The sequence below is a fragment of the Zootoca vivipara genome, chromosome Z1 (assembly GCF_965207765.1).
Source record: "Zootoca vivipara chromosome Z1, rZooViv2.hap1.1, whole genome shotgun sequence".
Classification (NCBI taxonomy): Eukaryota; Metazoa; Chordata; class Lepidosauria; order Squamata; family Lacertidae; genus Zootoca; species Zootoca vivipara.
This window is the reverse complement of record NC_142583.1, coordinates 69,587,787-69,730,208: the sequence shown is the minus strand read 5'-3', so window position 1 is coordinate 69,730,208 and position 142,422 is coordinate 69,587,787. Positions and strand designations below refer to the sequence as shown.

General features: G+C 45.9%; 6 protein-coding genes and 1 long non-coding RNA gene across 8 annotated transcripts; 3 read left to right on the top strand and 4 right to left on the bottom strand.

The window, feature by feature from the left end:
• Window positions 1-13,759: 13,759 nt before the first annotated feature.
• On the bottom strand, window positions 13,760-16,335 carry LOC148687412 (oxytocin-neurophysin 1 proprotein-like). Its single transcript, XM_088661171.1, has 3 exons — window positions 16,140-16,335; window positions 15,309-15,510; window positions 13,760-13,986 (listed from the first exon to the last, which is right to left on the bottom strand). Exons 1-3 carry the CDS (start codon window positions 16,254-16,256, stop codon window positions 13,892-13,894), a joined length of 414 nt encoding a protein of 137 aa, XP_088517297.1. The 5' UTR covers window positions 16,257-16,335; the 3' UTR covers window positions 13,760-13,891.
• Window positions 16,336-18,310: 1,975 nt separating this feature from the next.
• LOC148687411 (neurophysin 1-like) lies at window positions 18,311-20,888 on the bottom strand. Its single transcript, XM_088661170.1, has 3 exons — window positions 20,692-20,888; window positions 19,861-20,062; window positions 18,311-18,538 (listed from the first exon to the last, which is right to left on the bottom strand). The coding sequence occupies exons 1-3, from the start codon at window positions 20,806-20,808 to the stop codon at window positions 18,444-18,446; spliced, it is 414 nt and encodes a 137-aa protein (XP_088517296.1). The 5' UTR covers window positions 20,809-20,888; the 3' UTR covers window positions 18,311-18,443.
• A 17,868-nt stretch (window positions 20,889-38,756) lies between these two features.
• Window positions 38,757-39,492, top strand: LOC148687410 (uncharacterized). The gene is made up of 2 exons (XR_015947896.1): window positions 38,757-39,049; window positions 39,224-39,492. It is a non-coding gene; the product is annotated as an uncharacterized LOC148687410 (long non-coding RNA).
• A 9,105-nt stretch (window positions 39,493-48,597) lies between these two features.
• On the bottom strand, window positions 48,598-121,183 carry LOC118079056 (neurophysin 2-like). 2 transcript variants are annotated; one of them, XM_060279128.2, is made up of 4 exons: window positions 120,714-121,183; window positions 116,081-118,597; window positions 109,157-109,358; window positions 107,982-108,310 (listed from the first exon to the last, which is right to left on the bottom strand). In XM_060279128.2, exons 2-4 carry the CDS (start codon window positions 116,135-116,137, stop codon window positions 108,273-108,275), a joined length of 297 nt encoding a protein of 98 aa, XP_060135111.1. In that variant the 5' UTR covers window positions 116,138-118,597; window positions 120,714-121,183; the 3' UTR covers window positions 107,982-108,272. The 2 variants fall into 2 exon arrangements, 1 of the variants encoding a protein (XP_060135111.1); XR_015947895.1 differs by lacking the exons at window positions 116,081-118,597; window positions 120,714-121,183 and adding an exon at window positions 48,598-58,413 and having other exon boundaries at window positions 107,797-108,310; window positions 109,157-109,713.
• On the top strand, window positions 120,715-121,515 carry LOC118079060 (neurophysin 1-like). The gene is made up of 2 exons (XM_035103084.2): window positions 120,715-120,916; window positions 121,183-121,515. The coding sequence occupies exons 1-2, from the start codon at window positions 120,797-120,799 to the stop codon at window positions 121,513-121,515; spliced, it is 453 nt and encodes a 150-aa protein (XP_034958975.2). The 5' UTR covers window positions 120,715-120,796.
• Window positions 121,516-124,745: 3,230 nt separating this feature from the next.
• Window positions 124,746-128,128, top strand: MRPS26 (mitochondrial ribosomal protein S26). The gene is made up of 4 exons (XM_035103120.3): window positions 124,746-124,981; window positions 126,889-127,035; window positions 127,202-127,325; window positions 127,743-128,128. The coding sequence occupies exons 1-4, from the start codon at window positions 124,761-124,763 to the stop codon at window positions 127,872-127,874; spliced, it is 624 nt and encodes a 207-aa protein (XP_034959011.1). The 5' UTR covers window positions 124,746-124,760; the 3' UTR covers window positions 127,875-128,128.
• A 1,453-nt stretch (window positions 128,129-129,581) lies between these two features.
• Window positions 129,582-131,509, bottom strand: LOC148687409 (progonadoliberin-2). Its single transcript, XM_088657115.1, has 3 exons — window positions 131,372-131,509; window positions 131,195-131,278; window positions 129,582-129,620 (listed from the first exon to the last, which is right to left on the bottom strand). The coding sequence occupies exons 1-3, from the start codon at window positions 131,507-131,509 to the stop codon at window positions 129,582-129,584; spliced, it is 261 nt and encodes an 86-aa protein (XP_088513241.1).
• Between the last annotated feature and the right edge of the window lie 10,913 nt (window positions 131,510-142,422).

Here is a 142,422-nt window from a genome sequence, read left to right as displayed (position 1 = left end):
CACATGCACAGAACAGGCATCCCCAAACATGCATAGAACAGGCATCCCCTCCAGATGTTTTGGCCTACAACTCCCATGATCCCAACTAAGAGGGCCAGTGGTCAGGGATGATGGGAATTGTAGTCCAAAACATCTGGAAGGCCAAAGTTTGGGGATGCCTGGCATAGAGGTATACCACAGGTATGTACTTGGGGAAGCATGTATCCAAGATGAGGTCCTCGGTGTTGATCTCCCCCTCCCTATCGTCCCCAGGACAATCCCAAAATGTGCTCTAGAGAGGCCTCCAATCCTCTGGAGCATGTTTTGAGGGTGTGCTGGGGGCTAAAAATAAGAAGAGCAGAGAATTCCACAGGCAAGAAGAAGTCTGTTGTGTGAGTGAAACAGCAGCATTGGCTATAGAATCGCAGAATCATTGAGTTGGAAGGGACCCAAGGGGCCCCCATCCTCCTGCAAGGCAGGAATCTCAATAAAAGAAAGATAATCATATGCAGTGCCAGATTTACGTATAAGCTAAACAAGCTATAGCTTAGGGCCCCACTCTCTTGGGGGCCTCAAAAAAATTGAAAGGGGAAAAAACTGGATGAAAATTTTGTTTCAACCAGGTAAGTAAGGGTGGGGAAGGTGAAGTCCTCCAGATGTTGTTGGACTTGAACTCCCAGTATCCTCCGGGGCATATGGCCATGTTCCTTGGGGCTGATGTGAGCTGCAATGCAGCACCAGCTAGAGAGCCGCATGTCCCCCATCTCTGACTTCTAGCCATACTGCTTTTAACCACTTTCTCTGCACACAGACCAGTACAGCGTTGCCAACTGATAAGAAGAAAAGGACCTGGTCTGCTCTTGTGCTCTTAACAGCAACTTAAATTGAGCAGGTGGTTTTCCCAGCATGACCGTCTATTATGGGCTAGCATCTGCACATCACGCAGATGCTAAAGGGGGAACTGCACTTGTCAGTGGAAAAGTTGTCAAACTCACTCCAGAAGGTGTGCGTACAAAAATGGAATCTTCCCCCCTGGCTTTTAGATGCTCCGTGTTCAAAGCGATTCTTCCATTGTAGCACAACTTCAAGATAACCCATTTTCTCCAGTTACAGGTAGGTAGCCGTGTTGGTCTGAGTCGAAGCAAAATAAAAAAATTCCTTCAGTAGCACCTTAAAGACCAACTAAGTTTATATTTTGGTATGAGCTTTCATGTGCATGCACACTTCTTCAGGTATATGACGTAATTTGTCTTCAAGAGACACACATAAACAAAAAACACCTGAGGGTATTAAAAAATGAAAAACTAGGAATGGAATTCGTTACGGCAGATGCAAAAAAGAAAAGGGGCGTGGTATTGTATGTTAAAAAGAAATGGGAACCAGAATTATTATGGACAGATAATGAAGGCAGAATAGTAATGATAAAAACGACTATTGAGGGCGAGCAATGGATCTGGGTGGGCATTTATGCCCCAAATGGGAGTAAAACAGCCTTCCTAGAAAAATTAGAATCCCAGGTAATGAAGTATGCTCAAAATAAGATCATATTAATGGGGGACACAAATGGAATAATTGACCCAGAATTTGACAAAAGTGTCACCCATCCTATATTTGTGCATCTGGTTGTTCCTGCTTATGTGTCAAACCTTACATTTGTCCCTACGGAAATTCATTTTTTAAAAAACGTTTGCTTCCAGTTCTTCAATCTGTGAAGCTCATCTTCAATCCTGATTCTCTGAGGTCTTAGCTACCCCTCCCAGTTTGGTGTCATCTGCCGATTTGATGATCATCCCCTCTATGCCTTCACCCAAGTCATGTTGAAGAACAACGGGCCCAGGACAGAACCCTGCAGCACCCCACTTGTCACTTTCTCCCAGGATTGTGAAGAACCATTGGGGAGTCCTTTAGAGGCTCAGTTAGTCAACCAGCTACAAATCCACCTAACAGTTCACATCTTTAGCCCACATTTTTCAGTGGTGCCTCGCAACACGAATTTAATTCATTCCAGGAGTCAATTCGTTTTGCAAAAAAATCGTCTTGTGAATCACGGTTTCCCATAGGAATGCATTGAAATTTCTTTTTTTGCCCACGAGAACGCATTAATTAAATTTCAATGCATTCCTATGTGAAACCGCGATTTCGTCTTGCGAGTCACCATCAAATCGCAAGATGCATTCGTCTTGTGAAAAATTCGTCTTGCCTGACATTCGTCTTGCGAGGTACCACTGTACCAGCTTCCCTGCAAGAATACCAGGGGAGACTTTGTGACCAACCCAAAAGGCTTGCCAGAAGATTAAAGCACAGAAAATTTCATTTTTTCCCTCCTTTCTTCCACAGAGAGCTGCATCGAAGATGCGGAGTGTGTGCGTCCCTGAAGCCCACGGGTAGGCAGCCCCCAGAACATCAGCTCTCCAACTTTTATTTCAGAACACCCTCAGAAAAAGAAGAATCCAAAGAACAGGGGTCCGCAAGGTTTACCTTGCCTGGACCGGTTCACTCCAACAGAGGTCTCTCCTTGGGCCAGTTCTTGGGCACGCGTTATGGCGCCCTCAGAAAAAAGGAGAAGAGTCTGAAGAATATCCTAAATAGCGTAAAGAAGGCATAAAAATTGGGAGACCAAATGTAAATACACAGCAAATAATAAAAGTCTTTTATTGCGTTGTGTTGCATGTTTTGTCCTGTGTCATTTCTGCAGAGAAATGCTTGATATTTTCAAATACATGGTGGGGATACTTTGGGCCCCTTAACGCTGGTGTTTTATTGCAGCTGTGTTCTGGACACAAATCCACATTGGTAGTGGATTTAGCCTGCTTTAGTTGCTTAGAATAATAGAATCATGGAATTGTAGAGTTGGAAGGGACCACTTGGATCATTAAGCAAACGGTCTGTGAGCACCTAGAAAGAAACGCTGTGATCACTAAAAGTCAGCATGGGTTTCTGAAAAATAAGTCATGTCAGACTAATCTGATCTCATTTTTTGACAGAATTACAAGCTTGGTAGATGAAGGGAATGCTGTGGTGCCCCAGGATATTCTTGTAAAGAAGCTGGTAAAATGCAGGCTAGACAATGCTACCATTCAGTGGATTTCTAACTGGATGATTGACCGAACCCAAAGGGTGCTCATCAATGGCTCCTCCTCATCCTGGAGAGTAGTGACTAGTGGGGTGCCACAGGGTTCTGTCTTGGGCCCAGTCTTATTCAACATCTTTATCAATGACTTGGATGAGGTGCTTGAGGGCATCCTGAGCAAGTTTGCAGGTGACACCAAATTGGGAGGGGTGGCTAATACCCCAGAGGATAGGATCACACTTCAAAATGACCTTAACAGATTAGACCAGGCATCCCCAAACTTCGGCCCTCCAGATGTTTTGGCCTACAACTCCCATGATCCCTAGCTAACAGGACCAGTGGTTGGGGAAGATGGGAATTGTAGTCCAAAACATCTGGAAGGCCAAAGTTTGGGGATGCCTGGATTAGACAACTGGGCCAAAGCAAACAAGATGAATTTTAACAAGGAGAAATGTAAAGTACTACACTTGGGCAAAAAAAATGAAAGGCACAAATACAGGATAGGAGACACCTGGCTTGAGAGCAGTACATGTGAAAAGGATCTAGGAGTCTTGGTAGACCACAAACTTGACATGAGTCAACAGTGTGATGCAAAAATCATGTTTTAATTTTCCCTGCTCTCTCGCGCCATCTGGTGTCAGTATTTTCATCCTTCCCATTGCAAGGATCACATGATCCTATTGTTTACTTTCCATACCGTGGGAATGGTAGAGACGGAAGCCAATCTGTCAGACTCCTGTTACTGTTACTTTTGTATCTCTTTGTTCTGTCTTGCGACAAGACAGGATGTCTGTATGAGAGCTGCTCCTTTCGTACATGTTTGTTATGTTCTTTTATTTGGCTAATTAGTAGAAATAAATTAGGTGTACTACAAAACCTCCACAGCTTCGCTTCTGTTTGACTCTGCTGAGTTTGGGTGCTCACATGGGCAGCTGTGAGTCCATAGCACCAAGACCCGCTCCTCAGGAATGCTGTGCTGGTGTTCCCGTTACCAGAGGAGTCTTCTGAGGGTCGGAGGAGTTGCTGCTATTGACCAGCTCAGAGAGAGGGTGCCAACATCTGGTGTTGCATGTTTATAGCACATTCAAATCACTGTTTTTTTTACTAATGTAGCTGAGTCCCAAAGTGGAGCTTTTTAAACTGAATTCCATAGACTTTGCAGCTGTGGGACAGCAAAGGTTGGTTAAATACTTGGTCTACATGCTCTTGCCACCTTTGCATACCTGAAATCTTGACCATGCACAATCTCTCATTCTGAGGCAGTACAGATGTCTAATGATTCTAGGGACACTTTCCCTTGCTTTCAGACTATTTCCGTCTCCAATTAATCTTTGGATCATGCAAACTTTGAAGAACTACTATCTTGGGACAGGTCAGTAGGCATGTTCCTGATCAGTATCTGAAACTGGCTTTAGCTGCTGGCTAAAAGTGAAAGAGGTTTATCAGTTCCCATATTCTGCACATATTTTATGATTGATTGCCTTTAAATATTCTTGCAAGCTGCCTTGGTAGAAAAGTAGGCTAGGCATTTGTGGTGTGTGTGCATTACTCATAGGCACCCCAAAACAGAGGTGTGGGGCAGCTCTCTCCCAACCCAGGGGAGGATGTCTTCATCCTTGTTGTTGTTGTTTAGTCATTTAGTCGTGTCCGACTCTTCGTGACCCCATGGACCATAGCACGCCAGGCACTCCTGTCTTGCACTGCCTCCCGCAGTTTGGTCAAACTCATGTTCGTAGCTTCAAGAACACTGTCCAACCATCTCGTCCTCTGTCGTCCCCTTCTCCTAGTGCCCTCCATCTTTCCCAACATCAGGGTCTTTCCCAAGGATTCTTCTCTTCTCATGAGGTGGCCGAAGTATTGGAGCCTCAGCTTCAGGATCTGTCCTTCCAGTGAGCACTCAGGGCTGATTTCCTTCAGAATGGATAGGTTTGATCTTCTTGCAGTCCATGGGACTCTCAAGAGTCTCCTCCAGCACCATAATTCAAAAGCATCAATTCTTCGGCGATCAGCCTTCTTTATGGTCCAGCTCTCACTTCCATACATCACTACTGGGAAAACCATAGCTTTAACTATACGGACCTTTGTAGGCAAGGTGATGTCTCTGCTTTTTAAGATGCTGTCTAGGTTTGTCATTGCTTTTCTCCCAAGAAGCAGGCGTCTTTTAATTTTGTGACTGCTGTCACCATCTGCAGTGATCAAGGAGCCCAAGAAAGTAAAATCTCTCACTGCCTCCATTTCTTCCCCTTCTATTTGCCATGAGATGATGGGACCAGTGGCCATGATCTTGGTTTTTTTGATGTTGAGCTTCAGACAATATTTTGCGCTCTCCTCTTTCACCCTCATTAAAAGGTTCTTTAATTCCTCCTCACTTTCTGCCATCAAGGTTGTGTCATCTGCATATCTGAGGTTGTTGATATTTCTTCCGGCAATCTTAATTCCTGCTTGGGATTCATCTAGTCCAGCCTTTCGCATGACGAATTTTGCATATAAGTTAAATAAGCAGGGAGACAATATACAACCTTGTCGTACTCCTTTCCCAATTTTGAACCAATCAGTTGTTCCATATCCAGTTCTAACTGTAGCTTCTTGTCCCACATAGAGATTTCTCAGGAGACAGATCAGGCACTCCCATTTCGGTGGTCGACACAGTCAAAGGCTTTTGCATAGTCAATGAAGCAGAAGTAGACGTTTTTCTGGAACTCTCTAGCTTTCTCCATAATCCAGCGCATGTTTGCTATTTGGTCTCTGGTTCCTCTGCCCCTTCGAAATCCAGCTTGCACTTCTGGGAGTTCTCAGTCCACATACTGCCTAAGCCTGCCTTGTAGAATTTTAAGCATAACCTTGCTAGCGTGTGAAATGAGCGCAATTGTGCAGTAGTTGGAGCATTCTTTGGCACCGCACTTCTTTGGAATTGGGATGTAGACTGATCTTCTCCAATCCTCTGGCCATTGCTGAGTTTTCCAAACTTGCTGGCATATTGGGTGTAGCACCTTAACAGCATCATCTTTTAAAATTTTAAATAGTTCAGCTGGAATATCATGACTTCCACTGGCCTTGTTATTAGCAATGCTTTCTAAGGCCCATTTGACTTCACTCTCCAAGATGTCTGGCTCAAGGTCAGCAACCACACTACCTGGGGTGTACGAGACCTCCATATCTTTCTGGTATAATTCCTCTGTGTATTCTTGCCACCTCTTCTTGATGTCTTCTGCTTCTGTTAGGTCCTTTCCACTTTTGTCCTTTATTATGGTAATCTTTGTACGAAATGTTCCTTTCATATCTCCAATTTTCTTGAACAGATCTCTGGTTTTCCCCATTCTATTGTTTTCCTCTATTTCTTTGCATTGCTCATTTAAGAAGACCCTCTTGTCTCTCCTTGCTATTTTTTGGTCATCTGCATTCAGTTTCCTGTATCTTTCCCTATCTCCCTTGCATTTTGCTTGCCTCCTCTCCTCCGCTATTTGTAAGGCCTCGTTGGACAGCCATTTTGCTTTCTTGCACTTCCTTTTCCTTGGGATGGTTTTCGTTGCTGCCTCCTGTATGATGTTACGAGCCTCCATCCATAGTTCTTCAGGCACTCTGTCCACCAAATCTAAATCCTTAAACCTGTTCCTCACTTCCACTGTGTATTCATAAGGGATTTGATTTAGATTGTATCTTACTGGCCCAGTGGTTTTTCCTACTTTCTTCAGTTTAAGCTGGAATTTTGCTATAAGAAGCTGATGGTCTGAGTTACAGTCAGCTCCAGGTCTTGTTTTTGCTGACTGTATAGAGCTTCTCCATCTTTGGCTGCAGAGAATATAATCAATCTGATTTCGATGCTGCCCATTTGGTGATATCCATGTGTAGAGTCGTCTCTTGTGTTGTTGGAAAAGAGTGTTTGTGATGACCAGCTTGTTCTCTTGACAGAACTCTATTAGCCTTTGCCCTGCTTCATTTTGAACTCCAAGGCCAAACTTGCCAGTTGTTCCTTTTATCTCTTGATTCCCTACTTTAGCATTCCAGTCCCCTGTAATGAGAAGAACATCCTTCTTTGGTGTCATTTCTAGAAGGTGTTGTAAGTCTTCATAGAATTGGTCAATTTCACTTTCTTCAGCACCGGTAGTTGGTGCGTAAACTTGGATTACTGTGATGTTAAAAGGTCTGCCTTGAATTCGTATCGAGATCATTCTGTCATTTTTGAGATTGCATCCCATTACAGCTTTTGCCACTCTTTTGTTGACTATGAGGGCCACTCCATTTCTTCTACGGGATTCTTGCCCACAGTAGTAGATATGATAGTCATCCGAACTGAATTCGCCCATTCCCTTCCATTTTAGTTCACTGATGCCCAGGATGTCGATATTTATTCTTGTCATCTCCTTTTTGACCAAATCCAGCTTACCTCCATCCATGGTTCTTACATTCCAGGTTCCTATGCAATATTCTTCTTTGCAGCATCGGACTTTCCTTTCTCTTCCAGGCATATCCGCAACTGAACGACCTTTCGGCTTTGGCCCAGCCACTTCATCAGCTCTGAATCTACTTGTACTTGTCCTCCGCTCTTCCTCAGTAGCATGTTGGACGCCTTCCGACCTGAGGGGCTCATCTTCCAGCGTCATAACTTTTATATGCCTGTTGTCTTTGTCCATGGAGTTTTCTTGGCAGGGATACTGGAGTGGCTTGCCAGTTCCTTCTCCAGGTGGATCACGTTTAGTCAAAACTCTCCACTCTGACCTGTCCATCTTGGGTGTCCCTGCATGGCATAGCTCATAGCTTCTCTGAGTTATTCAAGCCCCTTTGCCACGACAAGGCATTGATCCATGAAGGGGGTCTTCATCCTTAACAGCTGCATAATCAAGAGGCCGGAAATTAGACACTCCTTTCTTGGAGGTTTTTAAACAGAGGTTGGATGGCCATCTGTCATGGAAGCTTTGGCTGAGATTAGATGACCCTTGGGCAGTGGCGAACGGTGCCGCTTGACTGCCCGGGACGGCACCCCCTGGGGCAGGGTGTCACTCCACAGCGCGCATGCGTCCTGACGCATGCGTCCTGACGTCACAACGCGCACGCCAGGACGGACTGCGCTTGTCCGCACAGGCACAGTCTGTCCGGGTTGGCACTGCTGCTCTGCTCAGGTGGCGGCCCTTGGGCAGCGGCGCTTGGCCGGTGCTCTGCTTCTTCCTGCTCGAATGGAGGAGGCCAGGGGCAGGCCAGGGGCCGGGGCTCTGCCTCCGCACGCTGCCCCAGGCAGAGTGGAGCTAGGGGCGGCCTGCCCCCTTCACCCCTCCCTTGCTACGTGCCTGCCCTTGGGGTCCCTTCCAACTCTACGATTCTATGAGAGGCTGCATTCAGCAAGCCCTGATTCCTCCAGACATCCACTTTCTCTCAAGCAGAGTGATGACAAACTAGTGCAAATATTCTTAATTTTTGTGGTCTCATTGTGTCATCTACTTAAGCATATCTGAACTAATGTGAATACAGTGGTACCTCGGGTTACGAACTTAATTCGTTCCGGAGGACCGTTCTTAACCCGAAACCATTCTTAACCTGTGGCGCACCTTCGCTAATGGGGCCTCCTGCTGACACCTTGCCATTGGCACATGATTTCCGTTCTCATCCTGGGGCAAACTTCGTAACCTGAGGTACTACTTCTGGGTTAGCGGAGTTTGTAACCAGAAGCGTCGTAACCTGATGTGTTATTAACCCGAGGTACCACTGTACAGTGATACCTCGGTTTTCGAACATAATCCATTCCGGAAGACCGTATGAGTTCCGAAACGTTTGAAAACTGAAAACTCAATACGGAAGCCACATGGCATATTTGACTTCCGAGGCATGTTTGAAAACCAAAGCATTTACTTCTGGGTTTATGGTGTTTGAAAACCGAAATGTTCGTCAAGTGAGACATTAGAATACTGAGGCATCACTGTATATGTTTACCCAACTAAGGTAGAAGTGGAATCAAAGTACACACCATTAATCATTCAGCTTTTCTCCCTGTTTAGTGAACTTTAACTCTGGAAAAAGCTATCCCCCATCTCCAGCCTTTAAGCTAGACAGGAGCAGACAAGGGAAGGAGAAGGAGAAGGAGAAGGAGAAGGAGAAGGAGAAGGAGAAGGAGAAGGAGAAGGAGAAGGAGAAGGAGAAGGGAGGCATAGGACAACATGGTGCAAATGAGCCAAGAGATCCTGTGCAAATGAGCCAATGCCCTCCTAATGTGATTAATCTGATTGAGATTTTGCTCCCCTAGGAGAGATCATTACAGCCTGTGAGGTTGCTGCCCCAACCACTGCCTTGGTAACACTAATATCTCTCAATATATTCTTATTCTCATCATAACTGATTTATTAATCACCTACTAAGCTGCTGCCTCCGAAGATAATTAAAAACAGTTAACGACACAAAGATCGTGAAGCTGAGGCTCCAATACTTTGGCCACCTCATGAGAAGAGAAGACTCCCAGGAAAAGACCCTGATGTTGGGAAAGATTGAGGGCACAAGGAGAAGGGGACGACAGAGGATGAGATGGTTGGACAGTGTTCTCGAAGCTACGAACATGAGTCTGACCAAACTGCGGGAGGCAGTGCAAGACAGGAGTGCCTGGCGTGCTCTGGTCCATGGGGTCACGAAGAGTCGGACACGACTAAACGACTAAACAACAACAACAAAGATGCAAAGAAGCAACTAATGCATTTGAAACAAGGCTGAAACCCCAACAAGTTGACACTCTTGGTAAAAATCCATTTACCCAGCCAGGAAAGCCTGTTTCCAGAGAGGGCAGGTGGTAGCTGTCTGTCCTATCATGACAGGACTGCTATTCTGCAGAACAGGGGCAGCCACAGTACAAGCCCTGATCTGAGTTACTCGGGAGAGGGGCTCTGAGATCTTGGGAACTTGCAGGAGAAACTGCCCTGTGGACCACAGCCTTCTGCTGGGTGTTCAAGGGATAAGCCTGTATATACATATGTTTAAGACAATAAACAGCAGCAGCAACAGCAGCAGCGTCAAATTTAGTGGTGGGTTGCATGCGATCATTGCTAGGCACCAAATTCACCCGGCAACTCTGAAGGCAAGTGATTGTATTGCAGGCCTTTGGGGAGGAGGAACAGAGAATGTATCGTGGACAGATTTCATACCCTCCAACATTTCCCCAATGAAAATAGGGGCATCAATAATAATAATAATAAAATAATAATAATAATAATAATAATAATAATAATAAATGTTATTATTTATACCCTGCCCATCTGACTGGGCTTCCCCAGCCACTCTGGGTGGCTTCCAACATATATAAAAACATAATAAAACATTAAACAATTTTTAAAATCTTCCCTATCCAGGGCTGCCGTCAGATGCCTTCTAAAGGTTGAAGAGTTACTTATCTCCTTGGCTTGGGGGGGGGGTCACATAACTCCATACCTCCAATATTTCTCCGATGAAAATGGGAACGTCCTAAGGAAAAGTGGGACATTCTGGGATCAAATCAGAAACTGGGAAGGCTTCTATAAATCCAGGACTGTTCCTAGAAAACAGGGGTACTTGGAGGATCTGAGCTTTTGCCCCTACCAAAACGAGATCTCCAAATGAAGCATAATTTTGTATCCCATGCTCTGTTAAATCTGTTCTGGGCTTCCTCCAACCGTCCAGGGTAGGTCTGGGGTAAGTGCAGGGGGTGGGCAGAGGTGGAGAAAGGGGGGTGGCATTTCTATTGTGCACAGAACAAGGGCACTAAACATTTCTCATTGGTCCTAAGTATAGGGCAATGACAGGACTACTGCATCTTTAATAATGCTAAATATTAAGGTGCCAAGCCCCGCCTTCTTTTGCAGCTGACTACTCTGTCCGAATGGCCGATTAATCTGGATGAAGAGCAGGTCTGAAAAGCAGAGTGTGGTCCAATCTGCAGGCCAGCTTGTCTTTTTTTAACAACATTCCACCAGCTCTGCTTTCCCTTAAGTTGATTTTCTTCTTCAAGCCCAGCAAGAGGGAAACACTAATTTGGTATGTTGTTCTGGTCGTAACAACCTGGGCTTAAAGGCAGCTGTTAGGTAAGGAAGAAGATCGATTTTCCAGACTGCATTAGGGCAATTACTGAAAAAGCAGGTGCATTAGAGAGAGCGGCAATCATGCAAGACCTTTTATTCCTGACTCAGAAGAGAATAAAGGAGACGTTGGTCAGAATGGCTGGTGCTTGGAGGTTGTCTCCATGCTATAGCCCTTTTGTGGTGTTTTTCTACAGTCATCTGAAAGTGGAATTCAAGTTGACTTTCTGTACAACACTATATAGAATGCTATATTATCAGGCATTGCCCATTCCCAAAGCCAACCTCATTCTATTACATTTACTGTACTCAGAAGGAATTCTGTTCAGCAGCGTTCCCCTGCAATCTGAATTAGAAGTTTCCTTCTTGTGACTTCTGCTTCTAATTGCTTCCTAATTGCAGGCTTCTGCTTCCAATGTGCCTCTAATTTTATCTTAATTGCATAGGGCAGCTGAAGGATTACATACAAATTGAGCCATACCTCTTCCCTGAAAGTGGGAGTAACTTTTCATTACTGGCTTCCTCTCATCATGTTTTTTTCTTCTTCCCTCTACAGCAAAATAATTGCACTGCAAGAACAGGAATGAATTAGTTATGAGGCAATTGGCCAATACCAGGTCACTCTTAACAGAAAGCACTTAGAGGCAGGGGAAACTAACTATTTCTTCCGGAGGAGGAAGCTTCTAATTAAGGTCACAGTAGTCCTTGCAAGCCTGAATACCGGACAGAGCAGTCCTGTAATTGTGTTTCAACTGGGCAAAATCTCTGCACCTTCTGCTTCATGCCTCTCCTGGTTCTCCTGCTGGGGAATTTTATCTTTTGAAAAGGGGTCCAAGGCAGGAGTTGGTGATGGGCCCTGCAGGCACCCTGGCAGCTGCCCATGGATGCCATCATAATGTCACACCTAGAGCAGGGCAATCTTCATCTCCCTAGGTGAGAGATGGGGACATGACTGAGAGAGGAGACCTAGGTGTGACTGGGAGGGAGGGAGGGAAAGCCGCCGCAGGTGAGAGGTGTGATTACCACTTTTGAAGTTGACCCAGAAACTACAATTAATCTGGGAGTGGCCGCTGAGACCATATAAAATTGGTCCTGAAAGACCTACATTGGCTTCTAGTACGTTTCCGAGCACAATTCAAAGTGTTGGTGCTGACCTTTAAAGCCCTAAACTGCCTCAGCCCAGTATACCTGAAGGAGAGTCTCCACCCCCATCGTCCAGCTCTGAGGGCCTTCTGGCATTTCCCTCACTGCGAGATGCAAGGTTACAGGGAACCAGTCAGAGGGCCTTCTTGGTAGTGGCACCCACCCTGTAGAATGCCCTCCCATCAGATGTCAAGGAAATAAACAACTATCCAACTTTTAGAAGACATCTGAAGGCAGCCCTGTTTAGGGGAGTTTTTAATGTTTGATGTATTCATCACATTTTAAATATTCTATTGGGAGCTGCCCAGAGTGGCTGGGAAAACCCAGCCAGATTGGGGTGTGTGTGTGTGGATGAATGAATGAATGAATGAAAAAATATTATTATTAATACCCACTTATACTCAGGTTGGGTGCATGGGGTGTTAGGGGAGGGTTAGTACACCTGGTGGGTGACACATCATGCTCCTTCTGGGGTAGCTTGTCCACCTCTGGTCCCCATCCTGCGCTCAGCTCCCACCTGTGGCTCCTAGAAACTGTCAGTATGCGACAGCGGCCACAACCAGGGTACGGTTTCCACTGGCCGGCTAAACCAGGTGAGGGTAGCCAATGGGCCTCAACCCACATGTTCCAGGGTTAAACCCGTTTTCAATCTGTAGTATGGATGTTCCCTGGAGGTGTCTGACTCAGAGCCTATTACATTAAGCTCAGACCAAAATAAGACGTCAGTGGTGCATTGCCGGCCTCCCTTGCCATAGTACTTTATGACAGTAACACAGAGGTTTTGCTGGGACAGAGTTCAAAGGCTCTCTCCAAACGTTCATTTTATTGCACATGTATGATGAATTGTGCACATGATGTTATCAGGGTGGTCACACTCCATTCCACTATCAATGCTGTTTGTGCCTGCAAGAGGTTTGGGGGGGGGGGACACGCAGTTGGGACTCAGATACATTACACGCAACATCAGATAGCGCCAGAGAGCAGGAAAATTTAAAACATTATTTTCTACAGATTTCCCCCCCTTTTTGCTATAACGATCTAATTCCTGACTTATTTATAGCGGGTTCTCCTCTCCCACCCCCCACCCCCACCACCGTGTCTAGATCCACCCTTGCATTTCCAATCAGGGCATATCCTGCCACTACCTGCGGATTTCCCATAACTTTTTCATCCATAAAAAGTGGGTGTTATGGTGCAGCCCCTTCAGACAGCAGCAATGTATTCAGATAGAACCATTGGTCAGTTGTTAGAGCTAGAGACTCTTAATCTCAGGGTCATGGGTTCGATTCCCACCCTGGGCAAAAAAACTCTGCATTGCAAAAGGTTCTTGAAATAGATGACCCACATGGTCCCTTCCAACTCTACAATTCCATGATGCTCTTATTCTAACCAACTAAAGCAGGCTAAATCCACTACCAATGTGGATTTGTGTCCAGAACACAGCTGCAATAAAACACCACCGTTAAGGGGCCCAAAGTATCCCCACCATGTATTTGAAAATATCAAGCGTTTCTCTGCATAAATGACACAGGACAAAACATGCAACACAACGCAATAAAAGACTTTTATTATGTGCTGTGTGTTTACATTTTGGTCTCCCAATTTTTATGTCTTCTTTACGCTATTTAGGCTATTCTTTAGTTTCTTCTTTTTCTGAGGGCGCCAGAACGCGTGCTCAAGAACTGGCCGGAGAAGAGAACAATATTAATTTTTCTGCTTTTTCTGCTTTTTCTTCACGGCTGGAGCAATTTGCATCATCGGTGCAGCTCTCTGTGGAAGAAAGGAGGGGGGAAAGGAAATTTTCTGTGCTTTAATCTTCTGGCAAGCCTTTTGGGTCGGTCACAAAGTCTCCCCTGATATTCTTGCAGGGAAGCTGGTAAAATGTGGGCTAGAGGATGTGAACTGTTAGGTGGATTTGTAGCTGTTTGAATAACTGAGCCCCAAAAGGACTCCCCAATGGTTCTTCGCAATCCTGGGAGAAAGTGACAAGTGGGGTGCTGCAGAGGTTCTGTCCTGGGCCCGTTGATCTTCAACATGACTTTGGTGAAGGCATAGAGGGGATGATCATCAAATCTGCAGATGACACTAAACTGGGAGGGGTAGCTAAGACCTCAGAGAATCAGGATTGAAAAAGAGCTTCACAGATTGGAGAACTGGGAGCAAACTTTTTTAAAAAATGAATTTCTGTAGGGACAAATGTAAGGTTTGACACATAAGCAGGAATAACCAGATGCACAAATATAGGATGGGTGACACCTGGCTTGACTGTAGTACATGTGAAAAGGATCTTGGGGTCTTAGTAGACCACAAGCTTCATGAGAGAACAGCCTGATGCAGCAGAAAAAAAAGGGAATGCTATTCTAGGCTACATCAACAGAAGTCTAGTGTCCAGGTCAAAGGAAGTAACAGACCCAACCGGGATTATTGGATTATCTGCCTTGCTCAGACCCAGCCTGGATCATTGTGTCCAACTCTGGTCACCACATCTGAAGAGGTGTGCATGCTCACGAAAGCTTATACCAATGACAAACTTAGTGCTACTGGAAGGAATTTTTTTATTTTGTTTCTGGTTACCACAGTTTAAGAAAGATCTTGAGAAGCTGGAATGTGTTTAGAAGAGGGCGAACAGAGTGACCAAGGGTCTGGAAACCAAGCCTTATGAGGAACGGTTGAAGGAGTGTTGGGTATGTTTACCCTGGGGAAGAGAAGATTGAGAGGTGATATGATCCACCTTCTAATATCTGAAGGGCTGCCCAATGGATCCAAAACAATAGATTCAAATACAAGACAGGAGATCCTGACTAAACATTAGGAAGAACTTTCTGAGCGTCAGAGGAGCTAGGCACTGGAACTTTTTAATGGTAAATCGGATGGCCATCTGTCTTGTATGATCTAGTTGAGATTCCTGCATTACTAAATGACCCTTGGGGGTTCTTCCCAGCTCTACAGTTCTGTTATGCTATGGTCATGACTTGTGTCTTTGCCTTGGGGGTGGTTTTCCACTTGACTTTCCTGACTCGCATCCCCCCCCTCTTCCTCTCACCAACACCCCCTCTGGGTGAACTTCATCTCCCACACACAGATACCCTTACCGAGACCGCAGCATTTGCCTAGGACTGCACAACTCCTTTCTTCACCGCACAACTTCCAGCCAGAGAGGCAGGGGTCAGGGAGGTCATTTTCCTCCAGGCAGCGTGCGGTTTCTGGGGTGTCAATGAGGCAGCCAAATTCTTCTCCACAGCAGATTCTGGGGCCAAAGCAGTTTCCTTTCATTTCAGGACCGCAGGTGATGCACTGAGAGAGAGAGAGACAGAGACAGAGACAGAGAGTGAGGGGTGGTGCCGAGTTTGAGTTTGGCTACGGCAAGGTGAGTACAGGTATGCTGAACTAGATGGCTGTTTGGTCTGAACCAGCAAATCTCACGAAAATCCATCCAGACCAACGTTCCCTGTCCCACAGCAACAAGCCGGGTGCTGCCAGGTAGCCCACAAGCAGGGGAAACCCTGTGCCTGCCTTGGCTGCTGGTATTCCGAGGTATACTGCCCCTGAAGCTGGAGGTTTCATCCAACCATGCTGGCTAACACAGTCCTCTCCCCCAGGATTGATTTCTCTAATTGCCCTTTCAAAACTATTTGAGGCTACAATCCTATGCATATTTTCCTATGTATAAACACCATGGGTGACATCCCACTTAATCTTACTCAGGGTAGACACACTGAACTTAATGCACATTATTATTCCATAAGGAGCAGTGCTCCTCCCTGTAGAGCAGCTAACAGGTCCGAGAGGCAGAAAAGGGATTAAGCACACAAAGACACCGTTGGAACAATTTCCCCATAACCAGCAAAGAAGCAGAAAACCAGTTTCTTTTGGAGAAAGGTGCATCAATTGAGATCCTCTTTCTATGTCTCTCTGTCTCTTACGTCTCTGACTTCTTCGCCTGAGACGGGATGACAGTTGTGCAAGTAGCAAGCTGAAGACAAGGTGAGTAGGCAGAGGAAAAAGACTGGAAGAGAGGTCCCAGGCATCTTGGTGGGCATGCAAATCTCGCTCGCAGGCTGTCTTCCTCTTCTGGCTTCTGGCTTCTGGCTTCTGCCTCCTGCATCTACCTCCTTCTTGGACCAACTGCCTCCTTATACCCTTCGTAGCTCCCCATTTCCATCAACACAACACTTCTATCATCATGACCTCAATGGAGGCCCCGCCCTCTCACTCTTTCCTCGCCCCTCTCACTCTGGCCCCGCCCCCTCAACTCCCTCCCTCCCTTTGCGTCCTCCTCCTCTGCCACTATTGCAGCCACCACAAAACAGACATACTTCTGGAAGCTCAGGAATCAAGAAGACAAGAAATTTAAAAAAGAAGGGGAAATGTTTATAATATATATACCAGGCACCCCCCAACTCAACCCTCCAGATGTTTTGGGACTACAATTCCCATCATCCCTGAATGCTGGTCCTATTAGCTAGGGATGATGGGAGTTGTAGTCCCAAAACATCTGGAGGGCAGAGTTTGGGGGTGCCTGGTATATACAAAATCGGTGTTTCCCGTTTGCCTGCAAAGGGAAATGGCGGTGAGGAGTGGATCGTCTGACTAACAGACAACCGCTGCCGGGCTTTCTGAGTGTGGGGGTGCTTGCCAGGGTTAGGCAACCCCCCCAATCCTCACGGAACAGTGGGGAGTCAAGGGGATCAGCCGGGTAAGGAAGAGACTTGCTGCGCTCACGAAGCCTCATCGCTGCATCGACAGCGAGTTGGGGGGGGCGAGAGAAGCGGCTTGAGTCTCCCCTTGGCCCTAGCGCAGCACAGAATAGCTGAAACCATGATCCACCACCTGAAGCAGCAGACTTTCTAAACAAAGTATTTATTGCCAAGCTTGGTGGATTTTAAAGTTAAAGATTTTGGATGAAATTTAATTGGGCAAAGATGGAAACTAAAAAGGAAGCCAACTTCCATCTTCTGAAGGATAGATTCTACAGTACAGACTTGTGAATGAGATTAGAGACATTTGGAAACACATTGGTCCTTTTGTTGCTTTGAAAGCTGCACTTAACTACTAATTAACAATCCATCTCTTTGTTGGAAAAAGAAAGAAATTGTTGTTCATTGAACTTCTAAAGGGGAACATCAGAAGGAATTGTAGTAACCTCAGTTTTTTTATGAATGGTGAAGCTGTCTTTATGAATGAAAGTATCTAAAGGATTGAAAAAAAAATTAAATAAAATTGAAAGGACCCTGGATCTTGGAAAATCCTACTAAAGCTCAACAGGGGAACACTTCTCCATAACTTTTAAATACATTGGCTTTTAATACCGGTAGTCTGGATTGCAAATATAAAGTACATTGGATTTTAATATTTTGGACTATAAAATATAAAGTAGAATACATTGGACTTTAACACTTTGAACTACGGTACAAGATACAGTGTGGATTCCACTATCAATGCTGTTTGTGCCTGCAAGAGGTTTGGGGGGGGGGGGACACGCAGTTGGGACTCAGATACATTACACGCAACATCAGATAGCGCCAGAGAGCAGGAAAATTTAAAACATTATTTTCTACAGATTTCCCCCCCCCCTTTTTGCTATAACGATCTAATTCCTGACTTATTTATAGCGGGTTCTCTTCTCCCACCCCCCACCCCCACCACCGTGTCTAGATCCACCCTTGCATTTCCAATCAGGGCATATCCTGCCACTACCTGCGGATTTCCCATAACTTTTTCATCCATAAAAAGTGGGTGTTATGGTGCAGCCCCTTCAGACAGCAGCAATGTATTCAGATAGAACCATTGGTCAGTTGTTAGAGCTAGAGACTCTTAATCTCAGGGTCATGGGTTCGATTCCCACCCTGGGCAAAAAAACTCTGCATTGCAAAAGGTTCTTGAAATAGATGACCCACATGGTCCCTTCCAACTCTACAATTCCATGATGCTCTTATTCTAACCAACTAAAGCAGGCTAAATCCACTACCAATGTGGATTTGTGTCCAGAACACAGCTGCAATAAAACACCACCGTTAAGGGGCCCAAAGTATCCCCACCATGTATTTGAAAATATCAAGCGTTTCTCTGCATAAATGACACAGGACAAAACATGCAACACAACGCAATAAAAGACTTTTATTATGTGCTGTGTGTTTACATTTTGGTCTCCCAATTTTTATGTCTTCTTTACGCTATTTAGGCTATTCTTTAGTTTCTTCTTTTTCTGAGGGCGCCAGAACGCGTGCTCAAGAACTGGCCGGAGAAGAGAACAATATTAATTTTTCTGCTTTTTCTGCTTTTTCTTCACGGCTGGAGCAATTTGCATCATCGGTGCAGTTCTCTGTGGAAGAAAGGAGGGGGGAAAGGAAATTTTCTGTGCTTTAATCTTCTGGCAAGCCTTTTGGGTCGGTCACAAAGTCTCCCCTGATATTCTTGCAGGGAAGCTGGTAAAATGTGGGCTAGAGGATGTGAACTGTTAGGTGGATTTGTAGCTGTTTGAATAACTGAGCCCCAAAAGGACTCCCCAATGGTTCTTCGCAATCCTGGGAGAAAGTGACAAGTGGGGTGCTGCAGAGGTTCTGTCCTGGGCCCGTTGATCTTCAACATGACTTTGGTGAAGGCATAGAGGGGATGATCATCAAATCTGCAGATGACACTAAACTGGGAGGGGTAGCTAAGACCTCAGAGAATCAGGATTGAAAAAGAGCTTCACAGATTGGAGAACTGGGAGCAAACTTTTTTTAGAAATGAATTTCCGTAGGGACAAATGTAAGGTTTGACACATAAGCAGGAATAACCAGATGCACAAATATAGGATGGGTGACACCTGGCTTGACTGTAGTACATGTGAAAAGGATCTTGGGGTCTTAGTAGACCACAAGCTTCATGAGAGAACAGCCTGATGCAGCAGCAAAAAAAGGGAATGCTATTCTAGGCTACATCAACAGAAGTCTAGTGTCCAGGTCAAAGGAAGTAACAGACCCAACCGGGATTATTGGATTATCTGCCTTGCTCAGACCCAGCCTGGATCATTGTGTCCAACTCTGGTCACCACATCTGAAGAGGTGTGCATGCTCACGAAAGCTTATACCAATGACAAACTTAGTGCTACTGGAAGGAATTTTTTTATTTTGTTTCTGGTTACCACAGTTTAAGAAAGATATTGACAAGCTGGAATGTGTTTAGAAGAGGGCGAACAGAGTGACCAAGGGTCTGGAAACCAAGCCTTATGAGGAACGGTTGAAGGAGTGTTGGGTATGTTTACCCTGGGGAAGAGAAGATTGAGAGGTGATATGATCCACCTTCTAATATCTGAAGGGCTGCCCAATGGATCCAAAACAATAGATTCAAATACAAGACAGGAGATCCTGACTAAACATTAGGAAGAACTTTCTGAGCGTCAGAGTAGCTAGGCACTGGAACTTTTTAATGGTAAATCGGATGGCCATCTGTCTTGTATGATCTAGTTGAGATTCCTGCATTACTAAATGACCCTTGGGGGTTCTTCCCAGCTCTACAGTTCTGTTATGCTATGGTCATGACTTGTGTCTTTGCCTTGGGGGTGGTTTTCCACTTGACTTTCCTGACTCGCATTCCCCCCCTCTTCCTCTCACCAACACCCCCTCTGGGTGAACTTCATCTCCCACACACAGATACCCTTACCGAGACCGCAGCATTTGCCTAGGACTGCACAACTCCTTTCTTCACCGCACAACTTCCAGCCAGAGAGGCAGGGGTCAGGGAGGTCATTTTCCTCCAGGCAGCGTGCGGTTTCTGGGGTGTCAATGAGGCAGCCAAATTCTTCTCCACAGCAGATTCTGGGGCCAAAGCAGTTTCCTTTCATTTCAGGACCGCAGGTGATGCACTGAGAGAGAGAGAGACAGAGACAGAGACAGAGAGTGAGGGGTGGTGCCGAGTTTGAGTTTGGCTACGGCAAGGTGAGTACAGGTATTCTGAACTAGATGGCTGTTTGGTCTGAACCAGCAAATCTCACGAAAATCCATCCAGACCAACGTTCCCTGTCCCACAGCAACAAGCCGGGTGCTGCCAGGTAGCCCACAAGCAGGGGAAACCCTGTGCCTGCCTTGGCTGCTGGTATTCCGAGGTATACTGCCCCTGAAGCTGGAGGTTTCATCCAACCATGCTGGCTAACACAGTCCTCTCCCCCAGGATTGATTTCTCTAATTGCCCTTTCAAAACTATTTGAGGCTACAATCCTATGCATATTTTCCTATGTATAAACACCATGGGTGACATCCCACTTAATCTTACTCAGGGTAGACACACTGAACTTAATGCACATTATTATTCCATAAGGAGCAGTGCTCCTCCCTGTAGAGCAGCTAACAGGTCCGAGAGGCAGAAAAGGGATTAAGCACACAAAGACACCGTTGGAACAATTTCCCCATAACCAGCAAAGAAGCAGAAAACCAGTTTCTTTTGGAGAAAGGTGCATCAATTGAGATCCTCTTTCTATGTCTCTCTGTCTCTTACGTCTCTGACTTCTTCGCCTGAGACGGGATGACAGTTGTGCAAGTAGCAAGCTGAAGACAAGGTGAGTAGGCAGAGGAAAAAGACTGGAAGAGAGGTCCCAGGCATCTTGGTGGGCATGCAAATCTCGCTCGCAGGCTGTCTTCCTCTTCTGGCTTCTGGCTTCTGGCTTCTGCCTCCTGCATCTACCTCCTTCTTGGACCAACTGCCTCCTTATACCCTTCGTAGCTCCCCATTTCCATCAACACAACACTTCTATCATCATGACCTCAATGGAGGCCCCGCCCTCTCACTCTTTCCTCGCCCCTCTCACTCTGGCCCCGCCCCCTCAACTCCCTCCCTCCCTTTGCGTCCTCCTCCTCTGCCACTATTGCAGCCACCACAAAACAGACATACTTCTGGAAGCTCAGGAATCAAGAAGACAAGAAATTTAAAAAAGAAGGGGAAATGTTTATAATATATATACCAGGCACCCCCCAACTCAACCCTCCAGATGTTTTGGGACTACAATTCCCATCATCCCTGAATGCTGGTCCTATTAGCTAGGGATGATGGGAGTTGTAGTCCCAAAACATCTGGAGGGCAGAGTTTGGGGGTGCCTGGTATATACAAAATCGGTGTTTCCCGTTTGCCTGCAAAGGGAAATGGCGGTGAGGAGTGGATCGTCTGACTAACAGACAACCGCTGCCGGGCTTTCTGAGTGTGGGGGTGCTTGCCAGGGTTAGGCAACCCCCCCAATCCTCACGGAACAGTGGGGAGTCAAGGGGATCAGCCGGGTAAGGAAGAGACTCGCTGCGCTCACGAAGCCTCATCGCTGCATCGACAGCGAGTTGGGGGGCGAGAGAAGCGGCTTGAGTCTCCCCTTGGCCCTAGCGCAGCACAGAATAGCTGAAACCATGATCCACCACCTGAAGCAGCAGACTTTCTAAACAAGGTTTTTTTGCCAAGCTTGGTGGACATAAAGTTAAAGATTTTGGATGAAATTTAATTAGGCAAAGATGGAAACTAAAAAGGAAGCCAACTTCCATCTTCTGAAGGATAGATTCTACAGTACAGACTTGTGAATGAGATTAGAGACATTTGGAAACACATTGGTCCTTTTGTTGCTTTGAAAGCTGCACTTAACTACTAATTAACAATCCATCTCTTTGTTGGAAAAAGAAATTGTTGTTCATTGAGCTTCTAAAGGGGAACATCTGAAGGAATTGTAGTAACCTCAGTTTTTTATGAATGGTGAAGCTGTCTTTATGAATGAAAGTATCTAAAGGATTGAAAAATAAATAAATAAAATTGAAAGGACCCTGGATCTTGGAAAATCCTACTAAAGCTCAAAAGGGGAACACTTCTCCATAACTGGGAGCAATCTCAGGGAGGGGAAATGCCTGGGAGAGTGGGAGTAGGAAAGAAAAAAAGAATTTTGAGAGAGCAGGGCCATGCATTGGAATAAAAACTGAGGAGCATATTACATACTGGATTAGAAATCGCATCTGGATTACAAATACCATTGGATTTTTTTAAAAAATACATTGACTTTTAATAGTCTGGATTACAAATATAAAGTACATTGGATTTTAATATTTTGGACTATAAAATATGAAGTAGAATACATTGGACTTTAACACTTTGAACTACAGTACAAGATACAGTGTGGATTATAAGAAGCGACTAGAGACTCTGAAACTACCAAACTACCACCAAGGGGACACTGGCTCCCTCGGCCTATAGAACGAGATGAGCGCCGCAACCCCAGAGCCGGACATGACTGCACCTGATAGTCAGGGGCCCCTTTACCTTTACCACAAAGGGAACAACGTAACACTATTTGTGGACTGTGAAAATAACCAGGTTGCTTTTTTGTTAAATTGTATATATATGTGTGGTCTTTTTCCCCTCCATTTTGGATTGCTGAGATACATTAGTATAAAGTTGTGCTGTGATAGGATTGGTGGGGGAATACTTCAAGGGTGAGAAAGAGATAAAGAGGCTTAACACAAAAAGTCCGTGGCTCAAGTTCCTCTGTCACTGCTTTCCCTTACTTTCAGAAGAAGGGAGCCACCTCCGTAAATTAAGCTCCCAATCCATAGCCAAATTAATCCAAATCTTCAAACCAATTCAAATACTCAATTATTCACGGATTTCTTTGATCAATATTAACTGTTTTACGCAGAATTGACCACTAGCACCATCTGGACAATGAAGCTTTGCGCTCTTGAAAGAAGCATTGAACCGATGCATCACGGCTCCAAACCTCTCGCTCACTGGGCTCAAAACAGAGCTTACCGGGGAGACAGGAGCTCACTCAAGATGAATGCCAGGTCGCCAAGTCCCCAAAAAGCTCTATTTGGGGTTTCTTGAGGGATCCGCAGCGCTTTTGCGGTTTCCCCCCACCTTCAATGCGCTAAGGTTTCCTCAGCCAAGGGAACCTCCGTCCAAGATGACCGGCGATCAACCGGAAGTCTCCCAGGGAGGTGATTTTGGTGCTGCTAAGGCAGAGGCACACTCCATTGTCTCACAAGACAGACAGATGCCAACCAATAAAATTTAATAGGTACAGAATCTCTTTCCTTGCTGCATATAGCAATTGCTTGTGCGTGTCAGATTTCCCACAGAACAGAGCCAGTAAAATTTAATAGGTACAGAATCTCTTTCCTTGCTGCATATAGCAATTGCTTGTCCGTATCAGATTGGTATGGTTCCACAGAGCAGAACTAGTACATTTTATAAGGTACATATTCTCTTTCCTTCCTGCATATAGCAATTGCTTGTCCATATCAGATTGGTGTGGTTCCACAGAGCAGAACTAGTAGAATTTAATAGGTACAGAATCTCTTTCCTTGCTGCATATAGCAATTGCTTGTCTGTATCGGATTTGTATGGTTCCACAGAGCAGAAAAGAAGAGGTGTACCTGACAGCAGGACATACCCATTCCTGGATATCCCCTGTGGCCTTCCTGCCACACACAAAAGAGAGGAATGACTGACAATTGACCCCCTTAGGAGATGCAGTGCCTAGCTCCCCAGTTGCAAGGTAGTGGCAGAGGATGCTTAACTCTCATCCTGTTGCAAAATGTCCAAGAGCTGCATTGGAGACGTTAACACGAGCCTCTTGGGTGTGAAGGCTGTTTGCTACCTCCATGTTTTAATTCAGGGGCTTCCAAGTGCACATTGGTGAGTGGACCCTCACCAACCCTCCTCCCTCTGTTTTGCAGTGTTGTGGTTTGTTTGGGCCCAAACAACTCCCCCCAACTCCAAACAACTTTTCCTCGGATGCCCCCCACGCCACCCCTGCAGTGCAGTTCCCAAAGGAAGATGCTTCCCAGATCTGACACCAGTAGGGAATGACCTTAGGAACATGGCATTAATATGCAAGGGGGAATCTTGTGAATTGCAAAAGCGTCAATGAACCCCTCTCAGAGGGCCCATTGCTGCCTGGGCAGATCAGCATGGCAGATTCTGTGGAACGCCTTCCCATCAGATGTCAAGGAAATAAACAACTATCCAACTTTGAGAAGACATCTGAAGGCAGCCCTGTTTAGGGAAGTTTTTAATGTTTGGTGTGTTTATCGTGTTTTTAATATTCTATTGGGAGCTGCCCAGAGTGGCTGGGGAAACCCAGCCAAATGGGTGGGGTATAAATAAATAAATAAATAAATAAACAATGTGAAGACAAAATGGCCAGACTCCGAAAACATGGGAAGAAGCGTATATCACATTAATTCCCAAACAAGGAACAGATTTAATGAATGCAAAGATTGATTTTAAATCAGGCTTTCTTCCTGGTTGCCAATTGAAAGACAATATGAGAAACATAGTTGATGATTTTCTACAGATTCCCCCCCCCCTTTGCTATAATGATCTAATTCCTGACTTATTTATATCGGGTTCTCCCCCCACCCCCATGTCTAGATCCACCCTTGCATTTCCAATCAGGGCATATCCTGCCACTGCCAGCGGAAATCCCATAACTATTCATCCACAAATGCTCCGGTTTATTTTTTTTACTGTGCCTTTGTTACACTGCAGCCCCTCCGGACAGCAGCAATGTGTTCAGATAGAACCATTGGTCAGTTGTTAGAGCTAGAGACTCTTAATCTCAGGGTCATGGGTTCGATTCCCACCCTGGGCAAAAAAAAACTCTGCATTGCAAAAGGTTCTTGAACTAGATGACCCACATGGTCCCTTCCAACTCTACAATTCCATGATGCTATTATTCTAACCAACTAAAGCAGGCTAAATCCACTACTAATGTGGATTTGTGTCCAGGACAAAACATGCAACACAACGCAATAAAAGACTTGTATTATGTGCTGTGTTTTTACATTTTGGTCTCCCAATTTTTATTTCTTCTTTACACTATTTAGGATATTCTTCAGTTTCTTCTTTTTCTGAGGGCGCCAGAAATCGTGGGCATGCGCGCTCATGAACCGGCCCAAGGAGAGACCTCTGCTGGATTGAACCGGTGCAGGCAAGGTAAACCTTGCCAACCCCTGTTCTTCGGATTCTTCTTTTTCTGAGGGCGTTCTGAAATAAAAGTTGGAAAACCGATGTTCTGGGGGCTGCCTACTCATGGGTTTCAGGGCGGAAGCAAATTGCAGCATCGGTGCAGTTCTCTGTGGAAGAAAGGAGGGGGGAAATGAAATTTTCTGTGCTTTAATCTTCTGGGAAGCCTTTTGGGTCGGTCACAAAGTCTCCCCTGAAATTCTTGCAGGGAAGCTGGTAAAATGTGGGCTAGAGGATGTGTACTGTTAGGTGGATTTGTAGCTGTTTGACTAACTCAGCCCAAAAAGGACTCCCCAATGGTTCTTTGCAATCCTGGGAGAAAGTGACAAGTGGGGTGCTGCAGGGTTGTGTCCTGGGCCCGTTGTTCTTCAACATGACTTGGGTGAAGGCATAGAGGGAATGATCATCAAATCTGCAGATGACACTAAACTGGGAGGGGTAGCTAAGACCTCAGAGAATCAGGATTGAAGAAGAGCTTCACAGATTGGAGAACTGGGAGCAAACTTTTTTGAAAAAATGAATTTCCGTAGGGACAAATGTAAGGTTTGACACATAAGAAGGAATAACCAGATGCACAAATATAGGATGGGTGACACCTGGCTTGACTGTAGTACATGTGAAAAGGATCTTGGGGTCTTAGTAGACCACAAGCTTCATGAGAGAACAGCCTGATGCAGCAGCAAAAAAAGGGAATGCTATTCTAGGCTACATCAACAGAAGTCTAGTGTCCAGGTCAAAGGAAGTAACAGACCCAACCGGGATTATTGGATTATCTGCCTTGCTCAGACCCAGCCTGGATTATTGTGTCCAACTCTGGTCACCACATCTGAAGAAGTGTGCATGCTCATGAAAACTTATACCAATGACAAACTTAGGGCTACTGGAAGGAATTTTTTTATTTTCTGGTCACCACAGTTTAAGAAAGATATTGACAAGCTGGAATGTGTTTAGAAGAGGGCGAACAGAGTGACCAAGGGTCTGGAAACCAAGCCTTATGAGGAATGGTTGAAGGAGTGTTGGGTATGTTTAGCCTGGGGAAGAGAAGACTGAGAGGTGATATGAGCCACCTTCTAATATCTGAAGGGCTGTCCCATGGACCCAAAACAATAGATTCAAATACAAGACAGGAGATCCTGACTAAACATTAGGAAGAACTTTCTGAGCGTCAGAGCTGCTTGGCAGTGGAACTTTTTAATGGTAAGTTGGATGGCCATCTGTTGAGATTGCTGCATTACTAAATGACCCTTGGGGGTTCCTCCCAGCTCTACAGTTCTGTTATGCTATGATCATGACGTGTGTCTTTGCCTTGGGGGTGGTTTTCCACTTGACTTTTCTGACTCGCATTCCCCCTCATCCTCTCACTAGAACCCCCTCTGGGTGAACTTCATCTCCCACACACGGATACCCTTACCGAGACCGCAGCATTTGCCTTGAATTGCACAACTCCCATCTCCGCACCACACCGGGCCGCCCACGCAGGGGTCAGGCAGGTCATTTTCCTCCAGGCAGCGTGCGGTTTCTGGGGTGTCAATGAGGCAGCCAAATTCTTCTCCGCAGCAGATGCTGGGGCCAAAGCAACGTCCTTTCATTTCAGGACCGCAGGTGATGCACTGAGAGAGAGAGAGACAGAGACAGAGAGTGAGGGGTGGTGCCGAGTTTGAGTTTGGCTACGGCAAGGTGACTACAGGTATGCTGAACTAGATGGCTGTTTGGTCTGAACCAGCAAATCTCACGAAAATCCATCCAGACCAACGTTCCCTGTCCCACAGCAACAAGCCGGGTGCTGCCAGGTAGCCCACAAGCAGGGGAAACCCTGTGCCTGCCTTGGCTGCTGGTATTCCGAGGTATACTGCCCCTGAAGCTGGAGGTTTCATCCAACCATGCTGGCTAACACAGTCCTCTCCCCCAGGATTGATTTCTCTAATTCCCCTTTCAAAACTATTTGAGGCTACAGTCCTATGCATATTTTCCTAGGTATAAACACCATGGGTGACATCCCACTTAATGTTACTCAGGGTAGACACACTGAACTTAATGCACATTATTATTCCATAAGGAGCAGTGCTCCTCCCTGTAGAGCAGCTAACAGGTCCGAGAGGCAGAAAAGGGATTAAGCACACAAAGACACCGTTGGAACAATTTCCCCATAACCAGCAAAGAAGCAGAAAACCAGTTTCTTTTGGAGAAAGGTGCATCAATTGAGATCCTCTCTCTGTGTCTCTCTGTCTCTTACGTCTCTGACTTCTATGCCTGCGCCTGGAATCTTTCCTCCCCAATCACATTTCAGGAAGTAGCAAGCTGAAGACAAGGTGAGTAGGCAGAGGACAAAGACTGGAAGAGAGGTCCCAGGCATCTTGGTGGGCACGTCTTCCTCTTCTGGCTTCTGTCCCCTGCATCTGCCTCCTTCTTGGACCACCTGCCTCTTTATACCCTTCATAGCTCCCCATTTCCATCAACGCAACACTTCTAACATCATGACCTCAATGGAGGCCCCGCCCTCTCACTCTTTCCCCGCCCCTCTCACTCTGGCCCCGCCCCCTCAACTCCCTCCCTCCCTTTGCGTCCTCCTCCTCCTCTGCCACTATTGCAGCCACCACAAAACAGACATACTTCTGGAAGTTCAGGAATCAAGAAGACAAGAAATTTAAAAAAGAAGGGTAAATGTTTATAATGTATATACCAGGCACCCCCCAACTCAACCCTCCAGATGTTTTGGGACTACAATTCCCATCATCCCTGAACGCTGGTCCTGTTAGCTAGGGATGATGGGAGTTGTAGTCCCAAAACATCTGGAGGGCAGAGTTTGGGGGTGCCTGGTATATACAAAATCGGTGTTTCCCGTTTGCCTGCAAAGGGAAATGGCGGTGAGGAGTGGATCGTCTGACTAACAGAGGACCGCTGCTGGGCTTTCTGAGTGTGGGGGTGCTTGCCAGGGTTAGGCACCCCCCCCAATCCTCACGGAACAGTGGGGAGTCAAGGGGATCAGCCGGGTAAGGAAGAGACTCGCTGCGCTCACGAAGCCTCATCGCTGCATCGACAGTGAGTTGGGGGGCGAGAGAAGCGGCTTGAGTCTCCCCTTGGCCCTAGCGCAGCACAGAATAGCTGAAACCATGATCCACCACCTGAAGCAGCAGACTTTCTAAACAAGGTATTTATTGCCAAGCTTGGTGGACTTTAAAATTAAAGATTTTGGATGAAATTTAATTGGGCAAAGATGGAAACTAAAAAGGAAGCCAACTTCCATCTTCTGAAGGATAGATTCTACAGTACAGACTTGTGAATGAGATTAGAGACATTTGGAAACACATTGGTCCTTTTCTTGCTTTGAAAGCTGCACTTAACTACTAATTAACAATCCATCTCTTTGTTGGAAAAAGAAAGAAATTGTTGTTCATTGAACTTCTACAGGGGAACATCTGAAGGAATTGTAGTAACCTCAGTTTTTTATAAATGGTGAAGCTGTCTTTATGAATGAAAGTATCTAAAGGATTGAAAAAAAATAAAATAAAATTGAAAGGACCCTGGATCTTGGAAAATCCTACTAAAGCTCAACAGGGGAACACTTCTCCATAACTTTTAAATACATTGGCTTTTAATAGTCTGGATTACAAATATAAAGTACATTGGATTTTAATATTTTGGACTATAAAATATAAAGTAGAATACATTGGACTTTAACACTTTGAACTACGGTACAAGATACAGTGTGGATTATAAGAAGTGACTAGAGACTCTGAAACTACCAAACTACCACCAAGGGGACACTGGCTCCCTCGGACCATAGAGCGAGATGAGCGCCGCAACCCCAGAGTCGGACACGACTGCACCTGATAGTCAGGGGGCCCTTTACCCTTACCACCAAGGGGACAACGTAACACTATTTGTGGACTGTGAAAATAACCAGGTTGCTTGTTTGTTAAATTGTGTATATATGTGTGGTCTTTTTTCCCTCCATTTTGGATTGCTGAGATACATTAGTATAAAGTTGTGGTGTGATAGGATCGGCGGGGGAATACTTCAAGGGTGAGAAAGAGATAAAGAGGCTTAACACAAAATGTCTGTGGCTGCAGTTCCTCCATCACTGCTTTCCCTTACTTCCAAAAGAAGGGAGCGACCTCCGTAAATCAAGGTCCAATCCATAGCCAAATTAATCCAAATCTTAAACCAATTCAAATACTCAATTATTCACAGATTTCTTTGATCAATCTTAAATGTTTTACATAGAATTGACCACTATCACCATCCGGACAGTGAAGCTTTGTGCTCTTGAAAGAAGCATTAGAACCGATGCACCACGGCTCCAACCCTCTCGCTCACTGGGTTCAAAACAGAGCTTACCGGGGAGACAGGAGCTCCCTCAAGGTGAATGCCAGGTCGCCAAGTCCCCAAAAAGCTCTATTTGGGGTTTCTTCAGGGATCCGCAGCGCTTTTGCGGTTTCCCCCTACCTTCAATGCGCTAAGGTTTCCTCAGCCAAGGGAACCCCCGTCCAAGATGACCGGCGATCATCCAGTCTCCCAGGGAGGTGATTTTGGTGCTGCTAAGGCAGAGGCACACTCCATTGTCTCACAAGACAGACAGATGCCAACCAATAAAATTTAATAGGTATAGAATCTCTTTCCTTGCTGCATATAGCAATTGCTTGTGCGTATCAGATTTTCCACAGAGCAGAACTAGTACATTTTAATAGGTACAGAATCTCTTTCCTTGCTGCATATAGCAATTGCTTGTCCATATCAGATTGGTGTGGTTCCACAGAACAGAACCAGTAAAATTTAATAGGTACAGAATCTCTTTCCTCGCTGCATATAGCAATTGCTTGTCCATATCAGATTGGTGTGGTTCCACAGAGCAGAACCAGTAGAATTTAATAGGTACAGAATCTCTTTCCTTGCTGCATATAGAAATTGCTTGTCTGTATCGGATTTGTATGGTTCCACAGAGCAGAAAAGAAGAGGTGTACCTGACAGCGGGACATACCCGTGCCTGGATATCCCCTGTGGCCTTCCTGCCACACACAAAAGAGAGGAATGACTGACAACTGACCCTCTTGGGAGATCCAGTGCCTAGCTCCCCAGTTGCAAGGTAGTGGCAGAGGATGCTTAACTCTCATCCTGTTGCAAAATGTCCAAGAGCTGCATTGGAGACGTTAACACGAGCCTCTTGGGTGTGAAGGCTGTTTCCTACCTCCATGTTTTAATTCAGGGGCTACCAACATAGTGCCCATTGGTGAGTGGACCCTCACCAACCCCCCCTCCCTCTGTTTTGCAGTGTTGTGGTTTGTTTGGGCCCAAACAACTCCCCCCAACTCCAAGCAACTTTTCCTCGGATGCCCCCCACGCCACCCCTGCAGTGCAGTTCCCAAAGGAAGATGCTTCCCAGATCTGACACCAGCAGGGAATGACCTTAGGAACATGGCATTAATATGCAAGGGGGAATCTTGTGAATTGCAAAAGCGTCAATGAACCCCTCTCAGAGGGCCCATTGCTGCCTGGGCAGAGCAGCATGGCAGATTCTGTGGAACGCCTTCCCATCAGATGTCAAGGAAATAAACAACTATCCAACTTTGAGAAGACATCTGAAGGCAGCCCTGTTTAGGGAAGTTTTTAAAGTTTGGTGTGTTTATCGTGTTTTTAATATTCTATTGGGAGCTGCCCAGAGTGGCTGGGGAAACCCAGCCAAATGGGTGGGGTATAAATAAATAAATAATGCAAAGACAAAATGGCCAGACTCCGAAAACATGGGAAGAAGCGTATATCACATTAATTCCCAAATGCAAAGACAAAATGGCCAGACTCCGAAAACATGGGAAGAAGCGTATATCACATTAATTCCCAAACAAGGAACAGATTTAATGAATGCAAAGAATTATACACCTTCGTTGTTAAATAATGATTATAAACTTTTTGCCAATATTCTAGCAAATAGATTTAAGTTGATTTTAAATCAGGGCTTTCTTCCTGGTTGCCAATTGAAAGACAATATGAGAAACATAGTTGATGTAATCTAAGATTTGGAGACGAGGAATGACAAGCAATCCGCATTGATTTTCATAGACACAAAAAAGGCATTTGACAATGCCTTGGTACTTTATGAAGAAAAATTGGGAACTGATGGGTTTCGGGAGTGGGTTTTTGATAGGGATAGAAGCAACTTATTCAGAACAAAAAGCGATGCTAATCTTATTAATATATAAATGTAGGCATTGCGCGCACAGATGTAACAGCCTTTCACCGTAACCGTTGAACCGAATTGCATCAAATTAGAGCAAAGCATACCTTTGCCTACCAAGGAGGGATCTGGCGTAAAAATTATTTCAACAAACCACACCTTTCACACCTAAAATAATAATTAAGCATTCAAAAAAGTGGCGCCCAAATTAGACATCACCAGCAGAAGGTGTGAAGACTCCAGCAGCATCCAATAGAAAGGCAGATCGCGCGCTGTCACCAGCAGAATCTCTGAAGGGCGGCGCCAAATAATGACATCATCAACCGAGCAACTGAAACCATCAAGGCGGCCATTACCAGACAACCCACAGAGTCAGGCCAGGGCCAAGGAATGGAGATACAGGGTGGAGGCCTCGGCTCACATTTAAATACTACCCCAAGCCAAGGCCGACATACTCGGCCTCGCCTCCCGGCGGCTGCATTAATAAATGCCTGGCAGCATTAGGCAGTCATTAATCATTTCACCTAACACACACTTGGGGGCACAGCGAGGGGTTTTTGTTTTTTAAATTAGTGGGCATTGTCTCACATGCGAGGCTCCGGTGGCCATTTTAAGTCATAGCTGCCAAGTTTTCCCTTTTCTCACGAGGAAGCCTATTCAGCATGAGGGAAAATCCCTTTAAAAAAGGGATAACTTGGCAGCTATGTTTTAAGTAAGGGCAGTTGTGCCCCTTTTAACCTAGGCTTTATACTATGACTGATTGCCAGCCTCTGCATCTTTAAAACAACAACAACCATGCACTTTCTCTCCCCAGTTTAAGTCCTCGGATATTTGCAGTGGCCAACCCCCCCCTCGATTTAAATGACAACCCCAACTAGAGAAATAAAACATCGCAAACAGCACAATAAAAAAAAAACCAACACCACATCCTACATTCAAAACACCTACTCCAAAATTAGAAAATTCAAATAAGAAAAAAACCATCACCAACGCCCAAATCATACAATACCCACCAAAATAAATGACAACCCCAAAAATAAAATTAAACAATAATAACTTCTGCTGCTCATGTTCTTATTTCAAAAAAAAATTAATCCAAATATATAAAACTGTTCACGATGCGTGCGCAGGGGCCAATGTATGGAGATACAGGGGGGAGGGAGCAACAATCCACGGGGACAACAGAGGGCTTAGACAAAAGTGCATGCTGGGAAACAGAACCCAGAAGCTGACAGTTCCTTCTCCAAGGGTGGGGGCCAATGTAGGAAGATACTGGGGGAGGGGCCAACACTCCCCAGGGACAACAGAGGGCTCAGACAAAAGTGCAGGCTGGGAAGAAGCTGACAGTTCCTTTTCCAAGGGTGGGGACCAAGGTATGGAGATACATGGGGAGCCAACACTCCCTGGGGACTGTAACGGATTAGCCCCAGGATGGAAGATTTATTACACCCTGGATTAGAAAGAGTTAATCCACCTCCAGCTTAACTGACAGTGCATCTTTAGGAGGCAGTATCGTGCCCGGTTTAAAAAGGAGGGAATAACCATTTTGGCAGTTGGAAGAGGGGGAGTGTGGTGACGAAGAGGGAAGAAGAATGGTGTGGGGCCAGGATAGTGGTGGTTTAGGTTAGGCTTAGGATAACTTGAAGTTAAAGTCAGACAGAGTAAATGTATAACTGTAACTAAGCTTGTAAACTTATGCATCGTTAAGAAAAGACAAACCTATGTTCTCAAGTAAATAAAATTCATCTTCTTTTTGTGCCAAAGAGTAACGTCTCGGTTATTCCAGCAGCGTATTAAAACACACAGAGGTGGAGACTCAGAAAAGGGCAAAACTTACCTAAGGAAAAGGGGATAGTTTGTGTCTTGGAGTCACACAGGAAGGGCAGTATGGTGAAAACCTAGAGTGCCACAAGTTTGCCAGGGTGATATGGCAGACTGATACAGTTGGGATCTGAGTTGAGGGAGTCCCTGTTCTGTAGGCAAGAGGTTGTTCATTCAAATAGCCCTGAGTGTTTGTGAGATCAGGCCACGAAAGCTGGAATTAGACTCTCTTTACTGAGAAGCCCAGAACTGAGGGATTTATTTTAAGGCATACGGAATTGAGTGGGGATTGCTTTACCCCTGTACCCTTTCGTCTCATGATCTATTGGCAGCGTCAGCGAGGAGGGTTCGTTGCAGGGACAAGAGAGGGAAGGGTATCCTACCGAAACACAGGGATGAGCTGAGGGGAACACTGTCCAACCATCTCATCCTCTGTCGTCCCCTTCTCCTAGTGCCCTCCATCTTTCCCAACATGAGGGTCTTGTCCAGGGAGTCTTCTCTTCTCATGCGGTGGCCATTGGAGCCTCAGCTTCAGGATCTGTCCTTCCAGTGAGCACTCGGGGCTGATTTCTTTTTTTTTTTTAATTATATTTTATTGATTTTATACAAAACAAAAACAAAAACGAAAGATACTACATTACATGTTTACCACTGGCTTCCACCCACCCTCCCAGGGCCCTCTTCTCCCACCAGAGGGACCCCCGAAAGGCAGGCAGCCGGCAGTGTTTCCTTTTATGGCTGGGTTTCTCCCCCACCCCTCCCTCCCCCCCCAGAATCCCCCCTGCCACCGGGAGACTCCAAGAGAGGGAACGAAGAGGAGGGCATCCGTCCAGCCAATTTCCAAACAGAAAAAAGAAAAACAAAAGAAAGAAGAAAAAAAAGGAAAAATGAAAGAAAAATGACTTCCCCAACCTCCCCCCTATCCCGATTTCCGTTTTCAATTCTTATTTAACAGTATTCTTATTCTTATTCCCATTCTATTTCTACAAAAAAAAAACTAACCTTATATTATAAAAAACTGTCCCACTTTTTAAATCCTCTTTAATCAAACTAGCTTGATCTTTCTAAATCTTTTTCATAAACAAATCTGCTCATTACTTTTATTTTTGACCTGCCTATTTTTTATCCTCCAAAGCTCCTCTTTATTATTCTTATTTGCACAGATTAAAAATCATAATTTTCCCCCTCCCCGCCCCGATCACGGCCTTTCCCTTCCAGTCCAGTAAGTTCCAAAGTCGTCAGTCCAGTTGTCAGTCCTTTTTATCTGTCCTCAATAATTAATATTCAGTCTTCCTTCAACCCACCCCCTTCCTAACCTGTTTCAAAAACCAACCCCCTCTGTCTCCCCCTCCCCAGTCTTCTTTTCTTCTTTGCTGGCCATTTTCCTCATGGGTGTTCTGTCTCTCCTGTAGCTCTTGCATTATTGACTCCTGTGATCCATCTTTGTTCTTTAAATTTTCCTTTTTCCCATCGCTCAGTTCATACAGCCACTCGTCGTCTTGTGCCTTTTTTTCGGTTGAAACCTTTTCCTGTAATTCTTGTGTTCCTTCTTTAACCAAGTCCTCTTTTTGCAAATCTTGCTCCTTTTCCTCTGGTAAGTCCCGTTCTCTGAGCTCCTGTAGATCTTGATTTATTTCCAACAATTGTTGCTGAGTCTTGTACGTTTCTATTCTAAATTCCCATAAGAGTTTTATCACTTTGTCCTTGAACGCAGATGTGCAGTCTTTTGTTGCCATTGTTCCAGCTTGCTGAGGATGGCTTGAGGCTTGAGAGCCAGGGGGTGTTTACAAAAGAGATATATTATTGCAAATCCAAACTGGAAACTGTATATTGTCCGTAGTATCTAACTTCAACTTTAAATTTGTTTCAAACATTCAATCAAAAAGTTTTTAAGTATCAAATCCTTATTGACATCCATCTTCACAGTCAGCTTACCGTCCTCTCCGGGCTGCCGATTTCAGGGCAGGGAGAAGCTCTCCCTTTCCTAAGGTGCAGGGGATATCAGCTTTAAAATAAGTCTCTCTCCTTCACCCTGCCACCGGAGGTAATTCTTTACATTTAGTCTCTGAAGGAGTTCATATAATAAGCTGCTTTTCGCTGAGACTGGTCATCATTTCAATTGCACTGCTTCTTGCATCAGTCAGTGGGAGAAGGTGACTTCCGTTCTTTTCCCCTTACTCCCGTTACCGAATTACAGTCCAATATTATATATTCAAACTTTACTCACGGGTTTTTCCAAATCCAAAATTTAGAAGAATCTGCCGCTCACCACCACCGGACTCGAAGCTTCACTTCGCTGAGGTAACGCTGTTCTCCAAAATGGCCCCCGCGACTGCAACCCTTTCTCTCCGGGACTCTTATTAGAGCTCACCAGAGGATCGGGGAATCGCTAAAAAATGGGGCACCGCCGGAGCTTTGTTTCCAGAACTCTCGATCTGGAACTCTTTTGGGGCGCTGCGGCGCTTTCGCAGCCTTCCCCCCCCCCTCAGCGAAGCCGGGCTGTCTCGGAGCTCGAGACAAACCCCGCCGGCCAGATCGGGCGACAAACCGGAAGCGGGCTGATTTCCTTAAGAATGAATAGGTTTGATCTTCTTGCAGTCCATGGGACTCTCAAGAATCTTCTCTAGCACCATGATTCAAAAGCATCAATTCTTCGGAGATCAGCCTTCTTTATGTTCCAGCTCTCATTTCCATACATCACTACTGGGAAAACCATAGCTTTAACTATACGGACCTTTGTTGGCAAGGTGATGTCTCTGCTTTTTAAGATGCTGTCTAGGTTTGTCATTGCTTTTCTCCCAAGAAGCAGGCGTCTTTTAATTTTGTGACTGCTGTCACCATCTGCAGTGACCCAAGAAAGTAAAATCTCTCACTGCCTCCATTTCTTCCCCTTCTATTTGCCAGGAGGTGATGGAACCAGTGGCCATGATCTTGGTTTTTTTGATGTTGAGCTTCAGACCATATTTTGCGCTCTCCTCTTTCACCCTCATTAAAAGGTTATTTAATTCCTCCTCACTTTCTGCCATCAAGGTTGTTTCATCAGCATATCTGAGGTTGTTGATATTTATTCTGGCGATCTTAATTCCAGCTTGGGATTCATCTAGTCCAGCCTTTTGCATGATGAATTCTGCATATAAGTTAAATAAGCAGGGAGACAATATACAGCCTTGTCGTACTCCTTTCCCAATTTTGAACCAATCAGTTATTCTATATCCACTTCTAACTGTAGCTTCTTGTCCCACATAGAGATTTCTCAGGAGACAGATGAGGTGATCAGGCACTCCCATTTCTTTAAGAGCTTGCCATAGTTTGCTGTGGTCAACACAGTCAAATGCTTGCGTGCCAAGACCCTCAGAAAATTCCCCACCAATAACTCAGACAGACACATTAATTTTGGTTTTGGTTTTGGCATAATTTTGGCCACAACTTTATTTAAAATTACAAATTTATTTGAGTGTTGGCCTTAGGCTTTGGTTAATCTTCTGCCCCACAGTGGGACAGGACCAGCTCTGACTTCCTACAGTAGGAAAGTCAAGTAAACACCCCATGGTGGAGGAGATAGCTGCGTCCAGGCAGTCTCCCCCACCAGAAATGTTCCCCAAGGCTCGTGCTCTGTATTGGCCCCAGCCCCGCACCATTGCGGGGGTGTAAGGACTAGAGCCCCGGAGCCCCGGGATTCCTTTAACGGAATACCTCTATAAGAGCAACACTGAGGGGCATGCACCTCCATGCGATGCCCCTCCCAAACTCATCAACCGCCTAACCCGCCACAGAAGCCACAGGCTCCCGCCAACACTCATAGGCCTAATCAACTTTTTAAACCCCAAGCCACAGCCCCCAACCACAAATCACTCCCAGCGGGGGACAGGTGGACACCATCTTCACGATATAGGGAGGTGGCGTTAGATTTAATTTCAGAGTGCACGATTAGCGACCCCCCAATTCTACAATCTTTTTAGAAACTGTGCTGTTGATACGCTTCCTCATGCGTTCAAATGCGGCGTGACTAGCAGGGCCAGTGCTGCCACGCCAGACTCTGCGCTGCAGCAGTTGTGACCAGAAGAGATGCACCTCAGGCAACCAATTCTGCAATTCAATCAAATCATTTTGAATGGCCAAGCGGAGTGAAAGGCAATCCCATTCATGAAAATCATTTTCTCCCAACTGAATGACCAACACGTGAGGGGGGCCCTCCCGAAGAACCCTGTTTCGCAACAAAGGGAGTAGTTCTCCCCAACGCATCCCGTGCTGGCCCATCCAGGAAACCTGCACATGCTGGGGGAGACCAAGATGACGCCCGAAGTCGGTTTCATCGGCCCTGATGCCGGCCCAGTAAACAATAGAGTGGCCCGCCAGCCAGATGCGCACAGGTGCAGGTCCTGGATAAAAAACAGTAAGACAAAACAAAAGAATTAGCGGCGCTGGCGCACATATAACTTATAAGCCTCAGATTTCCAGCGACCCAAGTCTTTTATCCGGTCAGCAGATAGGCCCCAATGAGCGGCGGTAGTAGCCGCCCCAATCCTGAAGGAGTGAGGAGCGTAATCAACAGCCTTACAACTGCAAGCCGCTATTACCTTCCTCATCACCCTGGCAAATTGCTGCCTAGTCAAAGGCGACCCATCATGATGCTTCAAGAATGGGCCATCCCCCGGGGGCCTGCCTGCTAAATACTTATTAACATCCTTGAAGGGACAGGGGCCCTTCTCCCCGGTGGCCGGGAGGCGCATGACAGCGCCCCAACCCGACTGATCTGTCTTGGAACTCCTAATTGTAAGTTGCAATTCGGATGACGAGATACGCACATCCTGCAAAAGTAGACCTCTAGAAGTCCCAGCTCGTGATTCCTCAAAAACCACCTCTCCAATCCGCAGGGCCCCGAAAAAGGCCACCGCGAAAGCCGCGGAGAAAAGCCTTGCCTCATATTTTGACCAGCACACAACCCGCAACTGCCGGCGCATGCTGCTCAAACAGCATCACTGCTGCTGTGAGTACTGGAAGGACTGCTCCCCCTGAAGCCCACTTCCACCTTGGGCTTGGGGCGGGTCCCCCACTCCACCACAGCTTTTGAGGCTCCTGGGAGGCCTGGAACATCAGTGCTGCTGTGAGTACTGGAAGGACTGCTCCCCCTGAGGCCCACTTCCACCTTGGGCTTGGGGCGGGTCCCCCACTCCACCACAGCTTTTAAGGCTCCTGGGAGGCCTGGAACATTGCTGCTGCTGCTCTGCCAGGGAGTGTTTGGGAGGACTGCTCCCCCTGAAGCCCACTTCCACCTGGGGCTTGGGGCAGGTCCCCCACTCCACCACAGCTTTTGAGGCTCCTGGGAGGCCTGGAACATCACTGCTGCTGTGAGTACTGGAAGGACTGCTCCCCCTGAAGCCCACTTCCACCTTGGGCCCGGGGGCGGGACCCATACTCTACCACAGCTTTAAGGCTCCTAGGAGGCCTGAAACAGTGCCGCCGCTGCTTTTCTTGTAATTCTGATGTGTTTGTAACTTTTATTGTTTTTGGTTTTTGTTTATCGTTTAGTCTGTTAGTTTGTTTTCTGTATTGGTTTTAAATTCGATTTTAAGGGGAGGGGTTAATTTTAGTTTGTAATTTTGTCTTTGTTTGTATTGTTTTATTGTATTAGTTTGTTTTCTGTATTGGTTTTAAATTTGATTTTAAGGGGAGGGGTCAATTTTAGTTTGTAATTTTCTGTCTTTGTATTGTTTTACTGTATTTTTTTATTTACATAGGTTTTAGGGAGGGATTTTTAGTCGGGTGTGGGAATCTGTTAAATTTTAGTGTATTTGTAATTTTTATTGTTTTTGGTTTTATTGTGTTTTTTGTGTTTTTCTTTTGTTCTGTTCTTTGCTGTTTTTTACAGAGGTTTTATTTTGTTTTTGTTTTTTTTATAATAATTTTTATTGATTTTATACAAACAAAACAAACAAAACAAACATACAATATAAAACTGTCCCTTTGTTTTCCCTCCACCCACCGGTCCACCTCTGCCACCAGTGGTACCCGTGAGCTTTAAGAATCAAAGGGGTCCTTTGTAAGGTTTTATTTTGTTTTTAAGGGGAGGGATCAGGGCTGCCCGGGAGGGTGTCCCAGCAAGCAAAATGGCTGGGGCAGATTCCACAGGGGGTGATGCACTGGGACAACCGATCTCAGTGGTCACGGGTAGGAGGAGGAGTTACGCTAAGACCAGACCATGTCATTACCGAGGAGGCAGACTTAGTCGTTGTCTGAGGACTATCCCTGCCTCCGGGTCTGGTCCTGACCGGACGGATATTGGAATCAGCAAGGGGTACCCACATGACCTGAAGGTGCTGCTGTGCAATGCCAGGTCGATGATGAATAAGACCACTGCCATTCACGACCTGATTGTGGATGGAGGATTTGACCTGGCATGTGTGACAGAGACCTGGTTGGATGAAGCCGATGGGCCCGTTCTTGGCGCTGCTTGTCCACCAGGTTTCTCTTATGCACAGCAACCCAGGCCATCTGGGCGGGGAGGGGGGGTTGCAGTGATTTTTAGGAAGTCATTAGTTTGCACCAGGCGTCCTATTGGTAAGACGGAGTTTTCTGAGTGCATGTTCTGGAAGTTGGGCAATAGGGGCAGTACAGGATTCCTTTTGGTGTACCGACCTCCCCGCTGCACCAAGGATTCCCTGCCCGAGCTGCTTCAGGTCGTGTCGGATGTGCTCCTGGAGACACCTAGCTTGGTTGTCTTAGGGGATTTTAACATCCATGCCGACACGACCTTACAAGGAGCCGCTCGGGACTTCGTGGAAAGCATGGCCACCATGGGGCTGTCCCTGAATAAGTCTGGCCCAACTCATAGCCGCGGACATGCCTTGGACTTGGTGTTTACCTCTATGGATGTTGGTGATCTGACATTAAGTAAAAGCGAAACAAAAGAAGTGCCATGGTCAGATCACTTTCTGGTGCAACTGGACTTCTCCGCAACCCTTCCCCTCTGCAGGGAGGTGGGACCGATTCGGATGGTCCGCCCCCACTACTTAATGGATCCAATTGGCTTCCAGAGAGTGGTAGGGGATGTTTTATCCCATGTCGATGGCCTTTCAACTGATTCCCTGGTGGCCCGCTGGAATGCAGAGTTAACCAGCGCTATTGACTGTCTGGCTCCGAAGCGCCCTCTCAGATTGCATGGAGCCCGGACAGCCCCGTGGTTTTCCCCGGCGCTGAGGGCGATGAAACAGTAGTTGAGACGGCTAGAGCGCCGGTGGCGGAAAACTCATTTTGAATCAGACCGGACACGGGCTAGAGCTCAACTTCGAGCCTACCAAGTGGCAATGGCGACGGCGAAGAGGACCTTCTTCGCCGTCTCCATCGCATCTGCAGAAAACAGCAGCAGGAGACTCTTCCAGGTGGTTCACAATTTAGCGGAACCACCTGCTCCATCCGGGCCCAGTACGGGCCACATGATCTCCTGCAATGATTTTGCAAAGTTTTTTGCAGATAAAGTCGCTCAGATTCGGGAAGAGGTAGACTCCACCGTGGGAGCAGGGCCGGGGCGGGGGAGTGCTAGAGTCCTGTCTAGTCAAGTTTTGTGGGATCAATTTCAATCTGTTACCTCCGAGGATGTGGACAGGCTGCTTGGACGAGTGAAACCAACCACCTGTCTCCTTGATCCTTGCCCATCCTGGCTTATAAAAGCTAGCCAGGAAGGGCTGGGCGATGGGCTTCGCGGGTTGGTAAATGCTTCTCTCCATGAAGGAGCCTTCCCAGACCCGCTGAAAGAGGCGGTTATTAAACCGCTTCTTAAAAAACCATCTTTAGATCCGGCCAATATGGCCAACTATCGCCCAGTCTCAAATCTTCCATTCTTGGGCAAGGTGATTGAGCGAGTGGTTGCTGAACAACTCCAGGCACGCCTGGAAGAAGCGGACCATTTGGATCCCTTCCAGTCAGGATTCAGGCCTCATCATGGGACTGAAACTGCCTTGGTCGCACTGGTCGATGATCTCCGGCGGGCTAGGGACAAAGGTGAGAGCTGTTTCCTTGTTCTGCTGGATCTCTCAGCGGCTTTTGACACCATCGACCATAACATCCTTCTGGACCGTCTAGAGGGCTTGGGAGCTGGGGGCACTGTCATGCAGTGGTTCCGCTCCTTCCTCCTGGGCCGTGTTCAGAAAGTGGTGGTGGGGGATGAGTGTTCAGACCCCTGGGCTCTCACTTGTGGGGTGCCTCAGGGTTCTGTCCTCTCCCCCATGCTTTTTAACATCTATATGCAGCCGCTGGGAGAGATCATCAGGGGGTTTGGGCTGGGTGTCCATCAGTATGCTGATGATACCCAGCTCTACCTCTCTTTTAAATCAGAACCAGTGAAGGCGGTGAAGGTCCTGTGTGAGTGCTTGGAGGCGGTTGGAGGATGGATGGCGGCTAACAGATTGAGATTGAATCCTGACAAGACAGAAGTACTGTTTGTGGGGGACAGGAGGCGGGCGGGTGTGGAGGACTCCCTGGTCCTGAATGGGGTAACTGTGCCCCTGAAAGACCAGGTGCACAGCCTGGGAGTCATCTTAGACTCACAGCTGTCCATGGAGGCACAGGTCAACTCTGTGTCCAAGACAGCTGTTTATCAGCTCCATCTGGTACGCAGGCTGAGTCCCTACCTGCCCACTGACTGTCTCTCCAGAGTGGTGCATGCTCTAGTTATCTCTCGCTTGGACTACTGCAATGCGCTCTACGTGGGGCTACCTTTGAAGGTGACCCGGAAACTACAACTAATCCAGAATGCGGCCGCTAGACTGGTGACTGGGAGCGGCCGCCGAGACCACATAACACCGGTCATGAAAGACCTACATTGGCTCCCAGTACGTTTCCGAGCACAATTCAAAGTGTTGGTGTTGACCTTTAAAGCCCTAAACGGCCTCGGTCCGGTATACCTGAAGGAGCGTCTCCACCCCCATCGTTCTGCCCGGACACTGAGGTCCAGCTCCGAGGGCCTTCTGGCGGTTCCCGAGACCGGGCTGCAAAAAAGGGGGCTATAATAACCTCTCCAATTAATGGGAAATAGGGGGGGGATGGAGAAGGAAAGGGAGGGAGGGAGGCAGGGGAGAGCAAGAGGAACAAACAATTAAAGGGGATAACTAAGCGAATATCAACAATTGAACAACTGGGTAAACAAGTGAGAAAGCCCCCAGGAAATCATACGAACGTAAGAAGTTCCAGCAGAGAAAGAACAGCGAAAAGCAGTTGCCTTGCCGATTCAAATCACTAGCCGGAATGAGGCTAAAACAAACACGCTGAGTATTTATGCACTCCCCCTGTCAATCAAAGCATAGATACATGCTATTTACCCCAGCAACACTCAGCCCTCCAATTATCTTCCAACTTAAGGCTTAGACCCACCCCCTAACACACACACACAGTCTTTTCTTTGGATCTGGTCGCAACCCCCGTTAGTCCCTATGGGTTAATGGGCTTTTTGCATAGTCAATGAAGCAGAAGCAGATGTTTTTCTGGAACTCTCTAGCTTTCTCCATAATCCAGCGCATGTTTGCAATTTGGTCTCTAGTTCCTCTGCCCTTTCGAAATCCAGCTTGCACTTCTGGGAGTTCTCGGTCCACATACTGCCTAAGCCTGCCTTGTAGAATTTTAAGCATAACCTTGCTAGCGTGTGAAATGAGCGCAATTGTGCGGTAGTTGGAGCATTCTTTGGCACGCCCTTCTTTGGGATTGGGACGAAGACTGATCTTCTCCAGTCCTCTGGCCACTGCTGAGTTTTCCAAATGCTATATTACCAGGCATTGCCCATTCCCAAAGCCAACCTCATTCTATTACATTTACTGTACTCAGAAGGAATTCTGTTCAGCAGCGTTCCCCTGCAATCTGAATTAGAAGTTTCCTTCTTGTGACTTCTGCTTCTAATTGCTTCCTAATTGCAGGCTTCTGCTTCCAATGTGCCTCTAATTTTATCTTAATTGCATAGGGCAGCTGAAGCATTACATACAAATTATCTCAGAATTGAGCCATACCTCTTCCCTGAAAGGGGGAGTAACTTTTAATTACTGGCTTCCTCTCATCATGGTTTTTTTTTCTTCCCTCTACAGCAAAATAATTGCACTGCAAGAACAGGAATGAATTAATTATGAGGCAATTGGCCAATAATACCAGGTCACTCTTAGGGGTAGCTTGTCCACCTTTGGTCCCCATCCTGCGCTCAGATCCCACCTGTGGCTCCTAGAAACTGTCAATGTGTGGCCGTCTAAACCAGGTGAGGGCAGCCAGTGGGCCTCAGTCCACATTTCCGAGGGTTAAACCCGTTTTCAATCTGTAGTATGGATGTTCCCTGGAGGGGTCCGACTCAGAGCCTATTACGTTAAGCTCAGACCAAAATAAGACGCCAGTGGTGCATTGCCGGCCTCCCTTGCCATAGTACTTTAAGACAGTAACACAGAGGTTTTGCTGGGACAGAGTTCAAAGGTTGGTTTTATTGCACATGTATGATGAATTGTGCACATGAGGTTGTGGAGCCAGGATAGTGGTGGTTTAGGTTAGGCTTAGGACTGTGAGCTGAGAGGGTTAATGGCTCAGCAGTCATCCTGTATCACGTGGGGACTGTTCTCATGTAAACAGGAAGTATTGGTGATGTGGCATGTAAACAGGAAACAGGAACTGTGTGTAATCCCTGTTACTGTTGGTTTCTGTTATATGAGAACGTTATGTGTACTGTTTGTCAGTCTGCCGTTTGCAGTCTGGTCTGTTGTTTTGCTGTTCGTTGCAGCTGCAGCATCATGGAGCTGACTTCTCCTGGTTGAAGCTGTCCTAACTTAATAAATATTCTCTGTTTTAATGAACAAGGGAGTGAAAGTGATTTATTTTTCTCAGGGGAAGAAATGGAGGCAGTGAGAGATTTTACTTTCTTGGGCTCCTTGATCACTGCAGATGGTGACAGCAGTCACGAAATTAAAAGACGCCTGCTTCTTGGGAGAAAAGCAATGACAAACCTAGACAGCATCTTAAAAAGCAGAGACATCACCTTGCCGACAAAGGTCCGTATAGTTAAAGCTATGGTTTTCCCAGTAGTGATGTATGGAAGTGAGAGCTGGACCATAAAGAAGGCTGATCGCCAAAGAATTGATGCTTTTGAATTATGGTGCTGGAGGAGACTCTTGAGAGTCCCATGGACTGCTAGAAGATCAAACCTATCCATTCTTAAGGAAATCAGCCCTGAGTGCTCCCTGGAAGGACAGATCGTGAAGCTGAGGCTCCAATACTTTGGCCACCTCATGAGAAGAGAAGAATCCTTGGAAAAGACCCTGATGTTGGGAAAGATTGAGGGCACTAGGAGAAGGGGACGACAGAGGACAAGATGGTTGGACAGTGTTCTCGAAGCTACGAACATGAGTTTGACCAAACTACGGGAGGCAGTGCAAGACAGGAGTGCCTGGCGTGCTATGGTCCATGGGGTCACGAAGAGTCGGACACGACTAAACGACTAAACAACAACAACAACAACATGATGAATTGTGCACATGATGTTATCAGGGTGGTCACACTCCATTCCGCTATCAATGCTGTTTGTGCCTGCAAAAGTTTTGTGGTGGACACGCGGTTGGGACTCAGATACATTACACGCAACACCAGATAGCGCCAGAGAGCAGGAAAATGTAAAACATGATTTTCTGCAGATTTTTTCCCCTTTTGCTATTATGATCTAATTCCTGACTTATTTATATCGGGTTCTCCCCCCACCCCCATGTCTAGATCCACCAGGGCATATCCTGCCACTACCTGCGGAAATCTCATAACCATTCATCCACAAATGCTCCGGTTTATTTTTTTTACTGTGCCTTTGTTACACTGCAGCCCCTCTGGACAGCAGCAATGTGTTCAGATAGAACCATAGCTCAGTTGTTAGAGCATGAGACTCTTAATCTCAGGGTCATGGGTTCGATTCCCACCCTGGGCAAAAAAACTCTGCATTGCAAAAGGTTCTTGAACTAGATGACCCACATGGTCCCTTCCAACTTGATGCTATTATTCTAACCAACTAAAGCAGGCTAAATCCACTACCAATGTAGATTTGTGTCCAGAACACAGCTGCAATAAAACACCAGCGTTAAGGGGCCCAAAGTATCCCCACCATGTATTTGAAAATATCAAGCATTTCTCTGCATAAATGACACAGGACAAAACATGCAACACAACGCAATAAAAGAGTTGTATTATGTGCTGTGTTTTTACATTTTGGTCTCCCAATTTTTATGTCTGCTTTATGCTATTTAGGGTATTATTCAGACTCTTCTTTTTCTGAGGGCGCCAGAAATCGTGGGCACGCGCGCTCACGAACTGGCCCAAGGAGAGATCTCTGCTGGAGTGAACCGGTCCAGGCAAGGTAAACCTTGCCAACCCCTGTTGCGACGAAAGTCCCTCTCACTTTCAGTCTTATAACTCTGACCTCTCAATTATTAAAAGCACTAATAGGGATTTCTGAGGTAAATCAAACCTCCCACTTTACCCCTCTAGCCTTTCTTTAAACTCTCTGCACTTGTGGGTTTTCAAAAATAAAAGAGAGTCCTCTTCCAGCCTAAACGTGACCAGGTACCTATATAGACTTGGGGCTATAAATAAGACTGTTCCTATGTGCACTCAGATAAGGGTTTCCCTTCACTAGAACCCCCCTTCCTTGGTGCACTCTCAGCCACAAACTCACCTATCTCCTCTAAGAGGCAGTTTTGACAGTTTAAAAGAGTTCCCCACCACCTGGCTTCCTGGATACCTTAGCTGGAAAATGAAATAGACGATTACTAATGTGACACTTTAAAGATGGATATTTATTGGCTTGAATCTTAATGGTTGCTTTTTGGTAACATTGGTACAAACTTAATTTCACAGGTAACGTTCTTGGTAATCAAATAACAGAATACCTATCCACTACTTCATCAGTTTCAAATTCGCCACACCTGTTCTTCGGATTCTTCTTTTTCTGAGGGCGTTCTGAAATAAAAGTTGGAAAGCCGATGTTCTGGGGGCTGCCTACGCATGGGCTTCAGGGAAGCAAGCACTCTGCATCATCGGTGCAGCTCTCTGTGGAAGAAAGGAGGGCGAAAATGAAATTTTCTGTGCTTTAATCTTCTGGCAAGCCTTTTGGGTCGGTCACAAAGTCTCCCCTGATATTCTTGCAGGGAAGCTGGTAAAATGTGGGCTAGAGGAATAACCAGATTCACAAACATAGGATGGGTGACACCTGGCTTGACTGTAGTACATGTGAAAAGGATCTTGGCGTCTTAGTAGACCACAAGCTTCATGAGAGAACAGCCTGATGCAGCAGCAAAAAAAGGGAATGCTATTCTAGGCTGCATCAACAGAAGTCTCGTATCCAAGTTAAAGGAAGTAACAGACCCAACCGGGATTATTGGATTATCTGCCTTCCTCAGACCCAACCTGGATTATTGTGTCCAACTCTGGTCACCACATCTGAAGAAGTGTGCATGCTCACGAAAGCTTATACCAATGACAAACTTTGTGCTTCTGGAAGGGATTTTTTTTTATTCTGTTTCTGGTCACCACAGTTTAAGAAAGATATTGACAAGATGGAATGTGTTTAGAAGAGGGCAAACAGAGTGACCCAGAGGGTCTGGAAACCAAGCCTTATGAGGAACGGTTGAACGAGTGTTGGGTATGTTTACCCTGGGGAAGAGAAGATTGAGATGTGATATGAGCCAAGATTGAGGGCACTAGGAGAAGGGGACGACAGAGGACAAGATGGTTGGACAGTGTTCTCGAAGCTACGAACATGAGTTTGACCAAACTGCGGGAGGCAGTGCAAGACAGGAGTGCCTGGCGTGCTATGGTCCATGGGGTCACGAAGAGTCGGACACGACTAAACGACTAAACAACAACAAATGAGCCACCTTCTAATATCTGAAGGGCTTTCCCATGGACCCAAAGCAATAGATTCAAATACAAGACAGGAGAACCTGACTAAACATTAGGAAGAACTTTCTGAGCATCAGAGCTGCTTGGCAGTGGAACATTTTAATGGTAAGTTGGATGGCCATCTGTCGAGATTGCTGCATTACTAAATGACCCTTGGGGGTTCCTCCCAGCTCTACAATTCTGTTATGCTATGGTTACGACTTGTGTCTTTTCCTTGGGGGTGGTTTTCCAATTGACTTTCCTGACTCGCATTCCCCCCCCCTCTTCCTCTCACCAGCACCCCCTCTGGGTGAACTTCATCTCCCACACACGGATACCCTTACCGACACCGCAGCATGTGCCTTGGACTGCACATCTTCCTTCATCTCCGCACCACTTCCAGCCGGACGCGCAGGGGTCAGGCAGGTCATTTTCCTCCAGGCAGCGTGCTGTTTCTGGGGTGTCAAAGAGGCAGCCAAATTCTTCTCCGCAGCAGATGCTGGGGCCAAAGCAGCGTCCTGTCATTTCAGGACCGCAGGTGATGCACTGAGAGAGAGAGACAGAGACAGAGAGTGAGGGGTGGTGCTGAGTTTGAGTTTGGCTACGGCAAGGTGACTACAGGTATGCTGAATTAGATGGGTGTTTGGTCTGAACCAGCAAAACTCACAAAAATCCATCTAGACGAACGTTCCATGTCCCACAGCAACAAGCCGGGTGCTGCCAGGTAGCCCACAAGCAGTGCTGAAAACTGAGGTATACAGCCTCTGAAGCTGGAGGTTTCATCAAACCATGCTGGCTAACATAGACCTGTCCCCCAGGATTGATTTCTCTAATTCCCCTTTCAAAACTATTTGAGGCTACATTCATATGCATATTTTCCGAGGTGTAAACACCATGGGTGACATCCCATTTAATGTTACTCAGGGTAGACACACTGAACTTAATGCACATTACAGAGGTGCCTCGCAAGACAAATTTAATTCATTGCAGGACTCAATTCGTCCTACGAAAAATCCGTCTTGCGAGTCGCGGTTTCCCAGAGGAATGCATTGAAACTTAATCAATGCATTCCTATGGGCTCCGGGAGACTGGTGGTGGCAGCGGCGTTTGATCTCTTGGCTTGGGGAAGGCAGGCAGGCAGTTCCTATCGGCTCCGGGGCTGTTCCCGCCTGCCTGCCTGCCTTCCTCGAGCCAAGAGAGCAAGCGCCGCTGCCGCCGCCAGTCCGCCAGAGCCCATAGGAACGCATTAATTAAGTTTCAATGCATTCCTATTGGAAACCCCGTCCAATGTCTGCTGTGTGCGAGGCAGGGGGGGGGGAGAAGCGGAGAATAAGGATCCTTATTCTCCACTTCCCCCGCCGCGGACACCTGGCTCCGGGCGCTGCTTGCCGGGAATGCCGCCGCCTGGCTTCCCCGAGGGGAAGACAGGCCGTGGCAGCCCCCGCACCGCCGTGCTTCAGCTCCATCCCCTGGGGACAGAGCCAAAGCGTGGCAGGCACCACTTGCCGGGGCTACCACCACCTGGCTTCCCCGAGGGGAAGACAGGCCATGGCAGCCCCCGAAGCGCGGTGGCCACTGCTCGCCGGGGCTGCTGCCACCAGCTGTAGCACGGGAAGAAGGCAAAGGAAGATCAATTGAGATTCTCTCTCTCTCTGTGTGTGTGTGTCTCTCTCTCTCTCCTACCTGTCTGATTTCTATGTCAGAGACTGATCTCTTTCCTCCCCGAGGACAGTTCTTGAAGTAGCAAGCTGAAGACATGGTGACTAGGCAGAGGATATAGACTGGAAGAGAGGTCTTAGGCATCTTGGTGGGCATGCAAATCTCGCTCGCAGGCTGTCTGCCTCTTCTGGCTTCTGTCTCCTGCATCTGCCTCCTTCTTGGACCACCTGCCTCTTTATACCCTTCGTAGCTCCCCATTTGCATCAACGCAACACTTCTATCATAATGACCTCAATGGAGGCCCCACCCTCTCACTCTTACCCTACCCATCTCACTCTGGCCCCGCCCCCTCAACTCCTTCCCTCACTTTGCATCCTCCTCCTTTGCCAGTATTGCAGCCACCACAAAACAGACATACTTCCGGAAGTTCAGGAATCAAGAAGACAATAATTTTCAAAAAGGGGAAATGTTTATAATCTATATACAAAATCAGTGTTTCTGGTTTGCCTGCAAAGGGAAATGGCAGTGAGGAGTGGATCGGCAGTGAGGAGTAACAGACGACCGCTGCCGGGCTTTCTGAGCGTTGGGGTGCTTGCCAGGGTTAGGCAACCCCCCCCCCAAGAATCCTCATGGAACAGTAGGGAGTCGAGGGGAACCAGCCAGGCAAGGGAGAGACTCGCTGCGCTCACGAAGCCTCATCTCTGCATTGACAGCAAGTTGGGGCGCAAGAAAAGCGGCTTGAGTCTGCCCGTGGTGTAGCGCAGCTCAGAATAGCTGAAACCACAATCCACCACCTGAAGCAGCAGACTTTCTAAACAAGGTTTTTTTGCCAAGCTTGGTGGACTTTAAAGTTAAAGATTTTGGATGAAATTTAATTAGGCAAAGATGGAAACTAAAAAGGAAGCCGACTTCCATCTTCTGAAGGATAGATTTTGCAGTACAGACTTGTGAATGAGATTAGAGACATTTCGAAACATATCAGTCCTTTTGTTACTTAACTAAACTACTTAACTACTAATTAACAATCCATAAGAGATAAAGAGGCTTAACACAAAAAGTCTATAGCTGTACTTCCTCTGTCACTGTTTCCCTTACTTCCAGAAGAAGGGAGCGACCTCCGTAAATTAAGCTCCCAATCCATAGCCTAATTAATCCAAATCTTCAAACCAATTCAAATACTCAATTACTCGTGGATTTCTTTGATCAATCTTAACTGTTTTACGCAGAATTGACCACTAGCACCACCCGGACAATGAAGCTTTACGCTCTTGAAGGAAGCATTAGAACCGATGCACCGCAGCTCCAACCCTCTCGCTCACTGGACTCAAAACAGATTACCAGGGAGAGGGGAGCTCGTTCAAGGTGACTGCCAGGTCGCCAAGTCCCCAAAAACCTCTATTTGGGGTTTCTTCAGGGGTCCGCAGTGCTTTTGCGGTTTCACCCCACCTTCACTGTGCTGAGGTTTCCTCAGCCAAGGGAACCTCTGTCCAAGATGACCGGCGGTCAACCGGAAGTCTCCCAGGGAGGTGATTTTGGTTTTGCTAAGGCAGAGGCACACTCCATTGTCTCACAAGACAGACAGATGCCAACCAATAAAATTTATTAGGTACAGAATCTCTTTCCTTGCTGCATATAGCAATTGCTTGTCCTTATCACATTTGTATGGTTCCATAGAGCAGAACCAGGAAAATTTAACGGTACATAATCTCTTTCCTTGTTGCATATAGCAATTGCTTGTCCGTATCAGATTTGTACGGTTCCAGAGCAGTAAAATTTAATAGGTACAGAATCTCTTTCCTTGCTGCATATAGCAATTGCTGATCCGTATCAGATTGGTATGGTTCCACAGAGCAGAACTAGTACATTTTAATAGGTACAGAATCTCTTTCCTTGTTGTATATAGCAATTGCTTGTCCGAATCAGATTGGTATGGTTCCACAGAGCAGAAAAGAAGAGGTGTACCTCACAGTGGAACATACCCGTGCCTGGATATCCCCTGTGGCCTTCCTGCCACACACAAAAGAGAGGAATGACTGACAACTGACCCCCTTGGGAGATCCAGTGCCTAGCTCCCCAGTTACAAGGTAGTGGCAGAGGATGCTTAAATCTCATCCTGTTGCAAAATGTCCAACAGCTGCATTGGAGACGTTAACACGAGCCACTTGGGTGTGAAGGCTGTTTAGTACCTCCATGTTTTAATTCAGGGGCTACCAACATAGTGCCCATTGGTGAGTGGACCCTCACCAACCCTCCTCCCTCTGTTTTGCAGTGTTGTGGTTTGTTTGGGCCCAAACAACTCCCCCCAACTCTGAGCAACTTCTCCTCAGATGCCCCCCACGCCACCCCTGCAGTGCAGTCCCCAAAGGAAGATGCTTCCCAGATCCGACACCAGTAGGGAATGACCTTAGGAACATGGCATTAATATGCAAGGGGGAATCTTGTGAATTGCAAAAGCGTCAATTAACACCTCTCAGAGGGCCCATTGCTGCCTGGGCACATCAGCATGGCAGATTCTGTAGAACGCCTTCCCATCAGATGTCAAGGAAATAAACAACTATCCAACTTTGAGAAGACATCTGAAGGCAGCACTGTTTAGGGAAGTTTTTAATGTTTTGTGTGTTTATCGTGTTTTTAATATTCTATTGGGAGCCGCCCAGAGTGGCTGGGGAAACCCAGCCAAATGGGTGGGGTATTAATAAATAAATAAATAAATAATGCAAAGACAAAATGGCCAGACTCCGAAAACATGGGAAGAAGCGTATATCACATTAATTCCCAAACAAGGAACAGATTCAATGAATGCAAAGAATTATACACTAATTTCGTTGTTAAATAATGAATCTAAACTTTTTGCCAATATTCTAGCAAATAGATTTATGTTGATTTTAAATCAGGGCTTTCTTCCTGGTTGCTAATTGAAAGAAAATATGAGAAACATAGTTGATGTAATCTAAGATTTGGAGACGAGGAATGACAAGCAATCCGCATTGATTTTCATAGACACAAAAAAGGCATTTGACAATGCCTTGGTACTTTATGAAGAAAAATTGGGAACTGGTGGGTTTCGGGAGTGGGTTTTTGATAGGGATAGAAGCAACTTATTCAGAACAAAAAGCGATGCTAATCTTATTAATATATAAATGTAGGCATTGCACGCACAGATGTAACAGCCTTTCTCCATAACCGCTGAACCGAATTGCATCAAATCAGGGCAAAGCGTACCTTGCCTACCAGGGAGGGATTTGGCGTAAAAATTATTTCAACAAACCACACCTTTCACACCTAAAATAATGATTAAACATTCAAAAAAGTGGCGCCCAAATTAGACATCACCAGCAGAAGGTGTGAAGACTCCAGCAGCATCCAATAGAAAGGCAGATCGCGCGCTGTCACCAGCAGAATCTCTGAAGGGCGGCGCCAAATAATGACATCATCAACCGAGCAACTGAAACCATCAAGGCGGCCATTACCAGACAACCCACAGAGTCAGGCCAGGGCCAAGGAATGGAGATACAGGGTGGAGGCCTCGGCTCACATTTAAATACTAGCCCAAGCCAAGGCCGACAGACTCGGCCTCGCCTCCCGGCGGCTGCATTAATAAATGCCTGGCAGCATTAGGCAGTTGTTAATCATTTCCCCTAACACGCACTTGGGGGCATGGCGAAGGGTTTTTGCTTTTTAAATTAGTGGGCATTGTGTCACATGCAAGGCTCTGGCGGCCATTTTAAGTAAGGGCAGTCGTGCCCCTTTTAACCTAGGCTTTATACTATGACTGATTGCCAGCCTCTGCATCTTTAAAACAACAACAACCATGCACTTTCTCTCCCCAGTTTAAGTCATCGGATATTTGCAGTGGCCAATCCCCCCCCCCCCCCGATTTAAATGACAACCCCAACTAGAGAAATAAAATAAAACTACCACCAACGCCCAAATCATACAATACCCACCAAAATAAATGACAACCCCAAAAATAAAATTAAACAATAATAACTTCTGCTGCTCATGTTCTTATTTCAAATTTCTTTAATCCAAATATATAAAAATGTTCACGATGCGTGCGCAGGGGCCAATGTATGGAGATACAGGGGGAGGGAGCAACAATCCACGGGGACAACAGAGGGCTTAGACAAAAGTGCACGCTGGGAAACAGAACCCAGAAGCTGACAGTTCCTTCTCCAAGGGTGAGGGCCAATGTAGGAAGATACTGGGGGAGGGGCCAACACTCCCCAGGGACAACAGAGGGCTCAGACAAAAGTGAATGCTGGGAAGAAGCTGACAGTTTCTTTTCCAAGGGTGGGGGCCAAGGTATGGAGATACATGGGGAGCCAACACTCCCTGGGGACTGTAACGGATTAGCCCCAGGATGGAAGATTTATTACACCCTGGATTAGAAAAAGTTAATCCACCTCCACCTTAACTGACAGCGCATCTTTAGGAGGCAGGATGGTGCCCGGTTTAAAAAGGAGGGAATAACCGTTTTGGCAGTTGGAAGAGGGGGAGTGTGGTGACGAAGAGGAAAGAAGAAGGTTGTGGAGCCAGGATAGTGGTGGTTTAGGTTAGGCTTAGGACTGTGAGCTGAGAGGGTTAATGGCTCAGCAGTCATCCTGTATCACGTGGGGACTGTTCTCATGTAAACAGGAAGTATTGGTGATGTGGCATGTAAACAGGAAACAGGAACTGTGTGTAATCCCTGTTACTGTTGGTTTCTGTTATATGAGAACGTTATGTGTACTGTTTGTCAGTCTGCCGTTTGCAGTCTGGTCTGTTGTTTTGCTGTTCGTTGCAGCTGCAGCATCATGGAGCTGACTTCTCCTGGTTGAAGCTGTCCTAACTTAATAAATATTCTCTGTTTTAATGAACAAGGGAGTGAAAGTGATTTATTTTTCTCAGGCACACAAGGGCACCGAAAGCTGGATAAGACTTTCACTGCTACAGACTGTTATCTGAACTTCAGAGGAAAATTCCTGGACAGTTTTGAAACGAGGCTTGACTTTTGGAAGGAAGCGTGCTAGGCAAGGAGTCTTTGCTACGCTTCTACAACACAGCTAATAGTTGTGTTTATAGTTGTTTACCAGTTGGCATAACTGGACAACAAACATTTTCACAAGGACAGGCATCCCCAAACTGTGGCCCTCCAGACGTTTTGGCCTACAACTCCCATGATCCCTAGCTAAGAGGACCAGTGGTCAGGGATGATGGGAATTGTAGTCCAAAACATCTGGAGGGCCAAAGTTTGGGGATGCCTGGCTTCGGATAACTTGAAGTTAAAGTCAGACAGAGTTAATGTATAACTGTAACTAAGCTTGTAAACTTATGCATCGTTAAGAAAAGACAAACCTATGTTCTCAAGTAAATAAAATTCATCTTCTTTTTGTGCCAAAGAGTATCGTCTCGGTTATTCCAGCAGTGTATTAAAACACACAGAGGTGGAGACTCAGAAAAGGGCAAAATTTACATAAGGAAAAGGGGATAGTTTGTGTCTTGGATTCACACAGGAAGGGTAGTATGGTGAAAACCTAGAGTGCCACAAGTTTGCCAGGGTGATATGGCAGACTGATACAGTTGGGATCTGAGTTGAAGGAGTCCCTGTTCTGTAGGCAAGAGGTTGTTCATTCATATAGCCCTGAGTGTTTGTGAGATGAGGCCACGAAAGCTGGAATTAGACTCTCTTTACTGAGAAGCCCAGAACTGAGGGATTTATTTTAAGGCGTACGGAATTGAGTGGGGATTGCTTTACCCCTGTACCCTTTCGTCTCATGATCTATTGGCAGCGTCAGCGAGGAGGGTTCGTTGCAGGGACAAGAGAGGGAAGGGTGTTTTTTTCGATTTAAAAATACCTTTATTTCAAATAAAAATTTAAAAATTATTTACATCAGGTCTTTACAAATGTAAACAAATAAAATAAATAACAAAATACATCAAACCAAATTCTCCAAACCGAAATTATACATATCAAAATCATGTCTCGAGATGTATTCCATTTCCACAAATAAACAAAGCTTCCAACCCTTCTCCATCATATCTGGTTTCTTTTCTTTTCTTTTTTTATTGTTGTTTCCCACAGGTTAGTTTGTGTCGGCTTTACGCTAGAATTTTTCCTTTCTATTCTTGATTTCATTTTTTATATTTTACAGATATCGTTCAAGTTCTGCCAGTAGAATGCTGTTGTTGTTATATGTTTTTAGATACTCTCTGAAAATTTTCCATTCTTTGATACCTTTTGATATTCTACGTCCTGCACCCAGCCCGTTAATCTTGCTACTGTAAATATTCAATCAGCAGAGCTTGCCACTCTGTTATGGTAGGGGGCAGTTTGTCTTTCAATTTCCTTGCAATCAGGATTCTAGCGGCTGTCAGGCTGTACATCATAAGCGTTCTGTCTTCCCTTTTAAAGTTATCGGGTAAAATGCCTAGGAGGAATATTACGGGTTGTTTCTTAAAGGTTGTCTTGAATAGTTTTTTGATTTCATTATAGATTTTATCCCAATAATCTTTAATTAGATCGCATGTCCACCACATGTGGAAGTACGATCCAGATTCTTTCCTGCACCTCCAACATTCAGGACTCCTCCCTTTATACATCTTTGCTAACTTCTGTGGGGAGAGGTGCCACCTATATAGCATTTTCATGCTATGTTCTCTCAATGAATAGCACGCCGTGAATTTCAGATCTTTGGTCCACAGCCGTTCCCATTGCTCCGTTGTTATATTATGTCCACAGTCCTGCGCCCATTTAATCATGACCGTTTTGGTCAATTCCTCTTTAGTCTCCCACTCTAATAGGAGATCATATATCCCTGAAATATTTTTCTTTCTCTTTATTAATAGTTCTTTTTCAAATCTCAATGTTTCTTTAGCCAATCCATTTCTAATGTCTACAGCTAATTTTTGGCACAGCTGAAAGTACTGGAGCCAGTCCGTCATCTTTCCTTTAATGTCCTCATAATTTTTTATAGTTATTTCTCCATTCTCTATTTCCATAACCTCTCTATATGAGGGCCAGCTCCAATCCATGTTCTTTCATTTGACAGCAATGGCCTCTGTTGGGCAGGCCCATAATGGAATTTTAGGTTCTAAAATTCCTCTGAACTTAGTCCAAATGTTATAGAGGGATTTCCTTATGGTATGGTCTAGAAATCCTCTGTGTGATTTTATTTTCCCATATAACAGATATGCGTGCCATCCAAATCTTGTATTGTGGCCTTCTAAATCCAGTAATTCTCTTTCTTGCAAAACTATCCATTCTTTTATCCATACCAGCCCAGCAGCCGCATGATAGAGTTCCAGATCGGGAAGTGCAAAGCCTCCCCTTTCTCTCTTGTCTATCAACAATTGATGTTTTATCCTTGGTTTTTTCCCGTTCCAGACAAACCTCGCTAGATCTTTCCTCCACTCCTTAAAACAGTTTTTCCCTCCTAGTATGGGTATTGTCTGGAACAGGAACATCAATTTCGGTAAGATGTTCATTTTTACCGCGGAGATTCGGCCCCAAAGAGATAAGTGGAATTTATTCCACATTTCCATATTTTTCTTTATTTCTCTCCAGGTTTTACTATAATTATCTTCCATCAGATTTAAATTATTGTTTGAAATCCAAATTCCTAAATACTTTACTTTCTTTTTTATTTCCAATTTGGTTATGTCCTCTAATTTCTCTTTTTCCTCTTTGTTTAAGTTTTTTGTCAACATTTTTGTTTTTTTGATAATTTATTCTTAAACCCATCGAGTCTCCAAATTGTCTGATTGCGTCTAGGGCTGCTGGTATTCCTACCTCGGGGTCCTGTGTTGTAACAATTAGGTCATCGGCGAACGCCCTGACCTTATAGGAGTTTCTCCCGAGCCTAATTCCTTTTATATTTTCCTCAGACCTGATGTGCTGAAGTAGCGGTTCTAATGCTAGGATGAATAGAAGTGGGGAAAGGGGGCACCCCTGTCTAGTTCCTTTATTTATTTTGATTTCCTCTGTCAAGCTCCCCTTAATTAAGAGTCTAGCTTTTTGCTGTTCATAAATAGCCTCTAATCCTCTCCTAAACTGCATCCCCAGCTCCATCATTTCCCATTGTTTTTTCAAAAATTTCCAAGAAACATTATCGAACACTTTCTCAGCGTCGATAAGTAGGAGCGCGGCTTTTTTGTCGGAATTTGCCTCCAGGTACTCTATAATGTCTATAATATTCCTCGTATTGTTGGAGATCTGTCTCCCTGGGAGGAAGCCCGACTGGTTCGGATGTATAATATCTTTTATGGTTTCCTTCAATCTTGTAGCCAATATGTTTGTGAAGATTTTATAGTCACAATTTAGGAGTGAGATAGGTCTATAGTTTGTCATCTTTTCAGGGTCTCCCCCTTGCTTGGGTATGAGGGTTATATAAGCATCCCTCCAAGAATCCGGGATTTTGCCTGTTTTCATTACCTGATTCATAATTTCCACCAGTGGGTTGATTATTATTTCCTCCATTTTTATATAATATTCCGTAGGGAGACCATCGGGGCCAGGGGTTTTACCTATTTTCATCTTTTTTATTGCTTTCCTAGCTTCTGTTTCTGTAATTGGGGTATTTAGCTTTTTTATTTCCTCTTTAGAAATGCATGGGATCTTGTGTTTAGCTAGATATTTTTCTGCTTCTTCTCCTATTTTCGAATCTTCCTTATATAATTCTCTATAGAAGTTAACAAATTCTTTTATTATCCTCTTAGGTTTCTCTATGACTTCTTTATTTACTGTAATTTTATTTATCTGTTTTTCGCTATTTCTTTTTTTTAATTTCCATGCCAAATATTTCCCTGGTTTGTTTGCGAATTCAAAATTATCCTGTTTATACATTCTCCAATTTTTATCCATTTCTTGATCTATCTTACATGAATATTCTGTTTGCAGTAATTTTACTTCCTTTTTGATTTTCTCATTGGTAGGTTGTTTATTTAGTTCTTTTTCTTTTTTTTCTTATTTCCTCATAAAGCTTCTTTTTTTTGTTCTCACTGATTTTCCTCTGTATTGAGTCTTGTTTTATGAAATACCCTCTGATTACTGCTTTTTTGGCTTCCCAAATTGTTTGAATATCTGTTTGTTTTCCCGAATTTAGTTCAAAATAATCCTTCAATGTTTTTTTGGCCCCTTCTATAATTTTCTCATCTTTTAGTAGGGCTACATTTAATTTCCATCTTCTTAACCCCGTTGACCAGTTTGCCTTGATCTTAACCTGGACCGGATTATGGTCTGAAATTATCCTTGGTAGGATTATCGCTTCTTCAACCCTTCCCAATAAATCCTTTGATGTCCATATGGCGTCTATTCTGCTTGCTGACTTTTTCACTTCTGAGAAATATGTGTATTCTTTGGTGTTTGTATGTTTAAACCTCCAGGCGTCTCCCAAATCTAAACTTTCACTTAAATCTATAAATGTTTGTGGCAATTTCCCCCTGTTTTTCTTTCCTCCCGATCTGTCTAATTGTGGCTCTAGTACCCCATTCAGGTCTCCCATTAGAATTATTTTCTTTCCTACATATTCTATTAATTTTTCCTCTAGATTTTTAAATAATATGGTTTTTTGATCATTTGGGGCATAAACTCCTACTATTATAATTTCTTCCCCTTTGTCCACCAACTTCAATATAACCACTCTTCCTCCTGGGTCTGAATATAACAATTTAGGTTCCAGAACTGGCTTAACATATACAACTACTCCCTTCTTTTTTACCTGGTCCGCCGCTATGAATTCCTGACCGATCTTTGAATTAATCAAAACTCTTTTGTGTTCTTGCGTAACATGCGTCTCTTTTAAGCACACTACATCGTTCTTTTGTTTAATCAGCATATGTGCTATCTTATTTCTTTTCCCTTTCTCATTCATTCCATTTACATTCCATGACAAAATTTTCAAAACCATCTTTATTTATTAAAATCTGGCATGTATCAATGTCTGTTAACTATGTTCACAATCTTCCTTACTTAACAATACTACTTTGGAGTTACTTGGTTGGTGTTATTTAGTTGTTTTCTGTGCTGTTCTCACCTTAATTTAAGTTTTTAAATTTCACATTTTTTGGGCTGGTGTCTCTTTCTGAAGTTCTTTTTCACCCCCTAACTCATTTTTGTATGACCTGAAGAACTTGTCTGCGTCGTCTACATTATCAAATCTTCTCCTTCCTTTAAAATTGAAGGAAAGTCCCTCAGGGTATTCCCATTTAAAGAAGATTGACTTTGCTTTTAGGGTTTTTGTGAGGAAATCACATTTTTCCCTCTTTTTCAACAGTCGAGGGGGAATTTCTTTCAGAATTATAATTGTTTCTCCATTTATTTTTAGGGGCCTTTTCCTTCTTAGTTGGAGTATTGTTTTTCTCAGCTTATTACACAGTAGTGAGATTATACAATCTCCAGGCCACCTGTTCTCCTTGGCTTTTTTTGAGTTCACTCTGAATGCAGTGTCAATGTTTTCCCATATTTCTTCCTCTTTCACTCCTAACCATTTTGCTAGTTCTATTGCAATAACTTTTTGTATGTTTTCCTCTGGACTTTCTGGTATCCCTCTCAATCTCAATATATTTTCTTTGCATTGCATTTGTAAAATAGATAGAGCATCCCATGTGGCCTCTTGTTTGATTTTAAATTTCTCATTATCTTTCCTGACCTTCTCACACTCTTTCTTGTTTTCTCTTGCTTCCTTTAATGCTTTCTTCGCTATATCCTCTAATTGTTGCATTTATGATTTCAATTCACTGACTTCTTTTTTTAGTTCCACATTTTCTTCCACTATATTTCTTATTTGAGGTTCCATTTCTGCTAATGCTTTCTCATTATGCTCCATTTTTGCTCCCAACCCCTCCAATTTCTCTTCTAATCCCTTCACTCTATCATTCACTTCATTTTTCATATCAGCAAATTCTCTTCTCATCTCCCCTATATCTCCTCTTAGGCTTAAGATCAACTCCCTTAAATCCATATCTTGATCTTGCCCTGAATTCTTTCTTCCAGGAGTATATTTCTTATTGTTTGTCATCTTGAAACCACTTTAAGAGATATAGTCAAACTTCACTTTAGGGGTCTAATTTGAGTATGTGCACTTTTTTACACCCCCTTTCCAATTTATCACTGTTTCTTTCTTCTTTATAATGATCCCTGGAGCTCCCTTTCAAAATGATCAGAATTATGGTCTCTAGGTGGGACCTGCTAGGTTCCTCTTATCCCCCAAAATAGATACTCTGTTGCAAATTATTGTCTGAAAGGGAGAGAAGGGTTTTTTGATGTTGAGCTTCAGACCATATTTTGCACTCTCCTCTTTCACCCTCATTAAAAGATTCTTTCATTCCTCCTCACTTTCTGCCATCAAGGTTGTTTCATCAGCATATCTGAGGTTGTTGATATTTCTTCTGGCGATCTTAATTCTGGCTTGGGAGTCATCCATTCCAGCCTTTTGCATGATGAATTCTGCATATAAGTTAAATAAGCAGGGAGACAATATACAGCCTTGTCGTACTCCTTTCCCAATTTTGAACCAATCAGTTATTCCATATCCAGTTCTAACTGTAGCTTCTTGTCCCACATAGAGATTTCTCAGGAGACAGATGAGGTGATCAGGCACTCCCATTTCTTTAAGAGCTTGCCATAGTTTGCTGTGGTCAACACAGTCAAATGCTTTTGCATAGTCAATGAAGCAGAAGCAGATGTTTTTCTGGAACTCTCTAGCTTTCTCCATAATCCAGCGCATGTTTGCAATTTGGTCTCTAGTTCCTCTGCCCCGTCGAAATCCAGCTTGCACTTCTGGGAGTTCTCGGTCCACATACTGCCTAAGCCTGCCTTGTAGAATTTTAAGCATAACCGTGCTAGCGTGTGAAATGAGCGCAATTGTGCGGTAGTTGGAGCATTCTTTGGCACTGCCCTTCTTTGGGATTGGGACGAAGACTGATCTTCTCCAGTCCTCTGGCCACTGCTGAGTTTTCCAAATGCTATATTACCAGGCATTGCCCATTCCCAAAGCCAAGCTCATTCTATTACATTAACTGTACTCAGAAGGAATTCTGTTCAGCAGCGTTCCCCTGCAATCTGAATTAGAAGTTTCCTTCTTGTGACTTCTGCTTCTAATTGCTTCCTAATTGCAGGCTTCTGCTTCCAATGTGCCTCTAATTTTATCTTAATTGCATAGGGCAGCTGAAGCATTACATACAAATTATCTCAGAATTGAGCCATACCTCTTCCCTGAAAGGGGGAGTAACTTTTAATTACTGGCTTCCTCTCATCATGGTTTTTTTTCTTCCCTCTACAGCAAAATAATTGCACTGCAAGAACAGGAATGAATTAATTATGAGGCAATTGGCCAATAATACCAGGTCACTCTTAGGGGTAGCTTGTCCACCTTTGGTCCCCATCCTGCGCTCAGATCCCACCTGTGGCTCCTAGAAACTGTCAATGTGTGGCCATCTAAACCAGGTGAGGGCAGCCAGTGGGCCTCAGTCCACATTTCCCAGGGTTAAACCCGTTTTCAATCTGTAGTATGGATGTTCCCTGGAGGGGTCCAACTCAGAGCCTATTACGTTAAGCTCAGACCAAAATAAGACGCCAGTGGTGCATTGCCGGCCTCCCTTGCCATAGTACTTTAAGACAGTAACACAGAGGTTTTGCTGGCACAGAGTTCAAAGGTTGGTTTTATTGCACATGTATGATGAATTGTCCCCTTCATGGATCAATGCCTTGTCGTGGCGAAGGGGCTTGAATAACTCAGAGAAGCTATGAGCTATGCCATGCAGGGCCACCCAAGATGGACAGGTCATAGTGGAGAGTTTTGACTAAACGTGATCCACCTGGAGAAGGAACTGGCAAGCCACTCCAGTATCCCTGCCAAGAAAACTCCATGGACAAAGACAACAGGCATATAAAAGTTATGACGCTGGAAGATGAGCCCCTCAGGTTGGAAGGCGTCCAACATGCTACTGAGGAAGAGCGGAGGACAAGTACAAGTAGATTCAGAGCTGATGAAGCGGCTGGGCCAAAGCCGAAAGGACGCTCAGTTGCGGATATGCCTGGAAGCGAAAGGAAAGTCCGATGCTGTAAAGAAAAATATTGCATAGGAACCTGGAATGTAAGAACCATGAATAGAGGTAAGCTGGATGTGGTCAAAAATGAGATGACAAGAATAAATATCGACATCCTGGGCATCAGTGAACTAAAATGGAAGAGAATGGGTGAATTCAGTTCGGGTGACTATCATATCTACTACTGTGGGCAAGAATCCTGTAGAAGAAATGGAGTGGCCCTCATAGTCAACAAAAGAGTGGCAAAAGCTGTAATGGGATGCAATCTCAAAAATGACAGAATGATCTCGATACGAATCCAAGGCAGACCTTTTAACATCACAGTAATCCAAGTTTATGCACCAACTACCGGTGCTGAAGAAAGTGAAATTGACCAATTCTATGAAGACCTACAACACCTTCTAGAAATGACACCAAAGAAGGATGTTCTTCTCATTACAGGGGATTGGAATGCTAAAGTAGGGAATCAAGAGATAAAAGGAACAACTGGCAAGTTTGGCCTTGGAGTTCAAAATGAAGCAGGGCAAAGGCTAATAGAGTTCTGTCAAGAGAACAAGCTGGTCATCACAAACACTCTCTTCCAACAACACAAGAGACGACTCTACACATGGATATCACCAAATGGGCAGCATCGAAATCAGATTGATTATATTCTCTGCAGCCAAAGATGGAGAAGCTCTATACAGTCAGCAAAAACAAGACCTGGAGCTGACTGTAACTCAGATCATCAGCTTCTTATAGCAAAATTCCAGCTTAAACTGAAGAAAGTAGGAAAAACCACTGGGCCAGTAAGATACAATCTGAATCAAATCCCTTATGAATACACAGTGGAAGTGAGGAACAGGTTTAAGGATTTAGATTTGGTGGACAGAGTGCCTGAAGAACTATGGATGGAGGCTCGTAACATTATACAGGAGGCAGCAACGAAAACCATCCCAAGGAAAAGGAAATCATAGAATCATAGAATCATAGAATCATAGAGTTGGAAGAGACCACAAGGGCCATCCAGTCCAACCCCCTGCCAAGCAGGAAACACCATCAAAGCATTCCTGACAGATGGCTGTCAAGCCTCTGCTTAAAGACCTCCAAAGAAGGAGACTCCACCACACTCCTTGGCAGCAAATTCCACTGCCGAACAGCTCTTACTGTCAGGAAGTTCTTCCTAATGTTTAGGTGGAATTTTCTTTCTTGTAGTTTGAATCCGTTGCTCCGTGTCCGCTTCTCTGGAGCAGCAGAAAACAACCTTTCTCCCTCCTCTATATGACATCCTTTTATATATTTGAACATGGTTATCATATCACCCCTTAACCTTCTCTTCTCCAGGCTAAACATACCCAGCTCTCTAAGCCGTTCCTCATAAGGCATCGTTTCCAGGCCTTTGACCATTTTGGTTGCCCTCTTCTGGACACGTTCCAGCTTATCAGTATCCTTCTTGAACTGTGGTGCCCAGAACTGGACACAGTACTCCAGGTGAGGTCTGACCAGAGCAGAATACAGTGGTACTATTACTTCCCTTGATCTAGATGCTATACTCCTATTGATGCAGCCCAGAATTGCATTGGCTTTTTTAGCTGCTGCATCACACTGCTGACTCATGTCAAGTTTGTGGTCTACCAAGACTCCTAGATCCTTTTCACATGTACTGCTCTCAAGCCAGGTGTCTCCCATCCTGTATTTGTGCCTTTCATTTTTTTTGCCCAAGTGTAGTACTTTACATTTCTCCTTGTTAAAATTCATTTTGTTTGCTTTGGCCCAGTTGTCTAATCTGTTAAGGTCATTCTGAAGTGTGATCCTGTCCTCTGGGGTGTTAGCCACCCCTCCCAATTTGGTGTCATCTGCAAACTTGCTCAGGATGCCCTCAAGCCCATCATCCAAGTCATTGATAAAGATGTTGAACAAGACTGGGCCCAAGACAGAACCCTGTGGCACCCCACTAGTCACTACTCTCCAGGATGAGGAGGAGCCATTGATGAGCACCCTTTGGGTTCGGTCAGTAAGCCAGTTACAAATCCACTGAATGGTAGCATTGTCTAGCCCACATTTTACCAGCTTCTTTACAAGAATATCATGGGGCACCTTGTCAAAGGCCTTGCTGAAATCAAGATAGGCTACATCCACAGCGTTCCCTTCATCTACCAGGCTTGTAATTCTGTCAAAAAATGAGATCAGATTAGTCTGACATGACTTATTTTTCAGGAACCCATGCTGACTTTTAGTGATCACAGAGTTTCTTTCTAGGTGCTCACAGACTGTTTGCTTAATGATCTGCTCTAGAATCTTTCCTGGTATTGATGTCAGGCTGACTGGGCGGTAATTGTTTGGGTCCTCTCTTTTCCCCTTTTTGAAAATAGGGACAACATTTGCCCTCCTCCAGTCTGCTGGAACTTCGCCTGTTCTCCAGGAATTTTCAAAGATTATTGCCAGTGGTTCTGAAATCACCTCTGCCAGTTCTTTTAATACTCTTGGATGTAGTTCATCTGGCCCGGGAGACTTGAATACATCTAAACTAGACAAGTATTCTTGTACTACCTCCTTACTTATTCTGGGCTGTGTTTCCCCTGCTGAATCATCTGCTCCATATTCTTCAGGTCGGGCGTTGTTTTCTTTCTTGGAGAAGACTGAGGCAAAGAAGGCATTGAGGAGTTCTGCCCTTTCTCTGTCCCCTGTTTGCATTTCACCATCTTCTCCTCTGAGTGACCCCACTGTTTCCTTGTTTTTCCTTTTGCTACGGACATACCCATAAAAGCCCTTTTTGTTGCTTTTAACCTCTCTAGCGAGCCTGAGTTCATTCTGTGCTTTAGCTTTTCTGACTTTGTCTCTACACGTGCTGGCTATATGTTTGAATTCCTCTCTGGAGATTTCCCCCCTTTTCCATTTTTTGTACATATCCCTTTTAAATCTTAACTCAGTCAAAAGTTCTTTAGATAGCCAGCCTGGCTTCTTTAGGCACCTTCCATGTTTCCGTCTCATTGGTATTGCCTGAAGTTGTGCTTTTAATATCTCCCTTTTAACAAACTCCCAACCATCATGAACTCCCTTCCCTTTTAGTATTACTGTCCATGGGATTTCACCCAGCGTTTCCCTAAGTTTTCTGAAGTCGGCTTTCTTAAAGTCTAGAATTTGGACCTTAGAATGCTTGGTTGCTCCTTTCCGCTGGATAATAAACTCCAGAAGAGCATGGTCACTCCCACCTAATGATCCTGCCACTTCTACCCCACTAACCAAGTCATCACTATTGGTTAGGACCAGATCTAAAATGGCTGATCCTCTTGTTGCTTCTCCCACTTTCTGGACAATGAAGTTGTCTGCAAGGCCAGTGAGGAATCTGTTCGACCTTATGCTCTTGGCTGAGTTTGACATCCAACAAATATCAGGATAGTTGAAATCCCCCATTACTACTATCTCACTTCCTTTGGAATGCTTGGCCATCTGTTCCAGGAAGGCATCATCTGTGTCCTCAGTTTGGCTTGGGGATCTATAGTAAACTCCCACAATGAGATCACTGTTGTTTTTCTCTCCCTTAATTTTGACCCAGATACTCTCAATTTGGCTTTGAAGTTTTAAATCCTGGATCTCTTCACAGGTATACATATCCCTAACATATAAAGCTACTCCTCCTCCTTTCCTGTTTGGTCTATTTCTCTTAAATAGATTGTATCCCTCTATTACTACATTCCAGTCATGAGACTCATCCCACCAGGTTTCAGTGATGCCTATTATGTCATATTTAGTTTGCTGTACCAAGAGCTCAAGTTCATCTTGTTTATTTCCCATGCTCTGTGCATTAGTATACAGACATTGAAGACCGTTGATCATTCCCCCATGTCTCTTATTTAAGGATATTTTCGTCCCACCACTAGGTCTGCATGCTGCTTGCTCCATTTGGTCCTTGACATTTGGATGATCATCTTCAGCATTTGATAGACTCCTACCTTCAGGACCACTGTCTCCCTCCCCCCCATAAGTCAGTTTAAAGCCCTCCTGATGAGGTTTTTGAGTTTTGTGGCAAAAACATTCCTCCCAACTTTTGTGAGGTGCAGTCCATCACTTGCCAGAAGTCCATCTTCAAGAAACTGCAGACCGTGATCTAGGAATCCAAACCGTTCCTGTTTGCACCATTTGCAAGAAGGCAAAATGGCTGTCCAACGAGGCCTTACGAATAGCGGAGGAGAGGAGGCAAGCAAAATGCAAGGGAGATAGGGAAAGATACAGGAAACTGAATGCAGATTTCCAAAAAACAGCAAGGAGAGATAAGAGGGTCTTCTTAAATGAGCAATGCAAAGAAATAGAGGAAAACAATAGAATGGGGAAAACCAGAGATCTGTTCAAGAAAATTGGAGATATGAAAGGAACATTTCGTACAAAGATTACCATAATCAAGGACAAAAGTGGTAAGGACCTAACAGAAGCAGAAGACATCAAGAAGAGGTGGCAAGAATACACATAGGAATTATACCAGAAAGATATGGAGGTCTCGTACACCCCAGGTAGTGTGGTTGCTGACCTTGAGCCAGACATCTTGGAGAGTGAAGTGAAATGGGCCTTAGAAAGCACTGCTAATAACAAAGCCAGTGGAAGTGATGATATTCCAGCTGAACTATTTAAAATTTTAAAAGATGATGCTGTTAAGGTGCTACACCCAATATGCCAGCAAGTTTGGAAAACTCAGCAATGGCCAGAGGATTGGAGAAGATCAGTCTACATCCCAATTCCAAAGAAGGGCAGTGCCAAAGAATGCTCCAACTACCGCACAATTGCGCTCATTTCACACGCTAGCAAGGTTATGCTTAAAATTCTACAAGGCAGGCTTAGGCAGTATGTGGACCGAGAACTCCCAGAAGTGCAAGCTGGATTTCGAAAGGGCAGAGGAACCAGAGACCAAATAGCAAACATGCGCTGTATTATGGAGAAAGCTAGAGAGTTCCAGAAAAACGTCTACTTCTGCTTCATTGACTATGCAAAAGCCTTTGACTGTGTCGACCACAGCAAACTATGGCAAGTTCTTAAAGAAATGGGAGTGCCTGATCACCTCATCTGTCTCCTGAGAAATCTCTATGTGGGACAAGAAGCTACAGTTAGAACTGGATATGGAACAACTGATTGGTTCAAAATTGGGAAAGGAGTACGACAAGGTTGTATAGTGTCTCCCTGCTTATTTAACTTATATGCAGAATTCATCATGCGAAAGGCTGGACTAGATGAATCCCAAGCAGGAATTAAGATTTCCGGAAGAAATATCAACAACCTCAGATATGCAGATGACACAACCTTGATGGCAGAAAGTGAGGAGGAATTAAAGAACCTTTTAATGAGGGTGAAAGAGGAGAGCGCAAAATATGGTCTGAAGCTCAACATCAAAAAAACCAAGATCATGGCCACTGGTCCCATCACCTCCTGGCAAATAGAAGGGGAAGAAATGGAGGCAGTGAGAGATTTTACTTTCTTGGGCTCCTTGATCACTGCAGATGGTGACAGCAGTCACGAAATTAAAAGACGCCTGCTTCTTGGGAGAAAAGCAATGACAAACCTAGACAGCATCTTAAAAAGCAGAGACATCACCTTGCCGACAAAGGTCCGTATAGTTAAAGCTATGGTTTTCCCAGTAGTGATGTATGGAAGTGAGAGCTGGACCATAAAGAAGGCTGATCGCCAAAGAATTGATGCTTTTGAATTATGGTGCTGGAGGAGACTCTTGAGAGTCCCATGGACTGCTAGAAGATCAAACCTATCCATTCTTAAGGAAATCAGCCCTGAGTGCTCCCTGGAAGGACAGATCGTGAAGCTGAGGCTCCAATACTTTGGCCACCTCATGAGAAGAGAAGAATCCTTGGAAAAGACCCTGATGTTGGGAAAGATTGAGGGCACTAGGAGAAGGGGACGACAGAGGACAAGATGGTTGGACAGTGTTCTCGAAGCTACGAACATGAGTTTGACCAAACTACGGGAGGCAGTGCAAGACAGGAGTGCCTGGCGTGCTATGGTCCATGGGGTCACGAAGAGTCGGACACGACTAAACGACTAAACAACAACAACAACAACATGATGAATTGTGCACATGATGTTATCAGGGTGGTCACACTCCATTCCACTATCAATGCTGTTTGTGCCTGCAAAAGTTTTGTGGTGGACACGCGGTTGGGACTCAGATACATTACACGCAACACCAGATAGCGCCAGAGAGCAGGAAAATGTAAAACATGATTTTCTGCAGATTTTTTCCCCTTTTGCTATTATGATCTAATTCCTGACTTATTTATATCGGGTTCTCCCCCCACCCCCATGTCTAGATCCACCAGGGCATATCCTGCCACTACCTGCGGAAATCTCATAACCATTCATCCACAAATGCTCCGGTTTATTTTTTTTACTGTGCCTTTGTTACACTGCAGCCCCTCTGGACAGCAGCAATGTGTTCAGATAGAACCATAGCTCAGTTGTTAGAGCATGAGACTCTTAATCTCAGGGTCATGGGTTCGATTCCCACCCTGGGCAAAAAAACTCTGCATTGCAAAAGGTTCTTGAACTAGATGACCCACATGGTCCCTTCCAACTTGATGCTATTATTCTAACCAACTAAAGCAGGCTAAATCCACTACCAATGTAGATTTGTGTCCAGAACACAGCTGCAATAAAACACCAGCGTTAAGGGGCCCAAAGTATCCCCACCATGTATTTGAAAATATCAAGCATTTCTCTGCATAAATGACACAGGACAAAACATGCAACACAACGCAATAAAAGAGTTGTATTATGTGCTGTGTTTTTACATTTTGGTCTCCCAATTTTTATGTCTGCTTTATGCTATTTAGGGTATTATTCAGACTCTTCTTTTTCTGAGGGCGCCAGAAATCGTGGGCACGCGCGCTCACGAACTGGCCCAAGGAGAGATCTCTGCTGGAGTGAACCGGTCCAGGCAAGGTAAACCTTGCCAACCCCTGTTGCGACGAAAGTCCCTCTCACTTTCAGTCTTATAACTCTGACCTCTCAATTATTAAAAGCACTAATAGGGATTTCTGAGGTAAATCAAACCTCCCACTTTACCCCTCTAGCCTTTCTTTAAACTCTCTGCACTTGTGGGTTTTCAAAAATAAAAGAGAGTCCTCTTCCAGCCTAAACGTGACCAGGTACCTATATAGACTTGGGGCTATAAATAAGACTGTTCCTATGTGCACTCAGATAAGGGTTTCCCTTCACTAGAACCCCCCTTCCTTGGTGCACTCTCAGCCACAAACTCACCTATCTCCTCTAAGAGGCAGTTTTGACAGTTTAAAAGAGTTCCCCACCACCTGGCTTCCTGGATACCTTAGCTGGAAAATGAAATAGACGATTACTAATGTGACACTTTAAAGATGGATATTTATTGGCTTGAATCTTAATGGTTGCTTTTTGGTAACATTGGTACAAACTTAATTTCACAGGTAACGTTCTTGGTAATCAAATAACAGAATACCTATCCACTACTTCATCAGTTTCAAATTCGCCACACCTGTTCTTCGGATTCTTCTTTTTCTGAGGGCGTTCTGAAATAAAAGTTGGAAAGCCGATGTTCTGGGGGCTGCCTACGCATGGGCTTCAGGGAAGCAAGCACTCTGCATCATCGGTGCAGCTCTCTGTGGAAGAAAGGAGGGCGAAAATGAAATTTTCTGTGCTTTAATCTTCTGGCAAGCCTTTTGGGTCGGTCACAAAGTCTCCCCTGATATTCTTGCAGGGAAGCTGGTAAAATGTGGGCTAGAGGAATAACCAGATTCACAAACATAGGATGGGTGACACCTGGCTTGACTGTAGTACATGTGAAAAGGATCTTGGCGTCTTAGTAGACCACAAGCTTCATGAGAGACCAGCCTCATGCAGCAGCAAAAAAAGGGAATGCTATTCTAGGCTGCATCAACAGAAGTCTAGTGTCCAGGTTAAAGGAAGTAACAGACCCAACCGGGATTATTGGATTATCTGCCTTCCTCAGACCCAACCTGGATTATTGTGTCCAACTCTGGTCACCACATCTGAAGAAGTGTGCATGCTCACGAAAGCTTATACCAATGACAAACTTTGTGCTTCTGGAAGGAATTTTTTTTATTCTGTTTCTGGTCACCACAGTTTAAGAAAGATATTGACAAGATGGAATGTGTTTAGAAGAGGGCGAACAGAGTGACCCAGAGGGTCTGGAAACCAAGCCTTATGAGGAACGGTTGAACGAGTGTTGGGTATGTTTACCCTGGGAAAGAGAAGATTGAGATGTGATATGAGCCACCTTCTAATATCTGAAGGGCTGTCCCATGGACCCAAAGCAATAGATTCAAATACAAGACAGGAGATCCTGACTAAACATTAGGAAGAACTTTCTGAGCGTCAGAGCTGCTTGGCAGTGGAACATTTTAATGGTAAGTTGGATGGCCATCTGTCGAGATTGCTGCATTACTAAATGACCCTTGGGGGTTCCTCCCAGCTCTACAATTCTGTTATGCTATGGTTACGACTTGTGTCTTTTCCTTGGGGGTGGTTTTCCACTTGACTTTCCTGACTCGCATTCCCCCCCCTCTTCCTCTCACCAGCACCCCCTCTGGGTGAACTTCATCTCCCACACACGGATACCCTTACCGACACCGCAGCATGTGCCTGGGACTGCACATCTCCCTTCATTACCGCACCACTTCCAGCCGGACGCGCAGGGGTCAGGCAGGTCATTTTCCTCCAGGCAGCGTGCTGTTTCTGGGGTGTCAATGAGGCAGCCAAATTCTTCTCCGCAGCAGATGCTGGGGCCAAAGCAGCGTCCTGTCATTTCAGGACCGCAGGTGATGCACTGAGAGAGAGAGAGACAGAGACAGAGACAGAGAGTGAGGGGTGGTGCCGAGTTTGAGTTTGGCTACGGCAAGGTGACTACAGGTATGCTGAATTAGATGGGTGTTTGGTCTGAACCAGCAAAACTCACAAAAATCCATCTAGACGAACGTTCCATGTCCCACAGCAACAAGCCGGGTGCTGCCAGGTAGCCCACAAGCAGTGCTGAAAACTGAGGTATACAGCCTCTGAAGCTGGAGGTTTCATCAAACCATGCTAGCTAACATAGACCTGTCCCCCAGGATTGATTTCTCTAATTCCCCTTTCAAAACTATTTGAGGCTACATTCATATGCATATTTTTCTAGGTTTAAACCCCATGGGTGACATCCAATTTAATGTTACTTAGGGTAGACACACTGAACTTAATGCACATTACAGTGGTGCCTTGCCAGACAAATTTAATTCGTTGCAGGACTCAATTCGTCCTACGAAAAATACATCTTGTGAGTCGCAGTTTCCCAGAGGAATGCATTGAAACTTAATCAATGCATTCCTATGGGCTCCGGGGGACTGGCGGTGGCAGCGGCGTTTGATCTCTTGGCTCGGGGAAGGCAGGCAGGCAGTTCCTATCGGCTCCAGGGCTGTTCCCGCCTGCCTGCCTGCCTTCCTCGAGCCAAGAGAGCAAGCGCCCTGCCGCCGCCAGTCCGCCAGAGCCCATAGGAACGCATTAATTAAGTTTCAATGCATTCCTATTGGAAATCCCGTCCAATGTCTGCTGTGTGCGAGGTGGGGGGGGGGGGAAGAAGCGGAGAATAAGGATCCTTATTCTCCACTTCCCCCGCCGCAGACACCTGGCTCCGGGCGCTGCTTGCCGGGAATGCCGCCACCTGGCTTCCCCGAGGGGAAGACAGGCCATGGCAGCCCCCGAAGCGCGGTGGCCACTGCTCGCCGGGGCTGCTGCCACCAGCTGTAGCACGGGAAGAAGGCAAAGGAAGATCAATTGAGATTCTCTCTCTGTGTGTGTGTGTCTCTCTCTCCTACCTGTCTGATTTCTATGTCAGAGACTGATCTCTTTCCTCCCCGAGGACAGTTCACGATGTAGCAAGCTGAAGACATGGTGACTAGGCAGAGGATATAGACTGGAAGAGAGGTCTTAGGCATCTTGGTGGGCATGCAAATCTCGCTCGCAGGCTGTCTGCCTCTTCTGGCTTCTGCCTCTGGCATCTGCCTCCTTCTTGGACCACCTGCCTCTTTATACCCTTCGTAGCTCCCCATTTGCATCAACGCAACACTTCTATCATAATGACCTCAATGGAGGCCCCACCCTCTCACTCTTTCCCTACCCATCTCACTCTGCCCCCCCCCTCAACTCCCTCCCTCACTTTGCATCCTCCTCCTTTGCCAGTATTGCAGCCACCACAAAACAGACGTACTTCCGGAAGTTCAGGAATCAAGAAGACAATAATTTTCAAAAAGGGGAAATGTTTATAATCTATATACAAAATCAATGTTTCTGGTTTGCCTGCAAAGGGAAATGGCAGTGAGGAGTGGATCGGCAGTGAGGAGTAACAGACGACCGCTGCCGGGCTTTCTGAGCGTTGGGGTGCTTGCCAGGGTTAGGCAACCCCACCCCCCAAGAATCCTCATGGAACAGTAGGGAGTCGAGGGGAACCAGCCAGGCAAGGGAGAGACTCGCTGCGCTCACGAAGCCTCATCTCTGCATTGACAGCAAGTTGGGGCGCAAGAAAAGCGGCTTGAGTCTGCCCGTGGTGTAGCGCAGCTCAGAATAGCTGAAACCACAATCCACCACCTGAAGCAGCAGACTTTCTAAACAGGGATTTTTTGCCAAGCTTGGTGGACTTTAAAGTTAAAGATTTTGGATGAAATTTAATTAGGCAAAGATGGAAACTAAAAAGGAAGCCGACTTCCATCTTCTGAAGGATAGATGTTGCAGTACAGACTTGTGAATGAGATTAGAGACATTTGGAAACATATCAGTCCTTTTGTTACTTAACTAAACTACTTATCTACTAATTAACAATCCATAAGAGATAAAGAGATAAAGAGGCCTAACACAAAAAGTCTATAGCTGTACTTCCTCTGTCACTGCTTTCCCTTACTTCCAGAAGAAGGGAGCGACCTCCGTAAATTAAGCTCCCAATCCATAGCCTAATTAATCCAAATCTTCAAACCAATTCAAATACTCAATTACTCGCGGATTTCTTTGATCAATCTTAACTGTTTTACGCAGAATTGACCACTAGCACCACCCGGACAATGAAGCTTTACGCTCTTGAAGGAAGCATTAGGACCGATGCACCGCAGCTCCAACCCTCTGGCTCACTGGACTCAAAACAGAGATTACCAGGGAGAGGGGAGCTCGTTCAAGGTGACTGCCAGGTCGCCAAGTCCCCAAAAAGCTCTATTTGGGGTTTCTTCAGGGGTCCGCAGTGCTTTTGCGGTTTCACCCCACCTTCACTGTGCTGAGGTTTCCTCAGCCAAGGGAACCTCTGTCCAAGATGACCGGCGGTCAACCGGAAGTCTCCCAGGGAGGTGATTTTGGTGCTGCTAAGGCAGAGGCACACTCCATTGTCTCACAAGACAGACAGATGCCAACCAGTAATATTTATTAGGTACAGAATCTCTTTCCTTGCTGCATATAGCAATTGCTTGTCCTTATCACATTTGTATGGTTCCATAGAGCAGAACCAGGAAAATTTAACGGTACATAATCTCTTTCCTTGTTGCATATAGCAATTGCTTGTCCGTATCAGATTTGTACGGTTCCACAGAGCAGTAAAATTTAATAGGTACAGAATCTCTTTCCTTGCTGCATAGAGCAATTGCTTATCCGTATCAGATTGGTATGGTTCCACAGAGCAGAACTAGTACATTTTAATAGGTACAGAATCTCTTTCCTTCCTGCATATAGCAATTGCTTGTCTGTATGGGATTTGTATGGTTCCACAAAGCAGAAAAGAAGACGTGTACCTGACAGCGGGACATCCCCGTGCCTGGATATCCCCTGTGGCCTTCCTGCCACACACAAAAGAGAGGAATGACTGACAACTGACCCCCTTGGGAGATCCAGTGCCTAGCTCCCCAGTTACAAGGTAGTGGCAGAGGATGCTTAAATCTCATCCTGTTGCAAAATGTCCAACAGCTGCATTGGAGACGTTAACACGAGCCACTTGGGTGTGAAGGCTGTTTACTACCTCCATGTTTTAATTCAGGGGCTACCAACATAGTGCCCATTGGTGAGTGGACCCTCACCAACCCTCCTCCCTCTGTTTTGCAGTGTTGTGGTTTGTTTGGGCCCAAACAACTCCCCCCAACTCTGAGCAACTTCTCCTCGGATGCCCCCCACGCCACCCCTGCAGTGCAGTCCCCAAAGGAAGATGCTTCCCAGATCTGACACCAGCAGGGAATGACCTTAGGAACATGGAATTAATATGCAAGGGGGAATCTTGTGAATTGCAAAAGCGTCAATGAACCCCTCTCAGAGGGCCCATTGCTGCCTGGGCACATCAGCATGGCAGATTCTGTAGAACGCCTTCCCATCAGATGTCAAGGAAATAAACAACTATCCAACTTTGAGAAGACATCTGAAGGCAGCACTGTTTAGGGAGGTTTTTAATGTTTTGTGTGTTTATCGTGTTTTTAATATTCTATTGGGAGCCGCCCAGAGTGGCTGGGGAAACCCAGCCAAATGGGTGGGGTATTAATAAATAACTAAATAAATAAATAATGTAAAGACAAAATGGCCAGACTCCGAAAACATGGGAAGAAGCGTATATCACATTAATTCCCAAACAAGGAACAGATTCAATGAATGCAAAGAATTATACACTAATTTTGTTGTTAAATAATGGTTATAAACTTTTTGCCAATATTCTAGCAAATAGATTTAAGTTGATTTTAAATCAGGGCTTTCTTCCTGGTTGCTAATTGAAAGAAAATATGAGAAACATAGTTGATGTAATCTAAGATTTGGAGACGAGGAATGACAAGCAATCCGCATTGATTTTCATAGACACAAAAAAGGCATTTGACAATGCCTTGGTACTTTATGAAGAAAAATTGGGAACTGATGGGTTTCGGGAGTGGGTTTTTGATAGGGATAGAAGCAACTTATTCAGAACAAAAAGCGATGCTAATCTTATTAATATATAAATGTAGGCATTGCACGCACAGATGTAACAGCCTTTCTCCATAACCGCTGAACCGAATTGCATCAAATCAGGGCAAAGCGTACCTTGCCTACCAGGGAGGGATTTGGCGTAAAAATTATTTCAACAAACCACACCTTTCACACCTAAAATAATGATTAAACATTCAAAAAAGTGGCGCCCAAATTAGACATCACCAGCAGAAGGTGTGAAGACTCCAGCAGCATCCAATAGAAAGGCAGATCGCGCGCTGTCACCAGCAGAATCTCTGAAGGGCGGCGCCAAATAATGACGTCATCAACCGAGCAACTGAAGCCATCAAGGCGGCCATTACCAGACAACCCACAGAGTCAGGCCAGGGCCAAGGAATGGAGATACAGGGTGGAGGCCTCGGCTCACATTTAAATACTAGCCCAAGCCAAGGCCGACAGACTCGGCCTCGCCTCCCGGCGGCTGCATTAATAAATGCCTGGCAGCATTAGGCAGTTGTTAATCATTTCCCCTAACACGCACTTGAGGGCACGGCGAAGGGTTTTTGCTTTTTAAATTAGTGGGCGTTGTGTCACATGCGAGGCTCCGGCGGCCATTTTAAGTAAGGGCAGTCGTGCCCCTTTTAACCTAGGCTTTATACTATGACTGATTGCCAGCCTCTGCATCTTTAAAACAACAACAACCATGCACTTTCTCTCCCCAGTTTAACTCATCGGATATTTGCAGTGGCCAATCCCCCCCCCCCGATTTAAATGACAACCCCAACTAGAGAAATAAAATAAAACCACCACCAACGCCCAAATCATACAATACCCACCAAAATAAATGACAACCCAAAAAATAAAATTAAACAATAATAACTTCTGCTGCTCATGTTCTTATTTCAAATTTCTTTAATCCAAATATATAAAAAGTTCACGATGCGTGCGCAGGGGCCAATGTATGGAGATACAGGGGGAGGGAGCAACAATCCACGGGGACAACAGAGGGCTTAGACAAAAGTGCACGCTGGGAAACAGAACCCAGAAGCTGACAGTTCCTTCTCCAAGGGTGAGGGCCAATGTAGGAAGATACTGGGGGAGGGGCCAACACTCCCCAGGGACAACAGAGGGCTCAGACAAAAGTGCATGCTGGGAAGAAGCTGACAGTTTCTTTTCCAAGGGTGGGGGCCAAGGTATGGAGATACATGGGGAGCCAACACTCCCTGGGGACTGTAACGGATTAGCCCCAGGATGGAAGATTTATTACACCCTGGATTAGAAAGAGTTAATCCACCTCCACCTTAACTGACAGCGCATCTTTAGGAGGCAGGATGGTGCCCGGTTTAAAAAGGAGGGAATAACCGTTTTGGCAGTTGGAAGAGGGGGAGTGTGGTGACGAAGAGGGAAGAAGAAGGTTGTGGAGCCAGGATAGTGGTGGTTTAGGTTAGGCTTAGGACTGTGAGCTGAGAGGGTTAATGGCTCAGCAGTCATCCTGTATCACGTGGGGACTGTTCTCATGTAAACAGGAAGTATTGGTGATGTGGCATGTAAACAGGAAACAGGAACTGTGTGTAATCCCTGTTACTGTTGGTTTCTGTTATATGAGAACGTTATGTGTACTGTTTGTCAGTCTGCCGTTTGCAGTCTGGTCTGTTGTTTTGCTGTTCGTTGCAGCTGCAGCATCATGGAGCTGACTTCTCCTGGTTGAAGCTGTCCTAACTTAATAAATATTCTCTGTTTTAATGAACAAGGGAGTGAAAGTGATTTATTTTTCTCAGGCACACAAGGGCACCGAAAGCTGGATAAGACTTTCGCTGCTACAGACTGTTATCTGAACTTCAGAGGAAAATTCCTGGACAGTTTTGAAACGAGGCTTGACTTTCGGAAGGAAGCGTGCTAGGCAAGGAGTCTTTGCTACGCTTCTACAACACAGCTAATAGTTGTGTTTATAGTTGTTTACCAGTTGGCATAACTGGACAACAAACATTTTCACAAGGACAGGCATCCCCAAACTGTGGCCCTCCAGACGTTTTGGCCTACAACTCCCATGATCCCTAGCTAAGAGGACCAGTGGTCAGGGATGATGGGAATTGTAGTCCAAAACATCTGGAGGGCCAAAGTTTGGGGATGCCTGGCTTCGGATAACTTGAAGTTAAAGTCAGACAGAGTTAATGTATAACTGTAACTAAGCTTGTAAACTTATGCATCGTTAAGAAAAGACAAACCTATGTTCTCAAGTAAATAAAATTCATCTTCTTTTTTTGCCAAAGAGTATTGTCTCGGTTATTCCAGCAGGCTATTAAAACACAGAGGTGGAGACTCAGAAAAGGGCAAAATTTACCTAAGGAAAAGGGGATAGTTTGTGTCTTGGAGTCACACAGGAAGGGCAGTACGGTGAAAACCTAGAGTGCCACAAGTTTGCCAGGGTGATATGGCAGACTGATACAGTTGGGATCTGAGTTGAGGGAGCCCCTGTTCTGTAGGCAAGAGGTTGTTCATTCATATAGCCCTGAGTGTTTGTGAGATCAGGCCACGAAAGCTGGAATTAGACTCTCTTTACTGAGAAGCCCAGAACTGAGGGATTTATTTTAAGGCGTACGGAATTGAGTGGGGATTGCTTTACCCCTGTACCATTTCGTCTCATAATCTATTGGCAACATCAGCGAGGAGGGTTCGTTGCAGGGACAAGAGAGGGAAGGGTGTGTTTTTTTCGATTTAAAAATACCTTTATTTCAAATAAAAATTTAAAAATTATTTACATCAGGTCTTTACAAATGTAAACAAATAAAATAAATAACAAAATACATCAAACCAAATTCTCCAAACCGAAATTATACATATCAAAATCATGTCTCGAGATGTATTCCATTTCCACAAATAAACAAGGAGGAGGGTTCGTTGCAGGGACAAGAGAGGGAAGGGTATCCTACCGAAACACAGGGATGAGCTGAGGGGAACACTGTCCAACCATCTCATCCTCTGTCGTCCCCTTCTCCTAGTGCCCTCCATCTTTCCCAACATGAGGGTCTTGTCCAGGGAGTCTTCTCTTCTCATGCGGTGGCCATTGGAGCCTCAGCTTCAGGATCTGTCCTTCCAGTGAGCACTCGGGGCTGATTTCCTTAAGAATGAATAGGTTTGATCTTCTTGCAGTCCATGGGACTCTCAAGAATCTTCTCTAGCACCATGATTCAAAAGCATCAATTCTTCGGCGATCAGCCTTCTTTATGTTCCAGCTCTCATTTCCATACATCACTACTGGGAAAACCATAGCTTTAACTATACGGACCTTTGTTGGCAAGGTGATGTCTCTGCTTTTTAAGATGCTGTCTAGGTTTGTCATTGCTTTTCTCCCAAGAAGCAGGCGTCTTTTAATTTTGTGACTGCTGTCACCATCTGCAGTGACCCAAGAAAGTAAAATCTCTCACTGCCTCCATTTCTTCCCCTTCTATTTGCCAGGAGGTGATGGGACCAGTGGCCATGATCTTAGGTTTTTTGATGTTGAGCTTCAGACCATATTTTGCACTCTCCTCTTTCACCCTCATTAAAAGGTTATTTAATTCCTCCTCACTTTCTGCCATCAAGGTTGTTTCATCAGCATATCTGAGGTTGTTGATATTTATTCTAGCGATCTTAATTCCAGCTTGGGATTCATCTAGTCCAGCCTTTTGCATGATGAATTCTGCATATAAGTTAAATAAGCAGGGAGACAATATACAGCCTTGTCGTACTCCTTTCCCAATTTTGAACCAATCAGTTATTCTATATCCACTTCTAACTGTAGCTTCTTGTCCCACATAGAGATTTCTCAGGAGACAGATGAGGTGATCAGGCACTCCCATTTCTTTAAGAGCTTGCCATAGTTTGCTGTGGTCAACACAGTCAAATGCTTGCGTGCCAAGACCCTCAGAAAATTCCCCACCAATAACTCAGACAGACACATTAATTTTGGTTTTGGTTTTGGCATAATTTTGGCCACAACTTTATTTAAAATTACAAATTTATTTGAGTGTTGGCCTTAGGCTTTGGTTAATCTTCTGCCCCACGGTGGGACAGGACCAGCTCTGACTTCCTACAGTAGGAAAGTCAAGTAAACACCCCATGGTGGAGGAGATAGTTGCGTCCAGGCAGTCTCCCCCACCAGAAATGTTCCCCAAGGCTCGTGCTCTGTATTGGCCCCAGCCCCGCACCATTGCGGGGGTGTAAGGACTAGAGCCCCGGAGCCCCGGGATTCCTTTAACGGAATACCTCTATAAGAGCAACACTGAGGGGCATGCACCTCCATGCGATGCCCCTCCCAAACTCATCAACCGCCTAACCCGCCACAGAAGCCACAGGCTCCCGCCAACACTCATAGGCCTAACCAACTTTTTAAACCCCAAGCCACAGCCCCCAACCACAAATCACTCCCAGCGGGGGACAGGTGGACACCATCTTCACGATATAGGGAGGTGGCGTTAGATTTAATTTCAGAGTGCACGATTAGCGACCCCCCAATTCTACAATCTTTTTAGAAACTGCGCTGTTGATACGCTTCCTCATGCGTTCAAATGCGGCGTGGCTAGCAGGGCCAGTGCTGCCACGCCAGACTCTGCGCTGCAGCAGTTGTGACCAGAAGAGATGCACCTCAGGCAACCAATTCTGCAATTCAATCAAATCATTTTGAATGGCCAAGCGGAGTGAAAGGCAATCCCATTCATGAAAATCATTTTCTCCCAACTGAATGACCAACACGTGAGGGGGGCCCTCCCGAAGAACCTTGTTTCGCAACAAAGGGAGTAGTTCTCCCCAACGCATCCCGTGCTGGCCCATCCAGGAAACCTGCACATGCTGGGGGACACCAAGATGACGCCCGAAGTCGGTTTCATCGGCCCTGATGCCGGCCCAGTAAACAGTAGAGTGGCCCGCCAGCCAGATGCGCACAGGTGCAGGTCCTGGATAAAAAACAGTAAGACAAAACAAAAGAATTAGCGACGCTGGCGCACATATAACTTATAAGCCTCAGATTTCCAGTGACCCAAGTCTTTTATCCGGTCAGCAGATAGGCCCCAATGAGCGGCGGTAGTAGCCGCCCCAATCCTGAAGGAGTGAGGAGCGTAATCAACAGCCTTACAACCGCAAGCCGCTATTACCTTCCTCATCACCCTGGCAAATTGCTGCCTAGTCAAAGGCGACCCATCATGATGCTTCAAGAATGGGCCATCCCCCGGGGGCCTGCCTGCTAAATACTTATTAACATCCTTGAAGGGACAGGGGCCCTTCTCCCCGGTGGCCGGGAGGCGCATGACAGCGCCCCAACCCGACTGATCTGTCTTGGAACTCCTAATTGTAAGTTGCAATTCGGATGACGAGATACACACATCCTGCAAAAGTAGACCTCTAGAAGTCCCAGCTCGTGATTCCTCAAAAACCACCTCTCCAATCCGCAGGGCCCCGAAAAAGGCCACCGCGAAAGCCGCGGAGAAAAGCCTTGCCTCATATTTTGACCAGCACACAACCCGCAACTGCCGGCGCATGCTGCTCAAACAGCATCACTGCTGCTGTGAGTACTGGAAGGACTGCTCCCCCTGAAGCCCACTTCCACCTTGGGCTTGGGGCGGGTCCCCCACTCCACCACAGCTTTTGAGGCTCCTGGGAGGCCTGGAACATCAGTGCTGCTGTGAGTACTGGAAGGACTGCTCCCCCTGAGGCCCACTTCCACCTTGGGCTTGGGGCGGGTCCCCCACTCCACCACAGCTTTTAAGGCTCCTGGGAGGCCTGGAACATTGCTGCTGCTGCTCTGCCAGGGAGTGTTTGGGAGGACTGCTCCCCCTGAAGCCCACTTCCACCTGGGGCTTGGGGCAGGTCCCCCACTCCACCACAGCTTTTGAGGCTCCTGGGAGGCCTGGAACATCACTGCTGCTGTGAGTACTGGAAGGACTGCTCCCCCTGAAGCCCACTTCCACCTTGGGCCCGGGGGCGGGACCCATACTCTACCACAGCTTTAAGGCTCCTAGGAGGCCTGAAACAGTGCCGCTGCTGCTTTTCTTGTAATTCTGATGTGTTTGTAACTTTTATTGTTTTTGGTTTTTGTTTATCGTTTAGTCTGTTAGTTTGTTTTCTGTATTGGTTTTAAATTCGATTTTAAGGGGAGGGGTTAATTTTAGTTTGTAATTTTGTCTTTGTTTGTATTGTTTTATTGTATTAGTTTGTTTTCTGTATTGGTTTTAAATTTGATTTTAAGGGGAGGGGTCAATTTTAGTTTGTAATTTTCTGTCTTTGTATTGTTTTACTGTATTTTTTATTTAATTTTTTTATTTACATAGGTTTTAGGGAGGGATTTTTAGTCGGGTGTGGGAATCTGTTAAATTTTAGTGTATTTGTAATTTTTATTGTTTTTGGTTTTATTGTGTTTTTTGTGTTTTTCTTTTGTTCTGTTCTTTGCTGTTTTTTACAGAGGTTTTATTTTGTTTTTAAGGGGAGGGATCAGGGCTGCCCGGGAGGGTGTCCCAGCAAGCAAAATGGCTGGGGCAGATTCCACAGGGGGTGATGCACTGGGACAACCGATCTCAGTGGTCACGGGTAGGAGGAGGAGTTACGCTAAGACCAGACCATGTCATTACCGAGGAGGCAGACTTAGTCGTTGTCTGAGGACTATCCCTGCCTCCGGGTCTGGTCCTGACCGGACGGATATTGGAATCAGCAAGGGGTACCCACATGACCTGAAGGTGCTGCTGTGCAATGCCAGGTCGATGATGAATAAGACCACTGCCATTCACGACCTGATTGTGGATGGAGGATTTGACCTGGCATGTGTGACAGAGACCTGGTTGGATGAAGCCGATGGGCCCGTTCTTGGCGCTGCTTGTCCACCAGGTTTCTCTTATGCACAGCAACCCAGGCCATCTGGGCGGGGAGGGGGGGTTGCAGTGATTTTTAGGAAGTCATTAGTTTGCACCAGGCGTCCTATTGGTAAGACGGAGTTTTCTGAGTGCATGTTCTGGAAGTTGGGCAATAGGGGCAGTACAGGATTCCTTTTGGTGTACCGACCTCCCCGCTGCACCAAGGATTCCCTGCCCGAGCTGCTTCAGGTCGTGTCGGATGTGCTCCTGGAGACACCTAGCTTGGTTGTCTTAGGGGATTTTAACATCCATGCCGACACGACCTTACAAGGAGCCGCTCGGGACTTCGTGGAAAGCATGGCCACCATGGGGCTGTCCCTGAATAAGTCTGGCCCAACTCATAGCCGCGGACATGCCTTGGACTTGGTGTTTACCTCTATGGATGTTGGTGATCTGACATTAAGTAAAAGCGAAACAAAAGAAGTGCCATGGTCAGATCACTTTCTGGTGCAACTGGACTTCTCCGCAACCCTTCCCCTCTGCAGGGAGGTGGGACCGATTCGGATGGTCCGCCCCCACTACTTAATGGATCCAATTGGCTTCCAGAGAGTGGTAGGGGATGTTTTATCCCATGTCGATGGCCTTTCAACTGATTCCCTGGTGGCCCGCTGGAATGCAGAGTTAACCAGCGCTATTGACTGTCTGGCTCCGAAGCGCCCTCTCAGATTGCATGGAGCCCGGACAGCCCCGTGGTTTTCCCCGGCGCTGAGGGCGATGAAACAGTAGTTGAGACGGCTAGAGCGCCGGTGGCGGAAAACTCATTTTGAATCAGACCGGACACGGGCTAGAGCTCAACTTCGAGCCTACCAAGTGGCAATGGCGACGGCGAAGAGGACCTTCTTCGCCGTCTCCATCGCATCTGCAGAAAACAGCAGCAGGAGACTCTTCCAGGTGGTTCACAATTTAGCGGAACCACCTGCTCCATCCGGGCCCAGTACGGGCCACATGATCTCCTGCAATGATTTTGCAAAGTTTTTTGCAGATAAAGTCGCTCAGATTCGGGAAGAGGTAGACTCCACCGTGGGAGCAGGGCCGGGGCGGGGGAGTGCTAGAGTCCTGTCTAGTCAAGTTTTGTGGGATCAATTTCAATCTGTTACCTCCGAGGATGTGGACAGGCTGCTTGGACGAGTGAAACCAACCACCTGTCTCCTTGATCCTTGCCCATCCTGGCTTATAAAAGCTAGCCAGGAAGGGCTGGGCGATGGGCTTCGCGGGTTGGTAAATGCTTCTCTCCATGAAGGAGCCTTCCCAGACCCGCTGAAAGAGGCGGTTATTAAACCGCTTCTTAAAAAACCATCTTTAGATCCGGCCAATATGGCCAACTATCGCCCAGTCTCAAATCTTCCATTCTTGGGCAAGGTGATTGAGCGAGTGGTTGCTGAACAACTCCAGGCACGCCTGGAAGAAGCGGACCATTTGGATCCCTTCCAGTCAGGATTCAGGCCTCATCATGGGACTGAAACTGCCTTGGTCGCACTGGTCGATGATCTCCGGCGGGCTAGGGACAAAGGTGAGAGCTGTTTCCTTGTTCTGCTGGATCTCTCAGCGGCTTTTGACACCATCGACCATAACATCCTTCTGGACCGTCTAGAGGGCTTGGGAGCTGGGGGCACTGTCATGCAGTGGTTCCGCTCCTTCCTCCTGGGCCGTGTTCAGAAAGTGGTGGTGGGGGATGAGTGTTCAGACCCCTGGGCTCTCACTTGTGGGGTGCCTCAGGGTTCTGTCCTCTCCCCCATGCTTTTTAACATCTATATGCAGCCGCTGGGAGAGATCATCAGGGGGTTTGGGCTGGGTGTCCATCAGTATGCTGATGATACCCAGCTCTACCTCTCTTTTAAATCAGAACCAGTGAAGGCGGTGAAGGTCCTGTGTGAGTGCTTGGAGGCGGCTGGAGGATGGATGGCGGCTAACAGATTGAGATTGAATCCTGACAAGACAGAAGTACTGTTTGTGGGGGACAGGAGGCGGGCGGGTGTGGAGGACTCCCTGGTCCTGAATGGGGTAACTGTGCCCCTGAAAGACCAGGTGCACAGCCTGGGAGTCATCTTAGACTCACAGCTGTCCATGGAGGCACAGGTCAACTCTGTGTCCAAGACAGCTGTTTATCAGCTCCATCTGGTACGCAGGCTGAGTCCCTACCTGCCCACTGACTGTCTCTCCAGAGTGGTGCATGCTCTAGTTATCTCTCGCTTGGACTACTGCAATGTGCTCTACGTGGGGCTACCTTTGAAGGTGACCCGGAAACTACAACTAATCCAGTATGCGGCCGCTAGACTGGTGACTGGGAGCGGCCGCCGAGACCACATAACACCGGTCCTGAAAGACCTACATTGGCTCCCAGTACGTTTCCGAGCACAATTCAAAGTGTTGGTGTTGACCTTTAAAGCCCTAAACGGCCTCGGTCCGGTATACCTGAAGGAGCGTCTCCACCCCCATCGTTCTGCCCGGACACTGAGGTCCAGCTCCGAGGGCCTTCTGGCGGTTCCCTCACTACGAGAAGCCAAGTTACAGGGAACCAGGCAGAGGGCCTTCTCGGTAGTGGCACCCACCCTTCTCGGTAGTGGCTCCCACTAGAGGTCAAAGAGAACAACAATTACCAGACCTTTAGAAGGCATCTCAAGGCAGCCCTGTTTAGGGAAGCTTTTAATGTTTGATGGATTTCTGTATTTTAATGTTTGCTGGATTTCTGTATTTTAGAAATTCTGTTTTGTTGGAAGCCGCCCAGAGTGGCTGGGGGAACCCGGCCAGATGGGCGGGGTATAAATAAATTATTATTATTATTATTATTATTATTATTATTATTATTATTATTATTATTATTATAGGGTGAATGAGAAGCAGTCGGAAGGCCGATTCAATGTCGCATTTGGCAAGTAAGGCCCCAGGGCCAAACTTCCGCACTATTTCGACTGCGTGGTCCAGGGAGGCATACCTTACTGAACAAAGCTCGGGGGGAATCATGTCATTAACTGAAGTTCCTTTCGGATGTGACAAATTATGAATCAGACGATATTCCCCAGGAGCTTTTTTGGGGAACGATCCCTAAGGGAGAAAGATGCAGGCCGTGGAAAGGAGGGACCACAAAGGGGCCAGCTATACGATTAAGGGAAATTTCTTTCTCTATTTTCCTCCTGACCACAGCCGGCATCTCCCTCACTGACTTCTGGTTCGATGGATTCCGTGCAATGGGATGCGAAGCCACTGGAATCCGAAATCCAGAAGAGAAACCGTCCCTCAAGTAAGAAGCCGCCCTTGCATTGGGATAAATGCTTAACCATTTTACTAGGATTAGAACCTTGATGGGGGAATAAGCTAGTGACATGAGGCAAACATTTGGGGGCTGCAGCGGTGGGGGGGCGGGGAGGGCAGGGAGAGCTCCCCTTGTAGCTGATTTGGAGCCCCCCCTGCCGATGGCCCCCGAAGCAAGATGTAGCGGGGTGATTACCTCCACAAAGATTACACTGATGAGCAAACCTGCAAGGCTGCCGCTGACACAACCCCTTATTAAAGTCGCAACAAAGCAACTTGGAACCTGTTTTTTGAGGGGCCGATTTTTGCTTCGTAGGCTCAGCTGGCTTTTTCTCGGCGAGCGGGCCCATGTAAGTGGTCCAGACATCGAGGTCTTTTCTATCCCATCGGGCTGAAGTGATCTTGGCAGCCCTACGTCGAAATCTTTCATCATACGCAATAGCAGCCGCCTCACCAGCCATTGTGTAAGCCGAGCGGACGATCAACAAATACACAATGAGATGCATGGCTCAGCGAGGATAGGCTGCAGCCACGACACCCGCAAAAACTTGGAAACAATCAAGCCAACGCTTGAATGTCCTCTCGACTTTACGAGTCCGTACCCCTTTCTTCAAGGCCGGCCCCTGATTTCCCTTCACTGGCACCTCCTCTTCCGGCGGGGCCAACTCGAACATGTCGACAAAGCGGCCATCAAGTATGCGCGACCTCAACCTTGAAGGGAGGTGGCTGCCGGGAATGATGTCCCTAGCCCTATTTGTGGACACCATAACTTCGGGGAGAAGCTCGCCATTAAGGCAATCCTGCACAGCGCCGTAACGAGCGTGATGGGAGTTGGCACGTCTGCGCCAAATCCAGCGAGGAAAGGCCCCGGCCTGTTCGCCAAACCCCAAGTAGAGGCCCAGTGAAGAGTCTGATTCCTCCCCCGAAGAAGACGACAAACCTGTTGAAGAGGTTGTAGAAGTGTCGTCCTTATGATGCTTTGCTCTCTTCCTGGACTTCTTCGAATGACGACGCTTCCCGCCGAGCGAAGTCCTAGCCAGAACTGGCAATGCGTCCTCCGCCGAGGACGTTGTAGTCTGGTCCCGACTTACGAGGGCGACAGCGGTCGGAGGAGAGACAACAGGTAACGCAGCGGGAGGAGGTGACGCCACTGATTGCGTAGCCACCCCCGCCCCAGCAGCCCCCTGCTTCTTGGTCTGCTTCTTGGCAGGCCGGCAGGCCGGCCGAACCTTCTTCTTCTGCACAAGCGGTGCGGAAGAAGAGGGGGCACCGAAGGCACAACCTGGATTAAAGCTGCAGCCCTCCCGGAAGGGGGTATGAAGTTGTCCTCATCTGTGGAAGACAAATCGGGAGGAGACTCTTGAATAACTGTGGGAGATAAAGCAGAAGCCTGAGGAGGCACCAGCCCCCCCCTGGGCGGGGGCGTGGACTTGGGCCACCACCGTAGTTGTATGAGCTGGGGTCACGCCCGAAGTGGAAGCCGAAGGAGCGACTGACGTGGCGGCAGGAGGTGCAGTGGAACGCTGCGTGAGCACATCCAGGCCAGAGCCGAAACTGGCCAAGGCCTCTGGATCTCCAGCAAGGCTGCCTAAGAAAGCCTGTACACGACCAGCCAATGACACCGTGGAAGGAGAGCGAAGGGCCTGGGAAGGACCCCTAATGATCCTCTTTGACTGTGTCTCAGCCGGTGGCTGCACGCCTCCATGTCCTTCAGCCATGGTGTAACGCTCCTGCAAAGATTATCTAAACTGACAAGGCAACTGGTAAATCACAAGCAAAATTAGCTTCAATTGCAATCACTTAAAATTCACAACTTGCAAAAACAAGCCCTACCACTAGGGGCAACCAAATAGGAAGAAAGGGCCTAACAGGTAGCACACAAAATGGCGTCCGCCTGGAGGCGGAGCAAAACAAAATGGCACCGGCCTGTGACTATGACTCCACAAAATCCAAGGCCTACCACCCAGGCTCAATAATTAATCAAATAAGAGGCCCGATAAACTGTAAACCAAATTTCTTTTAGTGGACCAGAACTAAAAGGCCCGCCAGGAGGCGCAGCCCAAGAGAAACGTATCAAATTAAGAAGGGACCAAGCCTGCTAAGGCCACCTCTAACCTCCAACCCAATGAATTGAACATATTTATTTTAATTTTTTACTGATGTAATAAGCACAAACAGCCACCAGGTGGAGCAGTTACAAGGAACCCACAATAATAAAAGGAGCTAGCTAATGCTGCAGCCAGCAAAGCCAAGCCTTTTTGCCGCTTTCCTTCTCACCCTCAGGTAAAGAAGGAGAGGGGGGAGGGGGGTCCGAATAATCTTTAAGCCTCGGATCCCAGGCCCCAAGCGGAGACAGGCCTCAACGGCCTCCCACTAAAAACAGGCCTTAGCAGCCCCGGTACGGCGCCCAGCCGCTCACGCCAACCTCCCTCCTCCTCACCTGAGCCCAGCGCGACTCAGCCGCCCGCGGAGGCGAAATTACAGGCCCCGACCGTGGCCCACACAGGTACGGGCCCTCCGGAGGCCTCCAAGACCGCCCCTGAGTCATGTACCCGCCGCGCCGGGCGCTAGCACCGAGCGGCCCACGAACGCGGCTGCGATCGCGGGGAAAACAGGGGAGGGCTAGGAGAAGGCCCACCCAAGCCCCAGCAAGCAGAAAGCGGCCCCAATAACACGGGGGGTGGGGAGGAACCTCCCAGCCAACCCTCAAGCTCCCCTGACTTTAAATGAAAAAAGGGGGGAATGACCCAGCAGCCGAGACCGGGCTGCAAAAAAGGGGGCTATAATAACCTCTCCAATTAATGGGAAATAGGGGGGGGGGATGGAGAAGGAAAGGGAGGGAGGGAGGCAGGGGAGAGCAAGAGGAACAAACAATTAAAGGGGATAACTAAGCGAATATCAACAATTGAACAACTGGGTAAACAAGTGAGAAAGCCCCCAGGAAATCATACGAACGTAACAAGTTCCAGCAGAGAAAGAACAGCGAAAAGCAGTTGCCTTGCCGATTCAAATCACTAGCCGGAATGAGGCTAAAACAAACACGCTGAGTATTTATGCACTCCCCCTGTCAATCAAAGCATAGATACATGCTATTTACCCCAGCAACACTCAGCCCTCCAATTATCTTCCAACTTAAGGCTTAGACCCACCCCCTAACACACACACACAGTCTTTTCTTTGGATCTGGTCGCAACCCCCGTTAGTCCCTATGGGTTAATGGGCTTTTTGCATAGTCAATGAAGCAGAAGCAGATGTTTTTCTGGAACTCTCTAGCTTTCTCCATAATCCAGCGCATGTTTGCAATTTGGTCTCTAGTTCCTCTGCCCTTTCGAAATCCAGCTTGCACTTCTGGGAGTTCTCGGTCCACATACTGCCTAAGCCTGCCTTGTAGAATTTTAAGCATAACCTTGCTAGCGTGTGAAATGAGCGCAATTGTGCGGTAGTTGGAGCATCCTTTGGCACTGCCCTTCTTTGGGATTGGGACGAAGACTGATCTTCTCCAGTCCTCTGGCCACTGCTGAGTTTTCCAAATGCTATATTACCAGGCATTGCCCATTCCCAAAGCCAACCTCATTCTATTACATTTACTGTACTCAGAAGGAATTCTGTTCAGCAGCGATCCCCTGCAATCTGAATTAGAAGTTTCCTTCTTGTGACTTCTGCTTCTAATTGCTTCCTAATTGCAGGCTTCTGCTTCCAATGTGCCTCTAATTTTATCTTAATTGCATAGGGCAGCTGAAGCATTACATACAAATTATCTCAGAATTGAGCCATACCTCTTCCCTGAAAGGGGGAGTAACTTTTAATTACTGGCTTCCTCTCATCATGGTTTTTTTTTTCTTCCCTCTACAGCAAAATAATTGCACTGCAAGAACAGGAATGAATTAATTATGAGGCAATTGGCCAATAATACCAGGTCACTCTTAGGGGTAGCTTGTCCACCTTTGGTCCCCATCCTGCGCTCAGATCCCACCTGTGGCTCCTAGAAACTGTCAATGTGTGGCCGTCTAAACCAGGTGAGGGCAGCCAGTGGGCCTCAGTCCACATTTCCCAGGGTTAAACCCGTTTTCAATCTGTAGTATGGATGTTCCCTGGAGGGGTCCGACTCAGAGCCTATTACGTTAAGCTCAGACCAAAATAAGACGCCAGTGGTGCATTGCCGGCCTCCCTTGCCATAGTACTTTATGACAGTAACACAGAGGTTTTGCTGGGACAGAGTTCAAAGGTTGGTTTTATTGCACATGTATGATGAATTGTGCACATGATGTTATCAGGGTGGTCACACTCCATTCCGCTATCAATGTTGTTTGTGCCTGCAAAAGTTTTGTGGTGGACCCGCGGTTGGGACTCAGATACATTACACGCAACACCAGATAGCGCCAGAGAGCAGGAAAATTTAAAACATGATTTTCTACAGATTCCCCCCCCCTTTTGCTATAACGATCTAATTCCTGACTTATTTATATCGGGTTCTCCCCCACCCCAACCCCCATGTCTAGATCCACCCTTGCATTTCCAATCAGGGCATATCCTGCCACTACCTGCGGAAATCTCATAACCATTCATCCACAAATGCTCCGGTTTATTTTTTTACTGTGCTGTTGTTACACTGCAGCCCCTCCGGACAGCAGCAATGTGTTCAGATAGAACCATAGCTCAGTTGTTAGAGCATGAGACTCTTAATCTCAGGGTCATGGGTTCGATTCGCACCCTGGGCAAAAAAACCTCTGCATTGCAATAGGTTCTTGAACTAGATGACCCACATGGTCCCTTCCAACTTGATGCTATTATTCTAACCAACTAAAGCAGGCTAAATCCACTACCAATGTGGATTTGTGTCCAGAACACAGCTGCAATAAAACACCAGCGTTAAGGGGCCCAAAGTATCCCCACCATGTATTTGAAAATATCAAGCGTTTCTCTGCATAAATGACACAGGACAAAACATGCAACACAACGCAATAAAAGACTTGTATTATGTGCTGTGTTTTTACATTTTGGTCTCCCAATTTTTATGTCTGCTTTATGCTATTTAGGGTATTATTCAGACTCTTCTTTTTCTGAGGGCGCCAGAAATCGTGGGCACGCGCGCTCACGAACTGGCCCAAGGAGAGATCTCTGCTGGAGTGAACCGGTCCAGGCAAGGTAAACCTTGCCAACCCCTGTTGCGACAAAAGTCCCTCTCACTTTCAGTCTTATAACTCTGACCTCTCAATTATTAAAAGCACTAATAGGGATTTCTGAGGTAAATCAAACCTCCCACTTTACCCCTCTAGCCTTTCTTTAAACCCTCTGCACTTGTGGGTTTTCAAAAATAAAAGAGAGTCCTCTTCCAGCCTAAACGTGACCAGGTACCTATAAGACTTGGGGCTATAAATAAGACTGTTCCGATGTGCACTCAGATAAGGGTTTCCCTTCACTAGAACCCCCCTTCCTTGGTGCACTCTCAGCCACAAACTAACCTATCTCCTCTAAGAGGCAGTTTTGACAGTTTAAAAGAGTTCCCCACCACCTGGCTTTCTGGATACCTTAGCTGGAAAATGAAATAGACGATTACTAATGTGACACTTTAAAGATGGATATTTATTGGCTTGAATCTTAATGGTTGCTTTTTGGTAACATTGGTACAAACTTAATTTCACAGGTAACGTTCTTGGTAATCAAATAACAGAATACCTATCCACTACTTCATCAGTTTCAAATTCGCCACACCTGTTCTTCGGATTCTTCTTTTTCTGAGGGCGTTCTGAAATAAAAGTTGGAAAGCCGATGTTCTGGGGGCTGCCTACGCATGGGCTTCAGGGAAGCAAGCACTCTGCATCATCGGTGCAGCTCTCTGTGGAAGAAAGGAGGGCGAAAATGAAATTTTCTGTGCTTTAATCTTCTGGCAAGCCTTTTGGGTCGGTCACAAAGTCTCCCCTGATATTCTTGCAGGGAAGCTGGTAAAATGTGGGCTAGAGGAATAACCAGATTCACAAACATAGGATGGGTGACACCTGGCTTGACTGTAGTACATGTGAAAAGGATCTTGGCGTCTTAGTAGACCACAAGCTTCATGAGAGACCAGCCTGATGCAGCAGCAAAAAAAGGGAATGCTATTCTAGGCTGCATCAACAGAAGTCTAGTGTCCAGGTTAAAGGAAGTAACAGACCCAACCGGGATTATTGGATTATCTGCCTTGCTCAGACTCAGCCTGGATTATTGTGTCCAACTCTGCTCACCACATCTGAAGAGGTGTGCATGCTCACGAAAGCTTATACCAATGACAAACTTTGTGCTTCTGGAAGGAATTTTTTTTATTTTGTTTCTGGTCACCACAGTTTAGAAAGATATTGACAAGCTGGAATGTGTTTAGAAGAGGGCGAACAGAGTGACCAAGGGTCTGGAAACCAAGCCTTATGAGGAACGGTTGAAGGAGTGTTGGGTATGTTTACCCTGGGGAAGAGAAGATTGAGATGTGATATGAGCCACCTTCTAATATCTGAAGGGCTGTGCCATGGACCCAAAGCAATAGATTCAAATACAAGACAGGAGATCCTGACTAAACAATAGGAAGAACTTTCTGAGCGTCAGAGCTGCTTGGCAGTGGAACATTTTAATGGTAAGTCGGATGGCCATCTGTCGAGATTGCTGCATTACTAAATGACCCTTGGGGGTTCCTCCCAGCTCTACAATTCTGTTATGCTATGGTTACGACTTGTGTCTTTTCCTTGGGGGTGGTTTTCCACTTGACTTTCCTGACTCGCATTCCCCCCCCCCTCTTCCTCTCTCCAGCACCCCCTCTGGGTGAACTTCATCTCCCACACACGGATACCCTTACCGACACCGCAGCATGTGCCTTGGACTGCACATCTCCCTTCATCTCCGCACCACTTCCAGCCGGACGCGCAGGGGTCAGGCAGGTCATTTTCCTCCAGGCAGCGTGCTGTTTCTGGGGTGTCAAAGAGGCAGCCAAATTCTACTCCGCAGCAGATGCTGGGGCCAAAGCAGCGTCCTGTCATTTCAGGACCGCAGGTGATGCACTGAGAGAGAGAGAGACAGAGAGACAGAGAGTGAGGGGTGGTGCTGAGTCTGAGTTTGGCTACGGCAAGGTGACTACAGGTATGCTGAACTAGACGGGTGTTTGGTCTGAACCAGCAAAGCTCACAAAAATCCATCTAGACGAACGTTCCCTGTCCCACAGCAACAAGCCGGGTGCTGCCAGGTAGCCCACAAGCAGTGCTGAAAACTGAGGTATACAGCCTCTGAAGCTGGAGGTTTCATCCAACCATGCTAGCTAACATAGACCTGTCCCCCAGGATTGATTTCTCTAATTCCCCTTTCAAAACTATTTGAGGCTACATTCATATGCATATTTTTCTAGGTGTAAACACCATGGTTGACATCCCATTTAATGTTACTCAGGGTAGACACACTGAACTTAATGCACATTACAGTGGTGCCTTGCAAGACAAATTTAATTCGTTGCAGGACTCAATTCGTCCTACGAAAAATCCATCTTGCGAGTCGCGGTTTCCCAGAGGAATGCATTGAAACTTAATCAATGCATTCCTATGGGCTCCGGGGGACTGGCGGTGGCAGTGGCGTTTGATCTCTTGGCTCGGGGAAGGCAGGCAGGCAGTTCCTATCGGCTCCAGGGCTGTTCCCGCCTGCCTGCCTGCCTTCCTCGAGCCAAGAGAGCAAGCGCCCTGCCGCCGCCAGTCCCCCAGAGCCCATAGGGTTCCGAAGCCCCGTCCAATGCCCCGTGTGTCCGTGGTGTGGCGTTGGGGGGGAGTGGGGAATAAGGATCCTTATTCTCCGCTCTCCCCCCCCCCCCCGTTGCCAAGCCGCAAACACCCGGCTCTGGGCACTGGAAGACAGGCCATGGCAGCCCCCGAAGCGCGGAGATCAATTGAGATCCTGTGTGTGTGTGTGTGTGTGTGTGTGTGTGTGTGTCTCCTACCTGTCTGATTTCTATGTCAGAGACTGATCTCTTTCCTCCCCGAGGACAGTTCTGGAAGTAGCAAGCTGAGGACAAGGTGACTAGGCAGAGGATATAGACTGGAAGAGAGGTCCCAGGCATCTTGGTGGGCATGCAAATCTCGCTCGCAGGCTGTCTTCCTCTTCTGGCTTCTGCCTCCTGCATCTGCCTCCTTCTTGGACCACCTGCCTCTTTAAACCCTTCGTAGCTCCCCATTTACATCAACGCAACACTTCTATCATAATGACCTCAATGGAGGCCCCGCCCTCTCACTCTTTCCCCGCCCCTCTCACTCTGGCCCCGCCCCCTCAACTCCCTCCCTCACTTTGCGTCCTCCTCCTTTGATCCAAAAAAAGACAAAACAGGAAAAGGGAGAGAAAGTAAAAAGGGGAGACTACCACAAACATTTTTCAATTTGGTAAAAAATATGGATATGATAGATGCTTGGAGATTTTAAAATGAAATGGAAGAAGATTATACGTATTTCTCTAACTCGAAAAACATGGCAAGTAGGATTGATGCTATATGGGTATCGGCAGAAATGATGAGGAGAGTACAAGAAATTAAAATACAACCTAGAACTTTATCTGACCATAACTCAATATTTTTATGTCTGGGAACTGAGTGGAAAACAGGTATGAGAAGATGGAAATTAAACGACTCACTACTTTTCGATGAACAGATAATAGAAGGAGCTAAAGAAACATTAAGAGAATTTTTTGAATTAAACAATGATGGGAATGTCGATACGAAAGTTATATGGGATACCAGCAAAGCGGTAATTAGAGGTTATTTTATTAAGCAGAATGCCATGTTGAAAAATAAGAGGGAGAAAGAGAAAAAGAAAATATTAGAAGAGCTAGAGAAAAAAGAGAAAGACCTGAATAAAAATCCTAAAAGTGGGAAATTAAAAAGAGAAATTGGACTATTGAAAGCAGAATATAAAAATAAAATAGAGCAAGAGATCGATTGGAAATATAAAATGTGGAAGCAAAACAACTTTGAGTTCGCAAACAAACCAAGTAAATATCTAGCCTGGCAACTAAAGAAGAAGGAAAGTAAAAAAACTATAAATAGAATAAGAGAAGGGGAGAAAATAATAGATAATCCACAGACAATAATGAAAAAGTTTGTGAAATATTATGAAAAATTATATAAGAAAAATGAAGATAATGGAGAGGATATAAATAGATACTTAGAGAAACATCATTTGAATATTAATATTAAGGAAAAAGCTAAGGAAATAGAGAAACCAATTACAATAGAAGAGATAAAAGAAGTAATGAAAAAAAGTAAAACAGGGAAATCGCCAGGGAAATCGCCCATGGAATACTATAAAAAAATGGAAAACATACTCCTGAATCCCCTAAAAGAAATAATGAATCAAGCCTTAGAAAAAGGCGCAATACCAGAAACGTGGAAGGAGGCCTATATTACACTGCTCCCAAAAGGAGAGGAGGATCAAGAACAAATGGCAAATTATAGACCCACAGGGGCGTAGCCAGGATCAAAACTAGGGGGGGGCAAGCCATGGTCGTTCAGGGGCGGGCCCCCGAAGTGGGAATGTGGGCGGGGCTACAGGGCCAGCTGGCCTGATGATATCGTGGTGGCGGCAGCAGCAGCGGCCACCTTGTGCTTCTGGGGCTGGCAGCATCGGCGGCTACCCTGCTTGGCTGGAGAGGACGGGAGGGTCGGGCAGGCGAGAGGGGGTGACAAGGCGGGCGAGGGCGAGGCAAGGCACGGCCGCAGACACGACGGCTCCAAGGCGTTGCTGCATATCAGCATAATATTTCAACCATGTTGTGGGTTCAAGCCCCACCTTAGGAAAAAATTCCTGCATTGCAGGGGGTTGGACTAGATGACCCTTGTGGTCCCTTCCGACTACAATTCTATGATTCTATTGATATATAGCCATAGCATATGCATCATTCTGCTTTCTTGAATTGTCCTACTCCTAGGCATAGCAGCCAACTCCTAGAGGCCTAGGTGCATCTCCCCCCCCCCAATTACTGGTAAATACAGTGGTACCTCGGGTTACGAACGCGATCCGTTCCGGGTCGCAGTTCGTAACCCGAAAAGTTCGTAACCCGAAAAGGGCCCGAACCGCCGCTTTGCGCATGCGCAAAGCGCTATTTCCGCTATTTTTGCGCTTTGTGCATGCGCAAAGGCGTGCGGCGCTTCTGCGCACACGCGCACGGCGAAAATACTTCCGGGTTTGCGAAGTTCGTAACCCGGGTTGTTCGTAACCCGAGGTGTTCGCAACCCGAGGTACGACTGTACTGTATTTTAAAGAGTCACCCCCCCATGTTGATGGGCTTTCTATGTGGGGCTTTTCTGCCCCCCCCCGTATTTTATTAAGGATGGAAGAGGGAAGGAAGGAAGAAATAGAGAGAGGGATAACTCATATTTGTGGGTGCCTCTGGGTGATGCTGTGATGCTGGAACTCTGCAGTAAGAGGACGGGAGGGTCGGGCAGGCGAGAGGGGGTGGCAGGGCGGACAAGGGCGAGGGAAGGCACGGCCGCAGTCACGACAGCTCCGAGGTGTTGCTGCATATCAGCATAATATTTCAACCATGTCGTGGGTTCAAGCTCCACCTTGGGAAAAAGATCCTGCATTGCAGGGGGTTGGACTAGATGACCCTTGTGGTCCCTTCCGACTACAATTCCATGATTCTATTGATATATTACCATAGCATATGCATCAATCTGCTTTCTTGAATTGTCCTAGGCATAGCAGCCAACTCCTAGAGGCCTAGGTGCCCCCCCCCCAATTACTGGTAAATACTGTATTTTAAAGAGTCAACCCCCCCCATGTTGATGGGCTTTCTATGTGGGGCTTATCTGCCCCCCCCCGTATTTTATTAAGGACGGAAGAGGGAGGGAAGGAAGGAAGAAATAGAGAGAGGGATAACTCACATTTGTGGGTGCCTCTGGGTGACGCTGTGATGCTGGAACTCTGCAGCAAGAGGAAGATACTGGTACGCCTGTACAGGAGCCTTGCAAGCAGCTTTCTCTCTGCTTGATTTACAGCAGGCACGTCCAACAGGTAGATTGTGATCTACCAGTAGATCACTGGATGTCTGTGGTAGATCACTGCTAGATCACTGGCACCCCTAAAAAAAGCTCACCCAAAATTTTCCTCCTCCCTAAAAAAAGCTGAACTATGACCTGAAGCCCTAAACAAAAATGGGCCTCCCTTCCTCCTAAAAGAAGCTCAACAAGTTTGACCTAAACTCAAAAAAACAGGGCTTCCCTTCCTTAAAAAAACTCAACAGCTTTGACCTAAACCCCCCAAAAGGGGGTAGATCACTCCCAGTTTTTAACTCTGTGAGTAGATCAGAGTTTCTTGGGAGGTGGCCACCCCTGATTTACAGTATACAGATGCAGGAGGAGGGGCAGACTGGAACACCTCTGCTTTTTATAAACATCACTGTGTCTATCAAAAGCTACAGCCCCCCCTTTTCTTATTCATTTCCTTTTAGCCTTGCAGAGCCACCTTAGTCAATGCACCCTCATTAAATCGCCAATAGAACTCTTAATGCGATCCCTGAATGCTCATTAACAACTACCACTGAATAACAATAGGGTGAATTGGTCAGCTATCAAACCTTGCCTGAAGGGATTAGGGATTTTCTGCTCCATTGTCTTAACTGCTTAAGTACCGGTAGCCACTTTGCTTTATTTATTTGATGTGTTTTTGTTACAGCTGTGTTCCCGCCCCCCACCCCCAGCAAGTGGAGAGCTGCTCTCGCTAAAGCAAAGCCCTTTCCACTTCAGTTTTTGGAGGGGGAAAGTGCTGGTTATGGTCTGTAAAATACAATATTTTTTTGCTTCTGGGGGGGCAGCTGCCCCCTCCTGCCCCCCTGCCTACGCCCATGTAGACCCATATCCCTTTTGAACAGTAACTATAAGCTATTTGCGGGGGTAATAGCTCAGAGATTAAAACATATACTTAAAGAAATAATACACCCCGACCAAACAGGATTTCTCCCGGGGAGGCAGATATTCAATAATACTAGAAATATAATTGACATATTAGAATATTTGGAATTTAAGATCGACAAAAAAGCAGCACTATTAATGCTTGATGCCGAAAAGGCATTTGATAATGTCTCCTGGGAATTCCTTAAAAAGCAAATAAGTCAAATTGGGTTACAAGAGAAAATGCAGAAAGCCATAGGAGCAGTTTATCAACAACAGAGGGCAAGATTAATAATAAATGGAGGTGTTACAGATAACTTCTGGATAGAGAAAGGCACAAGGCAAGGCTGTCCACTCTCCCCATTGCTGTACATTCTGGTATTGGAGGTGTTGCTGAATAAAATTAGAAGTGAAAATGGAATAAAAGGAATAAAGATAGGGAAAAGAGAATACAAAGTTCGTGCCTTCGCGGACGATATAGTGGTGACAACTCAAGATCCAAAAGAAAGCATCCCGAAAGTAATAGAAATCATAAAGAAATATGGGAAGGTGGCAGGACTTAAAATAAATTATAAAAAAACAACATTATTAACTAAAAATATGGATAAAAAAGAAAGAGAAGAGCTGAAACAGATAACAGGACTAGAACTTAAAAAGAAAGTCAAGTATTTAGGTATTTGGATAACGGCAAAAAGTCTAAATTTATATGAAAACAATTATAAAAAAACATGGAGTGAAATCAAAAAAGGGATGGAACAATGGAGTAAATTGAAACTCTCCCTCTGGGGCAGAATATCTGTAGTGAAAATGAATATACTCCCGAAGTTGATGTATTTGTTCCAAACAATACCAATTTTGGGAGGAATAAAATGCTTTGACGAGTGGAAGAAAGATTTAACGAAATTCGTATGGAATAACAAAAAGCCAAGAATTAAATACCAGCTGCTAACAGATAAAAAAGAGAGGGGGGGATTTTCACTCCCTAATCTGGAACTATACCATGCAGCAGCTGGATTGGTCTGGCTGAAAGAATGGATAACTTTATAAAAACCAGAGATTCTAGACCTTGAGGGAGTAGAAAATAGATTTGGCTGGCACTCATATTTGATTTATGGGAAAGTTAAAGCGCACAGGGGCTTTTTAAATCATTTAATTAGGAAATCATTGTATTTAATTTGGGCAAAATATAAAAGTATACTAGAACCTAAGATACCCCTGTGGACATCCTTAATAAATGTGATTACGGTTAAAAAATTAAATATGGAAGAAAAGATTGCTACCTACCATGACTTATTGGAGATTACACAAAATGAATTTAAATTAAAAAGCTACGAGGAGACCAAAAAATATTTTACGAGTTGGCTGCAATATTTTCAAGTTAATCAGAAATTCATAGAAGACAAAAAATTGGGAATTGCAAAAGAGAAGTCTAAATTTGAAAAAGAATTGGTGGAAAATGATAAAAAACTGATTTCACGTACTTACGATTTGTTACTGGAATGGGAGTTAAAGGAAGAACAAACTAAGCCATCCATGATAAAATGGGCCCAAGACCTGGGCCACAATATATTTGTAGACCAGTGGGAAAGGCTATGGAAAAAAGATATAAAATTTACCGCGTGCTACAACTTGCGAGAAAATATTTTCAAAATGATATACAGGTGGTACCAGACACCTGAAAAACTAGCAAAAATGTATAAAAATAAATCACCTACATGCTGGAGATGTGAGAAAGAAATAGGAACTCAAATGCACATGTGGTGGAAATGTGCAGAGATAAAGACATACTGGGAGAAGATCTATGAAGAGTTAAAGAGAATGTTAAAATGTAAAATTACAAAAAAACCAGAAATGTTCCTATTAAATATAATACCGGAGGATATAGGAGATGTAAATAGAAAACTATTAATGTATGGTATTGTAGCCGCGAGGGTGCTGATCGCTAGGAATTGGAAAAGCAGAAACACCCCTAGTATAACAGATTGGCAAATACTAATGAAAGAATATTCACAGCTAGCCAGAACCACTGGGAGAATTAGAGGGCAAACAAGACAAAAAATAAAAAAGGAATGGAGGATTTTTGATGAGTATATAAAAACAATTAAGTAAATAACACTCAAAGCAGACAAAACCGAACCAAGGTGAAGGGTCAATAGATAGACAATAAAGAATTTATTTTGCGGATGATGAAAACGAATAGTACTAGCTACAGAGAGATGATTGGAAGTTGCTGGTATTTTATGTATTGTTTGTAATTTTTGTAAACTTTTCTTTGCCCTTTTTTTTCTCTCTTCTTTTTCTTCTTCTTCCCTCTTTTTCCTTTTTTCTTTTTCTTTTTCCGTGTCTCTCTATTTTTTGATTGCTGAGATGTAAAACAAATGATATATTGTATCTTTGGTGTTTCTTTTTGTCTTAATTTGTATGTAAAAATATGTATGTTTTTTAATGACTGAAATAAATAAAAAACATTTAAAAAAAATTCAAACAGGGGAAATGTTTATAATCTATATACAAAATCAGTGTTTCCAGTTTGCCTGCAAAGGGAAATGGCAGTCAGGAGTGGATCGGCAGTGAGGAGTAACAGACGACCGCTGCCGGGCTTTCTGAGCGTTGGGGTGATTGCCAGGGTTAGGCAACCCCCCAAAAAATCCTCATGGAACAGTAGGGAGTCGAGGGGAACCAGCCAGGCAAGGGAGAGACTCGCTGCACTCACAAAGCCTCATCTCTGCATTGACAGCAAGTTGGGGCGCAAGAGAAGCGGCTTGAGTCTCCCCTTGGCCCTAGCGTAAATCAAAAAATACAATAAAACAATACAAAGACAGAAAATTACAAACTAAAATTGACCCCTCCCCTTAAAATCAAATTTAAAACCAATACAGAAAACAAACTAATACAATAAAACAATACAAACAAAGACAGAAAATTACAAACTAAAATTAACCCCTCCCCTTAAAATCGAATTTAAAACCAATACAGAAAACAAACTAACAAACTAAACGATAAACAACAAAAACCAAAAACAATAAAAGTTACAAACACATCAGAATTACAAGAAGAGCAGCAGCGGCACTGTTTCAGGCCTCCTAGGAGCCTTAAAGCTGTGGTAGAGTATGGGTCCCGCCCCCGGGCCCAAGGTGGAAGTGGGCTTCAGGGGGAGCAGTCCTTCCAGTACTCACAGCAGCAGTGATGTTCCAGGCCTCCCAGGAGCCTCAAAAGCTGTGGTGGAGTGGGGGACCCGCCCCAAGCCCCAGGCGGAAGTGGGCTTCAGGGGGAGCAGTCCTCCCGAACACTCCCCAGCAGAGCAGCAGCAGCAGCAATGTTCCAGGCCTCCCAGGAGCCCCAAAAGCTATGGTGGAGTGGGGGACCCGCCCCAAGCCCAAGGCGGAAGTGGGCTTCAGGGGGAGCAGTCCCTCCAGTACTCACAGCAGCAGTGATGTTCCAGGCCTCCCAGGAGCCTCAAAAGCTGTGGTGGAGTGGGGGACCCGCCCCAAGCCCCAGGCGGAAGTGGGCTTCAGGGGGAGCAGTCCTCCCGAACACTCCCCAGCAGAGCAGCAGCAGCAGCAATGTTCCAGGCCTCCCAGGAGCCCCAAAAGCTATGGTGGAGTGGGGGACCCGCCCCAAGCCCAAGGCGGAAGTGGGCTTCAGGGGGAGCAGTCCCTCCAGTACTCACAGCAGCAGTGATGTTCCAGGCCTCCCAGGAGCCTCAAAAGCTGTGGTGGAGTGGGGGACCCACCCCAAGCCCCAGGTGGAAGTGGGCTTCAGGGGGAGCAGTCCTCCCAAACACTCCCTGGCAGAGCAGCAGCAGCAGCAGCAATGTTCCAGGCCTCCCAGGAGCCTTAAAAGCTGTGGTGGAGTGGGGGACCCGCCCCAAGCCCCAGGTGGAAGTGGGCTTCAGGGGGAGCAGTCCTCCCAAACACTCCCTGGCAGAGCAGCAGGATTATAAATTGCATCTGGATTATAAATACCATCTGGATTACAAATATTAAATGGATTATACATTTACCTTGCGTTTGGAATACACTGGATTTTTTTTTAATACATTGGCTTTTAATAGTCTGGATTACAAATATAAAGTACATTGGATTTTAATATTTTGGACTATATGATATAAAGTGGAATACATTGGACTTTAACACTTTGAACTACAAGATACAGTGTGGATTATAAGAAGTGACTAGAGACTCTCAATCTACCAAACTACCACCAAGGGGACAATGTAACAGTATTAGAGGACTGTGAAAATAACCAGGTTGCTTTTTTGTTAAATTGTCTATATATGTGTGATCTTTTTTCTCTCCATTTTGGATTGCTGAGATACATTAGTATAAAGTTGTGCTGTGATAGGATTGGTGGGGGAATACTTCAAGGGTGAGAAAGAGATAAAGAGGCTTAACAAAAAAGTCCCTGTAGTTCCTCTGTCACTGCTTTCCCTTACTTCCAGAAGAAGGGAGCGACCTCCGTAAATTAAGCTCCCAATACATAGCCAAATTAATCCAAATCTTCAAACCAATTCAAATACTCAATTACTCGCGGATTTCTTTGATCAATCTTAACTGTTTATGCAGAATTGACCACTAGCACCACCCGGACAATGAAGCTTTACGCTCTTGAAGGAAGCATTAGAACCGATGCACCATGGCTCCAACCCTCTCGCTCACTGGGCTCAAAACAGAGATTACCAGGGAGAGGGGAGCTCGCTCAAAGTGACTGCCAGGTCGCCAAGTCCCCAAAAAGCTCTATTTGGGGTTTCTTCAGGGGTCCGCAGTGCTTTTGCGGTTTCACCCCACCTTCACTGTGCTGAGGTTTCCTCAGCCAAGGGAACCTCCGTCGGAGATGACCGGCGATCAACCGGAAGTCTCCCAGGGAGGTGATTTTGGTGCTGCTAAGGTAGAGGCACACTCCATTGTCCCACAAGACAGACAGACGCCAACCAGTAAAATTTAATAGGTACATAATCTCTTTCCTTGCTGCATATAGCAATATCAGATTTTCCACAGAACAGAGCCAGTAAAATTTATCAGGTACATAATCTCTTTCCTTGCTACATATAGCAATTGCTTGTCCGTATCAAATTTGTATGGTTCCACAGAGCAGAACCAAGAAAATTTAATAGGTACATAATCTCTTTCCTTGCTACATATAGCAATTGCTTGTCCGTATCAGATTTCTACGGTTCCATAGAGCAGAACCAGTAAAATTTAATAGGTACAGAATCTCTTTCCTTGCTGCATATAGCAATTGCTTGTCCAGATCAGATTTGTACGGTTCCACAGAGCAGTAAAATTTAATAGGTACAGAATCTCTTTCCTTGCTGCATATAACAATTGCTTGTCCATATCAGATTTGTACGGTTCTACAGAGCAGTACAATTTAACAGGTACAGAATCTCTTTCCTTGTTGCATATAGCAATTGCTTGTCTGTATCGGATTTGTATGGTTCCACAGAGCAGAAAAGAAGAGGTGTACCTGACAGCGGGACATACCCGTGCCTGGATATCCCCTGTGGCCTTCCTGCCACACACAAAAGAGAGGAATGACTGACAACTGACCCCCTTGGGAGTTCCAGTGCCTAGCTCCCCAGTTGCAAGGTAGTGGCAGAGGATGCTTAAATCTCATCCTGTTGCAAAATGTCCAGCAGCTGCATTGGAGACGTTAACACGAGCCTCTTGGGTGTGAAGGCTGTTTGCTACCTCCATGTTTTAATTCAGGGGCTACCAACATAGTGCCCATTGGTGAGTGGACCCTCACCAACCCTCCTCCCTCTGTTTTGCAGTGTTGTGGTTTGTTTGGGCCCAAACAACTCTCCCCAACTCTGAGCAACTTCTCCTTGGATGCCCCCCACGCCACCCCTGCAGTGCAGTTCCCAAAGGAAGATGCTTCCCAGATCTGACACCAGTAGGGAATGACCTTAGGAACATGGCATTAATATGCAAGGGGGAATCTTGTGAATTGCAAAAGTGTCAATGAACCCCTCTCAGAGGGCCCATTGCTGCCTGGGCACATCAGCATGGCAGATTCTGTAGAACGCCTTCCCATCAGATGTCAAGGAAATAAACAACTACAGTGGTACCTCGGTTTATGAACACAATTGGTTCCGGAAGTCTGTTCATAAACTGAAGCGTTCATAAACTGAAGCGAACTTTCCCATTGAAAGTAATGGAAAGTGGATTAATCCGTTCCAGACGGTCCGCGGAGTAACCGTTCATAAACTGAAGCGAACTTTCCCATTGAAAGTAATGGAAAGTGGATTAATCCGTTCCAGACGGGTCCGCGAAATACTTAAACTGAAGCGTTCATAAACTGAAACATGGGTGTAATTGGTTCCGGAAGTCTGTTCATAAACTGAAGCGTTCATAAACTGAAGCGAACTTTCCCATTAAAAGTAATGGAAAGTGAATTAATCCGTTCCAGATGGGTCCGTGGCGTTCATAAACCGAAAATTCATAAACCGAGGTGTTCATAAACCGAGGTTCCACTGTATCCAACTTTGAGAAGACATCTGAAGGCAGCCCTGTTTAGGGAAGTTTTTAATGTTTGGTGTGTTTATAGTGTTTTTCATATTCTATTGGGAGCCGCCCAGAGTGGCTGGGGAAACCCAGCCAAATGGATGGGGTATTAATAAATAACTAAATAAAATAATTTAAAGACAAAATGGCCAGACTCCGAAAACATGGGAAGAAGCGTATATCACATTAATTCCCAAACAAGGAACAGATTTAATGAATGCAAAGAATTATATACCAATTTTGTTGTTAAATAATGAATCTAAACTTTTTGCCAATATTCTAGCAAATAGATTTAAGTTGATTTTAAATCAGGGCTTTCTTCCTGGTTGCCAATTGAAAGACAATATGAGAAAAAAAGTTGATGTAATTTAAGATTTGGAGACGAGGAATGACAAGCAATCCGCATTGGTTTTCATAGACACAGAAAAAGCATTTGACAATGCCTTGGTACTTTATGAAGAAAAATTGGGAATTGATGGGTTTCGGGAGTGGGTTTTTGAAAGGGATAGAAGCAATTTATTCAGAACAAAAAGCGATGCTAATCTTCTAAATATATAAATGTAGGCATTGAGCGCACAGATGTAACAGCCTTTCACCGTAACCGCTGAACCGAATTGCATCAAATCAGGGCAAAGCGTACCTTGCCTACCAGGGAGGGATCTGGCGTAAAAATTATTTCAACAAACCACACCTTTCACACCTAAAATAATGATTAAACATTCAAAAAAGTGGTGCCCAAATTAGACATCACCAGCAGAAGATCTGAAGACTCCAGCAGCATCCAATAGAAAGGCAGATCGCGTGCTGTCACCAGCAGAATCTCTGAAGGGCGGCGCCAAATAATGACATCCTCAACCGAGCAACTGAAACCACCAAGGCGGCCATCACCAGACAACCCACAGAGTCAGGCCAGGGCAAGGAATGGAGATACAGGGCGGAGACCTCGGCTCACATTTAAATACTAGCCCAAGCCAAGGCCGACAGACTCGGCCTCGCCTCCCGGCGGCTGCATTAATAAATGCCTGGCAGCATTAGGCAGTTGTTAATAATTTCCCCTAACACGTACTTGGGGGCACGGCGAAGGGTTTTTGCTTTTTAAATTAGTGGGCGTTGTGTCACATGCGAGGCTCCGGTGGCCATTTTAAGTAAGGGCAGTCGTGCCCCTTTTAACCTAGGCGTTATACTATGACTGATTGCCAGCCTCTGCGTCTTTAAAACAACAACAACCATGCACTTTCTCTCCCCAGTTTAAGTCCTCGGATATTTGCAGTGGCCAATCCCCCCCTTGGTTTAAATGACAACCCCAACTGGAGAAATAAAACATCGCAAACAGCCCAATAATAATAATAATAAACCAACACCACATCCTACATTCAAAACACCTACTCCAAAATTAGAAAATCCAAATAACAAAAAACCACCACAAAACACACAACAACGCCCGAATCATACAATACCCACCAAAATAAATGACAACCCAAAAATAAAATTAAACAATAAGAACTTCTGCTTCTCATGTTCTTATTTCAAAATTTTTTAATACAAATATATAAAAATGTTCACGATGCGTGCTCAGGGGCCAATGTATGGAGATACAGGGGGGAGGGAGCAACAATCCACGGGGGCAACAGAGGGCTTAGACAAAAGTGCATGCTGGGAAACAGAACCCAGAAGCTGACAGTTCCTTCTCCAAGGGTGGGGGCCAATGTAGGAAGATACTGGGGGAGGGGCCAACACTCCCCAGGGACAACAGAGGGCTCAGAAAAAAGTGCATCCTGGGAAGAAGCTGACAGTTCCTTTTCCAAGGGTGGGGGCCAAGGTATGGAGATACATTGGGAGCCAACACTTCATGGGGACTGTAACGGATTAGCCCCTGGATGGAAGATTTATTACACCCTGGATTAGAAAGAGTTAATCCACCTCCAGCTTAACTGACAGCGCATCTTTAGGAGGCGGGACCGTTTTTGGCAGTTGGAAGAGGAAGAGTGGGAGTGTGGTGACGAAGAGGGAAGAAGAATGGTGTGGGGCCAGGATAGTGGTGGTTTAGGTTAGGCTTAGTATAACTTGAAGTTAATGTCTGACAGAGTTAATGTATAACTGTAACTAAGCTTGTAAACTTATGTATCGTTAAGAAAAGACAAACCTATGTTCTCAAGTAAATAAAATTCATCTTCTTTTTGTGCCAAAGAGTATCGTCTCGGTTATTCCAGCAGCGTATTAAAACACACAGAGGTGGAGACTCAGAAAAGGGCAAAATTTACCTAAGGAAAAGGGGATAGTTTGTGTCTTGGAGTCACACAGGAAGGGCAGTACGGTGAAAACCTAGAGTGCCACAAGTTTGCCAGGGTGATATGGCAGACTGATACAGTTGGGATCTGAGTTGAGGGAGTCCCTGTTCTGTAGGCAAGAGGTTGTTCATTCATATAGCCCTGAGTGTTTGTGAGATGAGGCCACGAAAGCTGGAATTAGACTCTCTTTACTGAGAAGCCCAGAACTGAGGGATTTATTTTAAGGCGTACGGATTTTTAGCATAAAAATCGAATCCTTAATAGAGTTTTGGAGGCGCCACTTACGTCCTATTTTATTGAGCAAAACCATAGAGCTACGGTCTTTAAATGGTTCATTATTCATAAGCACAAACACTCTGGAATAAATGCTGAGGTTTTGAAAAGGAAACTACACCAAAAAGAGGCATACTGTACTGGATACATAGATTCGGATCATTAGCACCCATGGGGTTAAATCTCCAAGCAGAATTCAGTGCCTTTCTATAAACGAGGAATTTCAAGGATTTGGTGGGGAACGTTTTTATCCTATTCATGAGATTATTAGCAGTTGTATATCTTTAAGAGTTGCTGGTGTTGTACTTCTTGCAAGGAGTGGTTGATTTGAAATAATTTACTGATTTAACCTTGTAAGTAACTGTTGCATTTTCATCATTCTTTGAGAATTGTGAGCTTTGGTAGTCTTGTTAAGCTTTTCCACATGAACCTTGGGTGAGTATTTTAAACATTTCTGTACAATGTTTTAAAGGAATGGGTAAGTATTTATGGTGCATCCTATAAATTTATACAAACTAATTACTTAAGAAAGAGTCCACCCCCTGAGGAAACCATTCCTGTGAAACGGGGAAGAAGCTGGCCACCCGTCGGATGAGATAACGCATGGGAAGAGATAAGAACGCATGATACATCATAGCACTTTACAATCGGACTTGATTATTGCACTTTATACTGGACTTTTAAAACTTCGAGCATGAGATTTTGTACACATTTTTGAAACTCCTTGTATATGTGAAGGTTGTTGGTGCATATATTTTTAAATATTTGCACTTCACGGTGATTTACCTTTTCATTGTTTTGCATTCCCAAAGCCAAGCTCATTCTATTACATTTACTGTACTCAGAAGGAATTCTGTTCAGCAGCGTTCCCCTGCAATCTGAATTAGAAGTTTCCTTCTTGTGACTTCTGCTTCTAATTGCTTCCTAATTGCAGGCTTCTGCTTCCAATGTGCCTCTAATTTTATCTTAATTGCATAGGGCAGCTGAAGCATTACATACAAATTGTCTCAGAACTGAGCCGTACCTCTTCCCTGAAAGGGGGAGTAACTTTAAATTACTGGCTTCCTCTCATCATGGTTTTTTTTTTCTTCCCTCTGCAGCAAAATAATTGCACTGCAAGAACAGGAATGAATTAATTATGAGGCAATTGGCCAATAATACCAGGTCACTCTTAGGGGTAGCTTGTCCACCTTTGGTCCCCATCCTGCGCTCAGCTCCCACCTGTGGCTCCTAGAAACTGTCAATGTGTGGCAACGGCCACACCCAGGGAACGGCTTGCACTGGCCGTCTAAACCAGGTGAGGGTAGCCAGTGGGCCCCAGTCCACATTTCCCAGGGTTAAACCTGTTTTCAATCTGTAGTATGGAGGTTCCCTGGAGGGGTCCGACTCAGAGCCTATTACGTTAAGCTCAGACCAAAATAAGACACCAGTGGTGCATTGCCGGCCTCCCTTGCCAAAGTACTTTATGACAGTAACACAGAGGTTTTGCTGAGACAGAGTTCAAAGGTTGGTTTTATTGCACATGTATGATGAATTGTGCACATGATGTTATCAGGGTGGTCACACTCCATTCCACTATCAATGCTGTTTGTGCCTGCAAAATTTTTGTGGTGGACACGCGGTTGGGACTCAGATACATTACACGCAACACCAGATAGCGCCAGAGAGCAGGAAAATGTAAAACACGATTTTCTACGGATTTTTCTCCCCTTTTGCTATAATGATCTAATTCCTGACTTATTTATATCGGGTTCTCCCCACCCCCACCCCCATGTCTAGATACACCCTTGCATTTCCAATCAGGGCATATCCTGCCACTGCCTGCGGAAATCCCATAACTTTTTCATCCACAAATGCTCCAGTTTATTTTTTTACTGTGCTGTTGTTACACTGCAGCCCCTCCGGACAGCAGCAATGTGTTCAGATAGAACCATAGTTCAGTTGTTAGAGCATGAGACTCTTAATCTCAGGGTCATGGGTTCGATTCCCACCCTGGGCAAAAAACCTCTGCATTGCAGGTGTTGTTGAACAAGATGACCCACATGGTCCCTTCCAACTCTACAATTCCATGATTCTATTATTCTAACCAACTAAAGCGGGCTAAATCCACTACCAATGTGGATTTGTGTCCAGAACACAGCTGCAATAAAACACCAGCGTTAAGGGGCCCAAAGTATCCCCACCATGTATTTGAAAATATCAAGCGTTTCTCTGCATAAATAACGCAGGACAAAACATGCAACACAATGCAATAAAAGACTTTTATTATGTGTTGTGTGTTTACATCTTGGTCTCCCAATTTTTATGTCTTCTTTATGCTATTTAGGATATTCTTTAGTTTCTTCTTTTTCTGAGGGTGCCAGAAATCATGGGCACGCACGCTCATGAACCGGTGCAAGGAGAGACCTCTGCTGGAGTGAACCGGTCCAGGCAAGGTAAACCTTGCAGACCCCTGTTCTTCAAATTCTTCTTTTTCTGAGGGCGTTCTGAAATAAAAGTTGGAAAACCGATGTTCTGGGGGCTGCGTACGCATTGGCTTCAGGGACGCACGCACTCTGCATCATCGGTGCAGCTCTCTGTGGAAGAAAGGAGGGGGGAAATGAAATTTTCTGTGCTTTAATCTTCTGGCAAGCCTTTTGGGTTGGTCACGAAGTCTCTCCTGGTATTCTTGCAGTGAAGCTGGTAAAGGGAATGCTATTCTAGGCTGCATCAACAGAAGTCTAGTGTGCAGGTCAAAGGAAGTAACAGACCCAACCGGGATTATTGGATTATCTGCCTTTCTCAGACCCAGCCTAGATTATTGTGTCCAACTCTGCTCACCACATCTGAAGAGGTGTGCATGCTCACGAAAGCTTATACCAATGACAAACTTAGTGCTACTGGAAGGAATTTTTTTATTTTGTTTCTGGTTACCACAGTTTAAGAAAGATATTGACAAGCTGGAATGTGTTTAGAAGAGGGCGAACAGAGTGACCAAGGGTCTGGAAACCAAGCCTTATGAGGAACGGTTGAAGGAGTGTTGGGTATGTTTACCCTGGGGAAGAGAAGACTGAGAGGTGATATGAGCCACCTTCTAATATCTGAAGGGCTGTCCCATGGATCCAAAGCAATAGATTAAAATACAAGACAGGAGAACCTGACTAAACATTAGGAAGAACTTTCTGAGCGTCAGAGCTGCTTGGCAGTGGAACTTTTTAATGGTAAGTTGGATGGCCATCTGTCGAGATTGCTGCATTACTAAATGACCCTTGGGGGTTCCTCCCAGCTCTACAATTCTGTTATTATGCTATGGTTACGACTTGTGTCTTTTCCTTGGGGGTGGTTTTCCACTTGACTTTCCTGACTCACATTCCCCCCCCCCTCTTCCTCTCTCCAGCACCCCCTCTGGGTGAACTTCATCTCCCACACACGGATACCCTTACCGAGACCGCAGCATGTGCCTTGGACTGCACATCTCCCTTCATCACCGCACCACTTCCAGCCGGACGCGCAGGGGTCAGGCAGGTCATTTTCCTCCAGGCAGCGTGCTGTTTCTGGGGTGTCAAAGAGGCAGCCAAATTCTTCTCCGCAGCAGATGCTGGGGCCAAAGCAGCGTCCTGTCATTTCAGGACCGCAGGTGATGCACTGAGAGAGAGAGACAGAGACAGAGAGTGAGGGGTGGTGCTGAGTTTGAGTTTGGCTACGGCAAGGTGACTACAGGTATGCTGAATTAGATGGGTGTTTGGTCTGAACCAGCAAAGCTCACAAAAATCCATCTAGACGAACGTTCCCTGTCCCACAGCAACAAGCCGGGTGCTGCCAGGTAGCCCACAAGCAGTGCTGAAAACTGAGGTATACAGCCTCTGAAGCTGGAGGTTTCATCAAACCATGCTGGCTAACATAGACCTGTCCCCCAGGATTGATTTCTCTAATTCCCCTTTCAAAACTATTTGAGGCTACATTCATATGCATATTTTCCTAGGTGTAAACACCATGGTTGACATCCCATTTAATGTTACTCAGGGTAGACACACTGAACTTAATGCACATTACAGTGGTGCCTCGCAAGACAAATTTAATTCGTTGCAGGACTCAATTCGTCCTATGAAAAATCCGTCTTGCGAGTCGCGGTTTCCCAGAGGAATGCATTGAAACTTAATCAATGCATTCCTATGGGCTCCGGGTGACTAGCGGTGGCAGCGGCGTTTGATCTCTTGGCTCGGGGAAGGCAGGCAGGCAGTTCCTATTGGCTCCAGGGCTGTTCCCGCCTGCCTGCCTGCCTGCCTGCCTTCCTCGAGCCAAGAGAGCAAGCGTCGCTACCGCCGCCAGTCCCCCCGAGCCCATAGGAATGCATTAATTAAGTTTCAATGCATTCCTATGGGAAACCCCGTCCAATGTCTGCTGTGTGCGAGGCGGCGGCGGGGGGAGAAGTGGAGAATGAGGATCCTTATTCTCCACTTCCCCCGCTGCTGCCACGCCGCGGAAACCCGGTTCCGGGCGCCGCTTGCCGGGAATGCCGCCACCTGGCTTCCCCAAGGGGGAAGACAGGCCGTGGCAGCCCCCGCACTGCCGTGCTTCAGCTCCATCCCCCGGGGACGGAGCCGAAGCGCGGCAGGCCCCGCTTGCCGGGGCTGCCGCCACCTGGCTTCCCCGAGGGGAAGACAGGCCATGGCAGCCCCCGAAGCGCGGCGGGCACTGCTTGCTGGGGCTGCTGCCACCAGCTGTAGCACGGGAAGAAGGCAAAGGAAGATCAATTGAGATTCTCTCTCTCTCTCTCTCTCTCTCTCTCTCTCTCTCTCTCTCTCTCTCTGTCTCTGTCTCTGTGTGTGTGTGTCTCCTACCTGTCTGTATTCTGTGTCTGAGACTGATCTCTTTCCTCCCCGAGGACAGTTCTGGAAGTAGCAAGCTGAGGACAAGGTGACTAGGCAGAGGATATAGACTGGAAGAGAGGTCCCAGGCATCTTGGTGGGCATGCAAATCTCGCTCGCAGGCTGTCTTCCTCTTCTGGCTTCTGCCTCTGGCATCTGCCTCCTTCTTGGACCATCTGCCTCTTTATACCCTTCGTAGCTCCCCATTTACATCAACGCAACACTTCTATCATAATGACCTCAATGGAGGCCCCGCCCTCTCACTCTTTCCCCGCCCCTCTCACTCTGGCCCCGCCCCCTCAACTCCCTCCCTCACTTTGCGTCCTCATCCTCTGGGCAGTATTGCAGCCACCACAAAACAGACATACTTCCGGAAGTTCAGGAATCAAGAAGACAAGAATTTTTAAAAAGAAGGGGAAATGTTTATAATCTATATACAAAATCGGTGTTTCCAGTTTCCCTGCAAAGGGAAATGGCAGTGAGGAGTGGGTCGGCAGTGAGGAGTAGCAGACGACCACTGCCGGGCTTTCTGAGCATTGGGGTGCTTGCCAGGGTTAGGCAACCCCCCAAAATCCTCATGGAACAGTGGGGAGTCGAGGGGAACCAGCCAGGCAAGGGAGAGACTCACTGCGCTCACGAAGCCTCATCTCTGCATTGACAGCAAGTTGGGGCGCAAGAGAAGCGGCTTGAGTCTGCCCGTGGTGTAGTGCAGCTCAGAATAGCTGAAATTATTCTGGTCCTGTTAGCTAGGGATGATGGGAGTTGTAGTCCCAAAACATCTGGAGGGCAGAGTTTGGGGATGCCTGTTATATACAAAATCGGTGTTTCCTGTTTGCCTGCAAAGGGAAATGGCGGTGAGGAGTGGATCGTCTGACTAACAGACGACCGCTGCCGGGCTTTCTGAGTGTGGGGGTGCTTGCCAGGGTTAGGCAACCCCCCCCAATCCTCATGGAACAGTGGGGAGTCAAGGGGATCAGCCGGGTAAGGAAGAGACTTGCTGCGCTCACGAAGCCTCATCGCTGCATCGACAGCGAGTTGGGGGGCGAGAGAAGTGGCTTGAGTCTCCCCTTGGCCCTAGCGCAGCACAGAATAGCTGAAACCATGATCCACCACCTGAAGCAGCAGACTTTCTAAACAAGGTTTTTTTGCCAAGCTTGGTGGACTTTAAAGTTAAAGATTTTGGATGAAATTTAATTAGGCAAAGATGTAAACTAAAAAGGAAGCCAACTTCCATCTTCTGAAGGATAGATTTTGCAGTACAGACTTGTGAATGAGATTAGAGACATTTGGAAACATATCAGTCTTTTTGTTACTTTGACAGCTGCACTTAACTACTAATTAACAATCCATATCTTTGTTGGAAAAAGAAAGAAAGTGTTGTTCTTTGAACTTCTAAATGGGAACATCTGAAAAATTGTAGTAACCTCAGTTTTCTTATGAATGGTGAAGCTGTCTTTATGAATGAAAGTATCTAAAGGATTGAAAAAAACTTAAATAAAATTGAAAGGACCCTGGATATTGGAAAATCCTATTAAAGGTCAACAGGGGAACACTTCTCCATAACTGGGAGCAATCTCAGGGAGGGGAAGTGCCTGGGAGAGTGAGAGTAGGAAAGAAGAAGAGAATTTTAAAAGAGCAGGGCTACACCTTGGAATAAAAACTGAGGAGAACATTACATACTGGATTAGAAATTGCATCTGGATTACAAGTACCATCTGGATTAAAAATATTAAATGGATTATAAATTTACCTTGCGTTTGGAATACATTGGGTTTTTTTTTTTAATACATTGGATTTTAATCGTCTGGATTACAAATATAAAGTACATTGGATTTTAATATTTTGGACTATAAAATATAAAGTGGAATACATTGGACTTTAACACTTTGAACTACAAGATACAGTGTGGATTATAAGAAGTGACTAGAGACTCTCAATCTACCAAACTACCACCAAGGGGACAACGTAACAGTATTAGAGGACTGTGAAAATAACCAGGTTGCTTTTTTGTTAAATTGTGTATATATGTGTGATCTTTTTTCTCTCCATTTTGGAATGCTGAGATACATTAGTATAAAGTTGTGGTGTGATAGGATTGGTGGGGGAATACTTCAAGAGTGAGAAAGAGATAAAGAGGCTTAACACAAAAAGTCTGTGGCTCTAGTTCCTCCATCACTGCTTTCCCTTACTTCCAGAAGAAGGGAGCGACCTCCGTAAATTAAGCTCCCAATCCATAGCCAAATTAATCCAAATCTTCAAACCAATTCAAATACTCAATTACTCGCGGATTTCTTTGATCAATCTTAACTGTTTTACGCAGAATTGACCACTAGCACAGTGTTTCTCAACCTTTTTTGGGCCACGGCACACTTTTCTATGAAAAAAAATCCCGCGGCACACCAACTCTGTGCCGCCCTATATTTAGTTTAGTTTGGAGGGGAGACGTACCGGTAAAGCATGCCGCTGAAGAAGTGCTGCCCGGTAGCCAGGCGGACCCACCAGGCGCAGAGCCTGCGGAGCGAGCGGGGACAGACCCCAGGCGGGCAGACACGGGCACGCAGCTGCCGCCGCCTCCCTCCCAGCCACCCCAGGCAGCCGCCGCTCTGTCCCGGCGAAGGGAAGCTCTGCGCAGCCTTCCCCGCCTGCCTCCTCTTCCCCAGGAGGGCGATTTGCATTGTCACGTGCCTGGCGGCCGCCAATGAAAAACATCTCGCCTCGCGGTGTGACCCGGCCGGCTTCCTTTCCGTCCTTCTCGTCGCGGCACACCAGCCAGTGTTTCGCGGCACAGTAGTTGAGAAACGCTGCACTAGCACCACCCGGACAGTGAAGCTTTACGCTCTTGAAGGAAGCATTAGAACCGATGCACCGCAGCTCCAACGCTCTCGCTCACTAGGCTCAAAAAAGAGCTTACCGGGGAGAGGGGAGCTCGCTCAAGGTGACTGCCAGGTCGCCAAGTCCCCCAAAAGCTCTATTTGGGGTTTCATCAGGGGTCCGCAGTGCTTTTGCGGTTTCACCCCACCTTCACTGTGCTGAGGTTTCCTGAGCCAAGGGAACCTCTGTCCAAGATGACCGGCGATCAACCGGAAGTCTCCCAGGGAGGTGATTTTGGTGCTGCTAAGGCAGAGGCACACTCCATTGTCTCACAAGACAGACAGATGCCAACCAATAAAATTTATTAGGTACAGAATCTCTTTCCTTGCTGCATATAGCAATTGCTTGTCCTTATCAGATTTTCCACAGAACAGAGCCAGTAAAATTTAATAGGTACAGAATCTGTTTCCTTGCTGCATATAGCAATTGCTTGTCCATATCACATTTGTATGGTTCCACAGAGCAGAACCAGGAAAATTTAACGGTACAGAATCTCTTTCCTTGCTGCATAGAGCAATTGCTTGTCCGTATCAGATTGGTATGGTTCCACAGAGCAGTAAAATTTAATAAGTACAGAATCTCTTTCCTTGCTGCATATAGCAATTGTTTGTCCGTATCAGATTGGTATGGTTCCACAGAGCAGAACTAGTACATTTTAATAGGTACAGATTCTCTTTCCTTCCTGCATATAGCAATTGCTTGTCCATATCAGATTGGTGTGGTTCCACAGAGCAGAACCAGTAAAATTTAATAGGTACAGAATCTCTTTCCTTGCTGCATATAGTAATTGCTTGTCTGTATCAGATTTGTATGGTTCCACAGAGCAGAAAAGAAGAGGTGTACCTGACAGCGGGACATCCCCGTGCCTGGATATCCCCTGTGGCCTTCCTGCCACACACAAAAGAGAGGAATGACTGACAACTGACCCTCTTGGGAGATCCAGTGCCTAGCTCCCCAGTTGCAAGGTAGTGGCAGAGGATGCTTAACTCTCATCCTGTTGCAAAATGTCCAACAGCTGCATTGGAGACCTTAACATGAGACTGTTGGGTGTGAAGGCTGTTTGCTACCTCCCTGTTTTAATTCAGGGGCTACCAACATAGTGCCCATTGGTGAGTGGACCCTCACCAACCCCCCTCCCTCTGTTTTGCAGTGTTGTGGTTTGTTTGGGCCCAAACAACTCCCCCCAACTCTGAGCAACTTCTCCTCGGATGCCCCCCACGCCACCCCTGCAGTGCAGTTCCCAAAGGAAGATGCTTCCCAGATCTGACACCAGTAGGGAATGACCTTAGGAACATGGCATTAATATGCAAGGGGGAATCTTGTTAATTGCAAAAGCGTCAATGAACCCCTCTCAGAGGGCCCATTGCTGCCTGGGCAGATCAGCATCCAATACAATACAAGCAGCACACAAGGGCACAAGATTCAATCAAGTTTCAATCAAGTATTATTAGTACAAAAAGAAAACAATAAGAGAACCATGTAGAAGAGAACCAAACGTCAAGCGGATAGCATATACAAATAAATACCGAAAGGCAAACCAGTCTTTATGGTCTTTGAAGCTATATAGCGGTCAGCAAAGTGGCAGCAGGTCAAACGAAGTGTCAATGGTAGACAGGTTGCCGGCGTTTTTCGCCTGTTTCGCCCATATGACGGGCTTCTTCAGTAGTTTCTCCTTTTGCTTTCAGTTATGTTTAATTCATCCACTGGTGGTATAAACCAGGTCTTATTAGTATTCGAACTAAATCACTAACTTCTTCATTCACTATAATGGAGTATTGTTGTTGTTGTTGTTTAGTCGTTTAGTCGTGTCCGACTCTTCGTGACCCCATGGACCATAGCACGCCAGCACGCCAGGCACTCCTGTCTTGCACTGCCTCCCGCAATTTGGTCAAACTCATGTTCGTAGCTTCGAGAACACTGTCCAACCATCTCATTCTCTGTCGTCCCCTTCTCCTAGTGCCCTCAATCTTTCCCAACATCAGGGTGGGAATGGGTGGGAATCAGGAATGGGTGGGCTCTACATTGGATAGCTGCCTGCCTGCCTGCCTGAACATGTCGTGCACCCAGGGTGCGCTGCAATTGGCGCCCCATTGGGAAGGAACAGGACAGGAAAAGGAAGGAAATGGGACAGGAAGCCCCATTGGGGGCAGCCATCAGCGCTGCAATCCCCACCCATCCTCAAGCCTGGATCCCTCCCCTTCAAGCCCTGAACACACCCACAGGTCCCACACAGGGGATCTACTGCCCATCCAGAAAGCCCCTCCCCTCAGTCACACACCCCAAAACACACCCACTATCCTTTGCCCCACAGATACACCCCTAAAATACATATACACGGGTTTGGGGGAGTCATGGTTGGGGGGCGATGTGACCCCCCTTCAGGCTGAACGAGGGTGGCATTCGGCGGCGGCGGCCCCCCAAGCCTACAGTGAGTCGGGGGAAACAGGGAGAGCGGCAGCAGCTGCTTTGCCGCTTTGCCGCTTGCTAGGTTTTGGGGAGTCGCAAGCAGGGGGTGCGCCAAATGGCACCCCTCTTTAACCCAGTGCAGCCCGCACCCCTCGCATACCCATTGCTATTCCCCTGCTGAAGGATAAAATTATAAGCCCAGAAGGAAAAGCATATGCTTACCCCATTGGAAAAACAATTGCCAGTGCTCAAGGAAGTTGTGATTGGAGATGCAGGCATGGCAGATCCTGTCACCCAAGTTGGAGAGAGCTTCTTTTCTATATCCCAAGGAGGAAGGGAGGATGTAAAGAGGAAGCCCTGGGCAAGAAGATGGGGATTTTAGCTTCAACAGGAACCCCCAGCCCCAGCCTATCAATGCCTGTATATGATCCTTCAAGCCGTTTCATTTGCTCTTCTTTCTTCCAAAGAAGGGAACAAGCAACCAGTGACGATGACATCGGGAAGTGCTTGACTCACGAGGCTTTTGGGGTCAGGCAGGGCTGTCGCTGGTGGCGCAGAACATGCTTTCTGTGTATATGCAGACTGCTGTCGGCTGTCTACACATTGCCAGCTTGAAATGAAGCCGTACTGCTCATTTTCTCGATTCGGATCGAAGCTGGTCTGAGGTGGGGGTGAGGAAATGCAGCATTTCATAATAAACCACAGCACAGAGACGGATTGTGGCCAGCACTGTGTGTACGCCGCTTCCCAAATTGTCATCAGGAGCACACTGGATGAAGAACCAATGGGAATGTGAGCACAGCATTAGGCTCAACCCTTGGCACCTTCCTACCTACTTGCATCCGAGGTGACATGTAGTGGCAGGCAACGATCCACAGGCATAGCAAGCAACACTTACTAGCATGCTCCTCTTGTTCAGGCATCCCTCGACTTTAATGGGGGTGAGATCGTGGCTTGGCTCGCTTCCTCGAGTCATCCGTTCTGGAGCCACCTGCTCTGCTGGTGCTGCTGCAGTGCACAATGAGCATAAGAAGAGCTTGACCACTGGATCAGGCCAAAGGTCCATGTCTCTCCTCAGAGGGGCCAACCAGATGCCTGTGGGAAGCCTGCAAGCAAGACATGAGTGCCACAGCGCTCCCTACGCCATGCTTCTGATTCCTAGCAACTGTTATTCAGAGGGAGGTAAAAACTAGTAGCCACTGATACTCACCCTCCATGCAATGGTCTAACCCTCTTTTAAAGTCATCTAGGTTGGTGGCCATCATTGTCTCCTGTGGAAGGGAGCTCCATAGTTGAACTATGCGCTGTGTGAAGTAGGACCTCCTTTGGTCTGTCCCGAATCTTCCAACATTCTGCTTCATTGGGTGGCTCTGCATTTCATGCAGTTGCAGATATATCTATTCCCTTGCAGTCTGTCTGATCAGAGTCTTATCAAACCAAGGGTTGCCAATGTGGAGACGAGTCTACCAATAGCACAGTAAATTGGATTTGCAACTTTCTTGCCCTCTCAGTCTAATGATGTCATAACAGTGGAGTAGATAACAGAATATCCTACATCACCCTCTGAATCTCATCCCTAATTAGTTGCCTTTTAATAGTCCTCACAATCTAAAGTTGGCAACCTGAACGTTCTTGAATTCACAGCGAGGAGCGAGGTCCTCTTTGACCTCTGAATTTGACCTCCTGTGCCCCGTTTAAGTGACAAATATTAAGGCACAAGAGAGCAGGTAGCAAGATTGCTTCCTGGACAACAGTTAAGAGCCTGCTGGTCAATTAGTAAAGCCAAAAGTGGGGGCAGATGCACCACGGAGCGAAGACGTTCAATGCGGTTAAGAGTTTCATGTCCTTGTCTGCAGCTGCAGAGTTGATGAAAGTGCTAACTGACTCTAACGAAGGTCAGGCAAAAAGGAACAGGTATGGCAGCAATAGATATTAGCCCCGGTTTTTATTAATAGTAGATATTTCTCATTTATATTCAGTATCACTGTCGTTGCACCCTTGAAGAAGAAGCACCGATCCTTGCTCAGTAGGCCGCTCTAAACCTTGTTGGTGCATAACAGCAATTGTGGTAGTCCATGTGGACCACTAGGTTTGGAAAGTTGGGAAGGTCTCCCTTTGCTACACCAGGATGGGAATCCTCAGGCCCAAGGGACAATTGCACCACTCAAGTCCTCTCTATCTGTCCCTCAAAGTCTCCCTAAGCCAGATACAGTTGCACCTTGGAAGTCTGTTCCAAAACCAAGGCGTGCTTTCCCATAGAAAGTTATGCAAAATGGATTCATCTGTTCCAGACACTTTTAAAAACAACCCCGAAAACAGCAACATGAATCTTACTATCTAACGAGACCATTGATCCATAAAATGAAAGCAATAAACAATGTACTGCAGTCATACAATCCATCAGTCAGTAGCTGAACTGGGTTCCACACAGTCACACACACACACACACACAGTCGCAAAAAAAACACCAACACAAAATAAATAGGAAAAACAGACAGACCGCAGCGTAACACTCAAAACGGAAGTGTGGCACACAAAACGGAGCATGTTTGGTTTCAGAAAAAAGTTTGCAAACCGGAACACTCACTTCCAGGTTTGCAGTGTTTGGGTTCCAAGTTGTTTGAGTACCAAGGCGTTTGAGAACCAAGGTACCACTGTTCAACACTACTCATCCTTGCTTGCATCCTTCTTGAAGGTTTTTGCCTGGCTGGAATATGTCATCAAATGTTTCTTCCTTGCCTGTGTGGAAGACAGAGAGTGATGTATGAAGCGGGGTGGGGGGGGTGGGGGAGATAGCCATAGAAGCACAGAATTGTACAGTTGGAAGGGACATCAAGGGTCAGCTAGTCCACGGTTGCCACCTTTGTTCTGGCCGAATACAGGGCGGGGTGGGGCAGAACCAATGGGGAGGTGATTTATTCTTTCTCCATCTGGTGCTGAAATGACTTCAAAGCAAGCCATTACAATCTATTGCGGCCTAACAGGATGGCCCCAGCACACTGGAGTGTGGGGAGGATAAAGGGACTGGTAGGCATTGGGGACCAATCTGAGTCGTTTTGACATTTAATGGCAAACCTACCTAATTCACACTTTCTGAAACAATACGCCGAAACACAACTGTCCTTCTAAATCTGCACTTTTCCGAATTTTGCAATGTAGCCCAAGTAATGCGTGCAAAAATGGATACCCTAGGGTTAGATGTGCATATATTGGTGAAAATAGCATGCAGAAATGCACAAACATATGTGGCAAAGTATATGTGGCAAAACAGCATACGAGAATGTGTTCTGTTGTGAGAAAATCAGTCAAAAAAGCTGAAAAGTTTTGCTGAGAACTTTAAAACAATAAAAAATAAAATTGCAAAGTTATGGGGAAACGTGGAGAACTGACACAGATTGTGGGGGAAATGAGAAACTGAGAGAAACCGAAATTGACAGGTCTGTCCATCCCTAGCAAGCGGCACAATGGTTGCACATCCTTCTTCAAACTAGCAATGTGGAGATATCAGGAACAGCCTATTCCATTTTACAGAGAGTTAGATTTGGAATCCCTTAATTCTGAGAGTTGACCCAACCAAGCTACAAGAACTCATCTGGCTTGGAGTGAACTAGCTCCTTATTTTTATCCGAGTGGGTGAAAGGAATGGCTTGCCCTCTCTTTTCATTTATGCCGACCCATTTCTAGTAAACTGCATGCATGCACGATAGAACATAATGCTAACGGGAACAGATTCTATACTTCAGCAGCCTAAGAAGAAGTTAAGGCCACTCTTTGTGCACCATCTACTGGTTCAGGAGACACAATCTGTGCATAGCAACAACTTTTTACTTGGGGGCAAAGAGATACAAAATAACTATAAGCCCTCTTTGGAGAATACCTTGCCTGAAACGAAAGTTTCAGGAGCATCAGCACAGGTGGTTTAAATGTTTTTAATCGCCTTAAGTATGTTACTATTTTCTTTTTAATAGTATGGCTTTACCACTTTGGTGTTTGTCGTCCTAGGCTCCTTTGGCAGACACAACCATAAACTTAGAAGGAGGGACCTCGTGGGTCATCCCAGCCCAAGCCCTTGCAATGCAGGAACCTTTTGCCCAACATGGGGCTCGAACCCATGACCCTGTGTTTAAGAGCCTCACGCTCTAGCCACTGAGCTATTCCAACGGGAAATTTTAAACATTTTCATTGCCTCCACTAGAAGCTGAGTCTTTAGTGTTGGCAGGCCCAAGCTGTGGAACTCTTCCAGAAGAGACAGGCCTATGTACCATTTAAATTTAAAAAAATGTATTTCTACCATTTAAAAGATCATTTTGTACTGTTTTCATGCTGTTTTCAATTTTACTGTATATATTGCTGCACAATATATCTTATAGTGTATGAACAGGTGTTATATACAGGTAAATACTTTTACTGTATAAAATAAATAGTTCTAATAAGAATGGATGGTGTTTGTGCTTCCCACAAATGGATGTCCTCCTAAAATGACAGGAGCTCTTTTCGAGAGGGCTATGGTCCAGGCCAGAGTCTCACACAGATCAGATCTCCCCAAAATCCAGGGGGAGAGTATTTCAGATCTCCCGAAAGCCCAACGAAAAGTATTCATATTCTCCTCCCCAACCTCTGGTGACATCAAAGACTTCTTCAATTAGGGAGAACTCTTGGCCTTTGATACATCTTCCACCCAGTTTGGAACAAAACGAGAGAGAAAATTGCCCATATTTCAGTGGCCTCACATCTGCGACCTTGTCTTATTAGACGTGACACTTGGCGTGAAGAGCAATGCCTTGTGCTTTTTAAGAGAAATGAGTAACAAGGGCTATACATGGCTCAACAGGCCTGTCCACCAGTATATATATACCTGCGGCCATAAAGGCAAAAGCCAGAAAGACCTTCTCCATTCCTGTTCCTCAAGAGAAGCGGCTGGTGGCAACCAGGGTGACCATGTCTTACAATATGCTAGCCTTCTGCTTGCTTTGGCTCCTGGCTTTCTCTTCGGCTTGCTACATCCAGAACTGCCCCATTGGAGGGAAGCGCTCCCTCCTGGACCTAGAAGTCAGAAAGGTAGGTTATGGCGGGTTTAAGGCTTGAGAAGGCGAGGTGGGAGAGGGCTTTGGCTCAGTGTTAAGAGCATCTGTATGCAGAAGACCAAAGGTTCAATCCCTGGGCTCTCCATATCAGAATCCTATCTGTTTGGGGGAGGTGTATGCTTTAAATGTATGTTTTGCATGCCATCCAAGCCACTTTAACTGCAAACATCGCCAGACATCGGAATATGTAAACCAGACTTGGATAAAGCTACATTTCCCCCGTTTTGTGCTCCACACCAGTGCATCTCCTGTGGGCCAAGAAACAGAGGGCATTGCTTTGGTCCCAACATCTGTTGCGGGGAAGAACTAGGCTGTTACTTTGGCACAGCGGAAACCATGAGATGCCAGGAAGAAAACTTCCTCCCAACGCCTTGCGAGTCTGGAAGGAAGCCGTGCGGCAACAGCGGAGGGACCTGCGCTGCATCGGGCATCTGCTGCAACAATGGTGAGGACATCTCCCCATCAGAAACCCACCCTTTTTCTTTTCTTTTAAAAATACTTTTTAATTGGATTTTACATTTTTATCATACTGGCAATATGATACAGAGCCCCCTTTCCCCCCTCCCCCCATGACTTCCTTCAACTTCCTTTTCTGTTTTTTTTTTTTTTGTGCGTAATAACTTCTCCTGCTCCTTACTTTATCTTAATATTGAGTTCTGTATATTTCTTGTTGTTGTACTCTTATCTTATTTAACAACCTCTTTGTAGTTTCTATATATATTTTTAGTTGATTGTAAGTGTTTACTCAAACCCTGCTAGTGAGTCCATCTCTTCCCATTGTTTCTGTATATACAACATGAATGGTTCCCATTCTTTTTCAAAGTCTCTACCGTATTGTCTTTATCTCTATGTCTTCCCGTCAGTTTTGCCATTTCAGCATATTCCATCAGCTTCCCTTGCCATTCTTCTCTTGTTGGAATTTTGTCGCTTTTCCATTTTTGGGCTAACAATATCCTTGCCACGGTTGTAGCATACGTGGAAAGTTTATTCTTCTCTTTTGGCTGAAACCCAGCCTTTTTACCCATAGCATTCATTGCTACGCTGTCCGTATCTGTGCAGCGTATGTGATTTCCGGCACTTGTGCTTTCCACAGTGTGCATATCACCCTTTTTGCTTTTTCAAGTGAGCGCGATTTGGTTTCTGCTAGTTGGAAATTGCTGTAGGCATAGAAAAGAGCTGCTGCTACGGTTGCTGTCAAGCCTGCTGTTAAAGGGTCGAGCATAGGGCCACATCACATCTCTGCTTGGCTACATAAAGCCAGTTTAGATGTGGGTAGGACCTCTGTCCTTGTGCAGAGGTTCAAGTCAACATGTGGGTGATGGGGATGGGAACCCCAGGCATGGTTCTGATCCCCCATTTATATGGATTTTAAACACCCACAAATTGCTACCGTGAAACAGGCACGAGATCATTTGTTACCTGCTGTGGAATACATGCAGCTTTCTTGCAGTGAAATGATATTTTTGAATGAAAAGTGGCATTTCTTAGAATCATAGAACTGCAGAGTTGAAGGGAACCCAAGGGTCACCCCCCAATGCAACTACTTCTAGTTGATGCCAGCCTAAGCAAATCAACATTTCCCTGCAATGTGCCACTTCCCCTGCATCTTATGTGATGCCGAGGAGCATGGAAGAGTAGTACTTGAAATGACCAAGAGTTGGCTAGAATACTGTTTTCTCATTTTAACATTTTCCATTTCCCTTTTGACAACTGTCGGGGACTAAGGCTTGGGCAGCTGAAAGGGAGCAGAACGCTCTTGATGAGGTGTGGGGAACCATTAGGAACAGGTGTGTGTGTGTGTGTGTGTGTGTGTGTGTGTGTGTGTGTGTGTGCAAATGCAGCCCTCTAAGCCTCTCTGGCTTTTGGGTCTCTCCCCAGCCCACACCTGCTCCCCAATCCTGCTTTGCACCCTTCTTGAATGTTTTTGCACGGCAGGAATGTTCCTCTATGACACCTCTTGCTTGTGTGGATGGAGAATAGAGAGGGGGCTATGTGAGAAACTAGCCAACTACTAGCCAAAGGTAAAATCTACATGCACCGCCCCACCCACTTTTGCTTGTGGTCCCTGGAAGTTGACTAGAAGAAAATGCAGCCCTTGCCTTTAAAAGATTCCTCCTCACTTGACCAGAAAGCAATTTGCTAAGCTGCCTCTGTGTGTCTCCTCCAATCACACAGGCAACACTTCTCCCCTCTCAAGAAAGGTGTTAGCAGGTGCTCCTTGAATTTTGGCACTACAGACAACTGCCCAGGTTGTCTCTGTTGTTGGGCTGGCTCAGTATGCAACCTGCCTTGGGCAGATCTGTTCCTATGAAGATCAGAAATGGCCACAAAAGACGTGGCATACGTTGGTTTCTTTTGACGGATTTCCTTGCCATTTCAGAGGGCTGCATGGTAGACTCTGCCTGTGAACAAGAATGAGAAGACAACAAGGATCATGTGAATCCACTTTTAGATTATGAACTTGCAGGCAACGCCAGTGGGACACATCAAGTATGCATGCTGGATGCCAACTGACAAACTTGTGCAAAATAAAAGTTGCATATCAGCAACAGCAATCTATGATTTGTGTTCACCTGACTTTTCAATAAAGTTCTATTAGCATGGCTATTGCTTATGTAACTGTTCATCTGGTTAACAATATGGCATGGGAGGGGGATACGTTTGTTTATTCATTCATTTACTTGAGTCATGGTTTGCCTGTTGGCAAAAAAAGCTGCCAAGACTACCATAAAACGATTTTTAAAGCACACATTAAAACAGTAAAATAGAGGGAGGTGAGATGCCAGGCAGTGTAAGAATGCAAGTACGCAACAGTGTCCCCATTTTCCTCTGAAATGTTGGAGTGCACGGAAGAAACACCTTGTAAAGGAAAGCATGGAGGTTTCTCTGAGGTAATAACAATAACCCTTTGACGGGGCCTTCTTGGTAGTGGCTCCCCACTTGTGCAATGCTTTCCATCATTCTTAACATTCAGGAGAAATTTTTAAAGAGGCACTTTAACGGTTGAATAATTCTGTTCCCAGCATCCTTGAAATTATTAGCTGTGAGGATATATTACTGTTTAATTTTGTTATTCTTATTTTTAATTGTACTGTTTCGCTGTTTGCCACCCTGGGCTCCTTTGGTAGGACATACTGTAGTAATAATACGGGTGAGGACGACCAAGAGCCGAGGCATGGTTTCCCCCGCTCATTTTATTTTCTTATTTGCTGCATCCCACCTTTTCTCCTCCAAGGAGCTCAAGGTGGGGTACACGGCTCTCCCCCCTCACCCCCCCACAACAACCCTGCAAAGCAAGCTAAACCCTTAACTTGTATGACAGGGAAGAGGAACTACATTTCCCATCACGCCCACACCTTACTTTCGGTGCCCTGCACGCCCTCCAGCAGATGAGGCGCCCTTTTTCCCGCTCATTTCCTTGATTGACAGCGGGAGGCAGGACTACGTTTCCCGTCACGCCCACGCCCTATTTCCGGTATTCTGTTCACTGTGCTTTCCTTCCTTCCGCCTGCCTTTATTTCTGAGTAAAATTAAAAAAATTCCTTCAGTAGCACCTTAAAGACCAACTAAGTTTTTAAAGCCACCCGTAGCCGGGTCTACTTCCCGTGCGTAGGCCACAAGGAATACAGAAGTTGAGTATGAGGAGGAAGACTCCATTTCCCATCGTGCCTCAGCTCCACTTCCGGTGCTTATAGCCACTCGTGTGAGGCAGAAGACCGCGAGGGAACTACATTTCCCATACTGCCCCAGGCCAACCGCCGGCCTGCGGACTTCCCCCTCAGGGGTGTGCTTCCGCTCTAGCTGCCACCGCCGCCGGGATGCTTCGCGGGCTCGTCCCCTTCTCCGGCCGGGGCGGCCTTCTGGGCCGGAGCCTGGCGCCGCTCCTGGCCGCTCCTTCGCGGGGCCGTAAGACGCGCCACGACCCCCCGGCCAAATCCAAAGCCGGCAGGATCAAGGTGCCGCCGCCCGTCGACCCGGCCGAGCTGCTGGTGGTGCTAGACCGCTACGAGCGCTATAGGCGGGTAATGACCGCCCTCAGGTGAGGCGCTGGGGAAGCCTGTCACTCAGCCCGGCCGGCCAGTCAGGGCAGACGGCGAGCCTGTGGAGGCGGGACCACGTGGACCTCGAAGGGGAGTGGGGGGAACAATTTATGTACAGTACTGTAGTTATTATAGACCACAAGCTGAACATGAGCCCACAGGGTGATGCAGCTATTCTAGTGTCCAGATCAAGGGAAGTTATAGGTAAAGGCCAAGGCTTGCCGATCAGAAGGTCTGCGGTTTGAATCCCCGTGATGGGGTGAGCTCCCGTTGCTCGGTCCCAGCTCCTGCCCACCTAGCAGTTCAAAAGCATGTCAAAGTGCAAGTAGATAAATAGGTACCACTCTGGCGGGAAGTTAAACGGCGTTTCCGTGCACTGCTCTGGTTCACCAGAAGCGGCTTAGTCATGCTGGCCACTTGACGTGCTTTCGAACTGCTAGGTGGGCAGGAGCTGGGACTGAACAACGGGAGCTCAACCCGTTGCAGGGATTTGAGCCGCTGACCTTCTGATAGGCAAGCCCTAGGCTCAGTGGTTTAGACCACAGCACCACCTGTGTCCTAGGGAAGTTGTAGTACTGCTCTATTCTGCCTTGGTTAGACCACACTTGGAATACTGTGTCCAATTCTGGCCATCACAGTTGAAGAAGGATGTTGACAAGCTGGAAGGTGGGCAGAGGAGGGTGACCAAGATGATCAAGTGTCTGGAAACTAAGCCTTATGAGGAACAGTTGAAGGAATTGGGTATATTCTCCTGAGAAAGAGGAGACAGGAGATATGTGAGCCATCATCTAATATCTAAAGAGCTGCCACATGGAAGAGGGGGCAAGCTTGTTTTCTCCTGCTCTGGAGAGTAGGACTTGAACCAATAGCTTCAAGTTACAAGAAAGGATCTGTCATGGATGCTTTAGTTGAGATTCCTGCATTGCAGGGGGTTGGACTAGGTGCAAAAATGTGGCATGACAGCCATCTTCAAATCGGTGTTTGAAACGCCCATTGTTCTAGGTGCTTTTTTTTGCGACAGTGAATTTCATTAGCCTGAGCAGTTTCTGAGCTCTGGGCACAGTGCTGTGCCTAAGATTTCAGATTAAAACTCCAGAGTTGAAGGAAAGGAGGATGTTTTTCTGCCTCCCCACTTCCAGGTACTGTACGCTCTGAAAACTGGAGAAGATACCCTCTTAAGAATACTAGGGGGTGGGCAGGGGAAGGACTAGACCATGTGATAAATGAATATAATATTTTAGCTGCAGTTCATTCATTTTCAGCTTTGTATTCTTGTTATTGAAGAAGTGTGCCTAGACATTTCAATGTTGCACCTATAACCTAGGTTTAAGGTGCCATTTAGATCCTAGCTTTCATATCTCAGTTTCTAACACTGCTTCAAATGTATGAAGGGCTGTCACATAGAGAATGGAGGAAGCTTGTTTCCTGCTCCTCTAGAGGCCAGGACTTGAACCAATGGCTTCAAGCTCCAAAAAAGGAGATTCAAACTAAACATCAGGAAGAACATTCTGACAGTAAGAGCTGTTTGATAGTCTTGCTCGGGAGGTGGTGGACTCTCCCTTCTTGGAGGGTTTTAAGCAGAGGTTGGATGGCCCCCTGCCCGGTAGGGGATTCTATGATTTACCTATTAAATGTGTATACCACCCTTCATCGGAAGAGCTCAGGCAGTTCACAGCATAAAAATACAAAATAAAAACGCAACTGCACAAACATAAATTCTGAATGACTGATAGGCATACATCAGGGTTGGGGGACCTGCAATGAGAGTTGTAGTTCAGTGACATCTGGAGGCTCACAACCCTGCATATGACATATGGGGCCCTTGTGACTCTTGCCTCTGCAGGGATGATATCAGTAACAAAGGGGCAGATGCTTTTTTAACATTCCCTCCTGTGCTCTCTACCAGAGGTGAGTTCAAAGAAGAGGTGCTGCGGAAACATTATGCAGAGAAGTATGGAGAAGTGTGGAAGAAGAGAGAGGAGGCTGCAAACAAGGAGCATCAACAGCTGATGGCCTGGAATGATGCAGAGAACAGACGTCTACAGGAACGGAGGTGAGCATAGCGTGTATCTCGATTTTTAAATCTGCTGTTGATTTTGTTACTCTTCTTGGTGGGGTTGTTTTTGTTTTTGTTTTTTGTAGTAGCCAATTTGCCCTTGGCTGTTTCTGTTGTGTCGTGAGCAGCAAGTGCTAAGTTCCTTCTGTGTCCCTAACCTCAGGGAGGAGCGCCTCCGAAAGGAAGCAGCAGCTGATGAAGAACGCCGACTGCAAGGAGCTCAGAATCGGGCTACCTATATGGAAGAAATTCTCAAGGAGAAGGAGAGAGAGGTGCTCCAGTTGCAGGTAGGGAAGCCGGCATGCTGCAAACAGCTGCCTTCACTTTGATGCTTCTTCCTTGGAGCAATCTTTGTGCTACTGTGGACTGGTTAAATGTCAAAATGCTACCTAGTTTTGATGGTGTTTGGGGGACACAAAATAAAAGAGAAAGTTCATAGGAGAACAGCCAGAACTCCAACCTGGATCCTTTTGCTATTGTTGTAGGTTACCAGAGGAGGGTGTGGTTGGGTTAAAAGTGGTAGGAGTCCAGGTACAGTGCTGGGGGATTTTACTGAAGGCCACTGCTGCCTTTTCTCCAACCCTTTGGGTGCTGATGCAATGACAAAAGACTTGAAACGGTCAACCCTGTGTGTTTGGAGTGTTGTTCAGGGGTGGAAATACTGTGTTTGTAAAATGCCTTCTTTTTCTCTTTTGTTGATTCAGGAAGAAGCCAAGAACTTCATCACCCCTGAAAATATAGATGAGCGGATTGAGGAGTGCCTAGACAACCCCCGCAACTACAATTTTGCCATTGATAAGGAAGGAAGGATAGCCAAGCGGAGCTCCTTGCCTTAGCAACTCATACCAGAGGAGCCTGGGCTTCCTGGTATTCCCTGCCAGAGCGGTTGAGTCTCCTTTCCATCCAGCTGCCAGAGTCACTTTGAGGGAACCAGGGCTGGCTTGCTCAACTTCATCAATAAGACTGCTTTGAGACTTTCACCCTGAAAGATGTAATGTATATCTTTGGGGTTTTATACTTCCAGAACATTGGTGCCCTTCTTGAAGACTTTGTTGCCCTTTTTCCGGAATAAAATAATGGGTTTCACTTAGAGGTTTCATTCGCTATGTCCTGACCATTTTAAAGGTCTATGGCAAAGAGGGGTCACAAAACTTCCCAGTGAGGATTGGGCACAGAATGGTGATTGACCGTTGGGGAGGAAGCATGGAAATGGGGGTGGATTCTCGTTTTCAGGCTAACCAAACACCAATTAGTGCACATGCGGCAATGTGAGGGGCAAAGAAAGCATATTACAGCTTGGTACCTGATTGGGAGATATCTTTTGGATAGTTTAGAGGGGGAAGGATCCCTGGAGCTCTTGAGGGCTGACCTTGGCCAATTGGCTGCACATTTTGAGTATAAAGTCGCTCAGCTTCTGAGAGACTTTGACTCCACAGTTGTTGCAGTTCTAACTGAAGCACCAGGAAAGTGGTGTTCAGCCCTCTCGCAGTCATGCTGTGGGCCCTGTTTTATCCCCAATGCTATCTAATATCTATATGAAGCCATTAGATGTGGCCCTCCAGATCTTGCTGGACTAGAACTTCACCCCATACGTGCTATACTGGCTGGGGCTGATGGAAGTTCAACAGCTTGTTCCCCATCCGTGGTCTGATGGTTCAAAACACCCTTTGGAGAATTCCCTTCTTGCTTCCATACTACAATCAGAAGCATGCAAGTAGAGCTTACAGAATAAGGACAAACGCCCATCTAGTCCAGTAGAGCACAAGACTCTTTTTAATCTCAGGGTCTTGGGTTCAAGCCCCACATTGGACAAAAGATTTCTGCATTGCAGAGAACTGGACGAGATTATTCTCAAGGTCCCTTCCAACTCTACAGTTCTGTGATTCTGTGCTCACAGTGGCTAACCAGATGCCTATGGGAAGCCCCCTTGCAGGACACGGGTGCAGCAGCAGTCTCCCCAATTGTAATTCCCAGCAACTGCTATTGAGAGGCATCATGCCACCTTGGCTAGCAGCCATTAATAGCCTTACCCTCCATGAATTTGTCTTGCCCTCTTTTCAAGCCTTTCAACCTGGTGGCCATCACTAGCTCTTCTGAGAGAGATTCAACCGTTTAACCATGTGTTGTGGGCCATGCTTTGAATTTCACTGTAACTTTAGATTAAGTGGCCTACAAAATGCAGCTTAAAACCCGTAAATGGTGATGATGTGTCTTTGCACACACATGCAGAGTGCAAGCACAGGTGTGTGTGTAGCAAAATAAAGTATTTTATTCAACATAATTGAGTTTTACAAGTGCATAAAGAGAACTCCCTGCAAATCTTCATTCTGACTGGACAACAGTAAACACAAATGCTTTTTTCAGTCACTAGAGTAGTACGATCACATGCTGGGAATTTGAGTAAAGACTGCCACAGTGTTCTTGAGAATTTAACAGTGGGCTGGGCACATCACTTCTACAAACAGAACACGTTAAGCTGAAGAAGAGGGGTGGGTCATCTGTTCAGACGCAAAACATTTCCCCAAATAACATGCAAAGGGGCATCATTTTTTCTTCTGAAGTTGTCTTGCTAGCATGTCGGCCTGTTAAAATGAATGCAACAGCATATCAGCAATAAGGAATTGAATGTTCCAGAATGAGCAAGGATCTACTTCGGTCTGAAAACATCTTAGCAGGGAGCAGATGCAGAACTAGCACCCATGCATGCAAAAACTTGCTAAATGATTCACAACTGCACACATGAACTGATTCTGTTGAAAAGGGTTGTGCGTGAAAAGGATGTAGCATGAGGAAATATTCCCTGATCTGTAGTGTCTGATCTGTGCAGATGGATGCATGCATGGCAAGTCGCCACCTGATCGTGCCGTTGTCAACAAAGTTAAGCTGGAGTAGGGGAGGTCAGTCAACCGCTATTACTGCAGGCTGTACTCCTTTCCTACAGACCCTCGGGTGTAAAAATCTGCACGGGAAGGCCCTCTTGGTATGAGGATGAGGATGATGGTTATTATTTTATTTGTGTACTGCCCTTCATCTGCAGATCGCAGGACAGTTCTCAACATAAAAATACAACATACGGTAGGTTAGATCCAGTCACGGACAACTCTCTGGTTGCGGCGCTCATCTCACTTTACTGGCCGAGGGAGTCTGCGTACAGCTTCCAGGTCATGTGGCCAGCATGACTAAGCTGCTTCTGACAAACCAGAGCAGCGCACGGAAACACCATTTAGCTTCCCGCCGGAGTGGTACCTATTTATCTACTTGCACTTTGATGTGCTTTCGAACTGCTAGGTTGGCAGGAGGAGGGACCGAGCAATGGGAGCTCACCCCGTCGCGAGGATTCAAACCACCAACCTTCTGATCGTCAAGCCCAAGGCTCAGTGGTTTTTACAACACAGCGCCACCCGCATCCCTCAAAACAACATAAAAGCACACAATACATGATAAAAACAAGAACAAGAAAACCCAACCCTCCACCCTGTTTAATTCATCCATTCTGATTTGGGATTGTGGTGGCTCAGGAGCATAGCTGCCAAGTTTTCCCTTTTCTCGCGAGGAAGCCTATTCAGCATAAGGGAAAATCCCTGTTAAAAAGGGATAACTTGGCAGCTATGCTCAGGAGAGGCCCAGTCTCCAAACTGCAGAATTGCCTCCCTTGGCAACTTCACGGTACAGCTTTCATCATATGCTGAAGTAACACCTTTTAATCCTTTTTATTTGACACCTGAGCTAATTTTGTAAGGACCCACCCCATTCTTCTGATTGTCAATTGTTTTAACTGATTTTAGCATTGGAATTATATATTGTTTGCCTTACCTAAAGAGCAGTTAAGAAATCATCATCGCTGTCATATTACTCTTTATCACTTGAAACAAACACCACATTTAGAGATTTTTTCTGAAGACCAGGTGCCCTGGGACAAAGAGCGGCATTGGGGCAGAGCCCTCCTTTCCTGCTTGTGGTCTTCCTGGAAGCTCAGCATTTTCCCAGTGCTTCCCCCAGCAGCCTCTGAAGCTTTAAGAACCGGCTACTTTTAGTTGTCACCAGCTGCCTTAAATGAGCCAATCCCAAGAGGAATTTGCAAAGCCCTGCAAAGATTCATTTCAATCTGCTCTCCTCCAAAGAGGCTGTGAATCCACAATGCCGCCCCCTTGCTTACCAGCAGAGTCTTCACAATTTTATCTCTCGGGATCTTCAGATGAGTGCAGTCTTCCCCATCACATAATTTGATATCTTCAGAGACCTGAATTCAGAGCAAAAGAGAGAGAGAAGTGGGCTTTGGCAGATCAACTGACTTAGGCAGACGGTGCCTGAGTAAGGACAGCAGGGGGCGTACCTCTGGACTTTGTGGCAAATCAATCTCTCTCTTCCCTCCAGGGTACCAGCCGTGGGACCAGTGCTGAGCGCTTGATAGATGCATGCTGATGGTGAGCATTATGCACAGAGAAAGCAGGATGGACCTTTGGTATGCCATAGTGATGCCTTGGAGCCTCACTGCCTCAATAAAATCTGCAGACGGAGGAAGGAAAGAAAAAGAGCATTGGGAAGCTCTGCAAGAGCAGGAAATGCAAGGCGTTGTTTTCTAGTATTGGGCCATTCCTACAGGACTGCCATTAATAACCCAGTTTCACATGGGCAGACTATGAAAGCCACAGATGTGCAGACAACAGGTGGCACCCCTTAGCACATATATATCATGTCGATGCTGAAGGACTTGCACATTTTCCTAACTACCGACCGAGCCAGTTTCGAGATCTTATTGCTTAAAAGCAAAGGCCCAAACTACTCTGGACCAGGTCACCTGAAATACCAACTCCCCCCCCCAGCCATTAACAACATATTAAGATCAACAAATGGAACCTGGGTGGGCTTGCCATGGTCTCGTGTTAATGCGGAGATGGGCTTTTTCACTGGTAGCAACAGTATTGTAGCGTTCTCTCCCTGGCAGGCTCAATCTGCATTGGCCATTCCACCAGCTTTTTGAAGACACGCTTATTTTCGCAGCCGTTCCCTTGATCTCTCATCCTGTCCCCTGTTTTAATTCCTGTGTTGTTTTAAGGGGACTTCTTTATGTGAGGACTTAGCAGGACTTGGAACGCTTTGGAAGAGAGGTTACTGGGGTCCAGCAGTGGCAGGGAGCAAGGTTAGCTGCTACCCACCCTAATGGTGTCTCCAAGTACTGATTTGTATTTTCCCCCATTGGACTGACTGGCTTGCACCTATTTGCTTATATGGGAGTGAAAAAGGGGTCCCTGGAGACATGGTTGCTGTGCTCTTCATCTCAGCCCGCATATAACTGGGGACGGTACATTTCCCTCCTCCCTTCCAATCCCTGAAACTGATCATACATCTGGATAACTGCAGACATTCCTCCTGAGGCTGCTTGAAAAAATTGCCATTTCTTCCATGGGGAGTCAGTTATTACTACGGTAGACAAAACAGAGTAATCCACTGCCTTTTACCCCCAAAAATTGCATCTACTCATGCTCATCCAACAGCAGTTTGTTTGTTTTTTAACTGCAGTGGAAAGTGCTCTTTTTGCAAAGAGTGCATTGCTCAGGCATTCAGTGCTCACATCAGCAGCAACCTTATCTGCTGAAAAGGATCCCCCTTTTCAAGCACCCTCCGTGGTGATGAATCTGTGTGGAGCACTTTGCAGCTATAGCTAGAAGTAATTCACAGAGATAAGCAAGGAACTCCCTGGGCGTAGCTGCAGCACAGCACTATCGCAACTTGGCAAAAGATGGCAAACACCCAAAGGTAGAAACAGCACAGATATTGTCTGCCCTGGGGGATATATAAAACACATTTGCAATTAGCATCTTTAGAACGAATCCCCTCCAACAAAACTAGCCAGATGTGACGCTCAGCTTGCAAGTAAGGAGGTCGTTCAAGTTACCTGAAAGACATGAATTGTAAGAGGAGCTTAATGAAATGTCTACTCACGGTGACTTGATTGCTTTTGCTCTTCTCCCTCTGTCCTGAAATTCCTTGGATGCTCAGGCAATTTGCTCTGGGTATTTATATTATTCTTTGTGTACTTCAGCGCAAGCAACTGGTTGCCCCATTGGCCAAGGCTGTTTGCTGACGTTTGCTGCATCAGACTCTATGGATGGCAACATGCATCTTCTAAGCTTCCCTCCCAACAGGACGATGCTCAGCTAATACTCTTTCAGCAATCTGTCTTCTGACCCTTTCGTTTGGCAGTAAAACTGGGGGACTCAGCTGCATAAGCCCTCGATGCATTCCAAAAATAATTGTTAGATGGGACCGCTTGACTCAGATACTTGCTGGTCAGAACTTCTGCAGGCTTTGCTTGACCCAGATGGCTGCAGAGCCTGATCTTAAAAGTCCACTAAAGGGTTGGAAAATGTATGGAATAGCTGTTGATAGACTCATAGAATTGTAGAGTTGGGAGGGACCACAGGGTCATCTAGCCCAACCCCCTCCAATGCAGGAATCTTTTGCCCAGGGTGGCACTTGAATCCATGACCCTGAGATTCAGAGTCACGTGCTCTACTGCTCCCCTCTGTATGCTCACATTAAGCCTTGACTTTTCACTTCCCAGCTTGCAGGGGTGCCAACTGGAATACAAATTGGGGGTGGCTCAGGCAAGCCCCACCCCCACATAATCAATCGCATGATGCACACCATTTAAATGGCAACGCCCATCAACTTTTGGGGGCCCTAGCCCCCTCAGATATTTTATTGGGGGGCTGAAGATCCCTCGGTCCCTAGGAGTTGGCTCCTATGCAAGCTTGTGGGTTAGTTGTCAGACATGAAAAATAGGCCCAAGGGGAGGGTGAAGATAGATGGCAGCAGTTCCCATGGGGGAGTGGAAGGCTGTGATCCAGTTCTGCTTGCCTTGCTTAGAAAAGTTTTTGCAGAGTTGGAAGAGGTTCTGGAAATGGCAAACAATGTGATCAGGGAGATGGAGCAAGGGCATTTGGGGCTTTTTGTTCAGAGAGAAGATGAGCAAGATATAAGGGCATCAAATGATGAGTGGCCAGGAGAAAGAGGATAGAAAAATATTCTTCCTTTTTGTAACACTAGAGCTCAATGAAAATTGGCTACCAACGCCAGGGTGCCTGTGGTATCATAGAATCTTAGAGTTGGAAGGGACCCCAAGGGCCATCAAGTTCAACCTCCTGCAATGCAGGAATCTCAGCTAAAGCATCCATGACAGATGGCCACCCAACCTCTGCTGAAAAACCTCCAAGGAAGGAGAGTCCACCACCTCTTGTGGGAGTCTTTTCCACTGCTGAACAGCTCTTACTGTCAGAAAGTTTTTCTCCTCCAGAGCAAGAGAAAACAAGCTTGCTCCCTCCTTTATGTGACAGCCCTTAAGATATTTGAAGATGGCTCTCATATCCCCTCTCGGTCCCCTCTTTTCCAGCTAAATATGCCCAATTCCTTCAACCGTTCCTCATAAGGCTTAGTTTCCAGACCCTTGATCATCTTGGTCACCCTCTTCTGCACACATTGCAGCTTGTCAATATACTGCTTAAATGATGGCTCTCAGAACTGAACACAGTATTCCAAGTGTGGTCTGACTAAGGCAGAATAGAGTGGTACTATTACTTCTCTTGATCTGGACAATATACTTCTGTTGATGCAGCCTAGAATAGCATTAGCTTTTTTTGCTGCTAACCACATAATTGTTTCTGTTTGTCCATTTCTGCAATTCCTTTTTCAAAACTTGTTTGGCCTTCCCAAATTATGGTGGGATCTAGACACATTTTTTTTTAAAAAAACCCTGTGAAAATGCTTTTAAAACAAAAGTTTGGAAAAATATATTGAATTTGCCATTAGCTCACCATCGCCATCTAGTGTCCCATTTGTATAATGCACTTAAAACGTTATATTTACAGGTATAGATAGGTAGCCGTGTTGGTCTGACGTAGTCAAAACAAAATTAAAAAATTCCTTCCAGCAGCACCTTAAAGACCAACTAAGTTTTTATTTTGGTATGAGCTTTCGTATGCATGCACACGAAAGCTCATACCAAAATAAAAACTTAGTTGGTCTTTAAGGTGCTGCTGGAAGGAATTTTTATATTTACAGCTGTACAGCTGAGTGTTTCTTTCAGATGCCATAATAAATTCATTAGCCTATCGGTGCCACAAGACTGTTTGATGTTACTGCATGGAATTCTTATTGTATTTTTATAGCCGGGGAGAGACATGTCTGGATTTCTTTTTGCCTCAGGTGTTAAAATAACGATGCCCTTTGACTTGGGAGAATCACGCTGTTTGCTGTTCTGCCTCAGGCAGCAAAATGTCTTCTGCTAGCTCTGCTTCTTCACCATGGCTTTGAATGCCAACAAGGCAGACATGTGGACGGGGTATAAATAAAATTATTATTATTATTATTATTATTATTATTATTATTATTATTATTATTATACTTGGGTGTCTTATCACAGCTACTGTGGCCTGGAGGAAGCCCAAACAAGCTTCTAAAACAACGCCTGCCCACTCACCCCATCCCAGTTGAAGGCTATTACACTTCAGGAGAAGCCCTCAAATGGAACAGAAGTTTATATTCTTTTGCCCAGTCCCAACAATATGAAACACTGGGAGCCATCGAGCAGTCAAAATGCAGGCTGGGAGCTGCTTGCTCAAAGAGAAAGTGATCTGTCAAATAAACAAGGTTAAATTAATTTTGCACACTTCCAGGTAAACAGAATGTTTGTAAATTCATTTATTCCTCAGACATAAAAGGCCACGGAAACTTCAGACTCTTTTCATCAGCACATAATCTCCTCGTCCAAATTTGTTAGATGAATATCTCTTTACTGTTTTCAACAGGATGGAGGGGGTTAATAGCAGCCTCTATATGTGAGGCTGTGGGCCTGGGATAACTCAGTTGGTAGAGCATGAGACTCTTAATCTCAGGGTCGTGGGTTTGAGACCCACATGGGGGTCCTGCATTCCAGGGGGTTGGACTAGATGACCCTCATGGTCCCCTCCAACTCTACAATTCTATGATTCTAAGCTTCTCTGAATACACATGTGCAGTATATACTGTACATGACACAAAATGAATACGTTGGGCTACAACATTTAATTTATAACTGGTTAATCGAGATTCAAAATGACCTGAACAGATTGGGGAACGGGGCGGCCCAAACTAACCAAATGAATTTCAGATGTAAGGTCCTGCACTTAGGCAGGAATAATCAGATGCACAAATGTAAGATAGGGGACACCTGGCTTGCCAGTAGTTTGTGTGAAAGGGATCTAGGGGTCTTGGTGGACCACCAGTTGAACATGAGTCAACAGGGTGATGCAGCAGCAATAAAAAGTGAATGCTATTCTAGGTTGCATCCACAGGAGTCTAGTGTCCAGGTAAAGGTTAGTAATCGTCCTGCTCTATTCTGCCTTAGTCAGACCATACCTGGAATGCTGTGTCTAGTTCTGGGCGCCACAGTTTAAGAAGGATGTGCAGAGGAGAGCAAGCAAGATGATCAAGGGTCTGGAAACCAAGCCTTATGAGGAACGGTTGAAGGAATTGGGTATATTTAGCCTGGAAAAGAGGAGACTGAAAGGACATATGATAGCTATCTTTAAATATCTCAAAACAACTTGGCAGTTAGAACTAGATGGAAAGAAACATCTGCCACTTGGGCAAGAAGGCAGTTTAAACTTGGGTGCTCATAGGAATTTTAGGATTGCAGTTTAAATCTGCCCTGTCTTAAGCTTTGGGAGTAAGCTTCATTGAATACAGTGGGACCAGGGCCGGATTTAGGTTTAATGAGCCTAGGGCTTGCTGATCAGAAGGTCGGTGGTTCGAATCCCTGTGATGGGGTGAGCTCCCGTTGCTCCCGTTGCTTGGTCCCAGCTCCTGCCAACCTAGCAGTTCGAAAGCACGCTAAAAAGTGCAAGTAGATAAATAGGAACCGCTACAGCAGGAAGGTAAACGGCATTTCCATGTGCTGCTCTGGTTTGCCAGAAGCGGCTTTGTCATGCTGGCCACATGACCTGGAAGCTATATGCCGGCTTGGCCAATAATGCGAGATGAGCGCGCAACCCCAGAGTCAGTCACGACTGGACCTAATGGTCAGGGGTCCCTTTACCTTTTTTTAAGCTACTGAAAGTAACGGGGCCCTTTATATGTCCAGCTGTCCTTTGTCAACAACAAATTGTCCCTGTTTTTTGTGTTGAAAACACGAAGTGCAAGTTGATAAATAGGTTCCACTCCAGTGGGAAGGTAAACAGTGTTTCCATGCGCTGCTCTGGTTCACCAGAAGCAGCTTTGTCATGCTGGCCACATGACCCGGAAGCTGTACGCCGGCTCCCTCGGCCAGTAAAGCGAGATGAGTGCCACAACCCCAGAATCGTCCGCAACTGAACCTAATGGTCCCTTTACCTTTATATGCTATAGGGTAATTTATGGACCTAATAGGTCCGTATAGTTAAAGCTATGGTTTTCCCAGTAGTGATGTATGGAAGTGAGAGCTGGACCATAAAGAAGGCTGATCGCCGAAGAATTGATGCTTTTGAATTATGGTGCTGGAGGAGACTCTTGAGAGTCCCATTGACTGCAAGAAGATCAAACCTATCCATTCTGAAGTTAATCAGCCCTGATTGCTCCCTGGAAGGACAGATCCTGAAGCTGAGGCTCCAATATTTTGGCCACCTCATGAGAAGAGAAGACTCCCTGGAAAAGACCCTGATGTTGGGAAAAATTGAGGGCACAAGGAGAAGGGGACAACAGAGGATGAGATGGCTGGACAGTGTTCTTGAAGCCACGAAGATGAGTTTGACCAAACTGTGGGAGGCAGTGGAAGACAGGAGTGCCTGGCGTGCTCTGGTCCATGGAGCCACGAAGAGTCAGACACGACTAAACGACAACAGCAACAATAACATGTATCTAAAGCCATTTGCACATTACAAAATATGTATTTTATCAAAGTAATTGTTGAACTGATTTTTTGGGGGGAGGGGCCAAGAGCGTGGGGCCCTAAGCTATAGCTTGTTTAGCTTATACAGTATGTAAATCCGGCACTGAGTGGGACTTACTTCTGAGTAGACAGTCAGGCTCCACGGACAATAAAGGAATCAACACTCCTCATGTTTCCTAAGAAATGTCTGGCTGTGGAAGCAATCAAAGCATTTAAAGTGGTTTGGTTAGGGCTCCCATACGTCTGGGATTTCCCGGACATAGCCATGTCAGAAGTGTAGATTTTGCACAAAAACAAAACAAAACTCAACAATTTTCACTTTTTGGCAACCCTAGGTGACCTTTTCCTTCAAAATCATAGGAAGGGCTTCAACAACATTTCCTTCTTATTTTCAGGATAAACAGGTCTCAATTTTTGTTCCTACGCACACCCCACTTTTCATAGTTCTCCAAGATGTGGAGGAGAGGAAAAAGGAAACCTGGGACATTGTGGGATGAAATAAAAAAACCGGGATGGCTTCTGTAATTCCAAGACTGTCCCTGGAAAATTGGGACGCTTGGAGGGTATGTGGGTGTTTAATAATAATAATAATAATAATAATAATAATAATAATAATAATAATAATAATAATAATTTATTATTTATACCCCGCCCATCTGGCCGGGTTCCCCCAGCCACTCTGGGCGGCTTCCAACAAAATACCAAAATACAGAAATCCATCAAACACTAAAAGCTTCCCTAAACAGGGCTGCCTTGAGATGCCTTCTAAAGGTCTGGTAATTGTTGTTCTCTTTGACCTCTGGTGGGAGGGTGTTCCTCAGGGTGGGCGCCACTACAGAGAAGGCCCTCTGCCTGGTTCCCTGTAACTTGGCTTCTCGTAGCGAGGGAACCGCCAGAAGGCCCTCAGCGCTGGACCTCAGTGTCCGGGCAGAAGGATGGGGGAGGAGACGCTCCTTCAGGTATACTGGCCCGAGGCCGTTTAGGGCTTTAAAGGTCAGCACCAACACTTTGAATTGTGCTCGGAAACGTACTGGGAGCCAATGTAGGTCTTTCAGGACCGGTGTTATGTGGTCTTGGCGGCCGCTCCCAGTCACCAGTCTAGCTGCCGCATTCTGGGTTAGTTGTAGTTTCCGGGTCACCTTCAAAGGTAGCCCCATGTAGAGCGCATTGCAGTAGTCCAAGCGAGAGATATGTGTTGCATGCTTACCAGATACATATTACAAACCCACAATTTGTACCTACCCAGCCTAGAGCTGATGGGAGTTGTAGTTCAAAACAATCGCAAGGCACCAGGTTAGCAAAGGCTGAACTAACCAGGCTCTGGGCAAGTAGATTTAAAACTTTGCTATCTCTGTAAGTCTGCACTGCTGAAACACTAAGGCTGTTTAACTGTTGTTTATTAAGAAGCATGGAGATAATTGGACATGGAGCTCATCATAAATGCAAAGTGGTTGCATTAATATCCCAAGCTGGAAGGTGCATTAATATCCCAGGATGAAAGGTGTGCCAGAGGCACAAGTGATGGGTGGCGCTTTTGAGTGCGCGATCAATGCAAATCTGCTCTGCTTCAAGATGGCAGTGACAGGTTGGTGCTAGGAGCCTTTCCTGGGTATTTCAATTCAATCCGGGAAGATCAAAGTGGAATAAGTATATTTCCCTCCACCTGCGAGAAAACTCACAAATCCTTTCCAAAATAGAAAACTTGCAAATCAAAAAAGTTTAAATAAGGCCACAACTAATTTTATCTCCTCTTGCTTTTGCACCCTTGGGTCTTCTAAACACAAGACTTTAATTGGATGCTGTTGTTGAGAGAATAAGGGCAATGTATACCAAAGAACGAACACAGGTAGCTGACTGCTAAAAATAAATTGAATTAGAGGTCCAGTGCAGCGAAGCACCTCATTTCCTCCCATGTCGTCGTGACAATCTCATAAGTCAGGCACTCGATGAGTATTAAGCAAACAGCAGCCAGACAAACATTTGATGCTTTAATATTCAGCTCCTGTTTCAACTTGCAAAGTTATCAGCTCGCAGGTCAAAGTCTCTGCTAGACATAATTGGGCTGAGCAAACGGGTGGGCTGTTTTGTTTTGTTAAACCTGTTGTTGAGATTTACGCCATGCAACCCAGGGCACCCAAATCACACATGGCATTTGCTCTTGCATCCCAACAATATTTACATTTTCATACCACCATTTGATAAGCCAATAACATAACGAGCGAAAAAAGAAAACAGGTCAGACACTGGGTGTGATCTCATGAAGCGAGGCCCTCTCCGTTTTGCCATTTATCAGCAGCAGACGTACGCACTCTCTGGTTTAAAATTATTATCATGGGACCCCAAAATGTTTAACGTTCATTGAATTGCTTTCTCCCCCCCCTTGAAGATATCAACACCAGCAGATTTCATTTTGATTCGCTTCCCATGAAACACTCTGGAGGGATTAGCAATAAATACATCCTCAATGAGCATCTATAAACACAGTTTCTACACCATAGAATCAGAGAAATGTAGAGTTGGAAGGGACCACAAGGGTCATCTAGTCCTACCCTTTGCAATGCAGGAATCGTTTGTCCAATGTGGGGTTTGAACCTGTTATAAAAAGAAACTGCTCCCTTTCCCTTATGGGGTACCCAAGAGCCCGTATAGAGTCCTTAGGTGGTAGGTTCTCTATCGCTAGGAGAAAATAACAGAGGCCAACCAGAGGATTTGAGAAGCAAAGCGGCTAGTAAGCATGATCTTTTATTAAACTGTTGCAACAGGGTCCCCCGCTCACCCCACGCAGGGAGGAGAGGAACCCAGAACAATGGTGTGCAAGCTCTTATATAGACTTTTGAAATTGCCTACCCTGTAGCCCAAGACCACCCTCAAAACATCATACATACATCACAGAAGGCGGTGGTTCGCAGCAGAAATACATCACAAGGGGTCGTCTAAAACAGAAATCCTGTCTGTCAGTATACTGATAGTGGTCAATCATTGCTCTACCTGGGCAGCCTGGACATTCTTTGGTAATGGTAAATACTTTAATTCCTGAATCCAGGTCACAGGCTCACCCTGTTCATACACAAATACCCCCTTAAGACAGGTAAGCAAAAGACAATGGAAAAGCTTTCCCATTTCCTTCCTCCTTGCAGAGAAATGTTTGAGGTCAGTTTGGGAAAGTCAAAATGGTGGCACTGTGGGTTAAACCCAGGTGGCACTGTGGGTTAAACCACAGAGTCTAGGAGCTCCCGTTGCTCGGTCCCAGCTCCTGCCCACCTAGCAGTTCGAAAGCACGTCAAAGTGCAAGTAGATAAATAGGGACCACTCCGGCGCGAAGGTAAACGGCGTTTCCGTGCGCTGCTCTGCTTCGCCAGAAGCAGCTTTGTCATGCTGGCCACATGACCCGGAAGCTGTCTGCGGACAAACGCCAGCTCCCTCGGCCTATAGAGCGAGATGAGCACCGCAACCCCAGAGTCGGACACGACTGGACCTGATGGTCTGGGGCCCCTTTACATATACATATGTGTGTGTGTGTGTGAGGGACAAGAGATACCGGGAGGTCCCTCCCATCTTAAGTTCCAGCCCATCCCCAAGCGCTGGGGAGAGCAGGGAGAGCTCTGCCTCCAGCGGAGAATCAGGAAGTGGTGTCCGAGGCTCAGGCAAGGTTGCGGAGCCAATGACCCAGGTGGGACAGGAAGGGGAGAGCCCGGGGGGAAGGCCAATTCCCCCAACTCCGGAATTACGCAGAAAACGTAGGGGGAAGAGGCTGGGTCTCCCAAAGCTTCTTTGCTGGAAGAAAACGCGCCAATCTCCATTCGGAGGTACTGACACCTGACCGTAAGCATGTATATAGATCGTTCTGAGCACTGTAAATAATCAGCACTTAATAAAAGTCTCCCCTTCATGGATCAATGCCTTGTCGTGGCGAAGGGGCTTGAATAACTCAGAGAAGCTATGAGCTATGCCATGCAGGGCCACCCAAGATGGACAGGTCATAGTGGAGAGTTTTGACTAAACGTGATCCACCTGGAGAAGGAACTGGCAAGCCACTCCAGTATCCCTGCCAAGAAAACTCCATGGACAAAGACAACAGGCATATAAAAGTTATGACGCTGGAAGATGAGCCCCTCAGTTCGGAAGGCGTCCAACATGCTACTGAGGAATAGCGGAGGACAAGTACAAGTAGATTCAGAGCTGATGAAGCGGCTGGGCCAAAGCCGAAAGGACGCTCAGTTGCGGATATGCCTGGAAGCGAAAGGAAAGTCCGATGCTGTAAAGAAAAATATTGCATAGGAACCTGGAATGTAAGAACCATGAATAGAGGTAAGCTGGATGTGGTCAAAAATGAGATGACAAGAATAAATATCGACATCCTGGGCATCAGTGAACTAAAATGGAAGGGAATGGGCGAATTCCGTTCGGGTGACTATCATATCTACTACTGTGGGCAAGAATCCTGTAGTAGAAATGGAGTGGCCCTCATAGTCAACAAAAGA

Coding starts and splice junctions, on each gene's coding strand:
- LOC148687412 (XM_088661171.1), bottom strand. CDS start 16,256: ATGCCCACCAAGATGCCTGGGACCTCTCTTCCAGTCTTTTTCCTCTGC. Junction 15,511..16,139: donor CAGGCGAAGAAGTCAGAGAC/GTAAGAGACAGA, acceptor TCTCTCTCTCAG/TGCATCACCTGCGGTCCTGA. Junction 13,987..15,308: donor AGGCAAATGCTGCGGTCTCG/GTAAGGGTATCT, acceptor TTTCTTCCACAG/AGAGCTGCACCGATGATGCA.
- LOC148687411 (XM_088661170.1), bottom strand. CDS start 20,808: ATGCCCACCAAGATGCCTGGGACCTCTCTTCCAGTCTTTTTCCTCTGC. Junction 20,063..20,691: donor CAGGCGAAGAAGTCAGAGAC/GTAAGAGACAGA, acceptor TCTCTCTCTCAG/TGCATCACCTGCGGTCCTGA. Junction 18,539..19,860: donor AGGCAAATGCTGCGGTCTCG/GTAAGGGTATCT, acceptor TTTCTTCCACAG/AGAACTGCACCGATGATGCA.
- LOC118079056 (XM_060279128.2), bottom strand. CDS start 116,137: ATGCCTGCATCTCCAATCACAACTTCCTTGAGCACTGGCAATTGTTTT. Junction 109,359..116,080: donor GCAATTGTTTTTCCAATGGG/GTAAGCATATGC, acceptor TCTCTCTCTCAG/TGCATCACCTGCGGTCCTGA. Junction 108,311..109,156: donor AGGCACATGCTGCGGTCTCG/GTAAGGGTATCC, acceptor TTTCTTCCACAG/AGAGCTGCACCGATGATGCA.
- LOC118079060 (XM_035103084.2), top strand. CDS start 120,797: ATGTCTTACAATATGCTAGCCTTCTGCTTGCTTTGGCTCCTGGCTTTC. Junction 120,917..121,182: donor TGGACCTAGAAGTCAGAAAG/GTAGGTTATGGC, acceptor GCTCCACACCAG/TGCATCTCCTGTGGGCCAAG.
- MRPS26 (XM_035103120.3), top strand. CDS start 124,761: ATGCTTCGCGGGCTCGTCCCCTTCTCCGGCCGGGGCGGCCTTCTGGGC. Junction 124,982..126,888: donor CGGGTAATGACCGCCCTCAG/GTGAGGCGCTGG, acceptor GCTCTCTACCAG/AGGTGAGTTCAAAGAAGAGG. Junction 127,326..127,742: donor GAGAGGTGCTCCAGTTGCAG/GTAGGGAAGCCG, acceptor TTGTTGATTCAG/GAAGAAGCCAAGAACTTCAT.
- LOC148687409 (XM_088657115.1), bottom strand. CDS start 131,509: ATGGCATACCAAAGGTCCATCCTGCTTTCTCTGTGCATAATGCTCACC. Junction 131,279..131,371: donor ATTTGCCACAAAGTCCAGAG/GTACGCCCCCTG, acceptor CTCTGAATTCAG/GTCTCTGAAGATATCAAATT. Junction 129,621..131,194: donor AAATTGTGAAGACTCTGCTG/GTAAGCAAGGGG, acceptor TCATTTTAACAG/GCCGACATGCTAGCAAGACA.